Genomic DNA, 113,623 nt, shown 5'->3' on the forward strand with positions numbered 1-113,623 from the left:
TTCACAGCCTGCTTTCTAAACTCGTGAACCTTTGTTAGACATGTACAGTATTGTCAAAACACAGCATTTTGTATTATAATGGTTCTCTCACCATCCTGATTGTTTGAAAGCTTGAAAACTGAATAAGATCAGTCATTAATCATATATCCCAGTCAAACAGCTGATACCTTGATGGCTTTTCCCCAAAATGAGAGGAAAAATTAAAATCTCCCATGATATCATCTTCCATTAGATGTTCTTGATTTTAGTAAAACTGCAATTTATGTGTGAATTGTACTTCTAACTCTATGCCTTTCGAATGTTTTTGAATATGAGTATATTCAATAGTACACTGACAAGAACAGAACAAACACATAACCCAAACAAATTTCACAACAAGAAGGGTACTGAGATTAAAATAGATTTAATACACTATTTATGGCACTCTTTGGTAACAGTGCAACAACACAAACATGATTAAAAAACGTTTAGGAATAGAGGATTGCAGTGCTTAGATTAAAAGGTACATAATTTGCAACCCCTTACCACAAACCACCTTAAAATATAAACATACTTAGACAAACACTTGGGACAGATGGCTGAGAAATTAAAAAAAAAGTCACCCTTATCTATTGAGAAGACACCAGTAGTGTGTCACAGTAAAATCCAGAGCCATATGATATTACAGTACATGCAGAGCACAAATAATGCAATGTCAAAAACTTTTACCTTAATAATAACAATTGCAAGGTAAAGGAAGAAAAAGTGCAACAGTTATTTACAAAACACTGCTGTGCAGTTTGAAGTTTGAGAAATCTGGTTTCTCATTTCCCCAGAATATTCACCATCTACCCACCTCCACCAGGAAAACTCCAGAGCAACCAGGACTCATTCTGCCTGCCCTTGAAGAGCAGCTAGCTCTGCCAATACAGAGCACAGGAGGCAAGAAACAAGAGTTTTCCAAGGTCTAGTAATGAGAGACGGGGAACCCCGATACCACAGAGAATTGCCAATTTGCATGGGACAGTAAACACCTCCCATCTGGCCCTGACCCTGGATTTGACTGCCAACCTGTGGTGATGATCTGCACTGTCCTCTCAATTCGAAGCACCAAGCGTTCTGGGGTTTCAAAAAAGAGAAACTGGAATCCTTCAGCTATCCTTCGGAAAGGCCATGCTGTTGAGTATTAGTCCCAGAGCCCATTTTGTCTTTAAGGATAAGGCCTTACATCTCATACTGTAAACAGCTGGACATTAATGCCAAAGTGATGCAATAATCCTGTACTATTTGGATCAGATCTCCCCTGTTGGAAAACCACTTCGCAGTCTGAGCACTTGATTCAGGCAGACTAGAATGCTAACACAGCCACTGGCATAAAAAGCAGGGAAGGAAGCTGACTCATACAACAAGGTCTGGAGTCAAAAATATGAAAAGTAAATTACTTGACAGTAATTTTAAGTGACTCAACAAGTCGGGCTAAAAATTATTTTTAAAACTCAGCAGCTCTCCTCAACACCATCTTATACAATTTTCAGTTTTCTGTTTCTCCCCATTAATTGCCTAAGGAACATTTAACATGTCTATTAACAAATAGATTAAATAAATAACTAACATGCAGACCTAACCTGAGTCAAGTTCTTCTCTTAAGGCAAAGCACTTGTTTGCTGTCAGCAGTCAGTGCTAAGGCAGCAATCATCCACTTTACTGTCAATTACCATCTATATTGCTCAGGTCTAAATAACATTAAATTATTCTTCACCACATTTTCCAGAAGCTCGTGAAATGCCATATGATGTTCTGGGTTTTCAGGGGAGGGAAACATTAATTAAGGACCATTAGCTTTGAAAATGACTCCAGTGTGAAAACAAGTATCGCCTCATCAGCCAACAAGAGGACAGTGTAGAACAGCAGACCCCAGTCAATATTTCTGTAGGCTCCCTAACAACATAAATAAAAATAGTAAATAAATATTTTTAAAGACTCCAAAACGGAGCAGTGAAGATGTGCAAATGATATTCAAAACACTGTGGTGCTGTCACTTTACCCTTTGAATTGTTACTGCTTCCCTTTTTGGGGATATGTTCCATATTTACATCAATCCCATGTGACTGTTCAGCTAATGCAAAATAGTTTGTACTCCGTCTTTGAGATAACATTGTAAGATCCACACTAACTTAAAACTGCTATAACGAACCTTGAACTAAGACTAAAAGGCTACTTAACGGTCTGGAGCACATGACAGAGCTGTGGGGCTCTAGCAAAAGAGTTTTATGTCAGTCATTTTAAGCAAAGCACTCAAATTTTAAGCAAAGCAAATGATTCATTGAAGAGCTGGTGACCACACGGTGCGCCACTGCATTCAGGAAAGTGTCTCGGTGAAATCTGAAAGCGACCCACTTCATTACAACCCAGCTCCTTGTACATCACTCACTGATACCCTCCAGCCAGCTGGGCTGTGAAGTAAATGAATCTAAGAAAGTTTTCTTTCACTTTGACTTTGAATTAAAAGTCTGAAACTGGTGTCTGTCTGCTTATTGGTGACATTCTGCTTATTGTCAGGGTAAAACAATATAGGATTTGGTAAGGTCAGAGACCTTTCAGTTTTCTGTGCTGTCTCCTAATACTTTCCACAATTTGCATGTAAGCAGAGTAAATCAAAGCTCAGAAAAACCTTGGGGACACTGGACTATTACAAAGCTGAATCAGGACTTTTTCAGCAACTGCTGTAACACTTCACATCCAGAAGTAAAAGATGAATGAGCAAAAAAATAAAAAGCAGTAATGAGAGCAGACATCATAAAGGCAAACAGTAAACATGATGCAGCAAAGTGTCAGGATTAACCAGACAAGGGCTATAGGAAAAGCAGAACTTTCAGAGTCTCTGGCAATAAATCTGAGTCTGACATTTAAAGCTGAATATATATTGTTTTTGGTTTTGTAGTGAAGTTATATGGTTGTAAGGTAAATTAAAGGAAACCATGCTAAGACTGTTCCATTGATTAAAGCTGCAGATTTCCATTAACCAAGTGTAATATACTATTCTATAAGAACCTCTGATTGTAGTACTGATGCAAGACACATGTAAAAGCTGCTAATAGCAAAAATGACTTAAAGTGGCATTAGATCATGCTGCTGATAAAGAGAGGCAGTCACCTCACATTTGAAAGTGCTTTGCTTGGTTCCTTTAATTTAACTGCAGCAGAACTCTGCTCCCTGCAGGTTCACCAAGACACTGAAATGGTATCCTGACATCATGTGGTGCAAACTGAGAACTACAGCAACAAGTAAGTTAAGATTGTCCTTAGCAGGTAAGTACCACAGTAACTCAGATCACCCAAAGACTCTTTCTCTAAGCAGAAATTCAAACCTCCTAATATCCAATCAAAAGTGGCAATGCATATTATAAAACAGAAAAATACTGCACTGGTCCCTGCTTATTGTCAGGGTAAAACAATACAGAATTTGGTCAAGTCAGAGCTAATGCTTTAAATAATACAATTTTCTATCATATTTTCACAACTTGTGATTTAAAAAAATGCACATTGTGCAATTCCTTTTTGTGTAGTACCTTTTAACATTAATTCTAGCATGCAGGTTACCAAACCCAGTAAATCAACTCATTTCATTTCAACTCAGCCTTTAACGACAGCTCATTTCTGGCTCATCTGGGTCTGCAGAATTTTTCTAGAGACTTAGACACGCTGGTCTTACAGGAACAGGGTTGGAAAACCATGTCTCAGGAGATCAGACATGACAAAAGGCACCTTAAGAACAGAATAAATTAGAGAGATTTTGCTTCTAGCGCAATTAAATATCTAATGAGCAAACAATTCAATAAAAACAGTTTTTCACTACAATCAATCTGGTGAAAGATATGTTTTAAAGTGCCACGTATATGGGTGAGAAGGTCACTTCTCGGCCAGAGGAAAAGTAACTGGTAATAAAATTGGACAGCTTTTATTTGGCACGTTCCAGCGATATGCATTAGAAAAGGAATCAAAAGGACCAAAACGTATTAAAAGCCATAACACTTGTGCAAATAGAAGACCGAATGTCAAGAGTCAAGCACAGGGTTCACTATAAGTGTCCAACTGAACAGTGACTAGTGAGAAAGAACTGGAATAAAAATTGTTTTTAAAACTAACATATAAAATAGTTTAAAAATACCATGAAATACAATATTTACTTATACCAAGGTAACCATTAAAACCATTTGCACAGCACAACAATCACCTTACGAGTCTCCTCTGAAGGGAAGTTTTAAATTAGCCAACAATGTCAGGCTAATATCTGTGGTCAGGTATATGTGTATAAATGAATAAAAGGCACTTTGTTTGCAAGATTCACATATCCAAACATGTTTGGACACAAGCATAAGTATTGCTCTGCTGGTGTCATTTGGTTTTGTTCTAGCCAAAAACTGGGCATTTGTGTTGTATCCAGCCAAGATGCCCATTCTCTCCATGTGTGTGAATATAACCAATCATACTCAGGCCGATGTCACCATTTTTTTTTGTAGAAGACAGAAGAACATGAATGGCCAGAGTCTCTCCTCAAGAGTCTCTTTCCTTTCTTAGTGCTAAATGACGGACAGGATTTTACCCAGCAGAAGAACATGGAGATCTGGGAGAAACACCGAAAAGATCAACCACTTTGAATTCAAGAGCATCCTCTCGCTAGGCCTCACTCCCACCGATACTGCCGTCTCCAAGGCCAGGGCACCAGGGCGCCAGGGAACTAGGTCTCAGGGCTGCCAAGGCCTCCTGTCTCTCCCACGCTGTCCAGGAATGTGTTTGTAGTGACACTTGTCCCCAAAGTGGCAACCAGTCGTCCTCCAATAGTAACACTCATCTCCATTCACAGGGTTTCTACGCCTCGACCTGCAGAAGAACACCAAACCAAGTGAATTCTCAATCTCCTAATCGCACTTAAACTCTCTCACACACACACACACACACACACACACACACACACACACCTTCCGAAGTGTTTGAGTGGGTTGGGTTAGGTGGCACTCCACCCTCTAGACCAACGTACCAGTAAGAGGACTGAGGACATTGTGCTGGAGGAGGTGTTCAATTAAATATTCCATGGCATTGCTCATGAACATAAGGAAGTTAACCCTGGTGTCCTGGTTAAATTCTGCTTTTACAATTCTGACCTACCTAATGTTCCCAATAAGCATCATCAGTGAAGCAGTTTCTCACATCACCTGATCTGCTGTGTCATGGGTGCAGCACGTCAGTGGGCCCCCTCCTATATGTAAAGTGCTTTGGGATTAAACATGTATAAATAGCATTATTTTGAAATTATTATTACAAATCCAAGTATGCCCAATGATACCTCCCCCACGGCTGATTGTAGCTCTGTGGCTGACAAGGAAGGATGCCTACCCAGCAGTTGTGACTGGCTGCGAGGATGACAGTGACACAGAGGGGGCCGATCTCTGAGGGGAGGGCGGGGCTCGCTGAGGCCGGCGTTCTGGGTAGCGGATCACCAGCCTGGTATTCTCAATCTCCACCCCCTGGACAGAGCAAACACAGCACGAGTCACTCACACTGCATGCAAAGATAAGAAAACTGACACATGCAGGTTCGGAAATTGCATAGGGTGTGAAGACTATGTCATTTGTTCTTAGGTAAAAAAAAACAGTTATTTACTGGAGAAAATGTTGAAAATGTATGTTGTGAAAAATGCTAATTTTACACAATCTTAGGCACATGTCAGCATAAACCAAGTAGAACGTAAAAGAAGAAAAAGCAAGTCAATGTAAAAGCTGTAATGTGAATTTGAAGCTATGGAGTTTTTGCCCATGAAGAGCTGGGAGACGCTGTTAAACTGGACGATTTAAAACATTTCTGAGCAGATTCGGGTCATTAATCCCAGCCTGACTGAAAACCTGTGGACACGCCAGCCCTCCAGGACCAGGATCGGGGACCTCTGCTCTTAAGGGACACTTTCATGAGGTATTCAACCTCTTGTCTTGAGCACTAACCTGCAGTTCTTCCATCGCCCGGGCCGCCATGGGCGCTAGCTTGAAGTTGACAAAGGCGCAGAACCGTTCATGGAGGACTCGGATGCTTTCGATCTCTCCGTAACTGCAGGGTGACCAGAGGGAGATGTTCACAGGCAGGATGGGGTCAGGACTGCAAAGCACAGCCTTGAAAACAGAAGGTACAGACAGGCAGACAGACGGATAAACACAAGTAGACAGACAAGAAAAAAGGAGCTAGACAGAAATGGCAACAGATATCAGGAGGGGGACACAACCAGAATAAGAAAAAGGTAGGAAGGAGACATCGCACAAATGAACAGCACAAAATACTTGGCAGGCACACATCCAGTAAGCCAGCATAGTGGCCTTTTCTTGCATCTTAGATAGCTTCACTGTAGCATGAGAACATGAATACAGATTTGTTCATATTCCGAACGGGAACATGACGAAAGACGACACCACAGCACTACTTACCTTTTGAAGATGTCTCTCAAATGTTTCTCTTTCAAATCGGTGGTCACATTACCAACCCAGAGAGAGGCACACTGGCTTCTGGGGGGAGCCAGAAAAATATAAGAGACTCGCTTCTGGCACATAAAAACAGAATCTGCACTGTTACTCCCGATCAGAAAAGTCAAGCCCTCTTCTATAGGACAACACTGAGATACTGTACACATGCGTCTGCTCGAATTCTGCACCCCACTCTTCAACGTGGCTTCAGCTTGGAGCACACATGCTGTTAGGTGTCAACGCATTCCTTAACTGACAACAAGAAACTACCTGTTGAACACAGGTATGCCAATTAATCAGAAGAGTGAAATTGTCAGTACCAACTAATGTATGTAAAATGAGTGGGAAAAAAAATACCTGGCACATCTAACTACAGGTTTGTAGTAAAGGGGCATCAGAATAAGTGATTGCAGGAGCTCAATAAGATTGCCAGCATATTGAAAACATGAAGCTTGATTTTGGCAGATCTTAGAAGCTAAGCAAAGCAGGGTCTGGTCTGTAGGGCGTAGGAGACCTCTAAGGAAAACCAGGATGCTGACAAAAGTTGTGTTATTACACCAGTAGGTGTCGCGTTTCATGATAAACAATTTCCAATGTGATATGGAGTTCGGAGGTGCCATCCAATGAATGAGTCTTTAAAACAAGATCTTGCCTGCTTTGCCATTAAAGATCTCATGGCACCGTTCACAGGAGTAAGGGTTAACCCCAGTGTTCTGGCTAAATTCCAGTATCGATTGCTCAGTCAGGCCATCCTAAAGCCCCCCCTGAATCTAATTAGTGAAGTCATTTAATTGCCCACATCTCCACCTGACTGACAGCTGGCCCATAATGGCAGCTGTGCTTCACCCAGCTGGATGTCGTGGTTTAATGCTGAATCAAGTGGGTCTATATAAAAATCTTAAAATAAATGCAATGTATTAATATGAGGTAACAAACTGCGTAGACTAAGGCATTTTAGAACCGCAGTATGTGCTCTGTGAGCTGTGTCAATTAATGATAGGATATTTCCTACTTAATGGCAACTTCAAACACTAGGCCTGTCTCTGTCTGGAGCTGTGCTGAAAAAAGTGCACAGAATTGTAAATCAGGAATATATACTAAAGAAGAACTTTGATCTTTCAATGAAGTTGAAGGTTCCTTCAAGAAATAAAGTATTGGTATAAGAATTGATAAAAATTCATAGTTTTTTTTCAACATCTCATTACAGTGTAAGTTCCCTGCCTTCCTCTAATAGTCTGCAAAGCGTCACCAGGTATACCCTACAAGACGTCCAGTTAAACTGGTAATGGCACTGGGTGCTCCGAGGGACTATCTAATTAGGTCATGCTTTTCAATCAGGGTAATATCAGGCATAATGAAACATGCTTACTCAGGCTGGTCCAGTAAAGTGTCGAATTCACCCGAGACTTGGAGGAAAGAAAAGGCAGTCAGTTTAACTGTTTGGTTCTGTAAAAGCTACTGAAAAGTGGAACACGAGGTGACAGACTGACATGAGTGACCACACAGTCACTGGCTGAATGAGATGTATTGGCATTTAAAAACAGGTAAACAACATGCAGCTTTGCTCATTCTGACATATTACAGGAAAAAAAAACATCACAGAATCATAACGATGTCTGTTTGACAGGGGAAAAAAATACAGGAGTGGTGTTTCAGGTAGATTGGCCATGGTGAGTGAGCTCAGAAATGTGGGTCAGTCCAATAAACAGTAAGAACAACTGAGGCATTTGCAGGTGCTGATGTTTAAACTTACACAGCTAGGTCTGCATGTTCTTCCAGCATTTGCTACTATTTCCTTCCACTTTCCAAAGACATGCTGGCTAGGCTCACTTGTCTCAATCCCTCCTTACTCCCTGTGCTCCTGGGACACAGTCTGAGAGGCCATGACCCTCACTAGGTCACACAGCTTTTTGATATTGGAGGGATAGTACTCGTGTTCGAGATACTTCTTGCTCCCCCCCGTGGTCAAAGAAGGCAAAGCACCCCATTCACCAATGGAACTGTCCACATGTCTGACCTCCATCAGGTTCTTACCTTTACCAGTCTGAAAAAAAGCCAGGACAGCCTGCACTGTGGTGAACTTGTCCAGGAGCTGCACGCTCTGCTGTTCTGTGAAGCCCAGTTCCTGACAGAAGGGACGGACTTCGGTTAGTTTGATAAATTTAAGTCAACCACATAGCTAAAAGAATGTACTTAAGCTAGAGAGAGACATTTGTTAAAACCATGCTTAGAAATGTACATCTGAGAAGGCGTTTGCCAATAAACTTTAACATGTAAGGTGGTTAAAGGCCCAATAATACCATAACGGAACTTTGAGAGCACAGAAAGGAATATATAAAAGCAGTTCTGAATTTACAGTCCGAAGAACAATTTTTTAAATTGTTGATTTCAGAAAGGTAGACAGAGGTTTGAAGGAAGTAGGGTGAGAGGTGGGACCAACTGGACAGAGATAAAATGTGCATATACTGTACATGCAGCTCAGGCCTATCAAAGCAGCAGCTGAAGGGCTTATAGGCAGAGCAGAATTTGAATCATGAATTAAGTTTAATTTTACCCAGTCTGAGAAACACAAAATTACTGATACGCTAAACACAAGCACAAAGGCATCAGGTAGCATCCCACTGGTAAAGGATTAAACGTTTGACTAAGAGTGTTGCAAGGCCAGCATGTCAGCTTGTGATTCAGAGAGAGGAAAGCCGTAAATTCCTGCCATTCACAGCACAAGGCTAAATAAAAACCTGTGAGCTACATAAAATGCAATACAGTTGATCTTGCTCATATCATATTTTCCTATTTTTCCCTGTTTTTTGGAAAATAACCTTAGTTAAAACATCTTGGAAAACCTGAACATCAATAGACACTTCAGCTAGCATTAAAGCCTTTCATTTTAAAAGCTATTAAAAATAACACATTTTTTATCAATGATAAAATGGTCGTAAACCACTGTGTATTTAAGAAGACTTAAATATTTAAATTATCACCAATGCATTAAAATATTGCAATACTTACGCTTGAAGATAACTGAGACATGATTTTTAGCAGTGATCTCACCATCAAAATGTGATAAATGTGAGTTTATTCTGCTCTGGATTACTGTTCGTGCAGTGGTTCTCAAACTGTGGTACGCGTACCGGTAGTGGTACGTGGAGTGCTGCCAGGTGGTACGCCAAATGACCCTGGAACTGTGTTGTGTGCGCTGAAAAAATCGGGACGGGTTTTCATATTTTGTATTTTTATACGTGTCGAATACGCAGCCTACGTACTAAGATACAGTGCGTGCTAATACTTCAGTGGACACAAGAGATACTCTATACCACTCTATAGGAATGCGTGCTACGGATGCAAGTGACCAATTGTATTTAAAAAAAGCTACTGTATCTCCAGCAAATAGGGAGAAAGGAGAATGTGCGTGATTTTGGAACAATGCCAACGTTGTAAACACAGGAATGCATAGAAATACGTGCTACGAACGCAGGTAAACTTGTGAGCACACGAAAGCATGATAACAGAAAAATATTTAAGAACTGTTCTAATTTGAAGAAAAATACACTGAGCGTCTCTGTGTTTCGCTCCCATGCGCATGAAATAAAAACTTTAAATAAATACGGAAATAAAAATGGAAACGCGGAAAAATGCAAGCTTGCGTATTGCTAAAGCAGGTAAGCTACACTATTTTTGAAGAACCTTATTTACCGTTGGCAAAAGAGCTGACACGTATTATGTGTATAGAAAAAGCTTCTAAACAGCTCGACCTGCTGCCCCCCTCCCCCTGAAAGACAGTCATTCATAGAATTATTGAAATGAAGGATTATATCAAAAGTACACTGATAGTGTGCGTTAAGATGAGCAGATGTTTTTCACTGCAATTAGATGAGTCTGTAGTCGATTTGGCCAATTTGCTCGTTTACGTTAGATACGAGTTTGAGGGTACGTCCCGTGAGGACTTTCTGTTCTGTGAGCCGCTACCAACAGGAACTACAGGAGAGCACATATTTCAGGTTCTGAATGAATTTATCGAAGAGAATGGCCTCGACTGGATAAAATGCGTCTGAGTTTGTACAGACGGTGCTAGAGCAATGACAAGCCAACATAACGGTGTAGTTGCACGAATTAGAGAGGTTGCTCCAGAAATTAATGTACGCATTACAACATCCACTGCGAGACCTTTGCCGTCAAGAAAATGCCTGACGATTTAATATCTGTTAGACTCGGTTATGAATTGTATCTAGGCTCGAAAAATTATTTCACATCTGCTTTGCTCAACTAAACAGGCTCACCTCTCTCACTGAAATGGTGCTTTTTTATTAGTTGTTGTTAATGTTTTTTTTCTGTAAAACACTTTGAGAAGCCACCTTTAAAGGCGCTATATCAAATAAAGTTTATTATTATAATATTTATTATATGTATGTGTGAGTGTGTGTGCACGCGCGCTCATGTTGGTCATTGAGAATTTCTGGGATTCCTATGAGAAGATGACTTGTAGGTGGTACTTGGCTGCTTTGGTTGGATTAGGGGTGGTACTTGGTCCAAAAAGTTTGAGAACCACTGCAATAGAGTTTTAAAATGACTCTGTGCATGCCTGGGACAGACAAAAGAGTGCACACAAAAAAGGACTGGCTTCTGCCCTGACATGGTTATACCTTTGCACTTCAATGACCAGGTATTCTCACAAGAGAGTAAAAAAAAACAATTTCCTCCAAAATCTCCCAGCAGTTTTGTGTTTTAAAATACTGCCTGAAATCCATACTCTTTTCAAGTGTTAATCTGTTACAAAGCACAATCTCATGCAATACAGGCGGTACAGCCTAAGCCTCAAGATCAAAAAATAATCCACTCCCTTGATCGTCTTATCCTCTGTTGGCACAACCCCCTAAACCTGCAACCGAGCCCTCACATTCCAAACTGCAGCCCCAGTCCCACAACCCCCCCAGGCCCCCCTAGCCAGGAGCCCTGCAAGGCTCTTTACCATGAGCTGCAGGACTCTGCAGGCCAGCAGCTCGTTAACAGCATCCTCACAGTCCTGGTCCAGCCTCAGAACCTCCTCCAGCGCACATTCTGCTTCGTTGTACCTCTGACGCAAGAAGAAATGACAAAGGAGTATGAGGGGCCAAAAATGCCAGGTAAAATTCAAGGGTCAAATACTAAACATAAGTGCTTTTCACTTCTGGTCCGTAGGAGTTTCAGGTATCATGGGGAATTAAAAACCCCTCAATAACTAAAGACCTAGAAAGAGAGGTAATTAAGACCAATCAAGTCAATGACTGATTCAATTACATCACTGGGGCCTCGCGTTCAATAAAAGCCAAAGACCCTTTAAATCTCCAGAACTAGGAGTGAAGATCCCTGCTGCAGATACACATACACACCAGACAGAAACAAAGAGATTCTACCCTGCGGTAGAACTCTGCATCACATCACCCCCCTAAAACCATTACATTGGAGTCCAGGGCTCGGCTTCTACAGCCTGTGCTTGTAGTAAAGGAAGAACACAACACACAAAGACGCAGTAGCGACAGTCCAGCACAGATAGGGCTGAGCAGCTGCTCGACCACAGACCTTCATTCCCAGCAGCGCTCTCCCCTTCCTGAAATAGCCTTTGGGCCAGTCAGCAGCCAGCTGGATAGACCTCTCCGCGTCGGAGAGAGCAGAGGGGTACTGCTCCAGACGATCGAAACAGTACGAGCGATTCCCAAAGAACCTGCCACAGACACATCAGTCACGAGCGCTGTCGAGAGAGCCGTCCACGGGCACACAGCTCGGAACTGCAGCGAACGCTGACAGCAGACTACCTGTGATCCTTTGGATTGTGTTTAATAGCTTCTGTAAACATGTCGATGGCGTGAGAATACTGTCCTCGCTGTACCAGTTTGATCCCTTTTTCTGAGAAAGAAAAACAAATAATTGAACCAGTAGAAACCATCCAGTCAAAACATCACAGCGCCCTGAAAAGGCACAGAATATCTGCCTTCTTCACCAAATACCGAATACCAGAGGCCAGCAGGCTTACAGTAAGAGCTGATACCAAAAAGTATATATTGTAGTATTACAGGCCATTACAAATTCCCTGAGCTCTTCTCAAGCATTTATATTGTCATAATCCTCAATGCATAATAAACTTGAGTACTGCAGCAGAGTAAAATACCTTGAGGAGCTTCTATACTCTTTTGAACCATTTCTGTGGGTATACAATCTGTCAAATATTTTGCAAACAGTTTAAAAATAAATGGCTAAGCCATATAACCGGTGAGAATGCTCCTTTTAAGGTGTGCTGTTTGTACCAAGGCAATCATTGCTAGGAATGGGTAAGCAGCAAAGACTAATCTTTTATATATTTGTTTGCAAAAATACCATGTTCAGTCCACAGTTGCTGAACAGAGCTTGGATATGAGAGACAAGACAAAGAAGGCAAATAAGGAGTAAATAACATGTTAGAAAAAAATTAAATGATTTGATTACAAACTTAAACTAACAAGCAGCTTAATTCTGCTCCAATCAGTGACATCTGGCAATGCAGTGGAATGTTTGGTATATTGCTCGCATTTTGTCTCCAACTTTCTATAAACTGTTTAGCTGTACAATAATCTACACCGAAGTTGCCCGGGCTTGTCCAGAAAGTAAACAAACTGTGCAGAGCTGCGACTCTGTTGGTAGTGCCCAACCTCTCCATTCTCATGCAGTGATTGCAGCCTGTAAAGGACTGCAAAATCAGTCATCATTCATGTCAGCCCGTCACGAAAGGGGAATGCTCACCCTCGACAAATACAAAAACCACAGACGCCAAGACACACAGAGGTGCTGCACCCACCTGCTAATGAGGTGCTCCTCTTAGCCACTGCATCTGTGCATTTCACCTAAAACCATAATCGAACATTTTGTGTTATGGAGTATGGAGGTATTGTACTCATCTACAGGCAGCATCCACGTTCGCTTCTATGACTTTCATGCAAAAATAGCTTACATAACATTTAGTCCTTATTCTTTAAAAAAGAGGCACTCATCTCAGGGAAGTCACTCTTCAATGCATTTACATTTTAATTACATTTGCATTGACACTTTACAGTTCAAAAAAGATTGCAGTGACAACAGTTGTCTTGTACTTTTCCTGTAAGGAAGCGCTTTCATACACCACTATGTAAGCAGCTAGTGGAAACCAGGCTTCTGAATGCTCTTCTTGAAGCAGCAGCTTTATCTTCAAGGTACCCAGACTGCCACGGCACTAACCTGTCGCGTTCCGGCTTCGTTCTCTTTGTTCTCCTTGGACCTGCGGCCTGGTTTCTTCCTGATGTGGCTGGCAGCATTGGCGACAAAGGCACTGCTCACATCCCACTCGGGCTCCTGCACACAGCACCTTTAACAGCTCTGCCTCAGTTCTGACACGCAGGCCCTACAGACTTTACTGCTCCAGAGACCGTCCAGGCGGCCTGAATTACATCACAGATTCGCCCTCCCCCTGCCCAGCTTACAAACTCACCACCTTCTGCTGGCCAGAGACTTCCAGCTCCCACTCAAAACAACCTGCCATTCAGACTGCGTTTGCTACTAACACTGTTGGCCAACTTGAGAGCTGGCTGAAGGTTTTATTGAATCGGGGCATTCGATGCTGCCCAAGGTCTAATACTGCCAGCTGCATTAGCACCTAGTCAGTACGGCTAATGGTCACATTCTCCTGCTATACAACTTTAATGACCACTTTTTGGTAATTGTCAAGTTTTTAAAAACTAACATTTTCACCCAGATCTAACCGCTGGACCGTTTCCAGGTTTTTGTACAATATGCCACACGCCCATCAGTTTCAGGTTAACATCTTCGGCAAATGCTGGCACTCTGTTCTGTAGCGGGTCTGAGTGGAGCAGCTTGTTGGAATTACAATGCAGAAAATGAGGACGAACAGTACAACCATGTGCCACCTGAATCAGCGATGGCGTTACCCAATATGGAGCCCTTCACCCACCTCTTCGCAGGGGCTGGGACGGGGCTGGTGGTTGTTCTTATTCCCCGAGGCTGCTAGCGGTGGGACAGACTTGCCCCTGCTGCGCGAGACCAGCTCAACCATCTCTCCTTGATCTTCCTCACTCTCGCTCTCCTCCTCAGAGTCCTCACATCCTTCCTCGTCCTCCCCCTGCCGACACACACTCCTCAGCACTGGCAACTGGAATAACAGGGCCTTTCTTTGCCAATGATACTTTCCTGAAAAGTCCAGGTCTTTACCTGTCCGTTTCCCTCATTCTTCTTAATTTTCTCCAGCTTCTTTCGCTCTTTCTGTCGCTGAAACGAAAGTGGAAGAGGCGGCTACAGTGTCCAAGCACTAGAGAAGTGTCAGGGGGAACTACAATTACTTCCTGATGGGCGAGAGGAGGTATTGTTAAAAATGATACAGAGGGAACAGTCACTTAGCAAATGGGTTATTTAAAAAATAGAAGAAAAGTACAAGCTAAAGCCTTAACAGGAGAATGGAAGGCAAGACCCAGGGCCACAGCGAGAGGAAGCTGGGAGTTCAGCACTAGTTCACTTTGGGCCCCCAGGACAGTGGCTATTATACTAGCAGCCACGGGAGGTAGCGAGACGACCCCAGCTGTGCGTTCTGGACGCAGAGGTACATCATGCCGTTTATAACTGAATACCAGTTTTACAAGCCTTACGGTTTATTCACTTTGTGAGCCAGATGTCTACAATATTCCACACCAAACTTCATGCGTTTCGAAAGTTAAAGGTGTGACCAGTTCGAGTGCGCGCACAGTGCGACAGTGGCGCGGGTCCCAGGCTCACCTTCCTCTTGGCCCTGCGGCGCTCCGCTCTGCGCCTAGCTCGCTCCTCCTCGCTTAGCACTTCCTCCGGGCTCAGGCCGTCCTGCTGAACACACTGCAAAGCTCTCAGCACTGGGCAGACAGTGCTTTCCCACCCTGAAGGCTCGAGCCCGCTTTTTAAACCTTTCCCTCCTTGGTGCATTACCAGATCCTTTGCCATCACCCACTGCCCTTTGAGCAACCCTTTCGGCAAAGAAAATGTGCCTGTTACATCCCAGTGTGTGGTCTGTGTGTGTTTTCTTATAGCTTTGGCTTTTGTTAGTTTCTGTTTGTCTCTTTGTACTTTCGTTTGTTTGTGTGTTTATCCTTGTTTTGCCATTACCTTGCCCTAATGTGTTATATGTTCAACCTTTGTGTTCTTTTGTAGCCTGTTCCTGTTGATTACTCTCGATTTCCCTTATTTGTGTTCCTAGTACACTTGTGTTTTTGTGTGAACTTTTGTGTATAAGGTTAGTTTAGGTTGTTGGGTACATTCTACACACTTTGTTGATTTTGTATTAGTACACTAGTTTAGTATGGGTGAGTGCCGTTTGTCTTGTATGTTTTTAGGTAGTCAGTGGAGGTTAGCTAGGGTGTTGAAGACACCGAAGACCGTGTGTATCCCAAAACTGATCAGCCCCCTGGCATTCCCAATCATGACCCTTGTGTGTTGTGCCACGTAATGAAAAATCAACAAGGTTCAATTTGCTCATCAAGCAAGGTACAATGGAAAATCTCATTTAGCAGTAGAACCACTGCTGAAGAAAACAGGGACACTTTCCCTACAATTTCTAATAGCGCCTCCATCTTAGAAATGAACAGCGGTGAAAAACCATTCTCTCAAATATCGGGGCACCACACGCCTCGTACCTGGATAATTGCCTCATTTCCAGGCCTCCTCTGTGGACCCACTCCTCCATACTCCATTTTCTCCTTGGTCTGCTCACTGGAGCCGTCTGGGAAAGGAGGCGAGATTACTGACGATGCAGACAGGACAGCACAAGACACTGTTCTAGCAGGACGTTTATGGTCGACTTGTTTTCAAGTATGAGTTCACAAGAATATTTTCATGCAATAAGTAATGTGATAGCCCAGCTATTACTTAGCCAGGAAACAGATAAGATGACAAATTAAAAGCTGGGGAATAATCAAAAATAGGAAATAAGAGAACAAAGAAACACAGACGAGAACTATAACAGGACAGTTTGCACATGAGCAGCACTGAGGCACACAGTCTATGCGTGGACTTTAAGAGAAATCTTAAACATGCAGACTGAAGGGAGAACATCCAAGAGACTCTCTTCTCCTCAAACTGTACTCAATCCTGGAGGGAAGCAGTTAAATTAGAAGAATCCTGGTGGTTTTTGGATGATTTTCTAGAAAGGCTCCTGCATGGTTCAGCTCACACTCATTTGCCCGGGTCAAACAGACCAAATCCAATACAAGAATTCCAGAGACTCTGTGACTAAGGATTGACAGGAAATTACAGTGGGTATTGAAAGTCACCACCCCCTTTCAAATGTGTACCTTTTGTTGTATGACACTCTGAAAATAAAAACCAATTAAATTAGGCTTGTTCCATTTTTATTAACAAACAGTAACCCACATTAGCCAAGTGAAAATACAATTCTAAAACATTCTGAAAATTAATTCATGTTACAACAGTAAAATACCTTATTTGGATAAGTGAACACCCCCCTTACAACTGCATTTGTAAACTTGCTCAGGTCAATCACCTTACAGATCACACAACAAACTAATTGGCTCCCACCTGTGATCAACTGTGGTGAGTTTGATTAGATCAGAATAAAAGCAGCTGTTTCTAGAGGATTCCACTGCTTGGAAGTGCATTTCAAAACAAAGAATCCACTATGGGCAGAAAGGTGCTTTCAAAAGAACTTCGAGATAAAGTTTGGATACATCTCTTACCCAACCCAGTTATTCTACTTTTTTTATTTATTTATTTTTCAGAAATGTAGCTTTAATTTTTCACTTGGATGTTGCAAGGTACAATTTGTAAATAAAACTGGAAAAAGTCTGATTTTATTTGTCTTCTTTTTGGGCTTTAGGGCAACAAAAGGTGAAAATTTTGAAAGGGGGTGGTGACTTTCTATACCCACTGTACTTAACCAGCAAATTCCTGTCATGAACTATAGCATTTGTTCAACTAAGCATCTAACACACCACACACAAACAATGTTTGCTTCTTGTTTTTAGTTTCTGCTTGGCCAGCAAGTTTCATTTTCAGAAGATCTGATGATGCTCCCAGCTCCAGCTGCTCAATTTCATTATTTTTTTTAACGAATGTACACTGGCTTCAGCACAGGGACAATACTCCACATCGCTCTTCCATTCTCTGCGGTCTTGTGAAGAAGTATATTTCTCCAATGGCAAGCAGAACAGCCCCCACACTGAATAACTATCACAGACATGGACAGTTGTGGTTATCTTCCTTCTGTATACAATTTCAGGACATTGCTACCTTGAACAAAAAGAAAATGTCAGGAATATAGATCACGTGAGGCACAAGAGGTGCACAGCCTTCAGGAGAGGAATTCATAGTTTAAAATATTGCTAAATCACTCCAATGGTACTGGCCACAGATGTGAGAATGGTCTGCCTGACTGCAGCAGTCTTATAAGGGTTTATGAGGGTCATTCTGTCAAGAACTCAGATATCACAATGCATGATTAATATACTGACCACCTGTGACACCATCTGCAATGCACACTGAACAGCAAAACTTCTTGTGGAACTAAAATTCATAATCTACTCTTATAAGCCTCTTAAATACCCAAAGTATGAAGGTACATTTTCATTGACATGTTATCCAGTAGCATTTAGAGGTAGCCTTTTTTTGGACAAAGAAACTTCAAGTTCCTTGAAATAAGAGGCTATGCTGAAATTCCTGGCCATTTGACAAAACATTCCAGCAATAAATTCTCTTTAGAAAATATTCCTTGACAAATTGAGATGACAGAGCTCTTACTTACTAACAACTAACCTGAAGTTAGATGGATGAGCCTAAAAATTCTTAGATCTTATGACAAACTCAATACAGCAATGAAAAGCCTATGGACACAAAACCAGTCTTCTCTTCCAACCGCCATCTTTAGCAGGCTTAATCAATAGGTTGTAGTAAACCATTTCTAAACCCACAACTTAAACTCATCTGAAGACTCAAAGGAACAGTTAGATGCCATTTGGCTAAATTAGCTACTAGTAACCAGATGAACGAAGACTGCATGCAGGCATTTCTTAAAAGGAGCCAAGATACTGCCTTTAACAACCTGGCTAGACTCCTAGAACTTGTGTGAAGAAATACTGTACCTCCTGTGCTCAGTTTCAAAAGAACTTCCTTGCCGTTTCCATTTGTTACCTAGGGTTCATGCTTCACTCTTGATTCTTAAGAAATATGCTGGGGTTGATTTTTCCAACGCCTTTTTAAAGGCTTTTCAAGGATTTTAAATACTTGAATTGGGTCCTTTTATAGTCTTCCCTGCCCAAGGTGAAAAAAATCAATTTTTAACCATTTTAAAGACAATATAAAATACATTTGTATCACTTTCTGTGTAGTACGAATCTGAATATCACCCCCAGCACACAGAGTCATGAACTCATACCTAAGGCACAGTACACAAACTAAAATTGTTTCGCCGTAGGTACTAAACCAACACTTAACTATAAATACAACAACATCAACAACAAAAATGTCCTTTTTGTCGGCCCATTTCATTTGGTTCTGTTACCAGTGATTTTCCAATTAATTCCCAGCTGAAATACAGAGCCACATTTCTAACCTTGTGGTTGGAGCTTTCCTTTAGAGCACTGTTCTGCAAAGCAAAATCCCCAGGTTGTTCCCTACTCTGCCTTTATGACTGATTTTTTTCTCATTTCAAGACCATGAAAAGATTGAATCTGCCACTTTCACTATTACCTAAACATTTTCTAGTACTGTTAAATACCCTGTTGCATCACAGGACTTTTAAGTACAGTTCAACTGAATTACAAGCGTATAGTCCACTATAATGTGAATGCATTGTGTCCTGCGAGGAGCAAATGAGCTTATATAATGAATCTAGCCTACGTCAGTTATCTGTGAGCAGTTGCCCTGCAGCAAGCAGAGTTGGTGACAATTCTCTGAGTAACCAGACTGAGCACAATAGTACTCAGGCACCCAGTAGGAATCCTATATTTCTATAGCTTATAAAACCACAGACAAAGCAACTCTAGGGTTCGATGAGCGCCACTGGATGACTTTTCACAAGCAAACTCTTTTAGAACCAGGAGCGGGAACACGGGATTGTTAAGATGGCAGACATCTTGAAATCTTGAAAAAGCCATACATCACTATAGCCCTATTGAAAGAACATCGTGGGAAAAAAAAACCTCTTCAGCTTGTTGGTTATACTGTAAAAGAATGTGAGCCCATGCAATCAACAGCCAGCGCTTGAAAGACAATAAATAGAGGGCCATTGTCTTCTTGAGATGGAAAAAGGATAAATTACAGTTGCACATGAACTCATTGGTCAGGAATTCAGCATCTCATCATTCAACACTTCCTGATCCTCATCCTTGCTTGATCTCTCACAACACACTACAGGTTTCAGGCCTGTTAGGAACAGCTCCATCAGTGTTACTGCAGTTGGACTTGTCATTTTCCTTTCTTTCTCATGGCTGCTTCATGGCCCTTCGTCGGGCAGCACCTACAGGAATTAGACTTTCCTCTTGGAATACAGAGGACATACTGGGTCACCTGCTCCAAGGCCCAATGATCTGGAGATGCGTGCGTTAAGGGATCACGATGCAGGACACTGAAAAATGATCTTGGCTGTTCAAGATAATGACACTCCACCAGTAACCTTAAGAAATATAGCGCAGCATTCATAAAACAGTGCTTACTATTAATAAGGAGGGGCAGATTCTCAGAAGGAAATTCCACAAAACAGAATGGTGCAGCCAAAAAAAAAACAACCTACTGTTATGTTTTATCAAGTATAAGCTTGGCTTTGTTAAGGAAATTTGCCAGCTCTCGAAAAACATCCAGTCCAGGAATAACAAGGTCACTCATTACAGTGCAGAAAATACACAAGTAGTGCGCTATTTTTAAGCAGGCAGCTGATGGAAACCTTCAAATCAAGGTCCACAACCACTTACAGTAAGGTCTTCCAAGCAGGAGCAGTGCTGAAGGCAGGTATGGGCCAAGTGACAAGACTGACAGGTAACACAGTTTTGTTGTCAAATTCCATGGCATGGAGAAAACTGCTGATAACTGCTGTTGGTCCAACCAGCTTCCTGACCACATTAGGTCAGAGCAGGATCTTTGTGCAGACTTGATCACAGAGTTTAGTGGACACTAAGTGAAACTGGCTTCTACTCAGGGCACAATAACCCAGTTAAAAACCATGCTATAAAAAAGGGAGAAACATGCAAACTCCTTACAAAAAGGTGCCCTTTTCCAGAACTCGAGAGCTATGAGACTGTAACACTAACCATCACAACGCCCCAAATGCAATCGGCTTGATTTAATTCAGTCAGTCCTTCAAAGAACGAAAATAGCTTAGCTTACGACACAAACACTAGACACGTACATCTCTGAGCAATGACTCCTCACTGACTGACATCAGGGCGATACACAAGGCGCTGGCACACATTCACGCTCTCCAGTTGGCTGGCGTGGCTCATCTCTCCAACGCACTAACCATACCAACTAAAATAGAAAATATACTGAAGTCTTAAAAAAAACCAGGAATCATCGTTTAACTACAGCAGGTCCCATAGTGGTTGTGATGAAAGGTTTGGAAGACGGAAAAGGTTACAAAGAACGATTTAAAAATAAAGAAGCCGATTTTTACAAATTAAACTCGATGAACTAATACACTAAATCAACAGGTAAAAGCGAATGGTAACAGGAACATCACGAAAATTAAGCGACATTCAACAATCATCTAGTCATTCAAAATCTGCACCGTCCTAGTTTGTCGGCGATATGTCACACCAGACTATAAAACTGTTTGAAGGAAAAGTCTGCCAAGTTTATAAAACAGTTAACAAGCATTTCCCAAAACACTTTCATAAGGCTTTGCTCCACGTGCAGTGCCTTCGACTTCAAACGCAGTGTTGTTTAAAAGTTGATGTTTAAAAGCTTAACCCATCCAAGCGAAGACGCTTTGAATTGCCTGTCAAGAGGACTTGAAAGATTCGACGGCCCCATTAAAACACCGCTGCAAGCGAAACTACGCGTCGCACTTCGACATTCAAGAATCCCTTTCGTTTGTCCAAAGAGTTCAAGTTTAAAATGACTACAGCGTGCTGAAAGAGTCTAAGAAATCAATTAAAATCTGGGACAACACCGGCGGCAATTTTCTCTGATAGGCTTGCAATAGTTTGTGTTTATTCATTTTGATTTAAAGATACACAGAGCAAATACTGTACTTAAGTCCATGTACTGCATTTAGAACAGGCACAAATCTTAATTATCCACCGATAACACTGATGTGACTCACCACATCACACAGAACAGTGCAACCCAAATATTCCGAGACGTTTTGCAATGTACAGTACAAGCAATACTAAGTTAAAACGCCTTTTTAAAGTATATCACCTTTTTATTTTCCTCAGTATTACTAATCATGCACTATGACATTTTTCTCAACAATTCATTAGTGTGCTTTTGTGTTATTGTTTTTTTAAGTTCGATTTCTTCAGTCAAAGCGACTATGGAGCGCATTAAATAAAATCACTGCATACTGTTTCAGTTCTCCTGCTCCTAAAGTACGCTGGGCAAACGTCCCGAGATCGAATTCTTCCGCGACGGGGGTACCTTTAAAGCGGAGACGACGGCACCGAAAATTTTTGGCGCGCCCTCTCTTTAAAGCCCTGGCCAAATACGAAGACAGTACGTACAGTTATAATTCAAACGGAATTAAAAACTACACATCCCAGTTACCATGGTGGTGCTTGTGATCATTGCGTTTAACCAACGAAACAGGGCGAAAAATCAGTCACATGACTTTGGGGCAGAGTTTCGAAAGCTTAACCTATCAGCAACAAAGCGAAATTTACACGATAGGCTACCTCAAACTGTCAGTTACACGACTGTGTATGTCGCTTAAGCCACTCCTATTTGGCATTTTAGTTATGGAGGCGAGAAGACGCCCCCCCCCTCTGGGTGTCTGATTTGCCGCCATGTTTAACCGTCCGTGTCCGAATCGCAGTAGCTACGCGTACGAAATAAAGTTCATCCCAGCTACAAAACATATATATTTTTGTGGTAAGAGGGCGCAAAACATCAGTATTTACTGCTATTAACTACTGTACGATTTATAGTTGAAATCTGAGCCTAGATATAAAGTTAGATATAAAGTTAAAATCTCGACAAAGCAATGTAGGAAATACAGAGAAAAGAAATCCTTTCTGACATCTAAAATCAGTTTCGATCAAGGTCTCTAAAACGAACAAGAAAAAGAGGATTTTCGGAGGGCAATTACGCTGTATTTATATAGGATAAGTGATCTATGAGCAATCTAATTTCTTGTTCGTTTAAAACAGTGAAATGTCAGCTGCAAAAGATCGCACCAGAAACAGCACTCTCTCTGCCTGTCATAGACGTTCAGGAAAGGTTGAATGAAGTCATGTCAAGAACAATAATTCGGTGATCAATAATAACAGTTGTAGGACAAGAAACAAAAGATAATGAAAACTTCTTTAGGCTAAAACTCAAGTTCATTCTACAAATTAAGGCAAATGAAATATCAGGATGTTAAAGTGCTAGAGGTGTAAAAAATACAAAAATGCACATGAGTAAAAAGTTTTAGAAATGGAGCAGGTGTTGCTTTGAAATAAGCAAACAGAAAAAAAGCCATGACTAAAGTGCAGAAGAGGGATGCAGGAACACTTGCTTAGATATACAAAAAAAATCACAAAAAGGTGTATGTTACAAAAGAACATGCAAACATGTTCATCATGTACATCAATTTCCTTCACGATCAATAAAGTCTTATCTATAAACATGAAACAGAGTGAGGAATCAGAAAATTAGCATGCATAAAAAACAGCAATTCTGTCAATAAGCCCTAAATGAATTAATAGCAACCATGGTTTCATGGAGGGCTTCTCAGATAGTTGGGCATTCAGGTAGATTGCCAGGTGAAAGGATTTGTAAACATACTTTGTTAAAGCAAGTCAGTTTTTTCTGCAACACATAAAAGACATTTTTCCAAGAAAGTTTAGCCTTTGTCACTAATGAAACCACTAAATAAAGACATAAATATAGAAATCTTAAGATTTTGTTATTCAATGTTGGTAGCAGGATGAACTGTGCTAAGTGTATATTTTGTCGCAGCTTTGCTGCAAGATGTTAACAGTGAAAAAAAGGTATTTAGAAATGAGTTATTTCAAGAAGAAAATGTTCAAAATAATTGCAAATCTAGCAGGATAGAGAAAGCACAGAAAACAGGCAGTTAGATTGATCAGATTAGTATGAAAAGTTATTTAGCAAAGGGAATGAGAAGAGTGACAAACTAGTATGCTTTAGATCTTTTTATCTGGACCAGGGAAAACTGATCATGTTTCTCTATAACAATAATAAAAAACGTTATTTTATATATCACCTTTAAAAGTGGCATCTCAAAGCAATACAGTAGATATAAAAACAGATAAAAGGACCACAGATTACAAAGAAAATACATATAAGAAAGACAAGCAGTTAGAGGTGTTACCAAAATTAGAAAATGAAGCAGATACAGACACTAAGTCTTCTGAAAAGAAAGGTTCTGAGGTTAGATTTAAATGCACTCAGGGTACGTGACTGATATCACTGGGAATACAAATTGAGAGCTCTGGGGTGCAGCTAGAGAAGACCCTGTCACCCACAGAATGTAGATGTTCTTGAGGACAGCTAGAAGACCAGAGTCAGACGGACAAAGGGGGGAGTAGACAGATAATAAGCCATATACTGTAGGTACTGAATGAGGATGAGGATTTTGAAGTTGACTCGAAACCTGATAGGTAACCAGTGCAAGGACTTGAAAACGGGTGTAATGCATCCTGATAGGATTCTCGCTGTCATATTCTGAACATATTAAAGATTGCTCAGTGTGGATTTAACTTCCGAAGTGAACAGGATGTGCATTTATTAATTCTAGAAAAAAAAGCCTTTCTTGATTTCTCTAGTTCTTAGTTTCTCTAGTTCCCTTTAAAATAAACTATTATTCCACAATGCAGAGAATTATATGGACAGTATTTACACATGATATTTGTGATTTAAAGAAATGAACACAAGCAGCTTTTCGAGATTTAAGTGTTGGCTGAGTTATTGCAGGATAAAAAAACTAGAGATGTTGGTAAGAAGATAATTTTGGGATAGCTGAGGAATACACTGATAACAAGAACACTTCCTAATGGGGTTAGGCATACTTTTGATGAGATGATGAAGTTAACAGACTGTATGTTTACATAGATACTGAAATGAGGATTGTATTTTAGATTTTGTGTAGTTGCTAGCATTGAACTCTGTGTTGGATGCACATGAATTGAAGGAATGGGCAAACATCGCTGATGCGGATCCACAGAGCCAGCATATTAAGATGTTTATAATTAGAGGCAATTTGTTTAAATAACTAGGTATGGATACTGATGTGCAAGAGAGGTGGAAAGGCTGTTTACTTAAGCCAGCACTATAAAATATTTTATTCTCAGTGAGATGCTGCCATTTCATAGTGGGTTTCTAACACTGTGTATAGTTCAATCCACACAATGCCTTTACTTCCATCCATTTCTAATCTCTTTATCCAGTACAGAGGATTTGGAGCCTATCCCAGTAAGCAACGGACACAAGGCAGAATACACCCTGGACATAGCGCCAGTCCATCACAGGACAGACAGACACAAACACACACACCAGGGCCAGTTTTCCCATAAACCAATTAACTTACCAGTATGTTTTGGAGTGCGAGAGGGAGTCATATCACACATATGGAGAAAAACCATGTAACCCAGAGAGAACATGCAAACCCCACACACACAGGATGGGACCTGGGACCCAGTGCTCCAAGATAGCAATGCTAACCACTTTGCCACCATTATAAATGGATGGATATCTTAGTTATCTTTCTAGTTCACAGGTTTGCATGCAAAATTTAATTTTGAAAGCCACTGAGACATCAGGTACTACTGTTGTATTTATGAAAAAGAAACAAAACAAAAAGCATACTAACAACTGTGCCATCCTACTCTTTAGTTAATACAATGTATTATTTATAAACAGTTAACATTGTTAGCAAAATATTTTGAATTATATTTAACCCTATTTTTTCTTTAGTTTGTATTTAACTTATTATATGATAGTCAGATTTAATGTATATTTGAACAATGAAAATATATTTTTACAAGATGCGGGGGAAAGTGCAACAAATTATTGCAGTGCTAAATTTAATATTGATTGCTAATAGTTTATGCTAACACCTAACTTTCTTAATTAGATGTATTTAAAACAGTGAATTAAGTGTAACATACCATTCAGAAATACAATCGAGAATAGTTTTGTGGTGTTTGTATGGATGAAACGTTTCTAAAATGTATAACGTAACAAAATTAAAGACGATTAAAATCTGTAATCTTTCCACTTGTAATGTCATTAGACAGAACAAGGAAGTTTCTGCTTTGTCTAAGGATGGTATCAAAACGTAGTCTAGGTGGTGAGAAAGCTGTGCTTAATGATAATTAAGTGACTTAAAAGTAAAAAGAGATGGTTCATATTGCTTGATTAATTTTAAAAACTAAGTTATAAATGCAGACGCGATCGCTGCCATAAGCGCTCCAGGCAGTAGAACGTTCGTTCTGTGCTGCTGGGCTCCGCGCCTCCTCCCTCTCTCGGTGCCGCGCCCCTCTCTGACGGAGCGCAGTGGGCGGTACGCTATTTTCAGAGCCTCTGATTGGGAAAAAAAGACCTGCTGATCAGATTCACACACCAGGAAGAGAAAAGAATGGGATTTTTCTCTTCGAAACGTGTGTTGTCTATATGAAATTCGTGTATTTTAAACGTTTAATTAAGAAGTAAAAACCTTACAGCGTACACAAAGATTCTGAGCTGATCACGAGGAAGAAAAATCACCCATTTTTCGCGCATAAAAGTGGTTTTTAACTCTCGAAACCTGTTTTTATATGTTTTAAAGTCGTGCAATGTCTAAGTTAAGCAGGAACACATCATTATATCTCATTATTTATTTATTTTTTTAAAAATTTAAAAATCGTTTGCCCAGCCTACACAGACTGCGAGCAAGCTTTCCCTACAGAGGAACACACGCGAGGCGATGACAGGATTACAATGAAGACACACCAGCACAAAGCTGGAAAGTGTTAAAGCACTGGTTTAAAAAAATCTGGTAAGTCTTAAGAACATCCTCACCGCTGCCGATTCCCAGAAGCCGGCGTATATCCTTGGTGAACCTCATCAGTGCGACCATCCAGCATTATTAACAACAGCGAAACTTAAATGTAAAAACGATAAATACGTTGAAACAGAAAGTTGGAAAAGGAAGCTTTAAGGGAATCTGTGGTTCCTACGCTTCCTGAGCGCGTTTGGCGTCAGCGTTCCAGCCTGATCCTCCTCCACCCCCGTCAGCGTCTTAAAGGGCCAGTAGGTGTAGAATAAACACACCCACACAGTTGGCAAAACCTCGAGTCCACCTTAGGGAAACTAATAAAGCCTTAACTTAAAGCGGCCGACGGGATGTGCGCTGGTGACAGGTAACTAGAGCAGCTGTCATATAATTTATGACATTACCGCATGTCTTGTACTGTTTGAAAACAGGAGGCTTTGGAAATGAAGATCCTCGGAATTGCACGTATTTCACCGACCTCGACACAAATAGACTTCTAGTACTTTATTTTAAAGTTAAAATACAGCGAAAAGTGTTTTTTTCTCAATAGATAACGTCCGTTTCAACCTAAAGTAGTCGTATTATTTTTGTCAGTGTTGCTCTAATTATAATGATAGAGCAATAATTTAGACCAGCAGTCTAGTTTTACACATCACCCTTCATCAAATGTTTCTTACAATTAGGAATATGTGTGAACTATTGATCAGTTAGGCAAGTAATGTGTTCAGTTATAGACAGAACTATGGTCCTTGGTGGCCACACCAAATGTTTGGTCAAAAGAATCTCTAAACTACATAATTCAACAAGCCACCTACAATTAATCACAATCGAGCTGTTCAAAGTCTCTGGAAGTTGGTGATTTTATGGTTGACAATAAAAGCTGATGGATTGAGGGTTGGAGCTGCATGTTGTAGACACTCCATTAAATAAATATATTATAACTGGAGTCTACATTCACAAAGGGTTTATTGCATTGCCATCTGTCAATAACAGAGACTTTCTGGCTTTAAAAACAGTCAATTGAAGATGAGAAAAAGGAAAACAACATCATCCTATCACAAGGACATTTCCGCACAGCACTTGTATCCTCAACATCTCTGTTCCTCTTGCATAATGACCTGTGAACTCCCTTCGCAACACTCATACTGCATAAATAATAAGATGTGACACGTAAGCAGAATGAAACTAGAAATAAAATAATGTTTCCCAGAAAAATCCAGGTGTGGACTCCAAATCAGAATGGACAGTCTAGGGCATGGGTCTCCATCCCTCGTCCTGGACAGCCCCGGTCTCATACCTCACCTCTTTCTAAAGATGGGCAAAGCCTGTAAGATACTGATGAATCAAACGAGTAATCAAATGGGGTGTCTCTATGGCAGAGGAGCGCTGGAAAGGACTGTGGGCCCTGTACTGGGGCTAAGGAGGAAAAAGCTGTCCCTTTGAGCTCCTGTGGACGACTGGATTAGCACAGTTTCAGAGCCGGGACACAGAAAAGAGCGCACAGACAGCAGGCAGTAGGGCTTGGGGGGACTCTTTAATTGTGCAAATCCAGCCCAGGCATCCACTTGCACAGCGAAAGGATTGAAACAGATTGATTACCTTTTTTATTTAACTTAATTGACATTTCATGTTACTGTAGAGTGTTTACTCAGTGTAAGACTGATATTCATTGTGGAATAAAGTTGATTTTGTTAAAAATCTGTTCAATTAAGAGACCTCTGACTAAAGGGTACTTAGAATTTAGTCCTAAATGATCTCTAAATCCCTTAATTTAACAAATGTAGCTATTTGAGCAAATTGTCTATATGTAATTGATCAGAATGTATTTTTTTCTTATATTTAAAAACTGGCAATTGAATGGTGACCTTCAAAATCTGCTGGAACTCCAGGACCAGGGTTGGAGACCCCTGATCTATGGTCCATCAGAGGACAGAGCTCTACAGTGGTGCTGCAGCATGACAGGACTACATCTAAAGCTCCCTCCCAGCCTAAGATCGTCCTCTCCGCAGGTCAGCCAGGACTGTCAGGGCAGCGTTCCATCCTGCTGAGCCCATCACTCCTCCGCCTGGCACACAGGGGCAGAGAAACAGAGGGAGAGAGATTAACCATGACCCAAAATGGAAGATATTTGCATTACCTACTAAGGCAGCAGTACACAGTCATCAGACATAAACTGCTCTTGCAACGCTTTATCTCATATTCACATACTTTTGATTCATCTCTCTGAGCTACTTGTTCAAACCGCAGACAGTCTGCAAATCATTGTAAATGATGTGCCCGAAAATATCAGCCATCTGCTTCTGACACTGATAGATAAAAAGCCTGTTGAAAAGTCAAGGAAATGATATGGCGATCAACGTTATGTATTATCTCTTAATCCAGAAAACATTTCTTATAAAAGAATCTGGCATTAGCTTTTTACAAGTCTGACAGGACCCTAAATAAGTCACTTCTCAAGGTTGCATGTGCCCAGGATCCTTTTAAGGAAAACAATTTTGCGAACAGTGAGGTTTTTCTAAAGGGTTGCTGTCCAGCGACAGACCTGGGTGGGCTCCGCTCCCACACAGATACAGCCCTCGGACGGGTGAGCGGTAGTCACAGAAGGATGGCAAGGGCCGTGCCAGATAGAGCTGGTCCAGTGACATTGCTCCGTGAAAAATATTCTGAAAGAAAAGAAATGAAACATAAATTGCACTCCTGTTATCAGAAAGGAATTTCAATCTGGAAAACTGGTTTTCAAGGCCAGGTTTTGTACATAGGTCATTCTTTCCCAAAGACACAGAGTGACTGCGCATTCTTTCTTGAAGCCATGTCTTAAAGTCTGTCTGAGCAATCTAGACCGCAGGAAACAAAAGCCATGTCTGTCATCTGAATATTTTCTCAAATCTTTTCCACATTTTATGGGCTGCTTTTTTTCCCCATTGGCAGTCAATACAATCTCAATTTAAAATAGCAGATGGCTGTGCAGAACCCCCTTCATCTCACCGATCTCTGTAAGGGACCACTCTCAAAAAGACCCACAGAAGAGCCCGTCTCATATGAGGTTAATCAATTGCAAAAAAAAGCTAACTACACTAAAAAAGTACATGTTGTGTAGCGATGGCTCTACAGGCAGTGACTCTGGGTATTGAGTAATGTAGCATGGTCCTCTTAATGGTAATGCTATGTGTGTTTTCAAATATCCAAATCAATCTTTAACACATTCATTAGTAACATATTTCCCAAACCTGCTACATTTTCTTAAACTCTCCACATTGTCAAATACCCACAAAAACCTTTCAAGTAAGATCAACGTCTAGATTCTACTGCTTTGTCCTAAAGATGTGTATGACAGCCTTGCAAAAGTATTCATTCATTTCAATGTCCTGTTTTCCTGATTTCCAAATGATATGTAAAGTCAATATAAGTAAATATTTTAAATCAAAACTTCAAGCTTTACTTAAAAACATTCAAAAAGTGAGTCTTAAGAGCCGCTTAACAATACTGTTCATATCAGCGCCAGAAAAAGACATAGCTTTGATGAGCAGTCAGGGTGTAATGTTACTTTGACTCACATACATAGTTCAGATTGTAGTCATGTCCCCTCTCTTACTATAAGCTTGTGTCCTGCACTGTTCAAACTGTAAAAATGTACAGCAATTCTAAACACAATATAAAGAGATACAAGGATCTGAAACACAGGTTCCTGACCCGTCTCTCATACCAGCACACAGAACACCTCACCTCCTGATACTCACCCCTCCTGTCAGCCCGAAGATCTTCTCCAGGTCAGGTGGGGTCAGCACCTCTTTGCCCACTACCGAGTTCTTGAAGCCAGGGGCATAGCGCTCAATCCAGTCAAAAACTGCAGAAATACAGATCCCACTGAGCCCTCACCACACACCTCATACCGAGCAGGACAAACTGGGTATCCTGCTCTCTTCTTGCATTTCAACCACAATTCCAGATGCTTTGCTTCCCACAAAGGACAGAACAGTGCTCAACAGGAAAATATAGGTTAATATATATTTATTCCCCTCCACCACCGCCAATGTGCAGCATCCAATGTGCAGATTTGTAATTTAATTTATGAGGTAAGGTTTGATATGACTGTCTCGAAAATGAGCAATGAGTTAAATGTTCACTACCCTTCATTAATGAAGCCTAAAAACTACTGTGGGTTTGAGAGTGTACATTAATTCAAGTTTACCGCCACCAGACAGCAGATTTTAAGTTTTGAGAAACTTCCAACTGCCTGGAAGTGAAACTAATGAAAGTGCTCCTCTTAGTGCACGTAGTAACAAAACCACTGAAGTTTGTAAAATACACTGGAAAATCCCACTTGAGCAAACACAAAACAAGAAGACGTCTTTAAAAACTTCACCAATATACAGGCAAATATAAAGGAGAGCTAGGCCTAAAATGAATTATTAAAAAAAATACATTTCAAAGAAACATAATTATTATAATTTAGAAAATAACTATTCACTGCGGTTCAGACAACATGCACTAAAGATTAACCTAAACCAGATTCATCTCTGCATTTATCTAAGGTTAGTCCCGCAATCCACTGCTTTTATTTAATAAGTACTCTGGACTCCGGAAACCTGACAGAACATTCTCCAGACTGAAAGTGGTCTGATAACTTTGCCACCGTCTCTCTGCGTCTTGACGCCGAGTCCCAGCTGCTTCCTGCTGCCTCTCACCTACGTCGGCGTATTGATCCCGGTCCTCTGGCCTCCACGCCCTGCCCTCCAGCCAGTAGGGGGTGAACTGACTGAAGATAGACACCACGTGACAGCCAGGGGGCGCCAGAGTGGGGTCCAGCACAGACGGGATGCACAATTCCAGCATGGGTCTGGCGGGGTGGAAGGGGGAACAAGGTTACAAATGAGAGGGGGCCCGTCTTGCACAGGAAGGGGTTCAAAATTTAGGGGATTTGAAAGGAGCCGTCCTTCGGGTGAGACGTAAAACCGAGGTCCTGACTCTCTGTGGTCATTAAAAATCCAAGGGTGTTCCTCAGAAAAAGAATAGCCGTGTTACTCTGGCACCCTGGCCAAATTTCCCATTGGCCCTTACCAATTATGGCCTCCTAATAATCCCCATCTATGAACTGGCTTCATCAGTCTATTCTCCTCCCCACTGATAGCTGGTGTGTGGTGAGTGTACTGGTGCACTATGGCTGCTGTCGCATCATCCAGGTGGGGCTGCACATTGGTGGTGGTGGAGGGGAGTCCCTATTACCTGTAAACCGCTTTTTAAAATTTAAATTTAATGGATAATTGTACTTAACAATATGAACTTTACAATTTCATTTTGATCGGTATGCTATTTGTGGAGGGGTGTGGCTCTTGTTGATTTCTTCTGCTGTAGGCAGCTTGATGTCATGCAACCTGGACACCACAAACTCAGAATTAGCTGTGGTAACAGTTTAGAAACCACGTCCTTCTCCTTGGCTTGTGTCCGAACTGACCTGGTGGAAGGGCGCTCCTTTGTGGCCTGGAGGTATGCCTGCTCTAACACTTCTATGCTCTCGCAATTCAGGTGGATCGAACACTGGTGGTGTGGGCCAGGCCTCCTGTCTGGTGTGTTGGGGGCAGCCAGGAAATTGGGCAAACTGTCCAAAGCAACTGTGAGAGTTGAGAAGAAAACGAATTACAGTGGGATGGGATAAAAAAAATTGAAAGATTAGGTACATCATAAAAGATTGGACTTCATTATGGAACGCATGTAGCTCTCAAGGAAAGAAGTGAAACAAGCCAAAGCCTTTCGTCTGCTCTGAGCTTACCATTTATCTTGGTGACAGGAGAGGCATAGTCAATCTGAGAGATGGCTTTAATGAATTCTGATGGCAGCGAGTCCTACAAGGAATAAAACAGTATTGACTGCACACCTTAGAGACACTCATTCCATCCCAGCTGCCAGAACCACTGAAACAAGCCACGTACACCGAGAACAGGGGAAAGGGTACATAAGGAGTCACAGGAAGACGGACTGGGTGAATTGTGCCCAGTGAGTCACAACCTGAGGAGTGAGCTCTCTGAAGGTGACATGTGGGGTGGCATTGGACAGAACCACTTTGCTGTGGATCTCGGTGCCGTCCTTCAGAACAACCCCTTTTGCGGACCCATCGGGACCAACCAGAACCTGCTCCACAGTCTGAGACAGAAAGAGAGAGAGAGATCCATCACACCACCCTCAGCGATGCTGCTACAAGGACACACACTCTGTTCTGACAGAACGAGGAGCAATGTCCAGCCTCTTGACCCACATAATGGACGCAGCAGGAAGGAGCCGGCCTCTTTACCTGCTCAGTGAAAATGGCAGCTCCATGGGCACGGGCAGCACTGGCGATGGCCTGCGACACACCCCCCATGCCCCCCTCCACATAGCCCCAAGCGCCCTTTTTCCCCTCCACCTCCCCCATCACGTGGTGCAGGAGCACGTAACTGCAAGAAACTGACACTGTGAGAAAGGTGATGGGCAGGAAGGTTAAACACACAGATACAACAATGGCACACATTCCAGCTGGCAAAAGACAGTCAGTTGATCCCAGCTACCCTCAACAACAACTTCTGTGTTGACCAACCTAAAGTGCGCCTCATCTACAGTCTCAGTACTATGAAAGCCATTCTCCACCTAAGGCAGGATGTGCAGAGGAAGCCAAAGTGAAGCACTCACAAGTTTTGGGTAAAGTCGTGTCTTCTACCTTTGGTTATAGGTGTCTTCTGCCTAGTTTTCCACTTCTCTTGTTTTCGCACTCAAACAGGCACTAGAAGGAGGAATTGTGGGAAGAGCAGTTGCTCACCCGCTGCCGGGTGCCCTGGGGCTGTGCATGGCGCCAATCACAGCGTCCGTGGCCAGTGTGGCTTTGAGCGGCTCCGACTCGAACCAGCGGTCCAGGATCTGAGTGAGCACAGAGCAGCCCGTCAGCACCTCCACCAGAACATTTCTTTCTCAACTGCAAATCCACATTCCCCAGCCACAGTAGTTCACTGTGGCTGTGAGCTACATAAAATGTAATACAGTTGATCTTGCTCATATCATATTTTCCTATTTTTCCCTGTTTTTTGGAAAATAACCTTAGTTAAAACATCTTGGAAAACCTGAACATCAATAGACACTTCAGCTAGCATTAAAGCCTTTCATTTTAAAAGCTATTAAAAATAACACATTTTTTATCAATGATAAAATGGTCGTAAACCACTGTGTATTTAAGAAGACTTAAATATTTAAATTATCACCAATGCATTAAAATATTGCAATACTTAGGCTTGAAGATAACTGAGACATGATTTGTAGCAGTGACCTCACCATCAAAATGTGATAAATGTGAGCTTATTCTGCTCTGGATTACTGTTGCATGTCAATACCTCCAGTTCAATCTTCCAGACTGAAGAAAAATCTAAATTAAAAAACTGCTTACTTTTGTTATAGGCGCTGTTAGGAGTTCGTAGAATTCAGGGATGTTCTTTCCAAGTTTTAGACCTTATAAAAAATACGAGTGAAAAATCTCAACAAGGAAATGAAGCAGACACGTCGACTAATCAGCCTGGCGCCCTCTACTGGCTGGTAAACTCCCATGTTTTGGACTGAGAGCTTCTAGCAGCCACTAGAGCAGTGTATAATAGAGATGGGTTTTCATGTTTTTCTTCGCTCAAAACATTCACTAAACATTCATAACATATGTGAACAATTGAAATAATTCAGCTGATACTGAAAGTTTCTTTGTGGACGACAAGAAGTTTATGTCTTCCCCTGCTTGTTAGTGTGGACAGACTCCAGCGTCTCTGTACCAGTCTGCAGCAGTGGCCTCAGTGTCTTCAGTGCTGACAGTCTCTTCTTCAGTGACCCCTTTGTGATCCCAGGAATGTTGACAGGCATGGCATCCAGCAGCGGTTCTATGGCGCTCGCCAGATTATCCATGTGGGCTTGGTACACAGGGTAGGCCTGGGACAGAGGGTTGTGGGAAGGGGCTGAGATACAGTGCACAGACAACCACCTGTTGAGTGACTTCTTCTCATCATATGGATGCTCGTTTTGAAAACAAAAGTTTTAATGATTTATTTTATTTGTAGAATCATTTTTGATAGTTTCACACTAGAGCTTATTCATCATAAATTTAACACAAGCAAGGCATTTTTATTACATTGAAAAGACTTTCTTATTTTGTGGATTTTACAGACTTTTCTATAAAAGCCATAAATACGAGAAATGTACTGTAATATGAAATGTACTGAGCACTATATTTCTAACTAAGTACTGAACTGTAAGTTGTTAAACTGTAAAATCAAACCAGAGTGAGGCCTCAATCTTGCAGACCCTACCCAGGCCTGTGCTTCAGCAATTGAAGAGAAAATCTGTTTTCTGTGAGCTTTATTTGACGTTACCTTGGCATCCAATTCAGAAAACTTGCTTATCTCTCGCTGGTTCTGTGCCATGTCCCCCCCCAGCAACAGTGATCGCGGGGGGCGCCCCCCCACTCCCTCCTCCAACAAGGGGGTGAAGGCGTGGGGTTCTCTCAGGTACACCTTCAGACCATGTTTCTGTTGGGAGTGGGAAAGAGAAGGGTCAAGGCCATTTTTAAGTTTCTGAATATATGTATGGTATTCTCAGCTGTAAATCCAATATATTTTCTCCAAACAAAACTGTGCTTTAGATTAAGTCCATTATATTTCTATCTGGCACCACCTTCTCTACAGCACAGTGTGTCCGGTCGAGAGAGAGGAGCGCCACCTACTGGTCCACTAAGAAAATCAACCAGGTATTTTTTATTAGTTCAATGGACACAGCCTTGCTTGGCTTCTGAGATCCACAAAGATCAGGCTGGAAAATGGAAATCATTTTTGTATGCCACATGTGCTATTTTCTGCCAGTCCATCACACATCTGTTTTATGCTGAAAATATTTATGTCAGTACAGCTCTCACTCAACAAGCAGTAGAGGGGAAATTAGGTAACAGGAGGATAAAATGCTGAATCAAACAGTTTTGGGGACAATCAACATTAACTGTCAGCTGTATTTCAATTACGAATGAGGTGGAACAAACAGAAGTTCATACAGCACCCAAAAGTAATTGCCTTGTTCTATCATTTTGTTTTTCTAACAAATTTACAAACGAAAAGCCAATACAAAAGCCCTTTAGGAATTAAATTAATGTCAAATAAGAGTATATCATCATAATCATTCCTACTCTATATTTTAATTCACATCATTTCTGAAATTCTCTTGCATAAGTCAAATACAGAAGAACAGTGCCATGCAAAAAAAAAGTTTAAATGTGTTTTCTAAATATAATAAGATCATAAATGTTCTCTGTTGCTGATTTCCATATACAGCTCCTTAGATATTTTATTAAATAGTATAGTGATGTAGCTATGTGGTAAAATAACAGTGCTCTGTACAATTAAGTTTTTGCTTTGCCAAATGAACACAGAGAGTCTGGTATAGGGTTAACATTTTCACTTGCCTGAACCAACTTTCATTACTCAGATGTTCACAGTTTCTTTTTCAAACTTTACCCTGGAATTTACCTTCCCGCCATCTCAAAGCTTACGTATACAAATATATTTCTCACTGTTTAACGCCCTCTAGAGGTCTTAGTTATGGCTATTAATTCCCAGTATTGACTACTAGTAGGACAGTAAAAGGAGTGATGAGTTACAGAACCAGTGACTGATTATGAACTTTGCTCTCTAGCTCAGAGTTAAAGTTCAACCTTTTCTCCATGTTATCTGAAAGAATCAGACCCAGACAGGCTTTTAAGGCATGTTTGTCCAAACAGCCTTTTCCTTAATATTAATATTTTTTAAAAAATTCCATCAGAGACTTCAAAATTATATTGGAGTCCTTAAATATCCATAGCCATAGCCAGCAGCCATATCATCCTGCAACTCACAACTGGCAACCCACTGAAGCTAAGCAGGTGTGAGCCTGGTCAGTACCTGGATGGGAGACCTCCTGGGAAAAACTAAGGTTGCTGCTGGAAGAGGTGTTAATGCCCCAGTATAGTCCCTCGGATGAGATGTAAAACTGAGGTCCTGACTCTCTGTGCTCATTAAAAAAAAGAGGCAATCCCAGGGCGTTTCTTGAAAAGAGTAGGGGTGTAACCCCTAGGGGGTTACAATTTCCCATTGGCCCTAACCAATCATGGCCTCCTAATAATCCCCATCTATGAATTGGCTTCATTACTCTCTGCTCTCCTCCCCACTAATAGCTGATGTGTGGTGAGTGTTCTGGTGCACTATGGCTGCCGTTGCATCATCCAGGTGGATGCTGCACATTGGTGGTGGTGGAGGGGAGACCCCATTACCTGAGTGGAGTGTCCAGAAAAGCGCTATATAAGTGTAAGCAATTATTATTATTATTATTAAAGTAGACTTTCACAAATATACAGTAAATAATTTCTGTTTTGGTTTTTCTGACCATGTAAAGAGTGCACAGGAAGTCTAGTCTTTCTGTTCTCTGTTGTCATTTCTCTGTCCTATACTATAAGTCAAATAAACATGGCACCACCCTACTGAAACTCTCAGCTACGGAACTCTTTTTTTATGGACCTGAATTTCCAAATCTAAGGTACCATCCATTCGAACTGCTTCATCCAATACAGGATGCCTATCTCAGAAATTAACGCCAGGCCTACCCTGGCAAGGGCGCAAGGCAGGAGACACCCTGCTCAGCACGCCAGTTCATCGCAAGGCAGACACACAGACACAAACACGAACACACTCACGTTGGGGCCAATCTTCCCAGAAGCCACTTGACCTACCAGTATCTCTGGGCTGTGGGAGGAAACTGGAGAACCCAGAAGAAGCCCAAGCAAACACAGGGAAATCCGCACGGATAGCAACCCAGGTCCGGAACTGAACCCAGGGCCCCAGCGCTGTGAGGCAGCAATCCTAACAACTGGGCCACCCTGCCACCAACTCTGAGGTATCTGTGCTTTCAAATAATTTCCAAAGCCTCCTTACCTTCAGTTCCAGGTCCCGGTAGATGTGAGGCCTGAGCAAGCTGAGCACGTAAGAAGCCACAGAGCACCGGAAGCCTGGAAAAAAGAGGCAATGAGGCACTCGGTCTCGCAAATGGAGACAGTCACTCTGTTTGCCAGATATACCAAGCTATCCAGATCCTGCTGAGAGACCCCTTTATCTGCTCTCTCTTGTTCTGCATCTATCCCTTCATTAACCCGTGCAGCTGGACACTGCCATGTGACGCAGGTGCAGGGACGCCTCACCTGGAAAGAGCTCCTCCGTCACTGCTGCTCCTCCGATCACGTGCCGGCGCTCCAGAACCACTGTGTTCACACCTCCCTTCTGCAGGTAGGCTGCCTGAACAGCAACACATTAGAGCTGGGAGCTGGCCTCAGCCACACTCAGCACAACCAGCCGCGCAGCACAGCGGCAGGCACCAAACACATGCCTCACTCGGAAAGCGTAAACACTGTTTCAACAATAGAGCTGAAAATCCAGAACTCTCGAGGTTCATAACCCCAGATAATCTCAACAGACGGCAGGCAACCAAATCGCATTTTAGGAATCCAGATAGTGGGCGAGGAATGATACGAATGAATAATGGGGTAAAAAGGTCAAATCTGTCAATTAAAACTTTGAAAAGTCTACTTACTGCTACCAGTCCATTGTGTCCTGAAATGACAGAGAACAGAAGGGAGTCAGTGCTGGATCTGAGGACAGGTCTAATGCTTCTGCTTTCATGATTCGTCAGTTTCAAGAAATATCTGAACTCTGTGACATGAACGCTAGGCCATCTCAAGAAAGCACTGCTCAGTGTCACACCCTCTGCAGCCAGAGGGCACTCCTTCTCTGTCCTGTCTCTCATTTCCGGTTATTGGCTGTCCTTCCAGTGTTTCTCGCTCTCTGGGGCTTTATATTTCTGGCTCTTTCAGTTGTCAGCGCTCAGCATTGACGTTCGGATGTCTTGAGACCCGCCTAGCACCAGGTCGCCCCACAGCCGCTACCCGAGGACATGGGTTTCTATACGGCACTCCTGAACTCTTTGCACAAACCAGCCCGAGCCTTTTTCCCATTCCACGGCTAAGCATTAGGGTCATTTTTGCTCTCCTGCCTCTCCACGGTTCGTCCCGTTTTTAGACACTCAGCTTGCAAGATTTTTAAATGTGCAACAGACTGTGCTCATTATTAACAGGTTGGGAATTTATGAATCTGCTTGTCTGTACTGGGTCAGACACGGCCCATAAAGAGAGTTTATGATGCGGGTGATGCACAGGTGTAGGTGTTGCATGTCGTTTAAGTGGATCTCAGACTGAACTATACTGGTAAATAGCAAATCTCATGACACTGGGAGGCCTAACTTTGCCACCGGAGGTAAATTGCCATTCAACCACAAGCCCCTACAGTGTTTACAGTTCATCTCTGTACCACGGCCAGGTGTTTCAGCCAGACTAAATCAGCAGAACACACACAACAAGTTACTCTGTCTTGGCCGTTGAATACTACAGGTTAGTATCCTCACCGGACACACAGAAAATATTAAGTGTAAAAATGTACACATTTCACAATTGGATATCAAGAACACAGAATGCCATGTTTTATGTGGCTGTTTTACAGGTCACACCAAAGTCCAAAAAATACAATAAAACACGGTCTTTGGTCACGATGCCCAGGCTTGTAGTTGGAAATAAACTTTTGCCATGAGCCTAATAAATTATTACACAAACTATCCAGCGGGGCATACTGTACGAGTTTAGTCACATGAATTTCCCTTTTCACACAGGTTACACTGTCAAGTGAAACTGTCCAAATAAACGACTTGTAGTATTAATATATGCATTTTACTTTTAATACATATAAACGTTCTCTCTCAAAAACACCTGAAGTCAATTTGAAGTGTAAATGTGTAAATAAAAACATTTCAACACTTTTTTTTTGTTTAACACATGTCGAAACATGTCTTTCTGAAACGATTAAAACATTTCTCTAACATGTGTGTACAGGGTGTACAGTAGGTGCAGCGCTGTAATCCCTGTCCTGTTTGTATACCTTTCCCCGGTTCTGGTTAATAAATGTGTTGTTTAACCCCTTTTCCTGAGCCCTATACAGTACCTGCTCCCATACGAATGTATAGGCCTACGAGTATTTTAGTAGACATGTAGATGGAGAGTGTTATGCGTGTTGTAGCAGAAAGAGAACAACATAACTATTTTTGATCGATGCAAATATTAAAGAAATATAATTTTCTTTCTCATGCCAATATATAGTACAGGTGTACTTTCAGATAACCTGTCAGAATGGCAGACTTCGTTTTCAACATACGCAAAATAGGTTGTCTAAATCAAACTACGGTTAATAAAACGTATTGATCAATAACTATCCTTCTATAAGCGACCTGTAAAACTAAATGTTTTTTTATGTTTCTTAACATGCCCTTTGATTACACCACTAATGTTCAAAAGACAAGGCACAGCAATAAGGAAGAACAGAAACTCTCCCACGCCATTACACTTACCTCCTCCGATCACTATAGCGTCATACTCGGATTTAAGTACTGCCGTGTGCCGGCACCTGGTGAGTAGCCCGGCGAAAAGCGCTGCTTTTTTCGAAAGCGGTCCCCACATTGCCACGTTTGTGTAGGTCTTTGACTTCAGGTCCGCACAGCTCTGCACGTCTCTCCCCTCGCCTGGCCTCCGTCTCCACTCGCACCAGGGAACTTGACAGCTGAGCTAAGGTAACTTACCGTACACTCCCTCGCTCAGGCGAGTATGGAAGCCCGTTTCTGCCAGAGTGTAAAAAAAACGCGCTATGGTATCTCAGAATTGCGACTTAGTAACTCAGAATTCCGACTTAGTATCTTACATTTGCGACTTCGAAATATCCCATATTTCAGTGTCCTTTTGTTATTGTAACGGATTCGGGTTCTAGGGCTTGTGCCCTCGCCGCTCCCACCCTAGTTCGTGCCTCACTGCATTGGCTCGAACCCAGGTCTTGCCAGCTGAGCTAAGAAGAGCTTCTCTTTTAAGAAAAAAGGACATACTATGGAAATATGTAAAAAGTACAAGTTTCAGCTTTTATAATTGTAAATTCCTCTGGATGTGAAGTGTCTATTTCTGTATCTTATTTCATATTCTGTCTCCGTTTTTGTATTTCTGGTGTTTAAAAACTTTTTTAAAAAAAGCCCACAGTGCGCTATTCCATACGGGTACTATGGAAGCACATATTTCATTGTCTGTCCTTTTGTTATTGTAACGGATTCGGGTTCTAGGGCTTGTGCCCTCGCCGCTCCCACCCTACTTCGTGCCTCACTGTATTGGCTCGAACCCAGGTCTTTTAGCGACTGTAACCGCTGTCACCTCTTGAACGTCGAGCTTGCTAGATTTGGAGATGCTACTGTAGTACGAAAATATACGTTGCGTCACATGTCACAGAGTTCTCCGTCGTACACCAAACTACTGTATATGCCATTCAACATGAAAAAGGCACGTCAATATTGTTGCGCCTTCACCTGGCGCTGCAGCCGAAGAGCGCCCGGCTGGGGTACGCGGCGAGGGGCGGGATAGGAGTCAGGGCGGGGACGAGGAAAGCCGCTGACCCACTGCAAAACGGGCGTACAGTTTGGTGAGATCGTCCGGATTCGTGTAGATGCCTGGTTCCGCACCCCTTTTCTTATACTTGTACCCAATTGCCATCCCATCCCCGTGTAACTGTACCCGAATTGACCCCAGTGTGCTGCTTTCTCTCTTCCTCTCTCTCCCTCTCGCTCCCTCCCTCTCTCTGCTCGCTGTGGTTGTGCTTACTGTGCCGGACGCTCGTCCGAAAAATAAAAGCGCCGTTTTTCATTCAAACGAGCGTCTGAATCACTGTGTCAGTCCTCGCCAAACCCAAAAATATTACAATTTGCATTAGTTAGTATACTATCCGTCTCCAACATAAAGTACTCTTCTGGGAAGCAGCACGTGTTGTCGTTTGAGGAATTGAATCTTTGAATCTTGTTTAATCTTTTACAGTGAAAACTACTAGAGGACCTGATCCAACAATTCAAAATCCTCAAAGATAATGACAGTCAACAAAGAGATTTATTTCAGCATCAACAGCGAGAAACAGACCTGGGGATAAAAAAAATGTAAACTACAAGGAAGGACATTGAAAATCGAAAACATTAAACACGTGTTTACACAGAGGGACGCGGGGGTGAGGAGCAACCTAAAAAGTCACGTTACTTACTGTACTTACTGAGGTGGCATCCCGAACCGAAGCCGGTCCACTGCCTCGCCGGCTAGCTTTCGAGGCTAATCGTTGGCGTGTCGCAACAGACAGTGTTTTACGATATAGGGGTGTAAACCCTATGATCAACCTCCAGCCTGGAGTGCCAGGGTACCACTCTGCGCCTGGCCCATCACTGAAGACCCTGTCCGGCTTGGGTTTCCCTACCAGCAGCTTCAGCTCCCGCCGGCATAGCTCTTCAGATCCTTTGAGCACGCCAGCCTCCTCACCACGACAAGGTGATGATACCTTTGAGGAGAAAAGAAGTCACGTTGTTGAAGCCGATAGCCTGGCTTCATCCAAGACACTGAAATACTGAGATCTACTGTACAGTACCTACTATCAGACGAAATAGATGGACCACATGCCCTCCTTTTTTTGGGGGGGGGGGTTAGGGTTAAGTTCTCGTATGTTCCCGTGTTGGTGTAGTTTTGGCAAGATCAAGGAAAACCTCAGTTTCCACCCCTGCCAGAATCAGAACAGTCAATTCTGCTGGGAGCGGCTGAGGCAACCTGGAGCTGCCTTCACAGGACGTGATCTCCTGTCATGTGTCTCTCAACAATGTTTTATGTGTTCCAGTAAATGTCCAATAATATGTTTGTAGTGTAAATGTCTGTAGATAATGTGTTAATTGAATGTGCTTTGACAACACTGTAATTGATCGGTCATGCCGATAAAGAGGTTTGAATTTAAAATTGTGGAAAGCTACCCCTATTCCGGAAAAAAACTGGAATTCTTTTGAAATCGCTACAATTTATTAAAACCCCTTGTGTGTTCAAGTTTACTCTGACTCTTACTTGGTATCATTGATGTTTTCGTTTCGGCAGAAATTGACAAACATTCCCCGGAAATGCATCAGTTTGCCAGGGGAAATAACGGGGAGAGATAGGATTTGTATCCAATAGAAATAAAATCTTCTCCTGGAAAAGACCAATCACATTTTTTAACTTGTACGTAGGCGTGGTTTTCAATGAGTCCGCCTAGCAACAGGATTTGAAGGAGAGTCGAGATAACGGAGCTGCGAGATTGTGTGATTTAAAGAGTACTTATAGACGTGAAAGCAATATTTCTCGGTGTTTAAGGTGGTATAACGATGGTTTCACATTCTCTGACTTTGCCGATCATCTGTTTCACCACCCTGTGGGGGCTGGTGGGCTGTGTAGCGCCCTGGTTCGTACCGAAAGGGCCCAACCGGGGGTAAATACGTCTATTTTAAATAAATAGCCAGATGTCTTACCAGTATTTCTTAATACCGCTGTCCTTACCTCTTAAGCTTAGTATTGTAATGCCTGTTTTGTCTGATGATGTGTTAAATAAAACTGCAATTTATTTTTTGTGATTCAAGGGATTAAACATCATTGCCTCTATATCGAGGCCCTACCGAAGCAGCAAATCCGTATTACCGAATTATTGCGCTCTTAAAATTAAAAATAAACCACACTCTCTGTGTAGGCGAATTGTGTCTATTGATGATTCACACGCTGTCACTGGCCGATCAGTGTCTTGTCCTGTATGTTTTCCACTGAAAACTATTCATCCTTTTTCATTTCTAGTGTTGTCATCACAATGTTGATCTTGACGGCAGTATGCTGCTACCTATTGTAAGTATGAATGCATGGTTTTTAAAATGTAACATGATTTCTTGCACAACTGTATTTGAACCACTGGAAAATATCCATACTACAGTATGTACGGCAGGGACGCTGAATGATTTAGAAAGGCTCAAGAAAAGGGGTTCGTGGCCGTATAGTACTGGAAAGTTGTGAGTCGCGGAGATCCAGACTGATTAGAAGCAATCATCTCAGGTCTAGTTGCACATAGTATCACGTTTGCTCTTAACCTATTGTACCGAATACATATAAAAACAGGTGTCGGTGTTGTCGAAATGGACCGAGGAAAGACTGAAAAACTCTGCTCTGCTGCTTTGGGTTTGTCTGTTTTGCAGCTGGTTGATAGCGATCCTGGCCCAGGCAAACCCTCTGTTTGGACCACAGCTGAAAAACGAAACCATCTGGTACTTGCGGTACTACTGGGAGTAAGCACTGGGTAGGTTAATAATAATAATAATAATAATAATAATAATAATAATTGCTTACACTTATATAGCGCTTTTCTGGACACTCCACTCAAAGCGCTTTACAGGTAATGGGGACTCCCCTCCTCCACCACCAATGTGTTGCATCCACCTGGATGGTTAAAACCGAGCTTTTATAAGTATGTTGATTTTAGCTATTGGGGCGTATTTATGTAGTGCTATTTGACACTCATTTCTGTCATAGATGTGCTAAAGCACAAATTAGCCCTGTTAACATGGACTCAACCCCGAGAAACCTGATATGTAAGGTTACAGTTCTGAGTTGTCATAGCGACATGGCAGCCAGAAGTGTCATATCAGGTCTTGTGGGACTCAATTGAAAACAATTTACAGTTTTTGTTTACTTAATTTTTTCAACTGAAATGACTAGTTTTTAAGTCACTGTAGTAAAAATAATACATAATACAGTACACCACATGAGCTTAAATAACCTCATTGTGAAGAGAAACTATATGCAAACAGTTCTTCCTTAATGTTACTATTTTTTGCAGTATGACATTGCCTATGTGGGGTCAGCTCTTCCCTTTCCATTCCACTGGACTCGGTTTTAATTTGACGTTCACCCCAGCATCTCCCACAGCTACGTTGCAGAAGTGGAACCCATAACAACCGGAACGGCCATAAAGATGACCACAGGCTCCAACAAAGATGACAAGAGGCTCATCATTCCACCTGGAGACTGGGCTTCTCTGCAGTGATTCCTCAAATTCCAGGCAGAACAACTGTTTCTACATACTCATCTTTTTTATGATCTGTATACCTTGTATACCGTGCATTGCCAGAAACAGCCATACAGATAGTAAATGATTACATACAAGGACTTAAAAATGAAGTGGTCTGCAATTTAAATGTCAGGATCCTAAGTTAAAGGTCAAGGTTTCCCACAAGAATTCTATCAAGTCATTCCACTGGAGTGGGAAGATAACAGTGTCAACAGTAAAGTCTAAGTGTAGTAAAGTGTAGATGAAGTAAACGTTTATAGTTGTTTGTGCACACGTTTATCTCATCTTTTCAATGACCACATTGCATAGTAATAATAAAAATGTATTAGATCAATTATTTATTTTTAACTTAATTTAATTTATGCCTGTAGATGAACTGTATTTGTGTTTTTTTTTATTTATTTATTGATGTGGATTTCTAGGATAATGTTTAAGGTAAGACAAATGAGCCTTAAAGGCTACGGGACCTGAGTATCTCGCTTCAGTACATCCAGTACACTATCCATCCTGGGTTCTGTCTGCCCACCCAAAACTGTATTCCACACAGGTCTATAGGAGCCACACTACTGCTGTAAATCTCAACATTCCAGCTGCTGCAAGTCAGTGCCTATTCTCCTGAGCTTTGTTCTCTGACTGCTAAATTGGTTGTCTGCAGTTTAGCCCTTTAACTCAGCCATTGAAATTGAATTTAGACAAAAATACACCTGCAGACTCCTTTAACTGACACTTCACAGAGCAAACATTGAGAAGATCTGGAGTTCGTGTTTCATACTTGCGAGATATACTATAGCATCCTTTAGTGAACATGCCTCAACCCCATTCATGACATACAAAGGTTTAATGCTGTGGACCTTGTTCTCTATTGGAAAGTCAGGCTGTCCTACTATTATTCAGCAGATACCTCTGCGTGAAACTGCTTTTATAGAGGCCTAAACAATCTTAAACCCACATCTTGCCACCTTTGAAGGGAATAGTAACTAGAATGAGGATGCCACTGCAAGACTTGTGTGTTAATTACAGATGGCAGTTTGTCTGGACTGGGAGATACAAAGCACCTACTGGGAAAGTCCTTTGAAAAACCTGGGTTAAGAATCTTTTACTTCTTACTCCTTGTATTTTGAAATTATGTGACTGTCGTATAAAATGTGTTTAAAACTGATGATGCAGTTGCTTTCAGGAGCACCTTGGAACTAAGCTTAGCCACACGGGAATGAGCAATTGATCCATTGACAAAAAGATGTTAATATTTAATTTATGTTAGAATGATAAATGTGAAATAAATTCGGATTAATGGAATTGGTTCCAAATTGTTGGTGATTTGATACAATTCACTGCATCGCTAAAACCTGTGTCACGGGAAATTAAGTCTCCTGCTTGTCATATATTTCTTTTGATTTTATTGCTTTTCATGTGGGAACTGCAATGACAGGGAATATAATGACTTGAGCATCACATATTGATGTATTGTATGGCATGCATAAATATAAGACTGAACTTTGACAAATGCAACTTCTATCATCAAATGTGTAATTCACTGTATATATGCTAGTAATGTGATGTTTTCTGTGTTTGAACATTTTCCTGTTCATACATGCTAGACTTGCCCATGCTTGATAGACAGCCCCACCTCTCATACAGTACAGTGCAAATGAAACACTTGGAACCGCTGGTCTGGAGGAATCTGTTATTTGTAGGAAAACAGTGTTTTACCTTGATGGAGATTAAAATCTAAACAGGAAATTAAGTAATGGGAGGTTGGAGAGATTTTAAAGACCCTGCATCTCTGTGAACAAATGTTGTTGGTTTGCTATGTCATAGTATGTTAGCAACACCATGATTAACACAATGAAAAATAAATTCTTGCTTACCTGTTTTTGCATGTAGATTTAACTCTGTGAGCTAATGTGCAAACATGTAGTCATCAATTATCATAAAACAGTGCTATGTGCTGTGTGTTCTCTCTGTGCTGGCTGGAGGCTGTGCCTTTAAATGATGTGCCCTGTGTTTGTAAACAAGATGAAGGACCCCCACGTGACCAACTATTGTTTTTTAGTCATGTGACCTTGATTTTAAAAAGATAAATAATTCAAATTCCAATAAAATTCCTCTCCAAAGGAAAGCTGGGGTGCAGAGTCCTTGCCTTGCCAAATAAATGCCTCAGAGAGCTGACTATAACCCCCACCCCCATCCCAGGCACGGTGTAGAGGTCTTCGCGTTTGCTGTGGGCAGGTGAGTCACTTTTTGTCACCGTTTCTAAACACTGCCTAATAAAAAAAAAAGCTGAGGAAGAAAATGTCTGCCTAGGATTGAAACACAGCTAGAATTGTCGGAGAGATTTGTCTGTGTTTAGTAAAAACCTTGTTTCTGCTGAGACAGCTGTCGTGTCCTTACAGTACTTCCGAGTTCCTAATTAAGCAGCTCCAGTTTCTGAACAGCATATCTCGGTAAGAATGGCCAGGAGGCAGGCAGTCGTGTTACAGAAAGGACCAAAGTGTTCAATTTAGTCATTAAAAAGCTTAATACAGAAGGTGAAGTATTGGACAGCAGAGCAAAATGACCAGAGAATTGTACTCCATAAAGTAGTAGGCACTAATGATGTCACATTTAGGTGACTATAAACACGGAGGAATGTACACTGCCATATTAAAATGAATATTTGCAATAATAAGCTACATGACATTGATAAAAAAAGTTACATTAATATTGAACTTTGAGTATTCCTGTTCTGCAGGCAGCAGAGGCACGCCATGTACTGGATTTAACCGCAGTTGCGCTGCAGGGATGGAAACAGTCCAGGACCTATCTAGAGTCATTATGTAACACCCATTATGTTAGATTCTCTGGCAGCTGGAGCTAGAAGTTCGGAAAAATGTGTTTCTGAATGACCAGTAATGCTGGAAACAGACCAATTGAGACCACTGGAATAGTAGATAATTAGCAAAGTAATGCCACACACTGCATATTTGAATATCATTTACTGAATTCAAAGGTCTGGTTGTTGCATATAATTGTTTGTTCCCTTACTGTACATGAGTAGGGTGTCGCTTGCTGAAATAATACATTGTAGAATAAGTGCACTTAAGATACATTTCACTGGACAAGTGAAATGGCTTCAAGAATTTGATCATTTTAATAACTACTGCAACTACATTTACCTTATCCTTCTATACAGGCAGGCAGCAAACTTTGATAATTATCTTAAGGAGCAAGTAATAAAAGATATCTGAATGGAAAAGGCATTCAGCTCTCTCTCTGCCACGTCCTTGTTCCCATGTCGACTAGAAAAAGTCGGGTCACAATGGCAGCCTTTCAGCCTTTTTCAAAGTAAGGTAACTGATGATCTGGCCTCAGACACAGGCTCTACACAACCTGCTTTCTATGAGGCCCAGTGCTCTGGAACCCAGAGCCAGTTCCCTCTTTTAAAGGAAAAAAACAAAAACAGAGAAATGTATAAAAGGACAGGTTTATGTTTTTTACAAAAAAAACGTCATCCCCATATAAACAACACTAGGAAGAGACAAAAATAATTAAACTGCAGCTGTGAGTTTCATTTTACAATTAAATTATTTAGATTGGACCCTTTATTTTAAAAGATCATCATCAAAAAATAATTATTGTCCTGTTTCCTCTGTAGTTTTCTTTGATATCTTACCAAGGCAATGTGCTATTTTTAAAGTGCTGTTAAGCAAAACGTAAAATACAATAAAAATACAATTCAAAGAAAACTTTATAACCTGACATTTCTGCCTTTTTATAAAAATTTGTGATCAATTACTTTGAGATCAGTAGCAGGAGAACTATTGCATCTACTTTTCTGGCTATGTCTCTTTTAGGGGGAAAAAAGCATTTGGATTAGTGACCCCTCCTGGTTTAGATGCTTTCACATTCGTGAATGAAAGAGGATGGTTGCTCTGCACAGATGATTCTGGGTTCAAAGTGAGTTACAATGCATTTCTGTTGGAGTACTGAGACAAAACGTTTGTCCATACAGAACACAGAGGCTGTACAGAGCGGCATTCTGTAGAAAGCTAACAATTGAGGGTTTAAAATACGGACGTTGAATAAATCTTATTATTGAATATTAAAATATTAATCTTTAGATTAATAAGATATACAGATATTGGATATTGATTAAATATTTTTGGCATCATTTTGATTAATTGACCATTAATGTGTGACCACATTACGTGAGTCACTTGACTGCTACGAAAGGTCTAAATCACCTCATGAGCAAGAGAGCCGATTGGGCACGGGCGATGAGGTGACGTAACATTTTAATGCCAAGGCAGGTGAAAATCAAGAATGAAAAACAGAATGGGTCCAATATGATCCATTAGAGGCTGACCAATGAGGTCCACAGTCAGCATGTTAACCTGTCAAAATGTAACAGTCAATGATAGTCCTTTAATTAACCTTGAATCTATGAGTCACAGCACCTTACTAAGATCAATGGGGAGATTAAAGTGATGGGCTGAGCAAGTGTGTCTGGTCCATACAGTTCTGAACATAAGAAAGTTTACAAATGAGGGGAGCCCATTCACCCCATCTAGCACATTGGGCTAATGATTGAATCTCTCATAGTGATTGACAGCAGCCTGACTACATGGCACAATTCAATCAAGTCCTGGGATCCTACTTTCTGCACTTCTTCTGGGCACTTGTGGAGGCCTGATATGATGATATTCCAAGAAGACAGCACACAACCTCCGGCTGCTTGTGTGAGAAGTTTTCTTGCAAGATGTTTGTGTCACCGTCCACGAGAGTCTTTACCGGCTCCCTCTACCACATGTTAATAAAGTTTATTGTATAACCCTGGAGGAGGGGGTAGCTCTCACCCGTGGACTCCTGGAGGTTTCCTGACAGTTAAATGAGGTTTTTCCTCCCTACAGTGCTGTGCAGCTTATTTCCAGAGTGGTACTTTCTGTGGTACATCCAACCCCTAGAGGGCGCTCCACTTCTTTCCTGTTCCGATCTCAGTGTGATTATTCATGTCCTTCCGGTGTTTCTTGTTTCCGTTTTCTGTTTAGTCCCTGTGTCTCGAGTTTTCCTCACTCAGCATTAGGGTACGGATGTCGCGTGGCCCGCCTAGTTCCAGGTCACCCCACGTCCCTGTCCTGAGGGCATAGGTCTCATCCCCGACATCGCCTGACCCCTGAGCCTGGAGCAAACCTCTGTGTTTGTGCCGTCAATCCTGCTCGTGTTGGGTCTCTCCTGCCCTACTGATCATTACAGGCCTTTCCGGCACAGTTTGTGACCCTAGACGCCCTATTAAACAGTCTTGAGCCCCACTCAACTTTTGTGGAATGAGCTGGAAAATGTAGGGCATCTAGGACTCAGTGGCCACTGAACATGTCCAGGGTTGTTCAGGCTGTATGAGAAGAAGGGGACACCATCCCCCTAGACAGCATCTGCACAGCATGAGCCACAGATGTACAGTACAGCTTTGTTGGTGACAATGTTAATCAGCTAAAAGAACTGACCTCTTTCATGTCTTTTCAATACCCTCGGCAGGTCAGTGCACAGTGCACCTACTGCAAAATGGCTTTTCATTTTTCTGTCAATAACTGTGATTGCACTTGCAGTTTCAACTAATATGTTTCTTTAAATGCTTAGTCTATCTTAAATTTTGACCCAGATTAGACAATGACCTCAGGAGCTGTTCCTCTTGTCTCTTTTACCTGGGAAGTTACGAGATCAATTTCTACATATTACTGATACAAGTTTGCTACACTGTTGAAATACATAACTTCCTGCTGTGCCAGAGAAATCGGAAAAATGTGAAATGTATTCTCTTTATCTTGTCCTTGAGTATTTTGGTTCAGTGTTGGTGGAGTGGGTTGTGTGGTAAAGACCACTGCCTGGTACTAAGAATGCTATCATTGCTTGTTGCTGTCTTGTACAATATGGAGACACCTTTCAGCAGTGAAGGACTCTGTTCCAGGATTTGCTGCTAATTTTAGCACTTCTCTTACGGGATTGTTAAACGTTAATGTTATATGGGAATTGTATACCTTTATTCTGAAGTCGCTCTGTAGAAAAAAAAAGGTGCGTGTCATGTTAGTGGAGGCCAAGTAATTTGGCAGTGCATATTAGAATTGTACTTAATTGCAAGCATCTATATAGACACGATGTTATTTACTTATTATTTTCTTATATGTCGGTTTTAAATGGAACGCTATGTTTATTATTTAAATAAAATTAATGGCACTAAAACATGTTTTTACACAGTGTTACGCGTTAACATGGATTCCTTGGAGATCAAAGACAAAGAAGACGCACGAGCCCCTTTTCAGGTCGATGCGCTTCGTTCCCAGCCTTATCTGTTCTCATAGAAGTTAAGTGCTCTGAACTGAATCGCCCTTTTCACCAAGTGCAATGTTTACAGCTGAAATAGTTTCCATTTTGCATCAGGGGCGCTGTGCTCGTTTCGTTTTTACTAAGCACCTTACAATTGCAGCTGCTGTTCAAAAATGTTTAGTGGAACTCCATCTGAAAATCCCCACTCCCTGCATCGGATAACAGCATAGAAAGTGCTATTATTCCACTGAAACAGAAAGTATTTTTGTGTACCTCTCTTTCTGAGTCATAAGGGCGACACCATGTTTGCCGTAGGGGGGTGCTATGTGTGGCTATTTAACTGGGATAGGAAATATTAAAAATATAAACACTGATATTACACTTTATATTGATGATAAAAAATAATACAATAATGCTTATATTTTGAAAGATAATATTAAACTCGCTATACATTGTATTTTAAAAATCACCGTTCTATTAAATTAATATTTGTCTATCTCTTCCCCCATCTTTTTGCATGGAGCAGCTCAATACCAGCTGTTTGAAACTAACTTCCTTCATACGGGATAAATAATTTGTTAGAGCAGGGTATCGGTTTCCTTTAAAAGGTTCTTATCAAACGAATTATTTGGAATTAAGCAGCTGTCGAGGTTTATTTTGTCCATTAGTATATGCGTATGTGCTGAGTTATTCTGCCTGGAATAGTCTTTAAAAGGGAATCAAACTACTCTCGAAGCTTATTAATTTGGAGAAGTTTCAGCCAGCAAATTGTTTTTCATCATCATTAACCAAGTTAAACGCTGCACGCATAATAAGTGGCGAAGAAGAACTTGCCAATCAAAGGTGAGTGTTACTTTGTTAAACCAAAATGTAACTTCTTTCCTGCTGTCTCAGTTTAAAGACAGGTGAGGGGAAATATGGGAGCAGGAGTCTCTTTCCTACTCAACTCATAGTATTTTTTATGGGAGCACATATATTAAGTGCTGAACGATACAGAGCGTGTCATACAGAGAAACAGTAGCCCAGGCAATACAAATAGCTCGATATAAAGGCTTCCTGTCGCGGCCGGATTTTTAGAAATGACCAGTCTGCCGGCTCCAAATCGTGGACATCACTCACAGCTGGAACAGACGGTTTATTTTTCTGCTTGTATAGCTCGAGGGTATGGAACGCGTGACCTAAGAACTTATTCTGTTACTGGACGCCTAAATGTTTTGATGACAGCATTATTTTTCCCTTTAAAAAGAACTTTTAGTGACATTTCAGTTCTAGCATGGTCCAGTTTCTTGGGGAATTAAGCATTCTGGTTTGCATATTGCACGTCGACAATTGTGGAAAGGATGCTGTAAGATTAGAAATATTTTAGCAACCCAGACACGAAGCCTAGGGAAAAAACTGGAACAGTGATCTAGTTTTGTTTAAATTTAGAGATGCACAGTACACACTCGCATTGGTCACAACAGATCAAATCCGTTAAAATCTAAACTTTTCCTGAGGATAATTCTGCCTTTTATTCTATTTTATATAATAATGATGATGATGATAATAATAAAGGCGCTGTCTCTTTTGTGTGTTTCTTTAGTGGGTCAAAGAAGCGCTGAGCTGCAATGTTGTTTTTATTATTAGTGATGTTGCTTTAAGATTAGGTGTTCCGTTATTTCCGTTCGGTGTGTGTTTCATTTTTATGTTAGATAAAAGGTGTGAGCGGGTTTCTATAGTTACAAGGAAGATGCGCAAAGCCTCCCAGTTAACTGGATAAATGGTGACGTGATATTTGCCGGTGTTTGAATAAGTAGAAGCTACCTCTTTCTCGTTCTCCATAGTGCATAGAGAAAGCAAACACCACCTCAACCATCGGGACATACAAACACAATACAACCTTAAATGCAACAACAACAAAAAACAAAAAAAAAACAGCAATGTACAATGGCAGACTATCTGGCATTGGGCTGACACTTGACAAATTAAATTAAACGTTTTGTAATCTAAAGTGATCCATGCAGCAAGTTGGGACACGTAACTCATGGCTTAGTGTGAGCTAAGTACATAAATACATGAAAAGAAGTTAGGTTGTTTATGTAGAATCCATGTCCTCTTCAAGACGATGTAATAAAAAAGCAAACAGAACTATAACAAAGTGTGGAAATTAATTCCGGGGAGTTTATGCTTAGGCTTTGCAATGTACTTGTAAGCCCTCACTTGGAATATTGTGTTTTAGTCATCACACCACAAGATATATGTTATAGCCTTAAGAGAGTGCAACCCAGAGCAGCAGGTGTAATTTCAGGGGGTTTATTGTCATACTGTATATGGACAGGTTAAAGAAGCCAATTCTCTTCTGCCTAGAGCAAAGCAGATTGTGATGAGTTTGATAATATTTGAAATTCGAAAGGATGCAGAAGAAGTGAACCAAGGAGACTATTTTACCACATTGAACGAAGGACATGATGTCGCAATCCAAAACTAAAACCGGAATTCAGGCATTAATTTATGAGAGAATAGAAAATGATTGTTTGTTTTTTTTACATGAAGAATTCTGGGTAGTGCATCAGTATTCACTCCAGGGCCATCGTATTGGATCCTGCCTGTCTGCTTTATCTTCCCCAACTGCAGCATGCTCTGTATTTCTGAGCCTTCTTGTTAACGATTTCTACCAGTGTTACGATTTTTTAACATGCAACCCCCATGATGATCAAATAACAAAGCTTTAAGGCTTCAGCCAGCTCTTAGTTGGTCAGTTAATTATTGACCAACAATCCAGCAAGGAACACTTATGTGAGGTTTCTGCTCCGTCTTTATGTAACCTGGTTATTCGGTTGGAAGGATCTGAAACAACCCTTTCTTAACTGTTGCATGAACGTGTCTAGAGAATGATCATTTGTGTTTATTAGTGGTTGGCAGAGTGGTACAGTGGTTAGCATTGCTGTCTTGCACCACTGGGGCCCTGGATTCATCCTGGACCTAGAGTGCTGTCTGTGTGGAGTTTGCATGTTGTTGGCATGGGTTTCCTCCAGGTGCTCGAGTTTTCCTCCACTGTCCATAGACACACTGGTAGTTGAATTGGCTTCTGGAATAACTGGCCCTGGTGCGAGTGTGTGCGTGTCTGTGTGCGTGTCCTGTGATGGGCTGGCGTCACCTCCAGGGTGTGTCCTGCTTTGCTCCTGTCGCTTGCCAGGATGGGCTCTGGCTTCCCTCTGACCCTGAACTGGATGAAGCAGTTACAAAATGGATGGATGGATATTTACAATCTAAATTATGTAGTTATAAAACAAAATATCAAAGATACCGTACATTTACAAATGTATATAAAACAATAAATGAAACATTGGAGAAATAATTACCTATGAAGGGACTTATAAATATATGTATATATAAATCTACATTTGTTGTCCTTCACTGTACTATTCCATAAACAGAAAATAAAATGTATCTGCAAACGCTGGATGAGGTTGCATGTGCTCTGCAGAAGGAATTTACCACACTGCTTTATACATCTACCACTAACTTCCTAAGAAAAAAACTTGAAAATTCATATGGTTTTATGTAAAGTCAGATTCATATGGCCAGCCATTCATAACCCAAGGAGAAATTCTTAAATCCTCAGTTTCTGAGTGTTTTGATCACTGACATAAGGTAGCCTGGAGGTCATTGGAAATGTAAATCCCAAACCCCTGCAGCTCTTAACAATAGCCACTGACCATTCCCGAGTTGCTTACTAAATGTTGCATGCCTTTACCACACACCGGGGGATTAAGGGTGACTTATAGGACTCCGGGACCAGGGTTGGCCGTCTCTGGCTCAGATAGTGGTGTTAATGTAGATCCAGTGCAGATTGACATCTTTGAAAAGCTTGGACTCTGATACAAAGGTATCTCGGCCTCTGCTAATGTTTTCTGAGTTTCTGGCCTCCTAAACCTACTGCAGAATTTCTAACTAGGATTCCAGAACTACTAGCTCTGCTTTGTCCAGTAAGGTTTGTTCTTTTTTTACTTCTAGGCAACGTCTGTGCTTATGTGGATCCTCCTGATTGCTTGGCTACTGCCAGGTTCTTAGAAACTGTGGATTGTTGTGGTTTTAATCTGCATGTCAGTTTCCCAGCACATAACTGTGGCCATGCATGAGATTTGGTGAATTCTTGTGGTGTGGACATTTCCAGCCTACAAGAATTTGAACAGGGCATTTCTGACCACAAGTCTGTCTCGCTGAGCCTGTTAAGACTTCGACCTCCTATTAATAGTAAACGACCTCTGACCTTCTAGAGAATGAATTTGGTGAATTCAGCAAGTTTAGCAAAAGAGCTCACAAAATCTCCAGTTATGGAGCTCAGTCTGTTTTGTTTGAGGATTCTAGTTCTCCGAGACTGACTCCTGTGAAAAGTCGGCTAGTTTCGTTTCATTGTTCTTTTGCCCAATACACATAAAACTCCTCTCTATAAAAGCAGCAGGCTGGTGTCTTGAGCTTTCACGAAGAGGGTGTGGTTGACTGTTCATCTTCCGGCCCTGGTTTTCAGGGATGTCCATAAAGCGGCGAGAGCCTTGTTTTGTTCCAGTCTTATTGAGGGGGGTCACAGTAATCCTACAGTCCTTTTGTCCACCATCTGTAAAATGAACAAGTTAATCCACCTCCTTCCACACTGTGTGAGCAGTGTAACACACTGATTCAGTTCTTTCACAACAGCGTCTATAATATTAATAACTAGATGCTGACCTCACCTCCTGCCGTCATGACAACTATGTCCTTTCCTGCATTCAAAGGTTTAAGCTTCTCTCATTTTACTGCTGTTGATGCTATTTATGTGACTGAGTTGGTGGCTAAAATAAGACCTATTACCTGGGCTTTGACCTCTATTCCTGGTCAGCCAATAATATCTGGTTTCTTTGTTGTCTGTCCATTCATTACTGATATCACCAAAGATGCCCTGAAATCTGGACTTGTATCTGTAAGCCTAAAGTCTGTTGGTTTTGCAACTGTGAAATAACCCTGGCCTGGACCTTCAAATACATAACCACTACAGACCTATTCTCAATTATTAGTTTCTTACAAGATCTCTGAAATGGGTGGTGACAGCTCAATGCCAGTGTCCCCCTGCCTCTAATGAGCTCTTTGAGCTTTTTCCATCTGGGTTTAGGCTGACACAAACTACTGAAAAAGTCCTTGTTTAGATAACGATTTGATCATGGCTTCTGACTCTGGGTCACTAAATATTTTCCTCCTTCTGGACTTATGATGTGTTACTCATAGCATCCTGTGTGGATTTCCTTTCCTTGGAGCCAATTTGTAAATTGAGTGTGTTCCACGGGGTTCTGTAATGGGTCCTTGACTACTTGGCGTTTATGTTGCTATGTCCCATCATTCACCATCATGGACTTCGGCCTCACTGCTAGCCTGATGACACTTAGGTGGACCTGAAGTTCGGATCAGATACAGGTAGTTCTGCATTTACACTCTCTTATTTTGCAAGTTTTTGATTTCATGTGCTTCAGTAATATATACCACCTCTTAATTTAGGACAAATTAGTGTTTGCTTAAATCAAGGGCAACTTGATGAGGTGCTCAAGACCATAAACACTGCACGTGCCAGTTGAGCCCAAGGAGGAATAGCATCACTTGGGTGACAGACAGCTCACACCCGTAGAAGGCTCCACAACCAAAACGTTGTTTCCTTTTTCTCTTTTCAGCGTGGAATAAAGCTTTACTTGTTCCTACTCCCAAAAAAAAAATGGTTTGTTGTCTTGGTATGTCGCTTATGTTTATATAGCATCAGATCTAAAATAAATAAAACTGTAAACAAACGCTGTGTGGAAAAAGTCTTAAATTCAATGCAAAGAAATCATGAACAAACGCTTGGTCTTTTAGATGAAAGGAAAAACAAAATGTTCAGTCTTAACATTCCATAAAAAAGACTAAATCTACTATTTGTAATCAGCTAAGGACCTAAGTAAGGAAAAAAATATTTTTTACTTGTCATTTGAAACGTAACGATACGATCCAGATGCATCTTGGGCTTACGACTGTTGCATTTCCACACCCTTCACCAGCTACTAACAATAGCCTTCCTTCGCCTTTTACAAAGTACAACTATTTAACATCTTGTAAATCGGGAATGACTTGTAGAACTACTGCGGTTTCTTTACAGGTGTCTGCCTGATAGATATGCAGTATCTTAATATCACAGATGCAACAAAACGTTCTTAGGCTAAACAGTGATAAGACTGAGGTCATTCTTGCAGGCTCCCAACATCAAGTCACAGCTTACTTACATCCTGTATTTGTTTTTCTCAGTTTACATTACATTCACCCTGCAGAGTCTCCGTTCAAGTCCTCTAACACTAATGACTTCCATGTTGACAGTATTGTGACAGAAGTTGGAAACCTTTGTGCTGTTCCTGACCCCACGTTTTCATTTGAAGCTCACGTTGGGAATGTCACAAGGAAGGCATTGTTCGCTTGGCGCTTGCTCTGTCTGATGCTGGAATATTGACACATACCTTTATTTTATTTATTATTTATCAAAGATATTTTTTAATTTCCTCAAGCTTAGACTACTATAACACCTTATGTGCTGTGGTGGTTTCATAGACGCTGATAGAATGTCCAGTCTTGTGGGTGAACTAAAAGACTTGTGACTTGACTCGTCGGTTAACTAAAAGAACACTGCATGAGTATCTAATTCCTGTTCTGTGTCCATTGCACTGGCCTCCTTCTTGCATGTAAAGCACTGAATGGTCTATATGCAGCTTATTACACTGCGGACCACAAAGTGAACAAAAATGACTGGACAAGATTTTAGATACACTTTTCTATTAAATTTACTTAACAAATAGTATGGGCCAACTAGTCTCCTCACGTTTGCAACTTTATGTTCCTCCCTTACCCAAATTAGGGATGGAATAGCAGCTTTTTTTGATGTGTGTTGTAAATCTTTCTTTCAGCGTGATCACTGACAAAGATGTTTTAAAACACTTTCTGATCTGAATTCCCATATGTACTGCATTCTGTGCCATAGCACTGAAGTTCCCATGATAAAAACCAAGGAATGTTTCTTCTAATTTAAAGCGGAGTTTTTGTTTTTAACACATTCTGTATATTGCAGACTGAACATTTCAGTAAGGTTAAGAGCTTGACCTTCAGAGCAGAAATGTATCGCTTTGAGATAAGGTGACACTCAGTTAAGTTGTCTCCATTGTCTCAAAAATAGTAAATAAAAGCCTGGGAATATACCAAGAGAAATAATTTTCTGTACATTTTCTCCTCCCACATCGCCCAGAGCTGTTTTTATGGAATGATTTGTAGATACCTGCTTTCCTTTCTAATGATAAAGACCTCCAGTTACTTCATTCCTGCCTGTATATGACAAAGCCTCTGTCTAGTGTTAAACTGTCACAATGATGTACTGTAACAGTTCATTTAATTCTGAGTGTCCTAACCTAAAATGGCTCTCAACCCATCAGCATAAACCCTTTATACAGAATTGGGAAGCTGTGGTGTGAACATTCTAATACGTTTTTGCCAATTTCTCCTGACTACCTCCTCTCTCTGTCTCATGCGTAATCATCACCACCCTGCAGATTTAGGTTATTTTGCCCAGACTCTACGACACAGGGAAACAAGTGATTAGGCAGCTATTTCGGGGATCTGGGACAAGGATGCAGTCTGCAAACAGATAGATCCACTTTCAAATTCTTGTGTGTATCAATGTGGAATATAAACAAGCTATTATGAATAATTCAGCCACTTCACTGCAGAATTTACATCAACACTATTTACTACACTTGAAATCTTTCCTTGTGCTGTGTAGCTTAGCATTAAAGAGATCATTAAAATGAACTTACAATGCACATTTCTTTTTTGGTAGCACTGGTGAAATGTGACGTGCGATGTGAGGGACAACTCAACCCCCCTGATTTCCTGCCCTTGACATTCGGATGTCTAGAGCCATCACCGTTGTTGCCCTCGTCAAGCTTGTCCCGTGACAACCTGGCAGTGCCCATTACAGGACATGCCACAGGTAGGACCTGATGAATCTGTCCGGCCCGCAGCCACAGAACCAACTCGATAACACCTGAAGGAAATCTAATTTGCCTTTTTTTAACCTGTTTGAATAGTTGTGATTTTTTTTGATTGTACATGACAGCAGTAATTTTTTCACCAGTACCTAAGATGCCTAAAATCCACACTTAGTGAACATTCATCATTTTGAGTGATTAAGATTTAGATCCTCTGTCTTTGTAGCCAGGCACTAATGGAATGGAACCTGCATTTGGTGAGGCATACGGGACCCACAGATGCCATCTGACTTCTGATCACTTAGCAGCCTCGCTCCTGGGTAGGAAATTAGAGCATGGGCAGGTGAGCACTCGTATTGTACTGCCCAGACCTTCTCTAGGCAATACACATTTGTTTCACACCTCCTGCTCTTGGAATTAAAAATGTCGAAAACTTACGTCTGTTATAAAGAAGTAAAAGTTAAAGAATTAAAGACATTTAAGAAAATTCTTCAGTATTTGCCTTTTGAAGTCTTTATGAAAAACCCTCTTGCAATTCATTTAATTGATCCAGCTGATTGAATTCATCAAGAACAGTTAGGCATACACATTCTGGTGTTGTTGGTATTATATTAGAGAGGCAACATTAATATAGACTTTATCATCTCATCTGATGATAATATCATCTCACTAAGACTAAATCGCATTTAATTGAAAAGCTTGTACTTTATCTGCCTATTTCCCTAGCTGGAGTGCCCTGAACATGTGGTTCTGATGTTGGGGTCCCCCGCAATGCCCCGGAAACGGCCATTCGAACTCCTCAGTGACCTTGTGGATGATGGGTTCGGTGAGGAGCTGCACCCAGAACGCTGGGATGTCTCCGCTTTAGATGACATTACCTGCTGCACCAAAGCCGGCCTGGAGGCAGAGCTAGGAAGTATTGAGGGAGTGCTGGCGGACGGGAAGAATGACATCAGAGGAAGAGAGGAGTCAACAGAGCAGGCCTTGAGCTCAGGGAGCCAGCAAGGACAAGGCCATCCTGCTCGGCACCCGACTGGCAAAATGAAAGCGGCCGGGGAGGAACTGAATGAAGAGGCAGAACCAGAGCTGCCAGGACATCGGAGCACAGCAGGGAAGCAGACAGGCCAGGGGCTGGAATCCACTGCATTGCCACAATCCATTTCCGAGCACTGCAGCGAGGAGCACAACTATTCCCTACAGGCACACCAGGATTCGGACTCCAGCCAAGGCTCGGACACTGAGGCGGGAGACGAGGAGGAGGATGGAGAGGAAGAGGAGGAGATCGGGGAGCAGGGAGAGTCTAGCTCCTCAGGAAGTGAGTCTGGTGAGTTCTGCTGTCCCACAGAGAGCATTATTTACTTTATGTATTAGATATGCAGCATTAAAAACTCATTTGTTCCCCAAAGAATGTTCTTAAACTAAAATGCTTAGGATTTAAAATATACTTACTCCTGTTTTGATTTACACACGTGTCTGTATACTCTGTTTTGGTTCCCAGCTCTGTGTTTGCTGTTTATCTGATGTTAATGCTTTGATTTTACTATTTCCAGACACTGACCTTGACGGCAGCCTTGCTGAAAGACCGCTGAAGCGCAGGTGCTTTTGGGAGTACAGCCATGGGCACGAGACAGCGAATAAGAGACAGCAAAGAGAGCCCTTCGCTTCCTGGAACTCCAGCACCCTGCCCAGCACGCTGTACCAGAGAGAGGGAGCCTTAGCCTCTGGTGAGAGAGCACTACCAGCACCGCAGGAACGTTCTTAATACTGTAACAGTCCTCATTAACTGCTTATCACAATCAATGAGGCTTCCGTGTCTATTTAATAAAACCTTTCTGTCTCTCAAGGTGTTAATTGGTTTATACATATTTGTACAAGAAATCTACTGAAGAAGACTGAATGTGCCCAACCCTGTAAGCAGGATTAATCGAAGATTTGGGCGACTTTAAAGTTTTTTTTGTATACTGTAAGAAAGGTACTTTACATGAAAGTATAAACATTCTGACTCTAATTAGTCTTTGTAAATAAGAGCTGAAAAAAGCCAAAGGTTTCCAGAGTGGTATTTTTAGTTTATAGGTTGAGAAATGAGCCCTGATCTTTTCCCCTCATCCAGCAGGTCTGTTTATTGTATTTAAAACCCATTTCAGGAAGGAAGGGTCTGCGAAAAGCTCGTAAGACCGATGCGAGTGATCTGACGCCTAACCCACAGAAATTGTGCAGCATTGGAGAGCAACTACACAACCTGAACAGAGCCATTGAGGACATCCGGCCTGTCAATGACCTGCCTGTGACAGCCAGGGCCCGTTCCCGCAAAGAGAAGAATAAGCTGGCCTCCAGGTAACAGGGACAGACACAGAGGTCAGGGAGAGATCTCCCAAGTGGACTGTAGTACAGGTTGAGGGATAATATCTTAAAATAACATGTTCTCCAAACACGGAAGGAGCACTACCAGAAAGAAATTGAATTAAGAAAGTAAAAAAAAAAGAGAGAGATGGAGATGTAACATAAAAACAAGGATCTGAGACTAGTATACCTAGAAAAATAGGAAGTGAACTTGGAAGAACAAGTAGAGGTGATGGAATACTAGAAATCCACAGAATAATGAGGATTAGAGGGAGTGAAAGTAAAGAAGGATGCGTGATACAATGAGGGTGTAAAAAGGTAATTTGAATTTGACAGACGGAAGGATTGCATTTATCTCAGCTGTTTCCCTTTCCTGTGGTCTTAGGGCGTGCCGTTTAAAGAAGAAAGCACAGCATGAAGCTAACAAGATCAAGCTGTGGGGGCTGAGCCAGGAGTATGGTTAGTGTTTTATCAAGTCAGAAAGAATAATAGTGGACTAATGTACTGGTGTGCTTGGCTTGTAGCAATTATGTACTCCTCTCTTTTCCCTTTAAAATTGACTTCTTTAGCTCATAATTTAAGTTTGCATATTTGTTAACCCTTAACAGGGTGTCTTGAACAAAGGTTAAGCACAATCGTCAAGGTGTCACAAATTCAAGCCTGGGTCATGTCAGTAGCTGACTGTGACCAGCATTCCCCTGCACAGGCACAGGGGGAGTACGGTTGGTATTAGTTAGCCAGGGCTTTCTTAGAGTACCACTCTCTGTGACTTCCTAGGTGCACGCAGTTCGCTGTCAGATTATTCCCTGAAGCATGGGCTTCATTGGAGAAGCTTGTGTGCACCTCCTCATTTGCTTTGTGTGTAGACAACACTGTAGCTCCAAACCCAGCTGATATATATGAGTATATAATGAGGATGGTTAACTTGACATGATGAAAACTTTAAAATGAAGGCCTGCCACCTGCAGTAGAGCAAAGCTCTTTGTGCATGCTGAGCCCAGTTTCCTATTGGCTTTCTCGAGCCAGTAACAGAATGCTTCTGAGTGTGTTGTATCCAGGATCCCCCTGGCTGCTGAGCGATGGTCCTGCAGTTTTGCTCTGGGCTCAGAAGGCTGTGATGGCCCATGTGACACGAGTGTGCCATTTCCCTGAGAAGATTGAGTCATTAGGTCTACTGCTACTGTTGATCTCTGCAGACAGCCTGCTGGCGGCACTGCTGCGTATCAAGGATGTGATAAGACAAAGAGTGGAAAACAGTGATGGCGCAGATGGGATGGGGATGACTGAAAAGCTGGAGGAAATACTGAAAGAATCCACAGGTATGACTCGCGGTCAGATATGCCTTGGGTATGAATCTCAGCCAACAGAAACACAGTGTAAACAAGTAGTCTGACTTTCAAGCTGTGAATTAGCTTCTTAAAAGGTCCTGGTAATGCCATTTGTGTCTTTCAAACATGCTCAAAAAGAGAGGGGCAGACATAAATCATGTTGGTATTTTAGGGATGTATTTTCTATTTCCATTTCCATGCTGGTGTGCAGGGAGGTGTCAACTTGGCCAGCGAGTGTCTAAAAAAAATAAATAAAAAGCCACAGATGTGTGAGAAGGGACAGCTCAACTAAGATGCGTCCCTATTGTTTTGATAGGGCCACAGGTGGCAGGACGGACCAAAGAGTTTGTTGAGAGGATGCTGGTGTGCAGTGCGACGGGACAGCTGGCTGGAGCATCGCAGCGACGGGGCTGCACAGACTGACCCCTGAGCCTGCTTCTCTGCTCCACGCGTTTGCACTTTCTGACTTGAGAGGAGGCGGGGCGAAGGAGTGGTGTTGATTCTGAAAACTCCATACGGTAGCAGTCTCAAGTCTCTTGCTGATTTCTTTCAGTTTGTGTTTCATTGACTTTGGTATTGCTGTTTTAGCTCTCCCGACACTGTTTGTTGTGGGCTAGCTGCTAGGTTTCTTGTGTGTACATTTTCCCCACCATCTAAACATTTCTATCCCATCATGCCTCAAAACTCAGTGTTCACTGCTTGCAAGACGTGTGTGATGAGTTTGGGCTTTTAATTTGTGGTGTGTGCAACAGGAAGTAAACAAGAACAGGATGCTAGAACCAAGGTGAGTGTCTGTAGCCCGGTTGAATTGCTGTTTGCAGATAAATTGGTGCTACTGAAGTTCAGATGCTACTAAATTTATTTCTCAATGTACAATTTTGTAGGATAATACAGAATGTGAGGACTGCTTATTTAATAAGATGCAGAAATGTATTATGACATGTGTTTGCTTTTAACTTTAAGGAAGATGTAACGTTTGTGTAAAAGGGAGTAATTGATCAGAGTTTAAGATGTGAACTACTGGATCCTTATGAGTCAATAACCTGGAGGTGTAGGGTTGGCCTGTCAGGCTCAGTATTAATGGCTGGATTACCTGTACAGATGACATACTTAGACTTTAAAGAACGAATACTCCAACAAACACTACATTTAGCACATTTTCATCAATTGTAAAATATAGTTAAAAAGCTGGATTTTAATCCAAAACTGTTCAAAAGAAATGTTGAAAAAATTTCCAGTGATCTAAATGACTACTTTCTCATGTTCAACATGTCATCACTTTAAAATATTTTGTAAGAGCAGTATTATTTAACAATTCTACAGATCCTAATCAAGCAGAATTCCAAATCATTTACAGTCCATACACTATGAAATGGAGTATCCACATTCACACAAAGCAGGTGCCATAAAAAGGTCAGCATCAAAAAGTGCTGTGGGATTATGCCTTAGTTATTTCCTGAAGATTAATTTGCACTTCATTTGGTTTTTAATGTGAAACCTGAGTATGTAGGTATCTCTCTAGAATCCAGGCTCATGTGTAAGGGCTGAAAGTAATACATCATTAAGAGTATATTTCTGTGCCTTTGATACAATCAATGATAAAACCAAACAAATTTCCAGAATATATTCTAGTCATTAGAAAATATTAAAAGATCCCACGCAGGTTTATCTTGGGCCAAGAAATCCTACTAAAATGCTTCACAAAAAAGGACCTGCTAATTTATACACTGTATTGTGTATATATACATATGACATCTAGTCTCAAAGCACCAAACACTCTGCTGTTATTGCCCACTACCCTCACTGCCCAGTGCATGTTCTCAGCTCCTTTGCATAGAGTCTTGGGGTCTCTAAAAATGAAGTTATTTCATTATTTCTTATGTTGGATCTTAAAACCAAATGTGAATAAGTAATAAACAGTATTATATTTATCGAATTTGATTCTTTTAGAGAAAAACAAAGATCATCCCAAATTCATATGAATGTCTGTTTTCCTTATACTGTACTTTTAAGCTGCTTCGTATGTCATTGTAACATACAGCTCTCACAGGTGTTTGTACACTTTGCACGCCATTTTCAGTAACTTGGTACTACTGAGACAATTCTTTGAGATACTAATTGTACCAAACGATGGAAATGTTAATGAACTCTGACATCAATTATTATTTTTATTTCTGCTTTTTTGAATACTGAAGTAATGTCACTATAGCTGAGCTGTTAAAGGACTGAATGGAGTTTAAATCTGACAATAGACAATATTAATGTATGATGTATAAAAGGAAAGACAAACTCTGTTGGGGAAAATGAATTTTGGACCATGATATGAATCTGTGAACTTATGTGTATCCAGTAATATGCACCTTAATGAAAAGAACACATTGTTACATATCTTATTTTCTTTAACTATTGTTTCTGATATCACAACCTTTAGCATGATGTTATCAGAGGTAAGTGTTTTGCTTTAAGGTTCATTCGACTGCTAAAACAGCTTGAAAAATTCTCCCATCAGTATGGCAAAATTGCTAATGTGAGTTTCTTGTCCATTTTGAGGGAGTAACTACTATTTGCACTTTAAATGAGCAAGCCATTCTTAGTGTCACTGCTTCATGCATTAAATTCCAGTGTTTGCAGTCTCTGTAAAAGTACACCTATAATGAAAATGTCAATCTTCATTTGTATCTAAAATGGAAACTCTGCACTGCTTGCTAAAGGTTAGTCAAGTGTATAGTCCACTCACCCCTAGTATGTAAACTGTGCTTAAAAGTTGTATTCTAGCTTTAAGCCCGTTTGCACACCTACACTACCAGTCTCCTCCACAAACATATACGGTATGGCTAGCGCTAATAACAGCCTGTTTCCCTATGGAAAAAGAATGAAAACCATTTGCAGTATTCCTCACTTTGCACATTCAGCTGTGCTATGCCAACTGGTTTCCCAAACTGCAATACCACCATGACACAATCGCATATGTATTTGTTTTAAGGTTATGTGCTCTCCATGAATATTGGAGAAGTGTGGAGTGAGAATGCCATCTAAGCCAGGATGCTGTTAAAAAAAAAAATAAGCGACTAAAGTCTCAAGTTTTTTTTTTTCCCCAAGTTTAAACATGTAAAAGACATTTGGGTTAAAGGTGGTTTCACAGGTCTCAAAAAACATTGTGCTGTATACCGAGACTGGAGACTGGAAAATCCACTGAAGGAGGGGTACTTGACTATACCTTTATATCACCACTCCGGCAATAGTTTACAAAGTGCTTTATATTAATCTGCAACCAACCACTAGGACGTTTCCTAGACATCCAGTGTTGTTCAGCAGTGAAATCCATAACCTTACTTTGATGTGGCAGATGTCAACATACGTATGTGCCCGTTTTGATTTATAAAAACAAAAAGTGCCGTGCAAATAGAAGCCTAATATTTTTTCTGTGAGCGTACTGTATACCTTGTATAATGTATATTTTAATATTTATAAGCAGCTGCTGTATTAATAAATATATTTTTACAACTCTGGGATTTTTTTTCCATTTCGCAAACATAACGCAGTACATTTAAGACTTTAGCTCATCTGTGGTGTAATACTGAAAACTCTCAGAACATTGTGTAGGATTTCTCAGCTTAGCCGTTGTTTCAGTATTTATCCCAAAATGCAAATGAGAATTTTTTTTATTTTAATCAGTAAACATCCTGATCATAAGACATGACATAGGATCAATCCTTGTCTTACAAACCCTGCCAGTTAAGCTGTGCATTCTTGCATTCGCTACAGTTCACAGTACACAGTGCTTTCTAGGCTGAGCTGCACTTTCTTTACTGTGCCAGTTACATTTGTATCACTGCACACAGGCTTTGGTCCTTGAATTAAAAAATACTGTACATTTTACAAATGTCCACTACGTGCAGGACAACACATGAGAACATAATTTACATTTTAAATAATCAAGCAGTAATGACCAGAAAAAAAAACATCTGAATGGTGTCAAAGAAGCCTGCAAGGATAAAACGGAAACAATGTAATGTGTTCAGAAGTTGACATCTGAAATAAAACTGCACTGAAAGACAGTCTTTAAAATTCACATTGGATTCGAAAAATGTGATCTCCCTCGTTTGCCTGAAATATTGATTTCTTCATATTAATAATTTTTCAAAAAAATAATTCATATAAATATATTGGGTGTTATTCTGTGATGAATCTCTACTAAAATCTAATAAACTGAATTTTGTTTATCACCTGTACAACAGCAGGTAAAAGAGTGGACAAAACAAATGGTTCTGTCCTTCTCTAGGAGGTACAAAGAAATCTAAGTCTTTGTGCAACCAGAGATCCCTATGTCTGCAGTTGGAATCAATAAATTCAGTATTTGGCATTCATCGCTTCTGGATTATTTTCCAAATGTGTGCATTGCCCCCGTCCTGTTCCAACGAGGCCACTCCGTTTATATCATATTCAGCAGGAGGCCACAGTCCTGTCAAAGCAGTGCCAGCTCAGGGAGCCAGTGCTGGGCTGCTCTCTCCTAAGAAGACATGACCCCTTGTGCCCTGGTTCCTCAGCCAGTCAGAGGCTCCCCTTCCTCCACCCACAGCAGGTCCAGAGTCTCGGCCTGCCGCAGCTCTCGCTGGTGGATGCGCCGCAGACGCAGGATGTAGAGGAAGATGGCCAGCAGCACCACCAGGATGCAAGCGAAAAACAGGTAATGGTTGTAAACAAAGGAGAAGCGTAGCCAGCTGGAATGACTTGGCCGGAACGCCTCCTGCTGCAGGTCCCTGGAGTAGAAACACACAGAACGTCTTGCAGACCGACCTTCCCAAACAACTTGATGAAAACACAAAAGCCAAATCGAAAATAAATTCTATTGACACTTCAAAAGACTAAGCTAAGGAAATGCAGAAGGAAGACTCTTTACCTGAGAGGCAGGAATCGTGTTTTAAAGAGAATAGCTCCTAGGGTCCACTGCACCTCTTTGTCGTAGACCAGCTGTGCAGTCTTCAGGTTGGTGTAATCCTTGGGGAATTTAAAACCGGAGTGTAGCACCTCATACATCCACGCAGACTTAAAGCACTGGTACCTGAAGAAGTGAAAAGGACAAGAATGCAGAGGGGAACTGCTGGAAAAAATGGGCGAGCTCTTACAAGTTGAAGGTGGACAGAAAGTAATCAACATTTTCTTATTTTCAGAAAACTAAGCACTACTATTTTCTTTTGAGAAAAGACAGTGATCTGTGCTCAAACAGGTGATAACTAAAGCAAATTCTTCAGGAACTTCTGAGAGTACTGCTCCATCGTAAAAGAAACAATGATACAGCTGTGATTGCTAGACAAAACTACGAATTTGGGCAAGTCGTAAATGTAGAAGTAAGCAACAACTACGAGGCAATCTGGGAATGCCAGCATTGGAATCCATGTGTGACTAAAAGCTATTTCCCAAAACCTTCATGCCCCTTTCTGTTGTCCCCTGAAGGAAATAAGTAAATCTACACTCTGTTAAAGTGAAATGGGTTCTTCATCCACAATTGTTTAAGACAGAAACCTGACACATCTGCTGAACCTGGAGGTAATAGATACCATGCAACTATCTTTTTAAAAGGGAAAGAAATTGAGAAAGCAAAGCTCTTATATTTCCCTCCAGAGATAAACTGTAAGACTGCACACCGGGTATAGGCAGAATAAATGCCCATGCCCGATTAAAATTAAAAATCATTTGGGTGGCAGCAGTTCACAGCAAAACCAAAATGAATATTCTAAATCCAAGGCTCACGTGCTGTGGATAGCATCTGAACTTACTTCAGTCTGGAGAGGTCAGCCTGTGGGGCGTAGAGGCTGCTTTTAAATCTCTGTTTTAAGATTGACCACTTGGTGGCACAGTAATCCTACAGGAAACAAGAAAGTGCCAAATTATAACTTTCCTTTGATGGTACTTTACTAATTTCTTTGGGGTTCTCCTTTATTTTAGTGTTGTATGGAAAAAAACAAAATTTTAGCACTTCTTCATGTCTTTCAACAGCAGATGTAGAAACAAAGGCATATGTTTCTTCATCCTGTTTTTACATTTTTCTTTGAAGTGGAGACATGAAAGCAAAATCTGAGCATTCCCACATGACATGTCTTGGGATGCAGCTGGAATAAAAGCATGAACACTAAGAAGAGAGCAGGACTAGCCCTTGATCTACACTGCAATGTGATGTCACAGCTTTGCTGCTCCTAAGAGCTTATTTCATCGACCTGCATGCAGATGGTTATATCCACAGACCTGCATCAACCTACAGTAATACTGCCTTAAAAGAAACTAGCTTGAATAATGGGACAAACAATCGTTTTGAAAGCAATATTGTTAATGTATACTGTAAATGACTACTGCTTTAGGAATTCAACAATATGACTTGTGATTCATTTTGGCAGATTTCATGGTCTTAAGAAACAATGGCAATTATGACACCCAAGTGGAAAAACCATAAGACTCAGAATACTGATTTAATCATTTTCCCTTCGGGATCAATAAGGTCTTATCTATCTATGTAGTATCCCCACTGATATGAGATGTGAACAGGAGTGGTGTAGGACAGGTACCGTAGCAGCCCTGGTGTACTTGGTGCTGTCATAGAGTCCACCAATGCGCAGTAAATCTTCTGTGCAGTAGTAGAACTCTGAGAAGCCATAAAACTCGCTGTTGTGGAAGTCGATGGGAGCCTGATACACCCCCGCAAGGGAGATGTTGTTATTGGACTCCTCCAAGAAAGGCCTTACAACCTCCTGGCACTTAAGCCAGTCTCCATGACCTCGCAGGAACACTGTCTGCCCACCCCTATGCACAGAGTCAGTCAGCCCCACTGGCAGGCAGGGCTCTGGATATGGCGTGGACACACTCATCCCAGTCTGATCTCCCGTAAGCCTGTAGTTAACAGGAACATGGAACACAAAGTGAGAGCACTGCACAGCTGGGTTGCAGATCTGTGGTTTCTATAATAGAAATCCAATGAGGAATTCCACTGCAAAAAAAGACTATTACCTGCTCCTGGAGTAGCTGCTGTTGACCAGGAGGTCCTCGTAGCGTTGCCTAGCCATATTCCCTCCAAAGCCCAAGAATGTGGTGACATAGACACGGTAGACATGCTGAGTGTGTTCAACATCACAGCCCAGGTTGAACTCAGCCAGCAGACTCTTTGCAGCCTCCTCCTGATGACAATGATTAGATGGCACTTGCAGTCATAATATTTCAGTAAAGACATTAGAGTTATTTAAATATAGACCAATTCATCTTATGTTACAAGCAATAAAAATTAAATATAATCGGTACGGCAACAGGATTCTTACAGAGAGTCGACATGGATTTATAAGGCACTTGTTTAATTAACATGTCGATGTGGTTTGAGACAAACAAAACATACATACATCTATTTTCAGAAAACTTTTGGTAATGATCCTCATTAAACAACAAATTATTTAATTATAGATATTATTTAATTTAACGTAAGTTTTTGTCTTATGAGTTGGCAAATGAATAGAAGTTAGAATACAGATAGGAGGGTGAATACTACAGTAAATCAGACGAGCACCACAGGGACCTGTATTAGGATGATTGCCCTTCCTCATTTATACCAACAATATAGACTCTTGTGTAGTTAATAAAATAGTTATAATTGCCGATTACACCAATACAGTGGGATTAGCAAACATTTCAGACTCTGCAGGGGAAATTCCAGAAGACAAAATGTTACAAAAAAAGACATTGCTGCCCTGGAGTCTGTCCAGAGTCTGGGAGACTACAAGAGGACATCATTCTTACACAGTTTTTTTGTTCCTGCTTTCACAGAAAAACCCACATCTTCATTTATTGAAGTGCTGTTACCTGCTCAGGTGAAGTAAAGGTGATCGCACTGGGCACCTCGTAAGCTATCTGCAGAGAGGCCCCACCCATGTCAATTATGCCTACTGTGCGCTTCCGGCTGATTGGTTGCTGGTTTTGGGTTCCTGGTGACACTTTAACCACAGCATCCTCTCCTAAAAGAGACGGGCACACTACATTACTTCCACACGGTCTAATGTCAATTTGCAAAGCTGTAAGCTTTGAAATCTCATCTGGCTATATGAAGGCTCGCCTTCTTTACAATGTTAGTCACTTACAGCTGCATTTTCCTCTCCTTGCTGTGGAGCATAAACACATATTTATTGTTAAAAAATGTGAAAGAATTTTTTCGTAGAAATTTTACGACTGTTTTCCTATCTTTGTATTGTACATCAGATAGTTAAATCAAACACATTCATGCTGTTAGTTTAAAAGACTAAAAAGTGACCATAACTGAATGAAAGAAAAAGGATAATTGGTGCAAACGATTTGCAAAAGAAAACAGAATATAAAGTTAATGACAAGCGTTTTTTACTCACCCTCTTCTGCATGGTCAAAGCGGCCAAGCACAAAGTTAATACCAATCCATGCATACACCCCTGCAGAAAAAGCAATGCAAGCCTTTACCATAAAATCACGCAGCAGTTAGTGGCACTGTGACCGCTCTCAGCCCCCAGACCCCCCTACCTTCTTGTTTCCCAGAGATGACCTCTGCATGTGAGCTTGAAAACAGGAAATCAAATGCAACTGGTACATCGGTGATCAGGTCCTCGAGGATCGCCTCCTGCTGGCTGGCAGAGACAACAACAAGACTGAGTTAAACTCGGCTTCACTGGGTGCTGTGTTCACATGGGCTTCCTCCCACCTCCCAGAGTCGAGAGTGCTGGGTTTGATCCGGTATTCAAAATCGTCTCTTTCTCCACAGGGCTGCAACGACCTGACCAGAGGGGTTGCATGTGTAGCGCCCAGTGGAATTTGCCACTTGCTTTGCTTTGCATTGCGAGATGTGACGTATTGTCTGTTGTGAGTGTTGCGTGGATTCTGTCACGTGGTGGGTAAGCTTGAGCAGTGAAGCAGTTATTCTTTGTGGACTGGAAAAACAAGACACTGTATGTCCCTGTACTCTCCAGGTGCTTTCTTAATAACAACCCATTGTATACAATAATTAAAGGTATCTGAGTCTGTGGGGGCCACATATGTTCTCATATCACATATGTTTCCGCTATTTAATTCCTGCATAGGCTCCAGATTGCAATGACCCTTGAAACAGACAGATTGATGTACACTACATGCTAAAGAAACACAAAAACTAAGCATAACAGGGATGCGCCCATTAACAGGTAAATAACTTAGTTACTTTGCAATTTCAGGACTTAAATGCAGATCACAACTGGTTGTAGGAAGCATTACAACCACAAAGGACTGAAGTATAAACCTCAAGTGTCAAATACCTCAATGAGAACTTGTGGGCTGGGAAACAGTGCCAGGAATGGTCTTTCCTGCAGACAAGCAGAGGAGTAAATAACTGCGTCTGAGCACTCCATGAAAGAAACAACACACTGAAGAGTGCAGCCCTACCTCTCAGGAAGCATCCTCATGCCAGCTGTGCAAAGAATATAGAGAGGAGTTTCCTTGTGCTTCTTTCTGGGGATGTGTCCAGCTGCAAAGCTCAGGAGAGGTTGGAGGTAGTCACTGGCTTTGTCAGGGGTGAGGGCCAGTGTTGATATACCTAAGAACAAAAGAAGACGCACTGTTTGCATCAGCTCATGCAACAATCAGATCCATTTCGATCTTGGAATTGAGCAAAAAGGTCCAAAGCAGCTTGTTAAAAAAAGCTTTAGTTCCAGATCGTCAGTGAGATCTGACAAAAGCCCAGCCCTCCCTCTGATCCATGATCTGTTCAGCTATTTGAGTAGCATTCTGCTTTGCCCCGGGCTGTTCCTGACCTGGCTTGATTTTCTTGACCACAGGGGTCCGGCTGTGGTCTCTCATCTGCCGGATGTCAAGTAGTGAGTGAGGGTTTCCATTGTGGGGGGGCCAGTAATAGACAAAGACCCGTGAGCCACTGCTGCCACAGTCCACCACCACCCCAAAATTCAGACTGGGATTAGCGACATCGGTGGCCTCCATAGTCTCAACTATGGACAGGTACCTGTGAGAAGGGCAGAATGATCGCCTTTAAAAACTCCTAAACATAAACAGAATGAATGGAAATCTATTGTAGTTCCTAGGCCAATAAGATGCAAGAAGGATTCTTTGCCTACTCCATAGCCTGCAAAAAACAACTTGGAGTGGAGATCATCCTTTACTTGCAATACATTTATCTGAAGTGGTTCTGAATTGTTCAGCATATGAGAAAGAGTAAGAAGCCTAATAATACCACAGCACAAAAGCTTGCAGCCTTGGAATGATCTATAATTGCCATGAACAGTAAATATTGTGTATCATTACATCATTTATGACAGTGCAGAAGACTATGCCAGAGTAATAGGATGATCTTGAACAGGCTATTGATATTGATAGTAAATTACCAACTCTTTATGCTTAACTATTATTCACAGGCTTTATAAATTTGCTGCATTTTGCTTATGCTGTGAAACAGTACACTTTAACTTCCTTTGAATGAGCAGTCCCAGAAGACGACAATGAAATAGCCCACTTTTAGAGAGATTGAGTTTCCCGACAGCTGTGTCCCGTACCTCTCTCTGGGTGGATTAAAAAGCATTAGGTCAGAAAAGAAAGACTGTACTTCTCTTGCGCCTGCTTGCATCTCCTTTAAGAAGCTCATCAGGACAAAACAAAATCGACCTTAACTTGATTAGGATCAGAGGATTTTCTTCTTGTAAGCAAAAATTAACACTTCATTGCCTTCGTCGGCAGAAATTTAACACCGTTCTTCTCGAGAGCGATTACTGGTGATAGAGACAAATTGTATTAACTAAAGAGGCTCCGGAAGGGAACGCGATTAACCTCTTTAAACAAATCAGTTAATTTCCAACTAACTTCAAGGAATGGCAATAATGGAGCACTGGGATGCTTAAGTGCTAATTGATCAACGAGGGCCAAGAAGTTTCACGTCTTTTCTTCTCAAAATTAGATATTAAATAAGATAATTAGCTACAGACTGGGTAGTACAGCCTAATGCAGAGATCTTCCTTAACACTCCCACCAGGGGGCACTAAAAGTCTGCACGTTTCCTACTGTAAAACCAGTACAATGAATGACATCAAGGCCTGAAAAAATATATGTCTTTTGGAGAATTTATATTTGACTTGTCTTTGGCTTAAAACATCAACAGAGTAGTGAATTTTATTTTTACTTCCTTAGTAATAGCTGCATTTGTAGCAGCTTCATTTTAAGGGTGAATTGTATCCAATGCTGAAATAGTTACAAGCACTCATTTCATCCCAATTAGAATATTGTAACGCCTTGTTCTCTCTGGTATCCTGTAACGTACAAAATATCCTTCAGCATATCCAGAATACTGTGGCGTGTTCTGACAAAAAATACTCTGAAACAGCAAGCAATTTGAGTCCCCTATAAACTGGACTGGATCCTGGTGAAATGTAGAGTAAACTTTTAAGGCTCGCTTGATCATGTTAAGGCACTGAAAGATATAGCTCCATATTATCTCAATGATTTAATCATGAATATAATCCAGATGTTAATCTGAGATTGTCTGGTTCAGGCTATTGAACTCTGCTTAAGACCTGGCTCCAAACAATATGCCGAAGAGCCTGCTTGTTTACTTGTGTACTACTCTGTGTTTGTAGCCCTCACTGCTCAATCCAGACACTCTCTGATTGTCAACATTTTCACAACTGGCCTCAACACCTTTTAATCTTGGTTTCACAAATTCAGTTTGATGTGCCTTCTTCCCCACATTATTTGTGCTTCTGTTATGTGTACTACTGTACAGTGCTTTGAGAAACTCACAGCAGTACAGTTTCAGGTTCTTAAAGAAGGTTCCTTTCATCACTGGGTGCAAGTTGAGACAAGACTGAAAATGTTGTTTTCATATGTGTTTTCAATAGAGTTTAAGAGCAATAAGGCAAGGTGTCTCGTTTTACAAGGAATGAGAAGGTAAGATAACATAAACTACAAGTCACAGACACTAAAATCCTACATATCAAAGAAAAAAAAATACCAATCAGAAGGAGAACAGTAAAACGATGTCTAAAGTTGACCCTCACTATTTTAATCAATAAAAAACGCATAACATTGATAAACTCTACTCTCATCCTTGGTTTCATCACTAAAATGTCCAGCTACCTTATATTTCCATATATATAGACTGTTGCAAACATCAGTACTGACTGAGCCTTTCACAAGTCTGTCAATGACTTAAGTACATTTATTATGTACCATTTTGTAATGCAGTCTACATTGAGTGGTTTTGTCTGTCATACTGTGTCTGTCCCAAGACACTGTCGCAAATAAGACTTCTAACGCGCATGTACACATGGCAGCTAACATCCTCCACTCTGCGGTTCTCCATCGTCTCACACTGACTTGTCGTGCTGGCCCGCTCGGTGCCCAGATCTCCAGTGCTCCATGTGCAGCATGGCCAGGAAGACGAGCAGGAAGCAGGCCAGGAAGAGGAGGCACTGCCGGAGTGAGACTCCGAGGGAGAAGAGGGACACGCTGAAGTGCCAGGAAGCCGGCAGGAGGCAGGAGAAACTGAGCCTGCAAAACAAACACTTCATCAAGGAACGCTACGTGTGAGACTCAAACTGTTTTCCTATACAATACACTGTCCAAAAAAAAACCCAAAACAACTGTTAAAAGATTGAAAGATTATACAATCGGATCTTTATTAAACCAAGTAATATCAGTATGACCTATTAAACACATATTCCCTAAACATATGGTATATGACCAAATATTCAACCACGGTGTGTTGCACTACACAGAGGGTAATGAACCCGGAGTAAGGTTAACAACTTTGAAACAAATTCAGCACCTCTAGTTTGTGAGAAAGCCGAAAAGCTCAACCCTTCCTAACATTCTTTTCCTGTGCCTGTACAGGCTGTGAAAGCGACGAGAGCGCTGGGCCCATTACCGTGCCATGAGTCCTGGCGGGGAGCGGTCGCGCGCGGTCACCTCCGCATACTCGGACACGACGTGGCTGCAGCGGCTCGCGGGCTGCGCGGCGGAACAGCACAGGTCACAGTTAAAGGGGCCGACCGCCCGGCCGCCGGCAAGCGGAAACAGAAAACACGGACCAGGAGAACCGCGGCATTATCACATAGGAGACCTCTGGGGTTGGTGTTTTTGAATAACCATAGCTATAGCAGTAATTGAAAACGACTACGATCTACCAGTTTTAGAACATTCCCGACTGGTTTATTTAATAACACGGCAAACACAAACTGCAGAGATTTAGCTCGTTTTCTGTTTCACACCAAAATGATGATAGGTAACACTATAACTGTATTTAAAAAAATACCAGCAATTAGAGGAAATGAGTTTCTTCATGGTGTCCAGTTTTAAAGACCGTGATTATACGTTACGTATTCAACATCGGCGATCATCATTCAAAAACTATTTCTGCTACAGTCTGTAAAAAGAAATACTTACTCGTTATTGAAATGATTACATTTGGCTCCGAGTGTCATATGTCCCTAAAAGTTAAACCAGCCAGTAGCAAACTGTACATTATTAGAAATGAACGGAAGTAATATAGATACGTAGACATATTTCTTACCAAATTAAACGCTTTAGTTTACAGAGGTAATGCTGGTGTGCGTATTCTTCTAAATGGGATTTCGAAAATCATTTTAGACTTCTATTTATATTATATTTATATAAATGTTCATATTTATTATGAACATTTACCATTTTTTTTAAACGGAAAGAACCCCATGACACCAACCACTACTTCCTCAGAATACGGCTTCCACGTCACCAAGGCAACAGAAGGTACTGTCGCAAATTGCTACACTTTGCTGCATTTGTGCTAATAACCAATGCGTTGTGCTAAGATGATGGAGGAATTCGTTTGTTTCATTCATAACATTACCAGCATTATTTAGAATTTTGCACATTATTGATTAACTATTAGTAATTCATACTAAATATTACTAGAAGAACAAATAATGTAGTATGCATATAACCATGATGACAATTATATAATTATGTTCTTAAAGTAAGAGTATGTTTACTTTTTTACTTTCTATTTTTCAAGACATCAATGTTTGGTTTATATTATGGGAGCCATGGCAAATGACCAAAAAAAAGGCTAGAAAAATCAATCAGTCTTGTTTTTAGCCGAACGTCTGTACATGTGAAGGGATTTACGGACTGTCACGTATTGTAAGAAATCTACAGAACATCAGAAGAAAAGATAAGATTGTAACAGCGGTTCAATCTCATCTTGACAACAAGGTACGGGACTCCTGCCAGGAGTTGCGGGACCAGGACAAGTTCCTCTCCCAGTCCAGCCAGAGCACATACTAATGCTAATTTCACAAGTGTTCCTTTACTATTAAAATGTGATTATGGGTGTATTTAAGCACCTGTCTTTAATACTAGGGTTATTAGGTTTTTTTTTTACTTCTAGAGTTTTAGCTCTTCGTCTATTTAAATACCCACGTTTTTATTAATGCGTAGTCCTTGCACCTTGAATGCGATGTAGGCGTCGTGTTCTCATTGGTGCACACTTCATGTGGTATTGCATTCTGATTGGTGCACATTTCATACGCCTTACAGCCTGATTGGTGCTGAGGATTACATTTCAAATGATTGCCCACAACACCTACTGACCCGTTTTTGTACTGACCTGTTATTGTTTTTGTTGCAGGGTAGTTGTGTAGGTCATGTAAATTAACAATATTGTAACAGGTAGAATCTACACTGTGTGCAAGTCTAATAGGGAACTTGGAACACTCTCCAGCTACAACATTTTACAGTATTTTTCAATCTGCTTTCTTGCATTATTTAGAAAATGTTAGAGTATTTGTTCCAAACATACAGTAAAAATGTGCATTTTTATTTGAAACATTGAAGCTTTAAAGTAACAGATATAATGCTAGATTATTGTTGTTCACCACTGTGCTTTCCTTCCTCCAAGTGCTTTGTGGTGTGCATAATATTCGTAATCTAAATAAAATCAGTATTGTTAGGTATTATTTCTCTAGGAATACAAAACTTGTATCGCATCTATGGCAGGTGTTAGTAATACTGTTATACAATTGTAACAGAAATTGATCTGCATCTTACTAAAGATTGCTTAAAATCCTCAAAATGTCGTTGCTTATCTGTCTCAATAATAATTGAAAAACAAGAATTCATCAAAAATATCTAAAACTATTGTATTGCTCTTCAGACCATATACAGAATACAATGTCATATGGCACGCCATGTTTTATTAAAAAAGAAATTGGTTTTATCAATATGCAGTAAACTTTTATCTATAACAAAAAACTTTTTTTTTTCTGCGACAGTGATATATCACACACATTTATCTACAGTAACAAACTCTTAAGGAAGCACTTGAGAGTACTGCGTGTTGTGGTATTTCCTCTGTGTTCCATGCAGGCAATCTAAGTGCCACAGAGAAGATCTGACTGTGATATGAACCGCAGATAACAGCTCCGCCCTGATGTTGGTGCAGTATTATCTCGATAGCAAATATGCATGAAGTGTGTCCCATGTCACCTAAATGAAAGGGATTCTGTAGTTCAAAATCTAGATTTCAGTTTTGTTTCTCAGTGAAGTGAAGCCCAATCTGCAGAGCTCTGAAAAGATTAGCTTATCTGTCTCAAAAAATATGAAGATGAATGTTGGTAGTAAACTGGTATGAGAATAATGTCACACGACAGAGTTAAAGTAGTGATTCATAGGTATGTGCTATGCATCTGCTAACTGAGAGTTAAATACGAGTGCTGTAATTACAATACATTAAAAGGAAAGTTGCATTTCAGGAACTGTAATGTTTATGTAGTAAAAATATGATTTTGTCCCACAAAATAAATAATTACAAGCTGCCATTTAAAATGAAGGCTACTGAAATTAAATATTGTTTCTCCCTGGGAATCGAGTAGCTTTGTTTGGACATGCTTAAATGGAAGCTGTTCTCTGTAACTTATCTGCCACTCCTCTTCAGAGAAGGCCACCTCCAAAACACTTCTCATCCAGCATATAGAGGGTTTTGTAGTGCTGAGACAGGCCAGTATTCACCATTCCTTCCTAGTGCTCTCCAAACGTTTGTTTAGGTTGCAAACACAAAGCATTGAGAGATGCAATGTTATTAGAATGGCTTGAATTCATGCTGGATATCTGCCTTAGCAGCATCAGAACATTACCTTCAAAAAGATGTGAACAGCTAGGAGGCCATTCCAAGACATTATACTTGAAGATAAAATTTAAGAAGTCTCAATTGTGGCACCACTGACACACGAGGGACCTGCACTTCTGCTGTTTCCCAGGCCAATTTCCTGGACTTGAATTCCCACTCCACTGTGCGTCTCCACATCCCCTTAGGTCCTGCCTCTTCTTCTTTTCCCTTGTGCACAGTTACAATAGAGAGGAGGCCATTTAGCCTGTCTGGGAAGTTTGGTCTTTTGTTCTGAAGTCCCACAAACCTTGTAGGAAGACGCAGGTGTTCTAAATGCACTTTCAAGTATTTTTCACTTGTGTGTTCTGGTGCAGGTTTCAACATTGAGTCCAGAGAGTTAACTTTGTCAAAGCATTTGAAGCTTTTAAAAAATGATGTTAAAGTTTCAAATTACATGCTTCATGTGTCAGATTGTTATAAAATGACAGGCGGGAAACAACCACATATTATACACATTTGTTTTCTTTTTATTCCGTGACAGCTCTGGTGATAGATTAACAAGAATACAAATATACAATAATAATATACATCTACAATAGTTCAGGTGGGTAGCTGTGTCAGCAAGTGTAGGCTGCAAAGGAACAAGTAATAGGTTTACACCTTAGTAAAAGGTGTCACCCGAAGAAGGCTCCACAGCCGAAACGTTGTGTTTTCTTTCTTCTCTTTTCAGCATGGAATAAACCTGATACATGTACAATGGTGTGCTCCAGAGTGCTACTACTGGAGAAACCCCTTGAACAAGCCAAAGACAGAAAATGCTGAATCTTTATAAAAATTGATATTATCCAGGCCCACATCTCCCTTCCTGTGATTTTACAAACTAATGTCAAATGAATGGGAACCAATTTCCCTGTTTTATGCATGACCAACACAGGAGAAAGAAATTTCAGCTGAGGATTCTGAACTACAGTATAGAAAATCAACCTAAAAAATAAACTTGCATGCGTCCTTACAAAAGTGTCTAGATTATCTAGCCAGAATCTGATCTCCAAAACCGATCAGAAGAAGGATTTCTCACATGTCTCAAGTTCTGGAGGAAGGGAGGCAGAGGAGGATGATGGATGATAATGATGCGAAGGAACAGGTAAAGGTTTATTCCATGCTGAAAGGAAAAGAAAAGAGACATGTTTCAGCTGTGGAGCCTTCTCCAGGTGTGAAAGTAAGTTAATTGTTAAATTGTTTTCAGTCTTTAATATAATAGTATCTTTTAAAAGTTTTATAAAACATATAAAATATTACAGGCAATTGGGGGAAACCTTTTAGTACACTGCAGGACTTATGGCTCAAGGTCATTAAAGACATCTGATTTCAGTCCAGATAAACGTTGACATTTCTTCATCTCAGAGCTAGCAGAGTCAGTCCCTGCCAGAATAACGTTTTAGTAAACAACCAAGCTTTAATCTTTAAATTATCATCTTTAGAAAACCACAGCTTTTTAGGGGCACATTTCTATTGTCTAAGAATCTTAAAATATCCCCATTACATAACATTAATGAAAGGTTTTAAATAGTTGTTTATACTTTTGAAGAACACAGCTGACTTTATGATAGAAATTACTTAATTACATCCCTACATTTCTGCATTTTCTTCAACAATGTTATGTCAAATCCAGTTTTCCACAGATCCTGTACACATCAACACATCTGTAAGATCAAAGGCTCCTGAAGATGCCAGCTTACCTTAAATTATTTTCAAGTAACAGCTCAATTAGCTGCCAGGACTTGCGTGCTGAGAGAAACAAAGTCATCGAATTGTTACTGTATATTTTCTAAGGCCCCGAGGGTAACCTACTAAATAAGTCAGTGTTATTTTAGCATGTAATTTCTTCTCTGTTCTTAGATGCCTTCACTCCAAAGGAAGAATCTCATACTGTATTTCACAGTTCAGATAGATCAGGATTCTTCCTCTAGAACCACTTCATAAGGCATTGGAATTCTGACTATTCCTGTCCAGAGTCTGTGCACAACAGTAAAATCTCTTTCTGTCATTATAGTTATCAGCTAGCCACACTGACCAGTTTCATCAGTAACCATCAGCTTCTCTTCACTTTCAACCAAAATTAAGTGTAATGCTTCTGTTTTTTTCAGTGAACGTTTTTTTATCCTTTGTAGAGTGTAGTTCTAATTGCAATACATACAAATTCAAGTATATTTGTGACTGTAGCCCATATGAAAACAGGCTCACTTGTGGAAATAGATTTAAAAACCTATGCCAGTAACATACATATATGTACTGGTTCAGTGTTTGGAATGGTGGGTATGAGATATCAGGATGGAACAGAAACAGATATGAGTCTGAAAAGGTATAAGCATTTGTTTTTGTGGAACAGATGTGACATATTATTTACTTTCAAAGTGAACTTCTTAATTGTTTTTTGTCCCAGACCATTAAAGAGAGTACAAGGTCAAATAGTTAAATCTGTGGTAAAACTGGCTATGTAATTAGCTACTACACTACTTCATTTTCTTCATATGTCACAAGCTGTAAATTAAAAAAGCAGTAAAAGCATATGGGTGCTTATTGTTGTATTGAAAATAACTTGCTATAGAAAGCTATAGAAACTGAATTTGATGATTAGCATTTCACAAATTTAGCCCACTGAGAAATAGGACTCAGGGAGTTTTACTCTGGTTAATAGCTATAACTTTCATATGCCGAGCTTGAAGTGAATGTACAGTTCTTGTATTCAAACTGACCTTTGATTACAAAACCCTAAATACTGATGTCACTATAGCTGGGTACCTCTGAATAAAATAAACTGATCTTCTGCTACAGGAAAGGGGAACACAGTAACCTGTCACTGAAACTTGGTGTCTTTATTTTCAATTCCTTAAAAATATAACTTCTGCTTGTGTTATGTGTTTGATGGTATGCCAGTATTACAGTAAGGAGAGATGTAGCAATGAACAGGGGATGATGGTAAGTGGACCCACAGAGGGAAAAGGTCTCTGCTTCCCATATGTGAAACTTTGGCATGCTCTATATTCTGCAATGGGCATTGCACTCATCCTTAATTGAATCTGGCTTCCTGTAAGATACCTCATTCCATCTTACATTTCAATTGAGTATTTCCTTAAATTTGCATATTAAAATTACACTGTTAAGATCAAAAAGCCTGTGAACAGTTATTTCTAAAATATTTGTATCGAACAATTGATTCTTTGGGAGTATTTTTCCATTCTTTTATGTTTCCAGCCAATTTGTGCTGCTGCTTCATCCTGTGGGTCAGGGCCAGACCGAGCCCAACCTGGCAGACTTGGGGCGCAAGGCAGGGCACTCTCTGGACAGGGGGCTGGCCCTTTTCAGTACACACACACAGGACTGGGTTACCAACTCCAATGACTTCATTCAGGATGTCTGTGGATAGCTGGAGGAAACCAAAACACCTAGGGAAATAACCCAGGCAAAGTTCGGGAGAATATACAAACTCCAACAGAAAGTGCAGCAGCCCAGAATTCTGAACCCAGGATCAAAAAGCTACGAGGCAGTAGAGCTAAACTGGCACTCTGTTGCTCTTTTTTTCCCGCTTTGAATTGTAATATTTTGTCATTTTTTAATTAACAAATATTATAAAAAAACAAATTTTCTTCATTGGATATCTTGTGATAATATTTTCAGAACCTGATAAAAGGTATTATCCACTTTCTAAATCCAGAATCTGGGTTATTTCCAATGATGAAGGAAGCAGAGATCCGTCCGCACTAAGGCGACCTCAGGCTTAGTCACTGCAAGGTCTTGGGCGCCTCACACTGCTCTTCACGACCTTCCCTTTCGCCCTTGGAAACAGAAACTGGAACAACCACACCGGCGCTGCCAAAGTGCACCTTCAGAGGCACGTGAGAGGCTCGCCTTCACCCCTAAATTGTTACAAAACCTTCCGTCCCACCAATGACTGGTCTGTATTTAAATTTTCCCCAACCCATTTCACAGGTCACTCCTGTCATTTTTGTTTTCTTCGTCTCTCATTTTCAAAGAAATATTAAATGAGCCGGCTTCTGCCTTTGAGAATTGACGTTTATTTCAACCAATAGACTTCATGAAAAAAGCTTCCCCGTCTCTCTTTTATCCCCGTTTTTTTTTTTCCTACAGCCCTGTATTACTGTTTTATTTGGCAATACACGGAGGTTAAAGGGGCCAATAACCGGTTGCAGTTTGTGTTTGAGCGGCAGACTCTTAAGCAAATCAGTTGGGGGACTCACAGCCTGCGGCCTATCGGTCACTGCCTCCTGAGCCAGTCGGAAAGGGAGTAGGGCTCTTGTGGGCGGTCCCCCATCGGCTGCGGCCTGCTTGCCCAAAGGCTTGCAGATCTCGCCTCCCCGGGAGCTGCAGGAGGCGGGAGGCTGGGGGTGTTTGTACTGCAAATATATGGGCCGGGGAATGAAACCGTAAAATATTACTCAAAATACGGACTCTTCAAAAAACAGGACTCAACATTAAAGACTTTTCATCCTGTTCTTTATGGAAGCGGATGGGTTTGTGAGGGGACGGCGGATGTCAGCCGACACTCCTGGCGGGGAAGGCGCCGTAGCGGGCGCTTCAGCCGGCGCCGAGATACGGTGGCTGGGCGGCAGGCTGTGGGACGTCTCCGAAGGGATTGTGGGGAGCCTGTCGCCGCGCATCGGAGCAGGCGAGCTTGAACTCCAGGCTGCGCAACTGAAGGCCCCTCCGGAGGCCGCAGGGATCCCCGAGCCGGAGTATGAGGGTCTGCCGCAGGGTGCCTCCACCAGTACCCACATGTTGGCTGGGGCCGTAGCCGGCATCATGGAACACTGCTTGATGTATCCCATCGATTGCGTCAAGGTAAACGAACCAACTTTTATGCCATCGTTAAGATGGAAAGGCTCTCTTTATCCCGGTGTAGTGTCGCAAAGCCACACTGGCGTCCAGAAAAGAGGAAAATCGAAAAGAAACTGTTGACAACGTTGTCAGTGTTCGCAGAGTTACAGCTGTACAGCGTGTTCGCTATAAATTGTTCAGATTGCTGTCACTGCATTGCAAACTGCAGTATATAGTAGCCTGGATATTCATGCAAGGTCTGTGTCTTGCTGAACAGTGGTGAGTTTCATAGATGTGTTTCAAGAACACCAAAATCAATTTACTACTTTTTGAGTTCTTTGAAGGGGAAATAAAAACTGAAAGCAAGCTTTACGGGCAGGAACTCGGTAGGAAGTATTTAAGATATTTCAGCCCTACATTTTGTACTGAGATATGTTGTAATCAGGGTGATAACGATTTTAGTATTTGCTCGAATGGAGTAAATTATTACTGACCCAACATACTATCCTCCCACCTGTTGATAATAGGTGATTGTAGTTGTGCTGTTCGGTACGTGGATGTCGATAAATGATTACTGTTAGTCGTTGAATATTAACTCGCTGTATGCGACTGTATTGCAGTGAAAGGTTTTGGAAACGCCGCGATTGCGGGAACGCATGTTGTAACCCCACCGGGAGCTTTCTCAATTCAGCGACAGCCGTCAGGACCTCTGAAGTGAGAGTGAATGGGAAGTCTGACGTAAAAAAAGAAGCATGTAGTTTTTGACATCCTTTTGATATTCGTCATCATACTTACCGAAAACAGTCAAACAGTTCGTCTGACATGTGGGAGGTTTATGCGCTGTTAATCCTGAAAATGCAGCAAAGTCAGGTTGCATAATCCCGTTGCTCGCTGGGCCTAGCATGGGACCTTGAGCCTGCGCTCGAGTTGCCTCCTACCCCCAGCCCTGCGAGCTCTGAAGTGGCACCTTTTTTCCACTCCAGACCTGGATGTGGACTTCGAGGGAGAAGGGGGGCATTTATTTTTATTCTTAGGGGTCTGTGCACCTGATTGTTACGAAATTGACATGCGAGTGTCCTGAAAGAAGAGACTGACCTACACGTGTGGGTTTTTGGTAGCGTCCGGGGAAGCCGTGTGACGTGAATGTAATAGTTTCCTGGACGCGCTCCTCTGGGTACGTAGTAGTAGTCTGCTCGACCCCCCTTCCCCCCAAAACATTAGCTCACAGTTATGTCTTTAAAGGTTACCGTCCCGTGTAACGCTCACAATGTATGGAACACTTTTCAGTTTTTTTTCGGAATCTGCCAAATTGGGTTTTACAAGGTTACTTGACTATCGAGTTCGTTTTCATTCTCAAAACCACACTTCACACAGAACAGGCTGGTTCTCTTTAGAATCTGTTTTCTCTGACGACAAAGGTTTGTTTGGTGTTTGTGGTGAAGTGACATCCCAAATGTTTTAAGGAATGCTCATGACTTTGTAGTGGTTTACCGAGTACATGAATTGGGATATCGGTCAGAAAGAAAGACAGCTGATTTAAAAAAAAAATAAAATAACAAAATGCATTGGGCTAATAACGTGAGCAGTGTAATTAATCTTATCCACTCTGGTTAACAATGCGAAAACACCTTTTGGGTCATTTTGTGGAGTTAGATCGCGTAGTAAGAAAACATAATACTCCTCTTAAGTTATTTGCCCCTCATACATGCCAGATACTTTCCTGAAAAGTCTGCGTGAGACAGCAGCTGTCACGGAATACTTATTAGGCGCCACTGCAAACACAAACTGTGTAGTGAAGACTCAGAATACAGGAACTATGAACTGGCTAAAAAAATTGCATATAGACATTTTCTAGACATTACTTTTATTTAGCAGAAATGCAGTCTTCTGTGAATTGTTAAGCATATATTCTATAACTTTGTTCTGTGGAACAGGTGTAATAAATCCCATATTTACAGCCATGTACTGTGGAAAATTAATCTGAGTATGAAAATATTAACAACAAATCATATCTACCTTCAGTGTTAGTTTGAAACTTGTTCTTTTGGACTGCCTGCTATGCAGGGCTTTACAGATAATTGAGCTAGTTGAAGAAGGATTCATCTAAATTACCGCTGTGGGAAAATGCAGCTTAATTTGCACTTACAATGTAAAACAAATTAACCAGGATTATGCAAACAGAGGTACACCATGTTTACAGTAAATATGAAAAGGGAAGTTGAGGTGGATTAGCATCAGAATGCTCTGTGATTTGCTGTACAGGAAGTGTGGAATCATAAACCTATTCTAGCAGGTTCCTGCTATTTGGCAGAAGGAAAGATTGACGCTGAGCTCTTATGTAATGCACTGGCAAGTGGAGGTTAAAATGAACCATTTGATTAGGCCTTATTATTATACCCCAAATATAGGGAACAATCAATTTTTAATGTAAAGGAAATTAAAAACATTTGGACAAAACAGTTCAAATACTGTTAAGAATGTTTGTCTTGCTAGACATGAGTTATATGATATTAGCAGGTGTTCTTGGCTTTTGAATTCAGGAAATAAACAAGTACAAATGAAACGCTTCACAGAAATATGCAACATCAGGCTTCGATAGGCTAACTCTAAACCAGGCAGTCTGGAATCTTGCTGGATATCTGTGTCTCTTTAAATTGTCAGCAGCTCAGGACTGGAGATCTAGTGCAGTTAACGTTAAGTGGGTCATTCTAATGCTTACCGCAGGTGAGCAGCTCTTTATTGCTTAAGACATTGGTTCCCAGCCCTGGTCCTGGAGGTACACTGTGTCTGCTGGTTTTTGTTCTAACTGATGTCTAGATCTTCAGTTCTTATAGAATAGCCAGCAGCTATATCACCCTGCAACTCACAACTGGCAACTCACGGAAGCTAAGCAGGTGTGAGCCTGGTCAGTACCTGGATGAGAGACCTCCTTGGAAAGCTAAGGTTGCTGCTGGAAGAGGTGTTAGTGGGGCCAGTAGGGGGCGCTCACCCCATGGCCTGTGTGGGTCCTAATGCCCCAGTATAGTGATGGGGACGCTAGAATATAAAAAAGTGCTGTCCTTCATGTGAGACGTAAAACTGAGGTCCTGACCAATCATGGCCCCCTAATAAACCCCATCTCTGAATTGGCTAAATCACTCTCTTCTCCTGCCCACTAATAAGTGTCCAGAATAGTGCTATACAAGTGTAAGCAATTATTATTATTTTATTATGAGTTAATTGACCTTCCTGCTGGTTTAGACTTTTATTTAACCTGTTTCTTCAGTCAGTTCTGAGTGTCAAAAAATACCCTACAGGGCTAATGTTTACAAGTGAGCACAGAACTTTCCACCTCAGCGTGGTTGCTGTTATTTCTGACTAAACAGTTCTTACTTAATGATGAATTGATGAAGAACGGACACTGGTGGGACTGACACTGTGTCAGACACTCCCATGATGAGTGGGTTTTCCATTTCAGACAGCACACCTGAATAAGTACAGTCCTGAGACTCAGAAATAATAATAATAATAGTGTTTCTTTATTAGCCCTATACAATTTCTTGCATTAGGAATTCGTCTTTTCCCATACCCCAGCTTTTCTCCATGGAGACACAGACACACAGACAGGGAGAGAAGGTTGGGGTCAGAGCGCAGGGTCTGCCATTGTACGGTGCCCCTGGAGCAGTTAGGGTTAAGGGCCTTGCTCAGGGGCCCAACGGAGTAAGATTCCTCTGCCAGCTGCGGGATTTGAACCGGCAACCTTCCAGTCACAAGCGCAGATCCTTATACCAATCACACATCCCATTTGACCGTTTTTAATAACTGGAAGCCGATTTACAAATAAGCCCCAGAGAGAAAAGTGAATTAGCCTGTGGATAAGAATGAAGCTGGAGCAAAACCCAGAGCGAGGGTTGGGAAGCAGTGGGCTGAGGAGGTGAAGAAAACCTGCTGAATTTTGACCCCCTGTGGACTGGAGGTGAAACTCCTGGGCTAAACAGTGTGATCAGACTGCCAGATAAACCCTCCAGTTTTGCTTAAAATAGAAGCTGCACACCAAAGGACTCGCTACTTGGTATGTTTGGGTTCATTCTGTTCATTGAGATCTTTCAAGTTAGTAGCTTCTGTATATTTTATCACTGTGCCGCTTTTCAGATGTTTTGTTCTGTCCGTGGTTTGTTCCTAGATACTGTGTAAGCAGAATGCTCATGGGGAATGTTACAGAGCTGCTGAAATCTATGGTTTTTTAACGGGCTAGCAGAGCACATTCAGTCCACTGTTATTCAAGCCGGCTGACGTCTCTGTGGAAGTCTTCGTTTTACTCTTATTTGTGGAGACGGTATCCACATTTTTGTTAACAGGATGGGGGCGGTGGTTCATGGGCTGATGACTAAAACATACATTTTGGCAGGTTCTTCCCGAAAGTTTCGTTTTTCGTTGAAACATTATTATGCCACCTGTCCACTAAGAGTGCCCCTCCACCCCCAAGCAACACCACTTTTCGAAGGGGTTTTGAACTTCGCCCCGAGTGTGAAGTGGCACCGCGGGCGGACCTGAGGGGCATCCTTGCGAGGGTGTTTTGCGAGCGTCGGAGCAGGTTCCCATTGGGGCACTGGTTTTGTTGTGCCAGTCCAGCGCGCGGGAGGCGGGCCGGGGTCCAGGAGCTGGAGTCAGCTGTCTCCGGCAGCGAGGAGTGCTGCTCAGACAATGCTGGTGTTCATTAATGTCCGCCACAGCTGCGGGCTTGAGCCCCAGCTCAGACACGGCATTTTCTCGCGGGAGAGAGCCGAATTGAAGCTCTCTACGAGCCACATACCCCCCCATCTGTGGCTGCTGAGGAGGCAGCCGTGTCAGCTAGGCAGCATTTACCTCCTCCGTTCAACACGTTGAATTTATCTCTAAGCCTGAGGGGGTGCTGACCTGTACAGGTTGCTAGGTGAATGAAAAATTAAATGATAAGGTCTTGATTTTATTTTTTTCAACCAGAAACCCTTTTGGTAAGTATCCATTTGAACAAAGGTTAATACTTCATTGGGTAAATTATCATCAAATTCCGTTTGTCTTTAAAAAGGACCCTCAGATTAACTCCTGCAAGTCTGCACTGTGGCATTGCGGTGCTGTTAGACCTTTTCATTTCCCAGGGGTTTTTTGGTGTGGTTCTTTTTAAGGGATCCTTTGATTGATTTCTAAAAAGGTCTGGAGCTTATAAGGTGAATTTGCAGGTCCAGAGTGCAACAGATTCTCGACGGTAATAACAATTTTAATCTGAAATCACCATACGGAATGTTCTCCTACAGCAGAGCAGGCAGTGTTAAATTACCAGCTCTTTTTAATAGCAATTTATATTTGATGTTTCTTTATAATTGCCTAAATGTTAGTGGTAATTTGTTTTAACAGTTAGGACAAGTAAACATTCATGTTTGATAAGCTTTAAAAAGTCTTGATGAAAATGTTTACTAATTTAGTTTTCTGGCACCCCTAAAATTTGAAGAGAAGTAAGTTTTATACTGTGAGGCTTAGCAAAACAGGAATGCTTTAAATAACTGAACTATAAACGGGTTGGTCAGATAATTATACACCATTTGCTTAACAAAAAGAACAATGCTCTTGCCCGAAACTGTTCTGCACAGGAGTGTTCTCTGATGTTTAAATGCCACCAGGCCTCCTGTTTCATGCAAACGAAGCTCTGCTTTCGTTAAGCTGGTTGTTAATAAAGCGGTAATGTTTATTCACATGAGCGAGTGATGAACCTGTCGAAGGGATCCTTGTCAAAGTGCTCAAGGGGGGCCTCACCGGTGAAATTGCAATGCAAGAAGCAACCGTGTAAGTCTACCTGAAACCGCCTAGACCTGTGATGGCCTTTCCAGCACGACCCAGGTGTGATTTCCAGGGTTTTCTCAGCCTGGGAAAGACGGCGCCTTGCTGTTGCAGATGGCCGCCCGCTCGGTGTGGATGTGGAGCCTGCTGGCCCCGTGTCTCGCGATCCCCAGTAACCCGGCGACCCCTCTCTTCCCACAGACGCGGATGCAGAGCCTGCAGCCCGAGCCGGCGGCGCGCTACCGCAACGTGATGGACGCCCTGTGGCGGATAGTGAGGACGGAAGGGATCTGGCGGCCGATGCGAGGGTTAAACATCACGGCCACGGGGGCCGGCCCCGCCCACGCCCTCTACTTCGCCTGTTACGAGAAGCTAAAAAAGACACTGAGCGATGTCATCCAGCCAGGGGCTAACAGCCATTTGGCGAACGGTACCACAGTCCTTCCTCTCCCAGTCCTGAAAAACAGACCCCTCACATGCAGGCACACGCTAACATGCTCACGGCAGGGAAATGCAGGCATCAGGGTGCGTCCGAGTTGGCACATTCTTATAGGGATGTAGCTTCAATTAGGGACCACGGTCAGGGATTCAAATAAAATCCAGCTACAATACGCCGAATAAGAGCCCTCAGAATTATTCTGGCCCATATTACAGCACTACGGGTGATAAGAAACACGATGCCTTAATGAATCTCCTAATATTCTAGTCCCATCATTGTGAGAATGCTTCATATTTCAAAATTTTAAAATGAGTGATATTTTAATGTGCTGTAGATCTTGAATGAGAAGTGTTTAAAAATTTTAAAATGTAATGTCCCTTTGAACTTATTTTGCAACAGTAATACTTAATTGCACCTAGTAAAATCAGTTATTTACAGGTTCACTTCTAAGTTGATTGAGCACCGTTTCTGCCTTTTTGAAGGTCAAGCAGAGCTGAGCTCTTACATTCATCCTACTGAGTTATTTGAAACCTTAACCTTTTATAGCTGGTGTTACAGTATCTTGTATACATTGTTTCTAAATACGTCTGTATGTTGGAGGTGACTTAAAACGTAGGGCTGGGTTTAATTTCTGGAAAAAAATGTCTGCTGTTTAGGTGAACATCAGTGTTTGCAAATGTGATTCTTAGTCACACCATGGAATCTTATTTCCTGAGGGTACCTGATGGAACAGAGTGTCTTTCTGAATGTTACAAGGTATTTCCTTCCATTAATTGTAATTATCTGACACCACACCTAGAAAGCTTGTCTAGCCAGCTCTAGCTGTTTCCCAGTCACAGCTGCCATTCTGTTGATGGCGCGCCATCTGAATCGAACTTGGTGCTTTTTATAAATCACTTTTTAGATAGCTTGCGTTTGTCTCCTTAAAATGCGAATGCTACTCAGAGAAAAATAGTATGAAAACACTGTTAAATAAGAGGTTATTCAAGGACTTTTAGTACCCTGAGAACTACGTTTACTTTAAGAGCATGAACATGCCAGTTTTTTTAAGTAGTTCATCTTAGTTTTTTTTAACCTGTAGTAGGTATTCAAAACAAACTTCATAAACTGCTTAAAAATGATTTTTTTAAACTCAGCAGGTTGTTCTACCAGTGTTTGTCTGTGAACTAGACTCTTCTATGGGCCTGTGTCCCTTATGCCTAGGCATTGCACCACGCTATTGAATTACAGTTAATTATTTATCCAGTTCAGTGTGCAGTATTGATTTCAAAGAGTTCACCCATATCACCTACTTCTTTTACAAATATTTATACATCTGAATCCAGGTCTGAATAAGTTTCCCTTAAAACCTTTTCTGAACAGAACGTTAGAATTCTAAATCTTACAATTAGGTTCTACCGTGTGTACAGTAGCGAGAGAGCATTCATTCAATAAAGAATTCTCTGCTTTTTATGCGTTCTCAGGTGCACTTTTAGGTGTATTTAATATTTTGCATTATATACTATAAATATACTATTTATTATATTTATGTAATATTAAATAGAGGTTTAAAAAACATATCAGAATCCCTATTATTCCCTTTCTTATCCTTACAGCAGTGATGCATTGAGTTAGACACAGCAGTGTGAGTGTTAAAAGCTCAAGAGGTCGAGGTGAAAAGTATCTACAGTAAGTGGCCAGTAAAAAGCCAACTGCGAAGGCTCTACGCAGACTGTGCATAGCAGAGCGATAGAAAAGTGTTGGTTCAGCAGAGACCTTGAAGGAAAACTACGTGGGACAGCTGGGGTTTCCAGTATTTAAACGTGGGGCGTCTGGAAGTGTAGATGGAACTCAGAGATCACAGGTTACAGCCCAGGAATGCTGGAGCCTGCCGACAGTGTCACCGCTGAGGGTGGGGTGGGGACAGCTGCCAGGGCTCTCTTGGCGACACTGCAGCCCCTGTGGATTCAAGGAGGGATGCCCCTCCTGTACGGGGCTGTCCTGCCTGGGCCGCGTTACGGCGACTCGCACGAAGACGGGATGGCCGGAGGAGCTTGACTGCGCGTTCTCAAGCTCCCGTGTGTGGCTGCAGGGTTCACAGCTGGTAGCCAAAACATTCAAAGCAAATAGGCCATCCCAAATCGGGTGGCAACAACAGGCATGATTGGCTATTGTAAATTCAGAAAAACATCATTTTATGGATACTTTCCTTTTCAGTTAGCAGAAATGTACCTTTATAACAATCACTATGGAGTTTAAGACAGCGGATCTGCCCTCCTGTAAAACTGTGCGAGTGTAATGTAAGTTGAAGCGCGCTGAGGTGGAAGGTTTCTCGGTTGTTGAGATAGGAATCTGTCCTGTTCCTGTTACCCTTTGAAGCTGAGAGGAAAGACTTCACAGCAGAGTGCAACAGTTTTTAGTGCACCAAGTTCATGCTTTTAGGGAAATCTGGATTAAATCTCCACTTCCACTAAGGCAGGGTCATAGCAAACGGCAGGGGGGGATGTTGAAAGATTCGGTGTGACTTGGGGGAGAACAACGATGACGGATGTCTTTGCATGGGGATGGGGTTGTCATGATCCGTGAGGTTTGCTTTCCTGAGTGCTGTAACCATGGCGACACTGGAGCTGCACGGTCCATTCCTTTTCTTCTCTTTTTCTCTTCTCTTGTTCCAGGTCGGGGAGGCTGGGTAAGTCAGCTCCTGCATGCTTTCTAGATTAAGTGTGCTTGCCGGCAGCTCCCTGGAACAGGATGGACTTTCTTGTGTTGTCCACCAGGGGCACTGGTGCGCTCTGAGACCACAGAAATTTATTTTTTGTTTTTGACATTTGACATTTACTTTGGTCGTTTTTACGAGGTGTATTTTTCACTTGAGTTGACTTTTTCGTTTTATATATGCTTGCATTTTTCCAGAACTTAGATCTCAAAAATAAATTCACGTACAGGAGAGAACTAATTTCATCCTCCATTAAAGCATAGCTGCACCCATTTGGGTGACAGGCAGCAGCTGTTTTGTACCAGTAACCCCACTGCACAGGACTGAAAGCAGCGGAAAAATTCCTCTACCAGTTGATTTAAAGGAAAAATTTAGGGAGGTCCATATGTGCTTTTTTGGAGTGAGACTTAACAGGCACACCAGGCTTAACACCACTAGTATATTGAGCTTTGTGTCTTTAATAACTGGTCAGTCAGAACGTTGGTTTAGCACCTCCTTCCATGACCATCCTGGGTCATTAATTTGGACATGTAGGAGCAGAGCACAGAGTGCCACCTACTGATCCAGTAGTGTACAACAGCCTGGGTTTCCCTGGAAGCTTTCCATCCTGTCACTGACCAGGCCTAGCTGTGCTTAGCTTCTGATACCTGACAACATTGGGCTCTAAGGAAATAAAGCTGCTGTCAGAAAAAAAAACATTTAAATTGTCATCTTAGTTCAGTAACCGATTCCCAGTAGCCTCATGGGAAGACAAGCTGCGTTGTCCTGGGGTCTTTCAGGTGGCTTCGTTTGACTGGTAAATGTGCTGTTGGGCCTTGCAGTGCAATAGCTGACCAGGATTCCCCTGCAGGAGTCACACTCGGCTGTGTCTCGCCAGGGGCGGGGGAGGGCAGGAGAGGGCCAGGGCAGCCTTTCCCGATCCTAAGCGAAGCTGGCCGCTCTCCCAGCCTGTGGAACGTGAATTGTTCCGGCTGCCTGGAGCCGCCAAAGGAGCGTCTCGCCCCCAGTTCTGCCGCCACTGTCGCCTCGCCTGCCGTTCTCACGCCTGAGAGTTTGTTTTACAGGTGCTGCAGGGTGCGTCGCCACATTGCTTCACGATGCAGCCATGAACCCAGCTGAAGGTACACTTTTATAATTCTGATACTCCGTTTTTTATCTTGCTGTAGTTCAGTTTCTTTTACCAGAGTTTGGGGCAGTTTTGCTCAATTCCTTTATAGTAATACATGTAAATATCGTAATTAATTAAATAAAAAGATAATGCTAATCAAGTGAAATATCTTAACTATATATAAAAATATAAAAAATATTCTTATGTTTTTTACCCTGTCGTGACATTGTCTCGGACTGTTTATGGATAAACAAATATGAGCAAATAAATGTGCCCTGTTAAATGCAGTATTGTAGGTCTGTACGTATTATGTTCACATTCTATTCATAGTGCTCATTGGGTGTTAGTTGTAGCTCCTGAGAAGAGCGCCGATACATTTGGCATTCACTGTGTCTTTGTTCAGATGTAGTTTATCTCCTTCAAGATCACTTTTTACAGCTGCAAGATCACCTTATCCATGAACATTCACTTTTATGTCCGCCTAGCAAAATTCTCAACATTTTAATGCTTAATACATTTTCTTAAGATGATAAATACATCATTGGAATCTACTGCATTTTTTCTAAATTCTTTATGGTCTAAAAACTGGTCTCATTCTTGGTTTTAATTCATTTCTTAATGATGTGTGAAGTAGCAGGGATGTGGAACTGCCTCTCCATGGGGGTTGTGGAAGTTCTTTGATGATTGCTGGCAGCTCAGGAAGCCCATGGCCCTCTGCAGGTGTGAACGTACCCAGAGAGAGTGGCTGGGTGCACTGCCTCTTCTGTGCTCAAGATGAGTGATGGATTAGCCGTACAATAACGAATTGCAGCCCGGTGCTGTGAGGGCTTAATTAGTAGTCCCCTGGTGCCCCAGCAGGGGCAGCTGGGAAGGGGTCATCAGGAGTGCGTAGGGTAGCATCGCCAAGTCAAGGCCAGTGCGCCCAGGTGTGTGAAGGCTTCGCTTCTGAGGGCTGGGAAGACACCTGTGCAGCAGCTTTGAAGCTCCCCTAGTGTTGAGTGCCCAGACCCTTGGCCTTTCCTCAATTGGCCTGTTCCTGTGTGAATTTAATTGGGTCAGATGAGTTCCAGTAAAGTCCAGGCAACCACCGCTGTTAATTGAATCCCAGGACATTGAAGCTTTGGCGGTTTAAGTGTCATATGATCCACATGGGCCGGATGCTTCACACGCTGCGCGATCAGTTTTGTTTGACATAAGCAGGATGCTTCACTCCTGCCCTTGTGCTAAATTCCCTTTCCTTCCTCCTTCCATGTGCTGCTCCTTCCCCCGGGACCTCTCCGATGGAAACGAACGGCCGCGGCCTCTCCCGCCTCCCCTGCCGGTGGCCCACGCCCAGTGGTGAAGCAGAGGATGCAGATGTACAACTCCCCGTACCGCAGCGTTTTAGACTGTATGAGAGCAGTGTGGCAGAAGGAGGGTGCGGCAGCGTTCTACCGCAGCTACACCACGCAGCTCACCATGAACATCCCCTTCCAGGCCCTGCACTTCATGGCCTACGAGTACCTGCAGGAGACCCTGAACCCCCACAGACGTTACAACCCCACCTCCCACATGGTGTCGGGGGCGCTTGCGGGGGCTCTGGCGGCGGCCGCCACCACCCCATTGGACGTGTGCAAGACGCTCCTGAACACGCAGGAGTCCCTGGCGCTGCACTCCCTCAACGTGAGCGGACACATCTCGGGCCTGGCCCACGCCTTCCGGACGGTCTACAGGCTGGGCGGGATCCCCGCGTACTTCAAGGGGGTGCAGGCCCGGGTCATCTACCAGATGCCTTCCACCGCCATCAGCTGGTCCGTCTACGAGTTCTTCAAGTACTTCATCACCAAGCACCAGCACGAGAAGCGGAAATCGCACCGGGACGGCGACAAGTAGCCCGCGCGCACCCGCCGACTCCTCCAAGGAAGGAAGCAGTCCTCGCCGCGCTTGTGCCCCCGCAGGGCAACGCGCTGAACGGGGCAGCACTGAGGACCGGATGGAACACCATGAAAACGCACATAGAATTCAAATTCTCCCTCTGACCTCCGTCAAGCACGATGAATATGAGCTCTGAGGTTCCATACATGGTTGAGCAAGCAAAGGTGTGATGCTTACAAGATAGGAAAAATTCCGAGTGGCGAACAATGTAGTTTGGTGCATCATCAAAACAGTTTTGCTCCTCCTAATTAGCGAGTTGCTTTAATCTTTGTTTTAAAGAATGTATTTTCCGATGATCCCATAAGGGGGCACTGTCGTTCTTTTCGGTTTACAGTCTGGATGGAGCTCTTCGGTAGGAGCAGGAAGCCATTGACAAGAAAGCAATAAGCCAGCAGGGGGCACAGTTGACTTGTGTACCATGCAATGTCAGTATAATACAAGACGTTTCGCTGTCTTTAAGTTAAGATGAGCCTAACGTGTAGTTGGGAATGAAGACTTTTTCAGGTTTCTTTGTGCATCAGGGAAACAGTCCCACACTTCACCCCATCCAGACGACTGCTGCTGTTTAGTTGTTGAGGGGTAGTGACAGACATAGGAACAGAGCATGGCTTCGAAGAGGCTTTCTGTATCTTGTAGCGTTCCCTGTAACACTGACACTTTGATGAAGCACTTTTTGCTAAAACATCCTAGGCTGAAGAACCAAAGTGTGTGGGAGAGCTGGGCAAGGATTTCACCAGAGATCTGAGCTGTGCTTGCAAGACCCCTGTAGCCTCAAGTCCTCATTAAAATAGCAAGTCAGATAAGCCTGGCCGGTTTCCGGAGAGCAGCCTTACTAAGGCTGGAAGATACGGCCTTGTGTTGCCTGCATGAAAGGCTGGCTTTTCAGATAGCTGCTGTCCGCAAGGTCCATGGGCTTTCCTTTAGTGGTGTGGGTGCCACTGTTTTGCCTCAGTAGTGCACAGTTTATCACAGTACTGTACAAATGAGATTGCATTAATTTCATATACCCCACTGAGTCAGATTAGGCCGTCACTCTCTTCGACTTCCGTTATGAGATCCCTGTGCACTTCCAGTCTTAGAAAAAAGGATTGAATGGAAACCCTGAGCCTGGAGAGGTGTACCATCTGGGGCCATCTGGGGATTCTGTACCTGACAATAGCAGTCCAGTGCCCCTTCTTTTAAGATTATTTTTTAATCCATTTTTATTTTTACCCTTCCAAGTGGCTTAACAATGCAAACATCCGTTGTAAGGAGATTGCTCCTGGCAAACATGATTGTCTACCTGTTATTCTGGGCAGCTGAGTGAGACACTAGGGATTTTTGTTCTCTTTTGGCTCTGTAGTACTTTGTGCTGGTCTGGATGAGAGACATGCTGAGAATGCTGCTGCTTTAATCTCTGCTCTCCCAGCACGAGGTGCTGGACTAAAGCTTGGAGAGAGTCTTCACAATGTCTTTCAATGTATTCAGTTCCTTAGTCCAACCTGTGCCTTCCCCTTTAGTGGGTAAAATGAAGTGACTTGCCTATCATTGTTCAGTGAAAGTTCAAAGGCTTGAAGCAAAGTAACATTAAACTTCACCTGTCCGAAATTAGGAAAAACTAGTATTTTAGAAGTTCTTCTAAATCTTTAAGGTTTGTTACAGGAATTACAGAAATAATAATATACCTGTTAGCTTTATCTTTATTTTCCTTAAACCTTACCACTGTACAGTTGCTTTGAGTTTGAGTTAACCTCTTTATACCAGCATCTTTCATATCCAAACAAGTGTCCTAATGTTCTTAACTGTACTGCTCTGTGGCTAGAAACCAAAGAGTGAAAGGTTGTGCTTTTGTTGATAAATGAAAGCTTTTATTTCCCTAGTCCTCAGATTGCAGTACCAAAATTCCTCTTATTGCTTTCCTGTTGTTTCACAGTTGACTTGTGAAAGGAGTTGGCCAAAAATGGCACAAGTCAAATGTTTATCTTGCAGTTACACCATACGATGGAGTCATCTAGTGGCTTGAGTTACATTCAATCTCTGCATCTGCACTGATAAAATGGCCTTTGGGTTTGTTTGTAACCAATGTATCTGAAGGTTTTACTAATGTCCTTGATCTGAAGTCTTTTGTCTGGACACAGTTTCAGGGACAAGTGTATATGCCTAGGGCTTAACGCACCCTTTTGATAGCCAATCATGAATGGAACTGGTCATATTGATTGTCTGACTGCCCTGTAATATCTTGTCAGCTGTTAATAAAACTGGCAGGCAGTGGCTTTTTTAAGACCTGTCTGCTTGAGTTGGAAGATGATCTATTGTCTTTCTCTTTATTCTGTAGTGACACAAGCATCCGAGAATGTTTTTTTTTTAATACATGGCCTTCTTTTCCTGTTAAAGTAAAAGGTTTAAACAGAGTTCTATGCCATATCAAAGATATTGGTTTTGCCAGCAGGTCACCTTTATTTTAATTCTTGTGAGTTCAAAGTTCTGTTGAAAGCAGGATAAAGTTACTCGATATGAAAATTTTATCAAATTCCTGACATCCAAGAATTGATAGCGGACTCAAGTCATTTTAACTGTAAATGAAATGAGAGTGAGGCTGTTCAAAGTTATCTTTTCTGATTTCATACAACCAAGAATCCCTACAGGATTTGTTATGCGTGTGGTCCAAACGAGCAGAAGACCAGAATGTTTGAGATTTTAAAGTTCTTTTTTCCTGTATCTGTACTGATAGCTCTTGAAGTGTGTATGGTAGTTGGATCTAAGACTGTGACAAACCGTAGATCCACAGTGGTGTGGATCAGAGGGCTCTTGTGCTCTTCCCCTGTCTGGGCTGCTGTATACAGAATCGTTCATCTGGACCCCCAGGGGGAATCAGCATGGTTAGTTTGCGGGTTATGATATTGCACCCTGGAATGTCTTTCAGGTCTTCCTCAGCTGCCAAAAGACCACAGCAAACCACCTGCATGCTGCCCTTGTGTGGGACAGACTCCTCTGCCTTCATCCTGTTAATGCTTATCAGCACCTCATTCATTCTAGGCTATTTCAGTCCGTGTGCTGTGCTGCTGACAGTGTCCGTCCCGCATTGGGACTAAGCACATGGGCTGCTCGTTGAGCAGTCCACAGACATGCCATGACCTCATTAACCAGGCACTGACACACAGCATCTCCCCTAGTATTTGTGTCTTCTTGTCTGTCAGTACAACCTCTGTGCTGCTGTAAACAAGATCCCTAAAACTTCCAGGACCAGCAAATTGGATAGGCGGGATATTTTGGTCCTCAGTGGAATCAACTAAGTAATCTTTTAGGTAAATAAAGTCAAACCAGTGGGGATATTTTGGTCAGTGAAGTGAAATGTCCAATACGTATTCAATGTGTGATGAGCCTTCAGACAGTTATGTAAGCAAAGTCTTTGTTGCAAAATGGATGTGAAATGAACATTTTGGAATTGTGACTGTTAATTGGGCATGCTTCTTAATACCTTGTACCAGCAGAAGGAAGAATAAGAGTATTTTTCAGCCATTTCTTCTTTGTTTTACATCTTACAGTGCTTTACAGGAATTATCCCTGATTAGTAGTGGAGTTATGTGGTTCTCCCTGACAGCACTGCATGTTTACAGGCACCAAGCACATACTGGAGCTTGCTGCTGTACTGTGAGACAAGGACACCCTGATATAAGACCCAGCCCTGGCGCCAGTTCTGTGCTGCAGCTTGAGAAATCCTGGTCTCAGTCCATTAATGACAGCCCACACTCGAGCCAAAGGTGTCTGCAATATAGGGTCCAAGCTGTGCTCTGAGTGGTTGAATCACTTGGCTGTCCCCAAGATATTAAAACAGACCAGGGGGAGCTAACCTTGCTCCTGCACAGCCACAAGCCAGCATGTTTTACAGTTTGAACCTTTCATTTCTAAACACTCCTTGTTTTTACCAATTTTGCATTGAGTGAGTAGACAAGTTGGTTTGATCAGTCCTAAGCAGGTTAGAGATGTTATTAAATGAAAATACCACCACCACCACAGAAGACACTTTTACAATATTCACATGTGCATTTTGGAGACAGGCGCTTAGAAGGAGAGATTTTTATTGTGGAGAAATCAAAAGGTTAATTTTCCGGCTTGTCTGATCTGTTGCAAGTCGACACTTTAATGTTTGAATGGCGACGAGCATCAAGTTCCAGCACAATACCTAATAAACGCGTACATTAATGTTGTCCTCTACCAAGAGACTGGCATTCAAGGAGCTGAGGAATAGTGTCAGGAGAAAGTTTTCATCTGAGCACCTCTGCTCATCTGTTTTTCCCCTGGTAAGGTAGTGTGCATTCATGGAGAGACATTAAAGTCCCCATGCCACCGCCTGGACCAGACACCTGTTTAAACAGAGGGTGTTAATGAGCGGTCTTTGTGTGCGGAGAGTGTGTGTAGGGCTGGGAGGCTGTTCAGCTACCCCTGCCCCGCAGCAGAGATTGTGTGATTATTTATCTTTCTCCTGTCCTAACTCCTGCCTCTGCCCCTCCCCCGGCCCAGCCAGCACAAGCAGGCACACCGAGAGCCTGCACTCCAGAGTGGGCCGAGCAGGAGGTAGGAGAAGTCCTGAAGCAATGCCAAGTAGTAAATTAATTAGGTTGTGATGTGCTTGAGGGGGCCTTAATGGGTTTTGATATCAGCCATGTCCGTCTTAAGAGTGTCTGCCTTCTTTAGTGCTTGAGACACTAACATCATTCGTTTTACAGGGAGCGTTGACAATTACATTCAGGCACTGCATTTCTTGTAAATCCTTCTAAAAAGTCTCAAAACAGAAATATTTATCTTGGTCTCAGTGTTTCTGGCTGTGCTCCTTGACCATATGGTGTTTTAAATAATAAATCTGCTTTTAATGAGAGTTGATGTGAATACCTTGCAAGTAACTGGACTTTGTGCCCTGATTCTTCTGCTGCTGACAGACCGTCTTCTGTTTGCTTTTTCTTTCGCTTCCAATAAAAGCTCTGTGCCCTCTGCCTGCGGATGAGCAGAGTTCCTTGGGAGCCTGTTTGTTTAGTTTCTCCGCTCTCTCTCCTCACCGCTCATCCTCCTAATCCTGATGGCTTCCTCCTCACAAGCAAGGAGGCTGCAAGGCAGATGAGCAGAAAAACGTGCGCTGGTCAGTAAAGATGTCCGGCTTCGGTCGTCCTTGGAACAACAGGGGAGGCAGGCAGGGCCCTTTGACGAATTACGAAGTTCAAAATGTAAGTGCAACTAGTCGAAGGCAGAAAAAACACTTCCCCCTCTATGCTAGGAGATGGTGCAGAGCTTTCCTGAAAATAACTCCCAGCTCCTTTGTTTTGTCTCTTTGGGCTGCATAGATTTCCAATCAAATATGTCTCATCTCTAAGAAGCTCTCAGCACTATGCTGTTGGAGCGGGAATGAACCTAATGCCTCTAACCTGCAGAGCCTGCTGATTCTACATTCGTCTTCTGGAAGGCTCTTATCAACTCATCGTCTATGTCAGGTGGTGTATGCTGATCCCTTCCAGTTTGTTGTCAGGCTGCTCTGCTTCAGAGTTGTCAGGAATTTCCCAGTTCACTCACTATCACCTCGTTAAGAGCTGGTCGCTACCTGTCATGCTTTAATAGTTTGTGGTGGCACCTCTTCATTATAATAATTAACTCAAAGCGCTTTACGGGGAATGGGGACTCCCCTCCACCACCACCAGTGTGCCGCCCCACCTGGATGATGTGACGGCAGCCATAGTGCACCAGTACACTCACCACACACCAGCTATCAGTGGGGAAGAGAACAGAGTAATCAAGCCAATTCATCGATGGGGGTTATTAGGAGGTCAGTGGGAAATTTGGCCAGGGTGCCGGGGTAACACCCTGGGATTTTTAATGACCACAGAGTGTCAGGGCCTCTGAATTACATCTTATCTGAAAGAGCGACTTTTTACTGTATACAGTCAACGTCACTATACTGGGGCATTAACAGGGTGAGTGCCCCCTACTGGCTCCTCTAATACCTTTTGGCCTCAGTCCCTGATCCATTGATCAGTCTGCTCTTTTTCTCACATTTGGTTAGCTGTATCTATTAAGAGCCATGACCTCAAAATACCTTGGTTCTGACCCACTCAGCTCTGGTTTCTTCCAGTCCCCAGCTGTGACTGGGAGTCCCCTAAGATGTTAGCTCAAGGTGGGTGGCTGACTGACTGACTGGCTGCTGTGATTGTGCTTCTCTTCTCCCTCTGACTTTCCACAGCCTCCCTAATCTAAACTATTTAGTCTGGAGATGGAAATGACTTGGCTGTACAGAATTCTCTGCAGTTCACAGGAAATCTCGCTGTATTTGGAAGACAGTACCTTTCCAGTACAGTGAGGAGTCAGCCATTGGTCAGAAAGTGCAGATTGCAAGATGGGCAATGAGCTGTAGCCACTAACAACATCGGCTAATATATGCTTTTCTACCATAGAAAGTCTGTGTGTTAAAATGCCAGTACTGGGCTTTTATGGGTGTATGTGTAACAAGGCTCATTTGGTATAGAGCTGGTGTGGTACCCTAACCTCCTAGGACACACAACTGATTTGTACTCTTCCCTGACAGGACTCTAGCCTTTTGTAGTGGAATTTTTGTAGAGGTGTTGTGTGGTTCAGGTCTGGGGGTTTGCCTAAGAGACAGTGGAGTTCAAATCCCAAATGGGGGCGAACTGTGAATGTCAAGATTACATGACCTTCTTTTCCAGTTTTTAAAAATTATTGGAAATGTATTTGAACTAATGCTGTGCGAAGGATGTTCCCACTCCATAAAACAAGAGCTCATCTGAAGGGAGTTTTATTGACACAAACCAAAGACACCTCCTGAAACATTCCCGTGAGTTACCCCCACCCCCCAGAGCGATGTCCCACTCATCCTCCTAATCCATCCTTCCTACTGCAAAAATCACTCAGCATCCCTCCATGGTGCCAAAATGACCCGTCCCATCAACCATCTTATACTTGCTGGTCTTCTGATCCCCACAGCTTTCTTGTCCTCTGTCTCTTTAACCATCCGCACCACACGTCTCTCTCATTATCTGCCATTCACCGCCAATCGCTCACGGAACGCGTGATACAAATCCTTACTTGACAGGGATGAAATACTGGGGAAGGTTACTTTAAAAAGTAGTCCGATACAGACACACGTTACTTGTGTAAGAGATGACCTGTTAAAATTAACAAGAAATTAAGGGAAAATAATTTGAAAAAGTAATAAAAAATAGTATTCTATGCAGTGTGTATGGTTACTTTGTCAAGTAATAAATTACCGCTTGACAGCAATTTCCCCTTAATAGCCTAACATGTAACAGTAATGGATTATGTTTTCAAAAATAACCTTTGTCAGCGCTGTGCATGGAGCTGCATATTTAAATGAAAGATTGAGTTATAGAATACGTTAATCTACACACATATATTTCTTTCTTTAGCAGCAATAGAGGGTACTATTTCTGCGCTTGTGAGTTCTTGGTGATAAACCTAAGTGGGCCCTTGTTTAGCTGCCCAAAAGCAGGCATTGCCAACGTCTGACAGGAAGAGTGAGAAACAGAGGGAGGGAGAATGAGCTTTGAGCTGACAGCCCTGCAAGCTCTTCCATTGTGCGCATCTGTGAAAGAGCCGCATACTTCTCACAATGCAACATTTTCTATTAATCAGGCAGGCTGACACATAGTTTTGACAGAGGTGGAAGGCTAGCCTGCAGGCGGAGTGGAAGCTGACATATTTACCCTGGGCTGCGCAACAGATCTCCTTTCACTGCTGCGCGGTTTGTTTTCATTATTCTCGCTGGCTGAGACCTCTCGCTTTCTCTTCTCATCTCCTCTCTCACAGCTCCCCCGCCCCACGCACCTCCTGTCTCTTCTTTTTTAAATAACACCTTTCAAGGTTTCAGCCCCCCCCCTCCACCTCCACTAGAGAACATAAGAAGCCTTAAAATAATCAATCTTTGAAAAGAGTCGATCTTCGACCACACCGTCTACACCTGTGCCCTGATCCAAGGAAAGAAAAGACCAGCTCAGAGGGGTCACAGGGCATCTATGTTTGTTTACTTTACTCCACATAATTTTGTCTATGCTCTCTCTCTTTTTTTCCAGCGGTGCCATTTGAAAAACAGCCTCACTCCTACTGTTCTTCGGAGAGTTCCAAATAAAGGCAAGCAGGGTGGCCTTGTAGTTAACAGGCTGACTGGGAGGCAGAGAGGCTGTTGCACAATAAAACTGGTTTGTGTCGCAAGCGAATGAGAAACCGCTGCAGTTAAGCTCAGGACGTGGGGAAACTGAGAGGCAGGAGGGTCAAAGTGCAAGGTCTGGTAAGCAGTGATTTGGTTGCTTCTGAGGCACCCTTTGAAGAAACGTGGTGTGTAGGCCGTAGTGTAAGTCTGATATACAGTATCTGACAAGGCTGGTGGTGAGAAGGAGCATGCAGATTTTCTAGTTAATAAATTTAGCAAGACTTTAATAGATGCATGTCATTTCAGTGTACTTACATATGAAGTAGCAAATGATTTCCTATTGAGTGCACACTGAATGCACGTGAGCTCAGTGTGTTTACGAGATATTCAAGTTATATGTAAGGCAGTAGTGTGGAGTACTGATTTGGGTGCTAGTAACAGGAAAGCTATGACTTGAAGTGTGCAATGAGGCTGGCTTGAGCAAGGCACTTAATCCAGCACTCGGATTGCTTTGGAACAAAACTGCCCAGCTGCATAAATGTTGGTCTCTTCAGGTGAAGGTGTCAGTCAAATAAATGAATAATAGTATTCCACACCATTTGTGTTCTTCGTCTTGAATTGCTGTAAGAGAATGGCTTGCCTCTTGTTTAAAAGTAAGACCAGAAGTCTGCTGGTAATGAGAAATCAAGTGCCGCTCGGTGCAGATTGACCCAGCTTGTCTGTCTCTGGGTCTGGATTGGCTCTAGCAGCCCCTGCCCGGGCCTTCACTCTCATCTCCCCGCCCAGGGAGCGCCTGTGGAACGAGACAGCATGGCGCCCGGCTCCGCGGGCCGCGAGCGCGCCGCCTGTATTGGCCAGAGGCTCGGCGCGCGGGAAGGTGGGCTGTGCTCAGTGTGAGTGCTGCGGCCCTGGCTCTGGGATGGCGGGATGCCATTGTCTGGCTGCGGCATGCATTACAGCGAGCGGGCAGAAGCTTCCATAACCTCCTTGTCTAAATAATCCTTGATAAATTTGGCTCCAAACCACATTAGTGGGTCAGTCGCACTTATCTCTGCAGACGAAGGGAAAGCGGTAAAACGAACAGAAAACAGGAGTCTGCGTGTCATCACCAGGCTAATCTCGTATCTTAAAGTGAAGCAGAAATCTGTTCCTCTGGCAGAAAAAGAAGGTTTATTGCATTTATGCTTTACAGCCTGTTTTAACACCATTTGAGCAGCTTAACTCTAATGCATTTATACAAAACATTGGTCAATGAAAATCTCATCTTCACATCTTTTCTTCTTCAGGGATATTAAGAGCGGTGTGAGTTTTGAGCAAAAGGAAAATCTTCCACTGGCAAATCAGACATTTAAAGGGCAGATTTATTCACAATATCCGTAGACCGCGGTGATGGCCTTGTTTAAATGAAAGATCATTTCATTATGCTTTAGCTTATCCTGAGGCGTACTGCTGTGAAACAACCCGTTTTCTTTTTCTGTTACACATCGAGCAGTTCTTGTTGTGTGTAGTGCCTCCATTTGTCCTGTTCCAAATTCGCACTCACATCTGTACACTCATTTCTTTTTTTATTTATTTCAGAAAAAAACTGAATAATATAAGGCAAACATGAAACCCCCTCTTCCTCTGTTGTCCGTGCTCCCCCTAATCCCACTGTGGGAACCTGAAGGAAATTAATTAGTGAACGATGAGGGTGATGAATCTAGTAGCGCCCCGGTGTCGTCAGCTTCTGTCTCCCCAGACAGTAGAGTTTCTTCCCTTGAGCACACACTGACATTCTCATCTGTACGTCCATTCAAAGCAGAAAACCCATTCATTACTATCCACACTCTCTAGTGCAAGCACACATTCTCACTTGCAGTTCTGACCTGGAAGCCCACGCTGACACACACATTCACTGACACTCAGATGTCGTGTAAGCTGGTGTTTTGGAAACTCAAGCCCTGGGGTCAGAGACCCCCAGTGTGCACCTGTGTTAGGAAAATGAGTGACTGAGGAGCTGGCAGCACATCCCTCAAGCCACAGCCTCCCACAGGACAACTTGAGAATGTGACCTCCTTAAGTGCTCTGCTCTTCACGAAACCTTTTTGCAGGGCTTCAAGGTCTTGGCCAAAGTTAGCAGCTTCAGGCCAGGAGGCTTGGGTCAGGGCTTGGGCTGACTTCCGTGAGACAGAACAGCTGCAGTACATTCACCACAGCATGAAAACTACTGTAAAAATGTTACCATTACAAGCGGGATTGTAGATGAGTGATTGCAGACGTTGCCAAAGACGAAACTGCTATATCTGCCTGGAGTAGGAAGAAACAGATGAGACACATGCTGCAGAACTGAAGAGACCCCTGGCCTTCCTCTCTTCCTGCTTGTGGAATGATGAATAGGGTTGGATCATCCCTCTACAGCCAGCAGATCCCACGCATCCTGCAGGAGTGCTGTTAGATGGAGTAACTGCTGGAGTAACTTTCCCCCACCTCTAATTAGAGGTGCCAACTGGCCCCAGATAATCCTGACTCTGTGGGACAGGATGTGTTTTGTTACCATGCCTCAAAATTGTAAATGCACATCGCAGCAGAGAATGAATTGTTTGCTGACCGGAGACTATTTTTTCAATGATTTCTAGCCAGTACTAAAATACAATAATCCTTTTGTGAAAGACGGTATAAATGAAAAGTAGTTACTTCATCCACCCTCCTTTATTTCATTATGACTTTGCAGTTGCCCAGATTATGTTTGCTCTGAACCTCATAACCCTGAACACATCACCCTGATTCACACAGCCTCTCTGCCATGAGGCAGGTCGGATTGCTGGACGCTTTGACAGACAAAAAGAGAATAACCTGAAGAAGGCCCCACGGCTGAAACGTTGTGTTTTCTTTCTTCTCTGTTCAGCATTACTTGTTCCTTTGCAGCCTATGCATGCTGACGCAGCTACCCACCTGAACTGAAAAGAGAAAAAGCCACATGATCGTGTTAAGTGTTAATTTTTCTCAAAGTGTCCGTTGAGTTTTGGGGTCAACCTAAACCTACATCACTGGATATACCGCTCTTCAGGAAAGCTCCACACTTTCCCTGCCTGCCATTCCCAACCCTCTTGCTGAACATATCCACAGCCTGAGCTCTTTTTTTCCACAGCTGTCTCCTGGCTGAGGCTCTCCAGTCAAAGGGAAGTCATTACAAACCTCCCCACAGAGCACAGGCCTTCCTCACACACAGTCACGTACATGTCAGTTAAGAAGACCCCCCCCCGGGGATGTCTGCACATGGTTCCCAACACAGAAGAAGTTTATACTATTCACATACACATTTTCAAGAGCAAGAAAATATCCCTCTCTTAGTATTGCCAGCTCAGGCATTTATTCTTCTCTCAATGGGCTGACACACTGAAGACTGAGCAGGTACTATGGGCAGTAAATTGTCAAATTGGCACACAGTGCATTATGAGATAACTTTCAGAACCAAGTAAAAGCTCCGTAAGATGTGTTCTTCTTTATCCAGCATGACGGTTGCTAAGAATTTTGTGCTTAACACTTTTGTACAAAACTGGAGCGCTGGCAACTACAGTTCAATAAAACAGAAATGAATAATAATTGTAATTAATTGCAATTTGTTCTGCAGTTGTTTCTGCAAAGGCAAATATTTTTGGCAACCTCAACCCAGAATGTAAAAGCATGTGTGGAACTTAGCATAGTATATAATACACAATACACAAATATCGACCTACAGTACACAGGTATAAACCACTTGACTTGGTCCCACGCATTACCAACCCATCTGAAGTCTTTGAAATTGAAATTCCGCACCACGTTCACTGTAAAATGTACCGGGGCCTGCTGTACTTATAGTACTGCTATAAAAAACAATGATAATGGCGTGACAACTTTTAGTGTACCGCTGACGTCTATCGGCCTTAGAACAAATAAGTACAGCAGTACATCTGTCTCTGTTCAATTGCCCTGACCTCACATCTCTTGCAGATGATCTTGTAGCAAAGAAGTTACTAAAGAACCCACGAAAGGACACGATTCCTCTCAGAGCTGTGTACTTGTGTGCCCAACAGAAGCATGCAAGGTGGTTATGAGCTGGAGCTGTGGGCGGGAATGCAGGAGGTGTAGAGGAGCCCCGAAGCCAGGAGAAATCCCGAGGGACTGATCTGAGGAATGACGAGCTCCCGCTGACTCACCAGCGCGACCGGTTCTTTTTACCTGAAAAGCAAGAACAGGACAAATTCTAACAGATACACACATACACAGAGCAGTCCCGAAACATGACCGGATAGCTACCGTTCCCACTCTGACAGAGAGAGTCTGGAGCACCTGCTCTTCCCATGCTGCATCCGTGTTGCGTAATCAAGAGAGGAAGAGAAAACACTCTGCCTGAAATACATGTAAATGGCATCGTGCTCAGGACCACAGCAGGGCGTAGAGATCTGTCCAGGAGCAGAGTGTTCCAGTCGTAGAAAACAGGGGAGGGCACTAGGGCCTGGGGAATCCCAGGAGTGCTTGAGACAGGAAGGCATCTTCACAGACGTTTTAAGAAGGGACAGGTTCTATTTTTAACTGGGACCACTTCTTGTAGCAAGAGGAATGCTTAGTTGCACTTCATTCAACAAGGGGGTACTTAATACTTCTTATCTAATAGAAAATAAAAAAAAAATTGGCTTTGTTTAAATTTCCCTTCGGGATCAATAAAGTCTTATCTATCTATCTTTAAGAAAAAATAAAACTTTAAGAAAAAAAGCGATCTTAATGGTCTCACTGTTGAACCGAAATCTGCATTCACTTTTAAGGGGATATGTTGCTGCTCTGCAGGGCATCAGTAAAAATGTACATAGAAGTAATTCTGTACAATGACGGATTTTTTCTCTTCTTCCATTCACACTCGTTCATTGACTCTCCTCTGCTAAAACACCCAAGACAAGAGGTAGGAGAACGGAGCAGGGGGAGAATAAAAGAGTCAGTCCGTGAGTCTGTGGCGGAGCAGGTGTGTTTGGGCTGGACATCTTTCCTCAGGCAGACAGGTGGGGCAGAGCAGGCCCAGCCAGGCCAGCTGCAGGCTCTGTCCTGTGGAGAGTCAGACTGACAGCTCTGAAGGCTCCCATTGTCAGATTGTCAGAGTATTTATCAGCAGAGCAGCTCTCTGCCCCCGTCACTAATACCCAGACAGGCTGGCAGTTCACCATCAAAATCAAGGCCACAGGAGAGCAGATCCCGAGGCAGGCAAAGGGTTAAATCTGCAGAAGAATGTACAAAACAATGAAGTTCTGGGTGGGGGCACAGGTGTCCAACCCCTGCACTTCTGTTTTGTTTTTGCTGCAGAGTGATACATTCCTTGAGAAAGTAAACAAGGTCACTGAATCCCTTGACAGATCCTTACCAAATCATCAGCCCCTTCCAGGCCCCCTGGTGTAGGTCACTCACCCCTGCGAGGTGCGGACAGGCAGGCAAGGTGAGGTCTTGTCTTGGCTGAGAACTCAGGTGCAATGCAGGGAATGGGTAACAGCTTTTCTACACTTTGAAATTGAGCCTCAAAGTATTGCAGCTTTCCTGTCACACAAGAATACCAAAGCCTGCCAGCACTGGTCAGCTAAGACTGCGGAGCTCATTTGCTTTCAGTGTGTTGGATGATGAGACAAAAGGGAAAGAAATATTTTGTTTTCTACGGGGATCTAGTCTTATGGTCCGCTCTGCTGTGGGAACATATCAGATTGTAACGCATCCAACTCCTTTTTCTGAATATACCAAAAATTGGAATTTAATAACAAAACCACTAAATGGATTCTATGTACTACACCATACATTTTCATTTTGTGTTTAAGCTTATAAAATAAATTATATGGTTTACAGCTGAATTTCCTCTGAAATTAGTGTAAATTATATTGGAAACTTTTGCAACAAGTCTCAGATCACACAAGACTGAAATCGGAGAGCACCTTTTTCATATACCCATGTTTTGGATTTTGCAAACCTCCTTTTATGTGGTTTGATATCTGCCAGGAGTGTAGTTGATACCATCTTTTCATCTACTTATCCTTATATCTGAAATTTGGGGCAAATACTGTTTTTACAGTATATTCTTGCTGATTTTTCCCTCTTCAGCACAGGTCCTGGCAGTTATGGACCTGGTGTTTTGAGTCAGTACCAAATCAGTAAGATACAGGCAGTAATAATTAGTGAGACCCGGATTTCCATGGACCACCTCAGCTTAGAGAATAAGCGGTTCAGCAATAAGAATAAGAGAATTCTGTTCTTACATTCTTTACTTTAAATGTTGCCACTGATGGAACATCTGGGACTACTTTTTGCAGGTCCATTTTTATGGTCCCATTTAATGAAGTAGTGTTCCTTTATGGCCAATGTGCAGCTCTTCCCATTGCTTCTGCTTATTCTGCGCATTTGGAAAGAGGGCATCACACATGTGAATAATGAAAGGGAATGTTTTCAACAAAAATGAAATTTGCTTTCACAGGTTTTTGTTGTTGCTAAGTTATAAGATGTATCAATTAAGTAATGACAGTGTTTTTAAGTCAACTGTTTTTACTGGACACCTGTTTCACTAGAACAAGGTTCTCGTTGCTTGTTGCTGTCTGCAATGTGGCATCTAGAAAGATACACGAGAAACAGAACTGGGAAATGGAAATCAGATTTTCACAGCTTTCCATTCTCAGGCACAAAAGTAACTTAATAAAGTATTTTCAGCTGCCTTCCCTTTTAGGAAGATGGGAAGGAAAAGCTAAGCATTTTAAAAATGTCTCTCTGATAGGAATTCCTGAAAGATGGCTCTCGTTGAAGGCCAGTCATTGTCTTGGGAGTCTTAGACTGCGTTGAGCTTAAGGAAAGTCCTTGAACTCCCAGCCATGATACCTGACTGGTTGCACTCCTTGGTGAGTTTCTGAACTCTGCGTTCTGAAAGAACAAGGACACGAGGCCTGGATTCCAAAGGGGAGGAGGAGGAAATCTGTGCCAAATTGGTCCTGATAATGTGGGCTAAGAGGTTTTAAGTAGAGGTTCTATCGCAGTACAGAAAGGAAGCACAGCTCTGTGGCCATGCTTATCAATGCTCTTCTTGTCTCCAGCAATTAAAACATTTAAATTCCTTTTACAAACTGCGAGAGTGGGAGAGGCCTGCTTAGAACAAGTTTCAGGAAAAGTAACAGGTTTGAGGATATCAAAACTCACGAGCAGGCCATGTAAGGCTCAAAGCAAACAGAAATATTCACTGAGGTCTGCCAAGAGACAAGCTGTTCCCACAGTTTTCAGCTCATTCAATATCCCAGGGAAGAATAACATTTTTTAAATAAAGGTTCTGCTGATTTCAGACATTCAGAGAGTGCTAACACCAGGCATTGACTTAAGCAGCAACTGCGAAAACACCCACACTGTCCCTCAGGTTCAGCCAGTAGGCCAGCAATTCTTCCCAGTGCCCAGCCACACTGCATGTGTTAGCTCTGATGACTGAGCCACACTTCCACTCCATACCCCTCAAGCACAAGACAAGGGTCTCCTTTGGCTAATAGATCCCTGTCTTGGCTTGAGCGAGCACCACACGTTTTCTTACAGTTCCTCATTTCTGTAAATAACGAACAATCTGTTTTGATTACAAAAGGTTTTGCTCTCGGACCTAGAGTGCGTAGGGCATTAAACACCATAACACAGCTGCAGTCTTTGGCATCTCCCCATCAATCCATTTGAACAATGCCAAATTGCCAGATTGTCCCCTGTCTCTCCTACAGTAAATTGCTTGCAAACAGGGCTCTGAACCTGCCTCCAGTTATTTATAAAGCCCTGCATAGTGGCAATCACCCACCCCCGCTGCACTCAGTTTTACATCGCCTTGGTGTGTGACGTCTGGAAGAGGACAGTTTTCTTACAGTGTCAAACCACTACAGCACACAGCGCCTCCACTGTGCTTGTAAAGACAGCTGTGTAAATGGGAGCCTCAGAGTATCTTTTAATTGTCAATTAGTCTCCCAGTGAGTTCAAAGGTCAGCACTCTAATCTACTAGGCTGTCTCCACCAATAGGAGGCCTTTGTTAGGGTTATCAGACTCACTGCTATGTGAATGCTGCTCTGCTGAGCTACTGGCCATAAATTACCTCTTTTTACAAATATTCCGGGTGGGCCAATTTGTTAAGGTCAGCCTCCAGGTGCCCTGCTAATCTAACCTGTGCCCCGAGCCAGTGCTTCAGGAAGCTTGCAGAGAATCTAAGTAATGGATGTGTCTTGTATTTACACCCTACTGCATCACGTCCTGCATGAAACTAAATGAAGTCTACAAACTCTGATCAGGCTTCCACATGTATTTAAATGTATTCTGCCTGTTTGTGGGGAATAATCATACATTATTTAGTGCTGTCGAGACACTATAAAGTACATTTTAGCAGGGCAGCCCTTCTTGTTTTCTTCCAGACGAAGCATTCCTACCTCACAGACCAGGGGTTCTGGGTTCAAACCTGGACCTGGGGTGTTATCTGTGTGGAGTTTGGAGCTGTTTTCTCTAGGTGCTCTCGTTTCCTCCCATAGTCCAAAGACATGCTCATTGGCATCCTGGTAAATTGGCCCTGGTGTGAGTTTGTGCATATCTGTGTTTGCCCTGTGATGGAGTTGCATCTAGTCCAGGGTGTGTCCCACCTTGCGCTCATTGCTTGCTGGGACAAGCTCCGGCTCCCCTGCCACCCAGGACTGGATGAAGCAGTTAGAAAATGGGGGGGGTTCACAGAGCTAGAAAGTAGAGCCATCTAAGCAGGCTTCCAGTTCTGCTTCAGCTCCTTGCTTCACAGGGCTCATGGATGGGGAACAGCCAACACTGACCAATGAGAGGAGCAAACACCTGCGTCTTAGACCTTACAGGAGCCATGTTCAGGGTTATGGAGTCGTTGAAGTGCAAGCAGTCACCTGAAAGTCAAGGGTTGAGGTTTGCTGTGTCACAATGTTGAGCTTTAATAAGGGCCACTGAACTGTCAGTGTCTGCTAACTTTGGCTTCACATACACAAAGCAGAATTAGAAGCCAATATAGACTCGGTTCAACTTTTTCTCATTGTGAAATGGCCAGAGATAATTAATATGTGTCCTTATTATTTCCATACATATGTAAATGGTCAGACAGAATTTCTCACTTGGCCAGCATGGCGTTGCTCGTGGTTCTCAAGCGCCCTGTCCAACAGACACGCACCCATGTCCATACGTGTCTTGGCTCAGATCTCTTCAAATCTGTTTGAAGTGAAGAGACTGGTGCTGCTCTGGGGCCTGATAGAAAAAAAGCCAGTAAATTAAACACGAAGGTTTATGTCTCCAGGATCTAGCATGGTTAGGACTAAACACGTGAATTTTCTGTACATATAACTGTGTTCACAAAAAGGGAGTAAGGGCTGCGAGCAGTTCAACTGAGAGAGACAGATCCTTTCGTCTTGTCTGTAAATGTTTACATTGTTCCTTGTTGCGATGTTATCAGTAAATACTTTCTCAAACTGATAGAGGAGTCCTGTGGGTTGTAGTCTCGAGACAGGGGGTCTTAATGCAGAAGAGGAGCCAGGGTCAGGCAGGAGGCTCTGCTCTTTCTAAACAACAGCATTAACCAGGGCCTGTTTCCTGCCCGGGTCCTCCCCTGGAAAAGCCCACAGCAGGGCTCCTGAAAAGCTGGTGCATTCATTTGAGATGCCATCTCCCCCAGCCTCCCCCAGTTGTCCTCAGTCCCCTGGTGGCTAAGGGCACTTCCTGAGAGAGCGCCAGGGGAACATCATCACAGCTGCCTGCAAGGGAGGATAAATCCATAGTTTAGTAAGCAAACAGCTTCCATTAATAATTCTTAAGTAAATGTCCTCAGCTGAGTCCTCTAGATGTTTACAGTACGTTAAAATCGGAGACTGGCATATTGCTGCACACTCCATTACCTCTGTGCCATTACACAAAGCATCTGGAGCTAAAACCCCACTTTGTGT

At 42.2% G+C, this 113,623-nt stretch overlaps 6 protein-coding genes and 1 long non-coding RNA gene across 19 annotated transcripts; 3 read left to right on the top strand and 4 right to left on the bottom strand.

The window, feature by feature from the left end:
- Positions 1-387: 387 nt before the first annotated feature.
- Positions 388-27,508, bottom strand: LOC102685519 (uncharacterized). Of its 7 annotated transcripts, none has more exons than XM_069189048.1 (16): positions 26,675-27,508; positions 16,138-16,223; positions 15,251-15,331; positions 14,693-14,749; positions 14,436-14,603; positions 13,706-13,819; positions 13,290-13,335; positions 12,274-12,364; positions 12,041-12,182; positions 11,451-11,555; positions 8,519-8,609; positions 7,854-7,890; positions 6,449-6,526; positions 5,975-6,077; positions 5,373-5,503; positions 388-4,859 (listed from the first exon to the last, which is right to left on the bottom strand). In XM_069189048.1, exons 1-16 carry the CDS (start codon positions 26,730-26,732, stop codon positions 4,724-4,726), a joined length of 1,524 nt encoding a protein of 507 aa, XP_069045149.1. In that variant the 5' UTR covers positions 26,733-27,508; the 3' UTR covers positions 388-4,723. The 7 variants fall into 7 exon arrangements, with proteins under 7 accessions (XP_069045149.1, XP_069045148.1, XP_069045147.1 ...); XM_069189047.1 differs by having other exon boundaries at positions 15,251-15,334; XM_069189046.1 differs by having other exon boundaries at positions 6,449-6,523; positions 15,251-15,343.
- An 89-nt stretch (positions 27,509-27,597) lies between these two features.
- On the bottom strand, positions 27,598-42,109 carry pyroxd2 (pyridine nucleotide-disulphide oxidoreductase domain 2). 2 transcript variants are annotated; one of them, XM_069189044.1, is made up of 17 exons: positions 41,822-42,109; positions 40,110-40,376; positions 38,250-38,269; positions 37,861-37,954; positions 37,598-37,671; positions 35,018-35,173; positions 34,424-34,577; positions 34,054-34,115; positions 33,436-33,533; positions 32,935-33,076; positions 32,652-32,786; positions 32,416-32,488; positions 32,101-32,257; positions 31,334-31,485; positions 30,386-30,492; positions 29,191-29,311; positions 27,598-28,713 (listed from the first exon to the last, which is right to left on the bottom strand). In XM_069189044.1, exons 2-17 carry the CDS (start codon positions 40,216-40,218, stop codon positions 28,637-28,639), a joined length of 1,731 nt encoding a protein of 576 aa, XP_069045145.1. In that variant the 5' UTR covers positions 40,219-40,376; positions 41,822-42,109; the 3' UTR covers positions 27,598-28,636. The 2 variants fall into 2 exon arrangements, with proteins under 2 accessions (XP_069045145.1, XP_069045146.1); XM_069189045.1 differs by lacking the exon at positions 41,822-42,109 and adding an exon at positions 40,457-40,612.
- A 711-nt stretch (positions 42,110-42,820) lies between these two features.
- On the top strand, positions 42,821-46,796 carry atpv0e2 (ATPase H+ transporting V0 subunit e2). The gene is made up of 4 exons (XM_006630431.3): positions 42,821-43,057; positions 43,414-43,461; positions 43,806-43,906; positions 44,447-46,796. The coding sequence occupies exons 1-3, from the start codon at positions 42,954-42,956 to the stop codon at positions 43,897-43,899; spliced, it is 246 nt and encodes an 81-aa protein (XP_006630494.1). The 5' UTR covers positions 42,821-42,953; the 3' UTR covers positions 43,900-43,906; positions 44,447-46,796.
- A 4,734-nt stretch (positions 46,797-51,530) lies between these two features.
- LOC107077350 (CREB3 regulatory factor-like) lies at positions 51,531-65,826 on the top strand. Its single transcript, XM_015346954.2, has 9 exons — positions 51,531-51,817; positions 58,830-58,982; positions 59,207-59,323; positions 59,707-60,304; positions 60,531-60,704; positions 61,125-61,314; positions 61,706-61,779; positions 62,517-62,639; positions 62,965-65,826. Exons 2-9 carry the CDS (start codon positions 58,974-58,976, stop codon positions 63,069-63,071), a joined length of 1,392 nt encoding a protein of 463 aa, XP_015202440.2. The 5' UTR covers positions 51,531-51,817; positions 58,830-58,973; the 3' UTR covers positions 63,072-65,826.
- Positions 65,827-66,298: 472 nt separating this feature from the next.
- LOC102685929 (ectonucleoside triphosphate diphosphohydrolase 7) lies at positions 66,299-76,382 on the bottom strand. Of its 6 annotated transcripts, none has more exons than XM_015346718.2 (14): positions 76,192-76,382; positions 75,547-75,612; positions 74,997-75,170; positions 72,431-72,636; positions 72,063-72,213; positions 71,936-71,983; positions 71,172-71,275; positions 71,024-71,083; positions 70,488-70,639; positions 69,648-69,814; positions 69,209-69,530; positions 68,426-68,511; positions 67,549-67,710; positions 66,299-67,408 (listed from the first exon to the last, which is right to left on the bottom strand). In XM_015346718.2, the coding sequence occupies exons 2-14, from the start codon at positions 75,552-75,554 to the stop codon at positions 67,192-67,194; spliced, it is 1,857 nt and encodes a 618-aa protein (XP_015202204.2). In that variant the 5' UTR covers positions 75,555-75,612; positions 76,192-76,382; the 3' UTR covers positions 66,299-67,191. The 6 variants fall into 6 exon arrangements, with proteins under 6 accessions (XP_015202204.2, XP_015202203.2, XP_015202199.2 ...); XM_015346717.2 differs by having other exon boundaries at positions 75,547-75,629; XM_015346713.2 differs by having other exon boundaries at positions 76,065-76,382.
- Positions 76,383-79,266: 2,884 nt separating this feature from the next.
- On the bottom strand, positions 79,267-84,732 carry LOC138238413 (uncharacterized). The gene is made up of 2 exons (XR_011189436.1): positions 84,394-84,732; positions 79,267-79,924 (listed from the first exon to the last, which is right to left on the bottom strand). It is a non-coding gene; the product is annotated as an uncharacterized lncRNA (long non-coding RNA).
- On the top strand, positions 83,055-97,834 carry slc25a28 (solute carrier family 25 member 28). The gene is made up of 4 exons (XM_006630432.3): positions 83,055-83,622; positions 89,593-89,821; positions 93,590-93,646; positions 94,970-97,834. Exons 1-4 carry the CDS (start codon positions 83,281-83,283, stop codon positions 95,503-95,505), a joined length of 1,164 nt encoding a protein of 387 aa, XP_006630495.1. The 5' UTR covers positions 83,055-83,280; the 3' UTR covers positions 95,506-97,834.
- Positions 97,835-113,623: the final 15,789 nt, after the last annotated feature.

This window comes from Lepisosteus oculatus, chromosome 4, assembly GCF_040954835.1.
Source record: "Lepisosteus oculatus isolate fLepOcu1 chromosome 4, fLepOcu1.hap2, whole genome shotgun sequence".
Taxonomy (NCBI): Eukaryota; Metazoa; Chordata; class Actinopteri; order Semionotiformes; family Lepisosteidae; genus Lepisosteus; species Lepisosteus oculatus.

Coding starts and splice junctions, on each gene's coding strand:
- LOC102685929 (XM_015346713.2), bottom strand. CDS start 76,102: ATGACACTCGGAGCCAAATGTAATCATTTCAATAACGA. Junction 70,640..71,023: donor CTTTGACCATGCAGAAGAGG/GTGAGTAAAAAA, acceptor CGTCTCTTTTAG/GAGAGGATGCTGTGGTTAAA. Junction 67,711..68,425: donor GCTGACCTCTCCAGACTGAA/GTAAGTTCAGAT, acceptor TCACTTCTTCAG/GTACCAGTGCTTTAAGTCTG.
- LOC107077350 (XM_015346954.2), top strand. Junction 60,705..61,124: donor AGAGGGAGCCTTAGCCTCTG/GTGAGAGAGCAC, acceptor AACCCATTTCAG/GAAGGAAGGGTCTGCGAAAA. Junction 61,315..61,705: donor AAGAATAAGCTGGCCTCCAG/GTAACAGGGACA, acceptor CTGTGGTCTTAG/GGCGTGCCGTTTAAAGAAGA.
- pyroxd2 (XM_069189044.1), bottom strand. CDS start 40,218: ATGTGGGGACCGCTTTCGAAAAAAGCAGCGCTTTTCGCCGGGCTACTC. Junction 38,270..40,109: donor CGCTATAGTGATCGGAGGAG/GTAAGTGTAATG, acceptor CTGTCATTTCAG/GACACAATGGACTGGTAGCA. Junction 32,489..32,651: donor TCAGAGAGCTCACTCCTCAG/GTTGTGACTCAC, acceptor TATTCCTTGTAG/GACTCGCTGCCATCAGAATT.
- slc25a28 (XM_006630432.3), top strand. CDS start 83,281: ATGGAAGCGGATGGGTTTGTGAGGGGACGGCGGATGTCAGCCGACACT. Junction 89,822..93,589: donor TAACAGCCATTTGGCGAACG/GTACCACAGTCC, acceptor TTTGTTTTACAG/GTGCTGCAGGGTGCGTCGCC. Junction 93,647..94,969: donor AGCCATGAACCCAGCTGAAG/GTACACTTTTAT, acceptor GCCCACGCCCAG/TGGTGAAGCAGAGGATGCAG.
- LOC102685519 (XM_015346824.2), bottom strand. CDS start 26,732: ATGGTCGCACTGATGAGGTTCACCAAGGATATACGCCGGCTTCTGGGA. Junction 12,365..13,289: donor GAGGAGCACCTCATTAGCAG/GTGGGTGCAGCA, acceptor TTTCTTTCTCAG/AAAAAGGGATCAAACTGGTA. Junction 8,610..11,450: donor GCAGAGTCCTGCAGCTCATG/GTAAAGAGCCTT, acceptor CCCTTCTGTCAG/GAACTGGGCTTCACAGAACA.
- atpv0e2 (XM_006630431.3), top strand. CDS start 42,954: ATGGTTTCACATTCTCTGACTTTGCCGATCATCTGTTTCACCACCCTG. Junction 43,058..43,413: donor CCGAAAGGGCCCAACCGGGG/GTAAATACGTCT, acceptor TTTCATTTCTAG/TGTTGTCATCACAATGTTGA. Junction 43,462..43,805: donor GCAGTATGCTGCTACCTATT/GTAAGTATGAAT, acceptor TCTGTTTTGCAG/CTGGTTGATAGCGATCCTGG.